Source organism: Carettochelys insculpta, chromosome 18, assembly GCF_033958435.1.
Source record: "Carettochelys insculpta isolate YL-2023 chromosome 18, ASM3395843v1, whole genome shotgun sequence".
In the NCBI taxonomy this organism is placed as follows: domain Eukaryota; kingdom Metazoa; phylum Chordata; order Testudines; family Carettochelyidae; genus Carettochelys; species Carettochelys insculpta.
The window spans coordinates 7,698,844-7,843,022 of NC_134154.1; positions in this window are offsets into that span (position 1 = coordinate 7,698,844).

Below are 144,179 nucleotides of genomic sequence, written 5' to 3' on the forward strand. Positions count from 1 at the left end.
AAGGCTTTCTGCCATCTGGTCCCAAGCTGGTGGGACACCTTTCCATACGGTCTTCACACTTGTGGCTCTCTTAGCACTTTCAAGGTCAAGCTTCTTTTCTTTTTGTCTTTTTGGATACATCACTGTGTGTGTTGTATTCAGCAGGGCACCTTGATATGTGGGAAGGGTGCTTCATAAATCAGTCAGGTGAATGGATTAAAACCTCATCAAGTGTGGAATGTGCTTGAGGGGTTCATCTCAAATGGCAGAAGAAACCCCTACAGTTGGGCCGTCTCTGCCCTGGAGGAAGCAATCTCCAAATCCCAAATGCAGTGTGCATTCCCAGCAGCAGAGTTTGAAAAGCTTCCCTTGTTCATGAGACAGCCTGTTCAACCATGCCCGTGAGCCCCTACCTCACTCTGGAAGGTTCACAATATGCAGAGAGTGGGAAAATCAGGCTTTCTGCCCATTTGGTCCTGAAATGTCTGATCCAAGTCCTCGCTGTGACTGTGGGTTCACGATATGGGAAACCTTCCACTAGCAGGAAACCTGGCTGAGGCGACAAACTCATTTTAGATAGATCACTTGATTACCTTAATTTTTGGTTGCTATGGATATGATGCTGGGGTGATCGAGTGGTGTGGAGCACGTTGTATGTGGCATTATGAGTCTTGTGAGCTGACATCCCCATCCCTCTTTTAAAAAAGGTCTTTTGATGGACTTGGTTGCTCCTGGACTCAATGATCTTCCAGGATTTTTTTTTCTCTGTTGCCTATGTTGATTTTGTTCCATTTGGCATGGTGGCTCCCTTTTATCTTATCTGGCTGTTTCTCCCCTTCTTTGCTCTCTCTGTTGTTTGTTATTCCAGGGTAAACTTTCTGGCTGGCTGAATGCCCCTGGAGGCCAGTGCACTGTGTGTTACCCGTAGAGATTGTTCAAATAGTTGCGCCACACCAGCCTTTGTCGGGGTGGATGTGAGCAGGGCCGGGAGGAGGTGCAGGTGAGAGCAGGCTGCAGAAGCAGAGGGTGTGAAGTTAGCACACAGCCATTGCTGCAGTTGGCTTGAAGGTCAGAATAGCAGATTGCTTCACTGAAGGATTGTGGGGCATGAGGAATGGGAATTGTCAGTGCTGAGCAGGGGAGTGTGCATGAGAGACATTAATGTGTGTGTCCAGATGTGATTATAGGTTGAGAAGCTTATGCCTATGTATTGGTGTGATTGTGCCTTTATTAGATGTATGTCAGGATCATCATATATGCTCGTGGGATCATGTGTGCATTCTTGTGACAGGGTGCATGTGTGATCACTGGTGCTGAGTTTTTGTTTGCTTGTTTTGCAGAGGAACAGCCCCGTACAGCAAAATACCAGAAACTTCTCACCAGAAGCAAGTCCAAACACAACAGGACCTTTTAGTGTCTGGGTAGCGCCTAAGTGCATGTGCTTCAAGTTAGTATGTATGTCTTGTGTGCATTTAATTGTTTGTGTTCCCCAGGCTGTGTGATTGTTTGTATCAGATGAGCAGTGGTATTTTCATGTGTGTGAGGAGTTTATTGGATCATGTGGGCATCTTGGACATTCCCTCCTGAATGCTCTGCCTCAGCGTACTGCAACAGACCTAGTCCCTCCCACATGCCATAGCTTGATGGGAATGGAAAAACCCAAATCCTATGGTGTTTCAGAACAAATAACGTAAAGGCTTCCTGATGGGCTTACTCCAGTGCTTTGTCACTGGAGGCTTCAGACTGTCCTCCATTGCATAAGAGGACAGCGCTCATTGTACCTCTCTTTCCTGCTGCTGGGAAGGCCTTGTGTCCTAGCAGTTTTGTAAATGGATGGATCCATGCTAGAGCAGCAGGCTTAATTATTTATTGCATTGAGGAACACCTGCCCCCTGCTTCCCCCAATCAAGTCTCTCTTGTTGACTCACTGCATTGCGTATCTTCCTCACTTTTGCATAGCTTGTTTGATCTGAAGTAACAGTTACTTTTTCCCCTTTGCTTCTTCCCAGTTTGAAGTTTGCCGTCACTTGGCTTCAGTTCCAGTGACCCATCCAAAAGCACCCTCCCTTGCACCCCACACTGAGGTGCAGGGCTCTTTCATTTTCATCTGATACCTTTAGTCTGGATGGATCCCATCACTCTGGCAGGCCTGATTGATGTTCTTATTGACAATCAGGTTGACCCTTGTCGGAGGGGCTGACATACGCTGTATTTCACAGGCAGGTGTTTGGTGTGTATTAGAGAGGGAGTCAGGTAATCAGATCAGCCAATTAAAACAATAAAGATGGAGGAGGTGAAAAAGAAGCAAGCTTTTAACTCTTTACAGCCCGTCATAAATACCATTGCCAGCCACTGCAATTCTGCTAGACATGGCAGTGTGTGGCTGAAGAGAGATAATGAAAGCCCATTTCTCTTGAGTAGGTCTGTGATCCTCTAGAGAAATTAAAGGTGTGGGAATATGGAAGGAACCTCTTTGGACACGTAGATTATTTGGGATTTAGATGCTCAGGAATTATTTCTGAAAAATATCCTGGCATATAATCAAAGATTAGGTTTGGAAGAGACCTCAGGAGGTCATCTAGTCCAACCCCTGTTCAAAGCAGGACCCACCCCAACTAAATCATCCTAGCCATGGCTTTGGCAAGCCATGCCTTAAAAACCTCTAAGGAGGGAGATTCCACCATCTCCCTAGGTAACCCATTCCAATGCTTCGCCACCCTTCTAATGAAGCAGTTTTTTCCCCTGGTAACCAACATATCACAACATGAGATTTTGCTTCTTGTTCTGTCATCTACCAACACTGAGAATAACCTGGCTTCATCCTCTTTGGAATCCCCCTTCACCCTTTATCTTCTTGACTTTATATTAGAAGGGAAGTGCTCTCTCTCTCTCTGTGCACACCTCATACTGAAATGTTTACGGCACCGCAATCTTGCTTCATCTTCACTATCTAAGACTATTGTTATCTCTGATGTCTGAGGGCTCCATCTTTCATATATTCATTAGGTCCCATGGCAGTTGCGGTTTCTCAGCACCTTGCAGAAGGTACTCAGCACCTCATGAGTTTTACGGCTAAATTAATAGCAGCCTCTACATAATGGTGTTGGAAGACCACTTACTGTTCAAGAGATAGCAAAACCTGATGTGCACATGCACTAGTCCAATAGACAAATAGAACCATTGGAGTTAGAGATCTCGAAAGGTCTATATCAACTGATGAAGTATTTCTACAAGTCACACTATGCCTGTTTTTTGTCACCCTTGAGGTTTCTGAGCCCACCCTTGAGTGTCCACTCTGCATTGGAGACCCTGGCTTCACAAACCGTAATGGCATTTCAGTACTGCTCTATGAATACCCAGATCAAAACTTCAGCTTCTGTGAACTACATGCTATCATATCCCAGGGTTCCTTGTGCCCTTCCTAGTTACAGGTGCTCTGGGGCTTTTTTTCTTGGTGAGTCATGGGAGAACTTGTCTGTCCATCCCTCAGGAGCTGACTAGAAGTGTTTTGGGTGGTTTCAGCCTGCAAACACAGGGTGACCATGCTAATGCAGGATTGTTCCTTAACATGTTTACCCCGGTGCAATCATACAAGTGCAATGGTCTTTCTTATGATGTGAGAAGTAAATTAAGATTTTTAGAAGAAGACTACCAAACCTTTCACTTCCTTTGACCTAAGTGAGGCTTGAACTTAAGTCTCCAGATATCAGATCGACAAATGAGGGTAATTAGCCACTGGACAGTTTCACAAAGGATGTGATGGCTTCTTCCTTGCTAACAATTTTCAAATCCAAGTTTGATGTTTTACCAAAAGATATCTTCTGTTTCAAACAGGAAGTAATTCAGGAAAGTCCTATAGCCTATTATACAGGAGGTCAGAGTAGATAATCACAACAGTCACTTCTAACTTTATAATCTATGAGCCTGTGGCCTTGGGCAAGTCAGTTACTTTATTATCTGCCTCAGTTTCTCATGTGTAAAATGGGGATGATAATTTCCTGCCTCTCAGATGTGTTCTGAGGATCACGGATAGCTATGATGATGATGGCCAAATAGGTAGGTGGGACTTAGGATAAGGCAAGTATACCGTCTTAAAGTAATCTCATTTCACTTGCTTATGTTCTCTCCATCTTTGCTTTAATATCATCATCTCACTAATTCAGTGACCCAGGATCCATTTTCTGACTGGTGGGAAATTGGTGGTTAAGATTTATTTAATTGTCCAGCTATTATAAAGAGGGGAAAGGCAAGAAGGTCTGTTGAGTGAAAGCTTTTATGCTTTTAAATGAGGTGTTGCTGGGTTTGAGTGCTGATTGGAGTTAAAACAGCACTGATTTTCTCAAAAATGCAGTGGAATTATAATGGGTTTGTTTGAATGCCCAAATAACCACACCATTTTCATTGCCAAGAAACTCATCTGAACCGCTGATGATAACAGCCATTTTCCCATTAAGGATACTGAAGCTATAATATTCAGGGAAAGAAACATCTTCATTAGACAGTATGGAAAGTGAAAATGTTGTTCACAGATCAGCCTCGAGAACAATGGATCAAACAGACTTTAGGGGATTTAACAATGTACTGTATATGAAAATGATTTCAATGGGATTTGAGCACTTGATTCCCGTAAGATTCTTTGAAAATCCTGAACTAAAGATTGGGAAGCCTCAAATGACTTCCTTAAGACTGCTTGGTCTATCTCAATATTAGGTACATTTTTTTTTTTAGCAATTAGAATTTTTTTCTTTAAAAATTACTAGAATTTACCTCCTAAACTAGAGATTGTGGGTTCAAGTCCCACTTACAGTGAAGTGTGTCTATTATTTTGGGGGATTGATAGCTTGGTGGTTTGAGCATTGGCCTGTTAAACCCAGACCTGTGAGTTCAGCCCTTGACAGGGCCATTTAAGGATCTGGAACAGCTAGGTTTTTTTAAAAAAAAAAAAAAAATCTGCCCAGGCTGGTTATAGGCCCTGGTGTGAGGGCAGGGGTCTGGATTCAATGACCTCTGAAGGTCCCTTCCAGTTCAATGAGATAGGTATGTCCCCATAGGACATAGCTCCATCTGCAAGCATGATGGGCCAAGATCTGCCTCAAGTACAATCTTATCTGAGACCCTAAATATGTATTCTAGACACCTAACCACCAGCACTGCTACTCATGCAGCCAGGAGGATGCTGCTGTTTTTTAGCATGTTAGCTTGATCCACGAAATCACACCTCCAGCTCCAGTGGAGACATTCTCATGGGCAGTAGCTACACTCTTCTGATGACAAAGCTATGGCACAAGCGCATAAGTTCTTGAGATCACATGTCGTCCCATCAGTCCATTCACGTCCAGCGGTGCAGCACAGAACTAATCTCTGCAGGCTGGTCTTTGGCAGGGACCCAAATGCCTGGCCTCAGTAAGAGCACTTGTACAGCAGTCAGTGAGAGAAATGTCTCCTTTGCTTTTCCTCATCCCACTCTTTTCTTGCCTGCATGCCAATCAATAAATTTAAGCCCAGACTTTTGCACTTTACAGGTATCATTCCCCCATAGGTGCTAGGACAACAACTACCCTTGGGTACAGGTGCATTGCTTTTCTGGTTTCTCTGCATAGCCTTCTGCCTAGAAACTCTAAGGCAAGCAAAATGGGGAGAGACAGTCAGTCCCTCTGTAGATGGGAAAGCAAGAGAGAGCAGCAGTGTTTTAAGAGGCCTAACCCCCTTCCACTCCATCCCACATCCCTAAGGGCCATTCAACATCCATCTCAGCTGGACACCCGTTGTTCTGTCATGGGGAAGCCATCCATCTTGGTTGGGAAGTGATGTCACCCAGCAGGAGGGCACCTCTTTCCAGCCAAAGCTGCAAGACACTGACAGTCTTGATATATCTATCACCCTCTGGGTGGATAAACACCCGCAGCAGAGAATTGGGGAACGGGAGGGACAAAGGCTGACGGAGGAAGAATTACATGCAGGCAGATGGTGGCAATAAGGGTTAAAGGAAGGAAGAGGTAAAGGAACGGGACCTGTGACAGGATGTCCACCCCACATAAAGCCTGAAGGAGTTAAGATGTCCAGGGGGACCTGTTAACCATGTAGGGTGCGCTTGGAGGAGCCAAGGAGCAAGGACTAATTAGAGATGCCTCTCAGCAGGATGGGAACAGAAAAGCATTCCGGCCAGTGGCTCGCCCCTTGTCACTCAGCTCCACTGTTTCTACTGTGTATCTGTGGACCTGTGTCACACTCTGGACTGTAGCAGCCTCTTCAGGACGCTGCCCGCCACTCAGTTCTCGTCCCTTCCGTGGGCGTCAGCAATCCTTCGTCAGTTCACCTGCCACCATGGCCAACTGCGGCCCCAAAGTCTACCTCCTGGCCTCAGGGGAAAGCTGCAGTGGGGCTGGGCGGGACCCACTACTCTGGGTGTGGGCCCAGGGATCCTCTGGTGGCTATCTTGTCCTGCCCTCCTTCACTCCCCTTAACTGCCCTCAGTGTTCCCTGGGCCATTTCCCTATTACCCTTGCACCTTATCGGCCCTTGTTTCAAGGTCATCCCACCTGGGACGTATCAGGCTGAGTCTCCCTCTGTCCAGCTCCCCTGATCTGCACAGCACTGCTCCACTGAAGGTGCTTCTCTGGGAGTCCTTCCCCTTTACTGCTCAGGAGCCAACTGCCCTCTGCTCTGCTGAGTAGCTACTTATGTCAGGACTACCTCAGCAAAACACCCTTTGTTTGGCTCCCTATAACTATCTCTCTGATTGGAAGGGTTTGCTCAGGCTCCCCCCAGCCTACTTTTAAGCCCTCCCTTGCCAGATTAGCAAAACTGCCCCAGTACATATAGTAAGGCATGTTTTCCTGAACTCAGATCAGTTTTTCAGCTGTTCTGTAACCCTTGTATAGGGATGTTCTGACTACTAACGAATTAGTCATCACCTCCCCTCGTCTAGGTCTGCTTCCCTCAAACAGAACGGGATTTGTTTTTGCTCTTCTGGAATCACTGAAAAAAATAGTTCAGTGTCGTTAGTATAGTCTTCAGTGGGGAAAGAGAAATATAACCAATTAAAGGCTATTAAATGTATATTTGTTTGTCAAGGGGCGTTCGCTCCTTCCTTGATTATGGCTGAGGCACATTGGCATGGGTGAACTGGGAAGCTTGCTTTGCCCTACTCTTCAGCCTGCTGTGTCAATAAATAAATCTTCATTCCCCAAAGCCTGGTATCTTTCACCAGCATTAAGCTGAATAAGACATTGAGGTGAAGAATATAGTCCCAGCTAGCACAATTTTCCTATTATGCATCCCACACAGAGCTTGGAGACAGGCCCTGCTCTGCTTTCCAAGGTGGAACATTCTCTTTCTGATTTCACTGTGTGCTCAGATGCAACCCTTCATGTCCCCCTTTCCCCTACCTCCCTCACCCTGTGGTGTCCTTGGCAGCTGCTGCTTTCTCTATTTAATAGGTTGTCCATCCCTGCCCTTGTGTGCCTGGGCATGGAGTGAATGCAGGTCCTTTCCATCCTTTTCCTGTCGTATTTCATGGCTCTCAGTGGCAGCTCAGTTGAGGAACTACAAAATTCATATCCTTTCGGACTAGAGGAGAATGGCAAGTGAAAGATTTAGTATCCCACTGGGGTGGGATAGGAAGCTGGGCAGGGGAGGAAGGGGAGGCTGCTTACAGCTGAAGTTTTATGAGACCTGCACAAGTCAAGGGTTCTGGGAGTTGGAGAACTGTGAATTCCACAATCTGAATTGCAAATGCAGCTCGGAGCAGGGTCCTTCCTCCTCAGTTTCCCCCATGAATGCCTGAATCTCATTGAGCATCAGTGACAGCAAAGCTCGTTTGACTTGGTGGATTGCCATGGTTCACATGACAACGCATTTCCTGATGGAAAATAAAATTCCTCAATAAAATCCGCACCTTGGAAGCTGCTTCCTTGCAGGGACCATTTTGCTCATAAGTCAAGGCCATACTCCTACTGGCTTCTGTGGCCACCTTCTCCTTTTGGGGATGCAGAGGGAGTAGAAGTGGAATTTTAGTCATCATGGGTAAGGCTGAGACTTAGCCATGGGTATTTTTGGTAAAAGTCACGGACAAGTCACTGGCCATTAAAAAAAAAGTGGTCAGTGACCTGTCACAGACAGTTACAAAAATACCCCGGACCAAATGTCTACTTCTGGAGCTCTACTGCTCCAGGGGACTCCCTCCAGTGCTGAGACTGAGACTGAGACTGAGAAGGTCAGCCTAACATTGCGTTACCACATAGTGATTCCCAAGCCCAATAGGCAGCACCAGTCTTATGGGAGCCCAGTGTCTGCGATCAGAAGAGACCAGTTTCCACACACTTGCCCCTAGTTGTCCTCTTGGTCTAACAACCAACAGAACAAGGCTGTGCTTGCCCAGTGGCAAGAGAAAATGGACAGGATTGTTGTTTTGCGAGAGGATTTTGATTTTTTGGGTTTAGTTTAAAAATTTCATCTCCAGGCTGAAATAAATAAACAAGTGTCGCTTTTAGTTATTTTAGAACCAGAGAAATGGAAAACCAACAAGGAAAGATGGGAGGAAACCTGAAATTTTGCAAATGAGAAGATGGAGGATTTCATGCAGTGAATTAGAAATTTAGAAAGAAAAGCAAAGAGGAAAACTATCAGGCTTCAAGTCTTTTGTGCAAATGGACACATTTAAATCATGAACATTACATATTTCTGATTGGTTCTTAAGACTCCTATCCCCTACCCCCAATATGTTTGATATGAAGGCCTGTATAGTTACCAGACTGCTCCCATTGAAGCTGACGCAGTTCTGGTTTTTAAAATGTTGTATTGGTTATATAGCTATGCCCCCAGTGTAATCATGATTGAATATATATATAGTATTTCATGTTTGGCTCTATACTGGCACAAAGCAAATACGGCAAAATACACCAGGAAGGACAAAGGAGAGTCTCGATTTAATTCTGCACATTCAGGACAGAAAGACTCTCATTCTGAGGTACTTCTCTAAACGTTTGACCTGACAGAGAGCACCTGCCATGTGCACTGACTTCAGCTATCTTGCTGTTTCATCATTACACTTCTGTGCTGCTCAGAGTTGAGGCCTTTTGTTTTTCTTCTGTTCCCAGGCGTGGGGGATCGCAAACAGCCTTTCTTCAAGGCTCACACATTTCAAGAGCACTTACTATAGCTGGGCTGAGGCTGTTTCTGTGTTGCACAGGCCAGTCCTTTCTGCTTACTGACAACATTAACTTCTACTAGAAGTGGGGGGTGGAAATCCAACTGGCACGTCAGGCACCTCTGAGGAGAGGGCTCCTAACTGCTCCCGCAGAGCTTGAAGAAAGAGTTTTGACAGCTTTATGCAGGAAAACGGTTGTGAAGGGATTGATAAACACACAGAGAGATCTAACTAGTGTGTCCCATCACTCTGCATAGCCTATCATAGCGAAAGTGCTGCAGGGCAGTGTCGGGAACTATTTGTTGATGTGAGCTCACGTCTCCATGAGATACTTGTGCTGTCTTGGGGAAGGGACTGTCCAGAAAAGGATGCCACGAAGAGGAATACAGCAGCGTCGGAATCGGGGGTGTGCGGGAATTGAGCAACAGTGTTTTCCAAGTGCTGACCTGGGAGGATCCTGGCTAGGACTCCGGCAGAAGAGCTTCCTCACAGCTATGTGGTTCATATAAGCTTTGTTCCATCACTGTCAGCATCTGCAAACACGGTCTCCTAGTGCAAGGCTGTTAGAGATCCTGGAGTGGGTTCTTTTTGTTTTTTACTAGGAATTCCATCCTGGATAAGATAAACCTTCCCTGCACCATATTCATTGAAAGCGATACATTTCAGTGAATCTTTTTAATTTTATCAACCAGCTCTAGTCACATGTCCATCCCAGTGCCAGCATAAATTTCAATTTTGCAATTAATTAGCACTGCCTAATAGCAATGATTGAATTTCTGTTTTGGTGACCATTGTAAATGGGGATACTTCAAAGCAGCCATGTAAGTGAGGCCTGTGCACACCATGCAAGTAGGTCTTAGAGCTCGATGATTTGGCTTGGATCTAATGAGAATTGACGTGATTCTTAGACTGACCTTTGAACAGAACCTGAAACCTCGACTGAAGTTCAAAAATGTTTAATTTCAAAATCAGGTCAAGTGTGGCTGAAATTTCTGCTTTGTTATGAAAATGAAAAAAACACAATTAAAAAAGACTGTTTTTCAACAATTCCCAACATGATCTGAACGCAGCCAAAAGCCTGTCCTTCTGCAATCTCAAACTTGGCTTCCAACGATGTTCAGGCAGGCTCTGGGTAATCACACACATTGTCGAAAGCACCCAAGCGTTAAAATTAAAGCATGAGACCCTTGGGTGATGAGCCCTTAGATCAGGCTTTGTTTGGATTTTCAGGCAATATAAGAAGCTCCATTCCCAAATGTATTGCTTTGTTTAATTTTCAGGGAACATCATAAGCTCCACTCCCCAATTCAACAGAAATGTCAAGGCTGGGATACATTTAAGCTACACCTAAGGCAAATTTTGGATGAAAATGGGCTAAATTTCAGCCAAATCTGGGCCAATGGTTGAATAAACCTGATTCAGTTTTGAGGTGAGCCTGAGAAGAGGTTTGGATGAACGTTGGCTAGCTTGTGGTATTGGTGAGCAATGTGAAAAGTCATGGGGTGACGGTGGGCTTGAAAATCTTTGTTTGTTTTCTCAAAAGATTGCACAAAACATAGTTAGATAATAAATGTGAAAAGGAAAAGTCCAGTTTCTTGACTGTTGTAATGACCAGATTTTAATATTTCTTCTCTGTGACTTCCCACCCAGGTTGGCCACATACAGCTTTTGCTCTCAAGAATAATGTGAAATATTATCTTGGGTTGAGAGAAGATCAGCTAATATTTCCTGATAAGTCTTAGCATAAAAAACAAACTGTATTTGAAAAAGGAGAATCTGTCAGCCCCACAGATGAGGACTGACAGGATGGCTGGGTTCCCTTCCTGGTTCTGCCACTAATTTGCTCAGTGTACTTAGACACATCAGTTAGAGCCTTGTTCCTCTATTTACCCATCTGTAGGGAGACATGAGCTGTGTCTACACGTGCACGCTACTTCGAAGTAGCGGCACTAACTTCGAAATAGCGCCCGTCGCGGCTACACGCGTCGGGCGCTATTTCGAAGTTAACTTCGATGTTAGGCGGCGAGACGTCGAAGTCGCTAACCTCATGAGGGGATCGGAATAGCGCCCTACTTCGACGTTGAACGTCGAAGTAGGGACCGTGTAGACGATCCGCGTCCCGCAACGTCGAAATTGCTGGGTCCTCCATGGCGGCCATCAGCTGGGGGGTTGAGAGATGCTCTCTCTCCAGCCCCTGCGGGGCTCTATGGTCACTGTGGGCAGCAGCCCTTAGCCCAGGGCTTCTGGCTGCTGCTGCGGCAGCTGGGGATCCATGCTGCAGGCACAGGGTCTGCAACCAGTTGTCAGCTCTGTGTATCTTGTGTTGTTTAGTGCAACTGTGTCTGGGAGGGGCCCTTTAAGGGAGCGGCTTGCTGTTGAGTCCGCCCTGTGACCCTGTCTGCAGCTGTGCCTGGCACCCTTATTTCGATGTGTGCTACTTTGGCGTGTAGACATACCCTCGCAGTGCCTATTTCGATGTGGTGCCGCGCAACATCGAAGTTGAACATCGACGTTGCCAGCCCTGGAGGACGTGTAGACGTTATTCATCGAAATAGCCTATTTCGATGTTGGCTTCACGTGTAGACGTAGCCATGAAGAGTATCCTGATGAACAAATATTTGTATTGTACCGTGTTAGTCTGTATCCACAAAAACAGTGAGAAGTTCTGTGGCATCTTATATACTAGCAGGTTTTCTTGGAGCATAAGCTTTTGTGGGCAAAGCCCCACTTGGTCAGATGCATGACTGCAATAGTTGTATTGTGCTTTCCTACTCTCTGATGGATGTTATGTGAGTATAAAAGGAAAACAATAGATAGCCAAGCCATGATTTTCATAGCTATTGAAGAGATTTGGATGTCCATTTCCTATTCCTTTTCATGGGAAGTAGGTGGCCAGATCTTTGAAAATCATAAACTAAAATACATACATATGGTGAACCAAACACTAGACGGAGGAAGATGTCTGTACACCAGAGAACTAGTCTGACCTTCAAGCAATATCCACCAATAGGCTGCCAGGGCTCTTTGTCTTTGGGTCTATTAGTTTTGTAAGGCTGGAGTGACTCATTCCCCAGGAACAACATTTTCTGATATCTTGGTAAACAAGATGTGTGTGTGTCTATTACATTTTAAATAACAAGACTAACAAACTGAGATTAGCCATGTGGGGTTGGCACGCATACACCAGGGCCTGAATTGATTTATCTTGATGTTTGGTTGAATTCCATACATTTTGGGTCCCTTCTGTAACCTTTTCACCTCGTTCTTTTTTAAGGTGGCTGGCTGGCTGTTATAATTTATCATGAATGCATCTCCCTTCAGTCTTGGCTCCTCTGACGGAAGGAACAGCCGGTCTCCGGGAGGTCAAAGACATTATTATCCCTTTGTCTTTCTCAATTTCCAGCACAGATTTGTCACTTTGAGAAAGCATGAATTCTGGATTTGATGCACTTTAATTGATTTCACCCTCAACAAGTCCGACTGTCCATCAACCTTCCCCTTTTCTTTTCTTTTCCTCCCCACCCTTGCATGTCTCTATTCCATCCTTCAATTTATGGTTAAGTTTTTCAGCGACTTATGTGCAGAAATTGTCCTGAAATCCATGAACTTTCAATAGCAAATGTTGCTAGCTGTTTCACTCTTGTTTCTTTGACCTTCGGGTTGACCTTTAAATGTTGAGAGAGAAAGAAAGACTCTTACAAGAGTCTTCTATGCATGAAGCCTGCTTCAGTGAAAGCAGCTCCAGGAGACCAATGAAGGTTGGCTGATGGGCTGGTTGAATGGTGTAGGTAGGAGCAGTTCAACAAAAGTTGCACAGAGATGGACATGTAGATTAAAAACAGTAGTATCAGCCCTTGATGAATGAACCACAGTTTGCAGCAGAACCTTGTCTGGGAATGAACCTAGTAAGTGGATGCCCTTCCTTCCCACACCAGGGGTCTCATGATATGAATACAGATTTCCTTTCCGTTTTATTGATACATCAATGTGTAAAACCCAGCTGCTTGGGACTTCCTTTGTCAGAATCTTATGGACCTTCTGCCCAGGAAACAGATGATGGGACCTTCTAGATTGAAATATTCCAGTACTGCTTTGCAATGAAGAACCCTGAATACCAGGGACTGAGATGGGCATAATGGGAGGGGAAACCACCTCTTAGGCCTAGGTGGTGCCACACATTCATGGAACAATGAAGTGCTCTCCATAGTCCTGTGTAAATGTAGGTGTGTCTTTGGATTTTATAAAGCAAGTGCTCTACATCGGGGGGCTCTTTGAGGGCCGAAAGATCTGCCCCCGTCAATGGGCATGTATGTTGAAAGTTATCGCTGCGTAAATTCACAGATTCCTTGCTCTTCTGCTCAGTATAGATTAGTATACAGGGTGTCCATTAAAAGCAATGGGCCAGATGCTGGGCATCTTATGCAGGCAAATCTTTCAGTGAACTCACTGGGAGTTTTGGCTGAGTTAGTAGTGCAGGACTAAGACATTCCCTGCACATGAAAATTGGAGTTTGGATAATCAGTCTGAATTATTTTCTGAACATAATATTTACCTTTGACAGGTGATGAAGAAATCACTGCAGTGGATCATCATTACTGGGATGTGGATTAAATTTCTCCCTGGAAGACCTACCTAAAATGATTTCTTCTGGGAATCAACCTTTTCCTGTGCATTAGATCCCTGCTTGGAGTCCTAGTATGAAATATGTCTGGGTGAGTCTTAATCTATTTCCTTGTGGGTGTACTTCTTCCTACAGCTACCTTACATATAATATTATCTGAATATCAGCTTGTCTGCTGGACAAGGATGATGGCCTTACTCCTTCCATGTCTATCCTATCGCTACGTCCAGAAGCTGTGAAGTGAGGGACTGGCTGAAATTAACAGCTTTGTTCCACCTTTATGTTCATTAACCTCAGTAGCTGCATGTGGTCTGTATCATCTCAGATTAAAAGGTATTTTGCAGATGAGTGACGTCTCAGATTCGGGCATGCTTTCCATATCTAAGATCCATACCCTTTCTCAGGAGATCTCTCTCCCTCCCAGATTTCTTTAGCTTGTATGAAAGATACATGACTTCTCTGTGGAGAGAATATAGACACGAAGCCCAGGCTGGTGTGGCCCAATCAATATTTGTTTGTACAAAGTGGAGAGTCTGACTCCAAAGCCTAGTAGTTAGGACTGTCATCTAGGAGAATGAGGCAGAGCAGGAACTTCAGTCTGGATCTGTTATATTCCACAAACGTTCTGTAACAGGTGAGCTCGTGGGTATTCCTGGCATTGGGATCTTTCTCATATGTGTATATGTTCTTCTGTGTAAGTTCCCAAGCTTCTCTCTCTCACGGACAGAAATTGCTCCAATAAAAGATATTACCTGCCCAACCTTTTTGTCTAATATGCTGGGACCAATAAAATTACAACAAAACTGTAGACAACACTGGAGAATACCTTTTGAGGGCAGTCAGCCATCCCTCCCTGCTGCCTGATTCCAGGCCAGGATTTAAAAGGACCAGGAGTCGTGACTCTAGGCATCATGGACCATGTTAGTTAGCCTGGGATATAAGAAGCAAGAGAAAATGTGTGGTCTGTTTGTGTCCAGCAGACTCAACAAAAAATCTCCTTTGTGCCTTCCTTTGACAATGATCTGCTGAAAGAGTCCTCCTTGATAGAGAGTCACCCAGAGCTCACCTCCATCATCTGGACTGTGGTAGTCACTGGAATTAGAACACAAATAAAGCAGACACCCAGCAGCTCATGTGACCCCAGAAGTTTCCTCCACTCCTATGCACGTCACTCCAATAGAACTTATCTTCTAGCTGTGCTTGGTGGGTGTAATGGATGTGGCTGCCAGAAGTTACCGCTAGGGTATCCTGAGAGGCCTCTTGCTCTATACAGTGATAATAACCATTTGGCTGCATGCATATGCTCCCTCTGCCTATCACATTAGCCCTCTACAGGTGACTAATGTAGTAGACTCCAAGACAGCCCCCAGAGACCACAGAATCAGAGAAGGATTGAAGGCCCCAGGCTAGGTTTATTGCCAAATGAAGTACAGTTATAGTTGTTAGCAGATTCTACCACACCATTATGTGTATGTACCTTGTGAGAATGGACTCATCAGCTCCATCCATGCCAGGAAAGTGACGCTGCCCCCCTTGGCTGGAAAAAGATAATTTTTATTACCTTTTTACATTACATTTTTATACATAGGTACAAACAAGTTACACATCACTTCTGAGGTGTTAGGTTGCCACCCCATGACATTACTTAATTACCACCTGTTGCTCTGTCCATGGGGGTTCAGTCGCTATCTGTCATGTTGTCAGTTTAGACCCTGTCCTGAACCTGGGTCAATGTGTTCCTGTTATCTGTGGGGGATATGTTGGTACAGAGATGTTTCTTCATGAGGTTTTCTGTTATGACTCTCCCGGAATACGTTTACAGCCTGTGCTTAGTACCTTGTAGGTTTGAGTGTTTCTGTAATATCAGCCCTGTTCTTGCCAACTTCTGTGAGCAAGTGAGCTCTGACAGGGGTGGGGATAAGTCCTGCTGTAAGGGCAGGAGACTGGACTGGATGGCCTCGCAAGGTCCCTTCCAGTTCTATGGTATGACCAGCTAGGTGCCTGCCTCTGGATCACAGCTAACTTTGCAGAGTCTTGCCCATTGTGGTCTAGGCCTCAGGCCCAGCTCAAGGCCTGTGATATGTGGGCTTATGATTCAGATCCTCTTCTTACTACAGCGGAATGAAAAACTTACTGAGCACTATATATAAGAGCACAGTCCAGGTCCCCCCTTTGGGTTTCCTCCTGTGTGCAGCTGTGGCCAGCCAAGCAGCAGTAAATGGAGCATATTAGATTACAGTCAGATACTAGGTCTGCACACAGTGCGAGGACTTATGAAAATTTCATGCCCAAATCAGATCCACTTTGCCATCACACCTAGATGCACATGATATTGGCTGGCTGCAGAGGTGGGCTCAGGGAGGATGGAGAGAGCTAGCATCGTGGCAGGTTTTTCACACTCCACTTGTGGCTACATCAAAAAGATTTTAACAGGTTTTTAATGCCAGGACAAGGGAAGTCCCTCGTGGGAGGGGGAGCAGGAACAGAGGTTACGGTTTGGTCCTGAGGCGGTGCTACTTTAGGTCTTTGCAGTGCACTGTCTTTGGAACCCTTAACTCTGATTGGCTGTCTATGATTCATCCCACCCCTTGGCTCTTTCACTCTATCCAGTCCATGTCAAGCTTCATCATTGCTTCTTGCAGGCGCAATTTTCTACTTCAGGATCCCATGAGGACCCGGCACTGTTAAAAAGCGCCGTACACTTCACAGATCAGGCTAGCTATCCAAATAAAGGTTATTAAAAATGGATGAATAAATAATACATCAAAAACATTTCTTTGGAGGCTCCATTATTTCCTGCTCCTATGGACTCTCTGGTGTAACCCGTCTGATTCTCGCTGTCCCCTGGCTCTGTCTTGCAGCGTAGCTCTGTTTTTGTAAAGCAGTATTTGCAAAGATGCAGGAATGTCGTATGATGTTCAGAATCACTCTGCCTGCTGTCACTATGTCTGTGTGACCAAGCAGGCCTTTCAGTCATTCTCTGTTTTGGTTTTGTGCCATTTGGAAGATGGGGGAATGTCATAGCTCTGACAATGACTTACTGCAGGCCCTGGGCAAATCACTTCACTTCATGGAACATACAGAAATGAACACTTCTCTGATTCACAAAAACCACAAGGAATCCTGTGGCACCTTAAAGACTAACAGATTTATCTGGGCTTAACTTTTTATGCATCTGAGGAAGTGGGGTTTTGCCCACAAAAGCTTATGCCCAAATAAATGTTAGTCTTTAAGGTGCCACAGGACTCCTCGTTATTTTTGAGGATACAGGCTAACATGGCTACCCCTCTGTCACTTACTCCCACACAAAGGTATTCTGAGAGTTAATGAATCTGTTTCCAACAAGTGCTTTGAGATCTCTCCCACGTGAAAATTGGTATTTAGTTGTAGCATATTATTAAGTGCTAGCATCTTGCCCATTGAATAGTTCCATTGTGCCAATTCCCTAATCATGGCTATCCCCAAAACATGTCCCATGTTACTCTGTCCCCAGAGTTCAGTTCTATGCCATCCTTCCCCTCCCTTGCTAAGAGCTGGTGGAAAAAAAATGTACATGCCAAGTGCCCCAAGCTGAGAAGAGAAGTGCAGCCGCCAGCAGGACTCTGACCTTCCTGTTGTAGGTAACAAATTGGATGGCATGTAAGCTGCAGACGCCTGAGGAGAGAGGAAGAGAAAGAAGCACTGGGGGAGGGGGAAGGCAGGGCAGAATGGGATTAGAGTTCCCAAACCAACACCGGTTACTTAGGGTATCTGCCACACAGTCATATCTATCCTGCTGCAGGAAGCGAGAGAGAGAGAGAGAGAGAGAGAGAGAGCATGTCACAAACGAAGGAATTGAGAGATCGTTTTTGTTTTTCTATTTAATGGAACCTGTTGTGTTTGTGGCCCTTATTCCACAGCCCCAACAGAAGTTAGTGGTAGCCCACAGAGGGGAAAATTGGGCCATTATTCAGTTGATTTCCAGCTACAACACTCCAGTGATCATTTCCAGTGCCCCTTTTGTGGCTTCCTTCTCAACCTCAGAAGGCTGCCTTCTTCCCAGCTGTTCAGCACCATTAACATAACAGTGCCATTGAGAAAAGGGTTGTGGGTTTTTCCTAGTCCTTTGCTTATGTGATCCACTCATCACCTTCCCCGCTGAAGGCATGAAGCAGCAATGAGGCATAGAAAGGCATACCTGAGAGATTACCCCGAATGAGCTCTGTCATTTAGGAAGATCCATTCCTTCAGGGTTGAATTGTGTTGCGAGAAAGATCTTTCCCAGGAATGCTCAAATGACTTCCTGAGGTAGGAGACTTGGAGATGGGGGAAAGGGCAGCTTACTGCACCAGGAGATATTATTTTATGTTGTGATGCAGGACAGGCATGAATTCAGATGTGCGTCACAATTTTGTAAACAAGATAGACATGGTAGGTAAGGTAATATTTTTTAGTGGACCAGCTTCTGCTAGTGGGAGAGATGAGTTTTCGAGCAACAAAGAGTTCTTTTTCAGGTAAACGCATCTGTTGTTAATAGTAATGATAATTTGCACTTGTGCTGAGAGCTGTGCAGAACAGTCATAGAAAAAAAATTGAAAGAGGCAAATTCTCTTAGTTGCATTGTGGCCATGTGTGGAAGCCCCTGCTGTGATTGGGGCCACACTGTGCTCTGTACAAACATATAATGAGAGAGCCGCTACCCTGAAGATCTTATAGTCTAAATGGACAGCAAGTGGGAGAAGAAACAGGTCACCCAGAAGGACAGTGGAGGAGCTAGGAATTTAGAACCCTGATTCCGCAATTCCCTGATTGTTAGACTCCACCTGCTCTGAGATTGCTGTATGAACTAGCAACTTAGAACACTTGCTGAGAAATCCTCTCCCCTTCAAGCTAGCGTGAGCTGGGCTTTGAATAAACCTGCAGCCAGTTCTAAGAAACTTGACCTGGCTTTCAACCCAGACAAGATTCAAGGGAACCTGGGTGAAGAGGGGACTGGCATGTTGGCGACAGGTTTTTGGGGAATCGGGAATGACCCCCATTCCATTGGTTTTACTTGTGGCATGAGACTACACCTCCCATCACCAGGGCTCTAGAGTGTGACCTCAAACTGGACTGGTTAACAGCTATACATGGGCCAAGTAGTGAGTGAGCCTGGGCAGGGCTTGGAGGTCATGTGGGCCCACTTCAGGCTCAGGGTGGCCAGCAGGGAAATTTCCAGAAGGCCCTAGGCCTTGTCCACCCACAAGATCCCTCCATGCTGTGGCATGCTAAGCACAAACCCCACTGGTCTGTGGCTCTGGGTTCTGGCTGGCAAGGGAGCTCAGTGCCTAGCAGAACTTGGCACCACCCATCAATTGCAGGACTCCATCCCTGAGAAAGGGGGCCATTAGGCATCCACGTTGGGCATGGGCTACCTTCTCCTGCCTCCTGTGTGTGGATGTAGCACACTTCCTTGGTGTGCCTTGTGAACATGATCTGATATGAGGGCATCATTCCTAGCTCGTTCACATGTTAAATTCAAAGCAAGAGGCAGGCAGCATGTAAGTCAAGCCAAGGGTTGAGGCAGGTGGGCCCACCAGAGAAGCATGACTTGAAGCTGCATAGAAAGCACCACCACCCAGCCTCTTTAGTGGATGGATTTAGCATGAGCACCTGCTTCCCCAACACCCTTTTATGCTCATTTCCTCTTACACTTTTGCCTACCCTGTCCACTGTATCATGCAAAACTGGACTGATTTAGACCATCTTGAATGGGGAATTTTCAGTTCACATGATTTTAATGTGATTCTGATTAAATTTGGATATTGTGAGGCATTTTTCATTGAGTTGCCTAGTTCATTTGAGCCCATGGAATGAAATTCAGGGTGGATGTGAACCACATGTCTGCAAGACTGTCAAACTTGGAGCTGGTAAGATATTTTCCTCCAAAAAGGGTTTGTTGTGGTTTGATTTCTTTTCTTTTTATGGGGGGGTGGGGGCAGGATGCATTTTTTTTTACTAGGCAGTTTCTCCATCATCAAAATTCTCCTGGGGACAATTTCAATTCTGTTGGCATTTTCCATTGGGAAAATCAAAACAAAGTATCTCAGTTTTGGTCAAGTCAACCCAAGTGGAGCTATTTCAGGCTATACCAAATCAAAATGTTTCTTTCCTGGTCAGTTTGACAGCCAGTGGTCTCTTCCTAAGCTGACACAGTACCTGCTAAAGGCTATAGTTTAAGAACTTTGCCTCCATTGATTCCTGTGGACCAGCTTCCCTGGCTGGACTACATATCCCATGTACTGCCCATGAGGAAGAACTTGGAGGAAGCAGCTCCTGCAGTCTACACTAGGGATAGCACTGGGATGGAATAGCACTATTTCCTATAAGCTTGGCTTATCATACAGGAGGTATCTGCTAAGGACCAGTCTGAGATAACACTTACTCCTGATGAATAGCAATGTGCACCACGAAGGACACCTTTGAATGACCCCATTGAGTGAACGAGACATTTAAAAATCTCATTTGCCAGCTATCTGCAGCTTCAGGTGTCTTTATCCCTTTAAAAATCTGGCCCTATGGTACTTCTTATGTGTAAAAGAATCGCACTGTGGCCCACAACTGTTAGCTCAAAGCTAAATCTGAGAATTTTAGCAGGAAGCTGTTGAGTAACTATTCAAAGCTGAATTTCAGAACAGCCCGAGCAGCTTGACTGATCACCATATAAACTGGTATATCATGGAACACAGCATTTACATCTCTCTGTTACATGACCGTGCTGTCTGCTTTTAGCAGGGGCAGGCATAAAGAGAGGTAAGAGGGTGCCAAGAAGTAAAAGTGAACTCAAGCCCCCAAGAAATCCTATCTTTTGGATTGCACAGATCAAGTTGCTGATCAAGGAAGACCTCATTAGGTGATGGTGAGCTTCATCTTTCAACGATTGTGGGTAGTGAGATGTTGATTACAAAACAAACAAGGAAATTCAGGATAGGCTAAAATAGAAACAATACGTGTCTTCCTGTCACCCACAGATATCTCCTGCTCCTGATTCCCAGAGGTTGTAGGGAGCAATTTTCAATGGTGCAACTGGCAATCAGGACCGCTTAGTTTTCACTCCATGGCTACGTCTACACGTGCAGCCAACATCGAAATAGCTTATTTCGATGTTGCGACATCGAAATAGTCTATTTCGATGAATAACGTCTACACGTCCTCCAGGGCCGGCAACGTCGATGTTCAACTTCGACGTTGCTCAGCCCAACATCGAAATAGGCACAGCGAGGCAACGTCTACACGTCAAAGTAGCACACATCGAAATAGGGATGCCAGGCACAGCTGCAGACAGGGTCACAGGGCGGACTCAACAGCAAGCCGCTCCCTTAAAGGGCCCCTCCCAGACACAGTTGCACTAAACAACACAAGATACACAGAGCTGACAACTGGTTGCAGACCCTGTGCCTGCAGCATAGATCCCCAGCTGCCGCAGAAGCAGCCAGAAGCCCTGGGCTAAGGGCTGCTGCCCACGGTGACCATAGAGCCCCGCAGGGGCTGGAGAGAGAGCATCTCTCAACCCCCCAGCTGATGGCCGCCATGGAGGACCCAGCAATTTCGACGTTGCGGGACGCGGATCGTCTACACGGTCCCTACTTCGACGTTCAACGTCGAAGTAGGGCGCTATTCCTATCTCCTCATGAGGTTAGCGACTTCGACGTCTCGCCGCCTAACGTCGAAGTTAACTTCGAAATAGCGCCCGACGCGTGTAGACGCGACGGGTGCTATTTCGAAGTTGGTGCCGCTACTTCGAAGTAGCGTGCACGTGTAGACGCAGCTCATGAAATTGACAGCTCCTACTCTGTGTCTTTATTTTGCCTCTGATAGGAGCTACGTGCAAGGATGTTACAATTGCTCTCATTGTAAATTTCTCTCTCCCCTCCTCCCCACTTTGGTATTCTCCTGGTTTTCTAGGCAGCCCACCTGACCCTTGAATATTTCATAAATCTTGGAATATCCCTGGTTACAAATGGCCTGTGTCCATGGTTGACATGCAGCAGTAATGCAAGGTTAATACCTAATCAGTTCATGGGGCCATTTAGCATTTCATGGATATTCAGTAACAAAAGCAACGATAAACAAGTAGAATTCCTAGGTCTTAATCTGGGAGGGGGTGGGTGGAATGACAAGAACCTGAAAATGCAGGAGTTATTCAGTGCAACATGAAGAGTTAGTCCCTTTTCTAATGTCGGCTACTGTAGCATCCTCAGAGCCTGAAGGGAAATATAACCTCCCTCCCTTTCCCTCTTTCTTTGGTGTTTTTTCTTTCCCTCAAGAGCCCTGATGTTTGCCCAGGAAAATTCTCATTTGTGTGACACTCTTTAAATAGCTCTTCTGTATTGTTCCCCTCCCCTGGCCCCTACTTATCCCGACCCCATTTTTTGACATCCAGCCATACCTGATCAATTGTATCCTGAGCAGCTGGATGTGATCAGAGCTGGCCTTCCACCTCTTGGGATGGCTAGCATATGGGCCTGCGGGCTCCAACCATTACGTTTGTGATCCCTGAGCCTGCTTGCCTGTGGCAATGGAGTTTTTGCCTCTCTCGAGCAATTGCAGATAAACTCTCCTGATGAGTAACAGGAAAGCAAACAGGCCCTTTGGCTCTGTAGGCAGTGAGAAGGAAAAAGGAAAAAAAACAAACCCAACAACAAAATCCTCCCTGTGTTTAGGCAGCACACGCACTGCTTGTCAAATGCCTTCAGGAAGAGGGATGGCTTCTGTGCGTCATCAGTCAGTGACTGGGCTATCTATCTATCGGCAAAATGGTGCCTCTCAGAACGATTATCCCCCACGGACACTGGCATGAGGGCTTCAGAGAGGGGGTGGTTTGAAGGGAAACAGCCCTAGATCCCACACAGACCAATACTTGGTTGGAGATTTGACCGAGGCTAGGTCACAGTCCAAGACAATCCAGCCCTGGAAAGGAGGGTGGCCTCCCCTCTAAGACACTGGGGCAAGGGCTAAGACTTGGCTTCAGGATCCCCATGCCAACCATAGGACACTAGTGCAAGGGACTGAAGGACAGTGAGCTAGGAATGATTTCCCCATCCTGTGAGAATTTTTCAGATCTGCAATTTTTTTTCCAATTCAAACCAACACCAAAAGACAAAATCATGAAAAGTTTCACACACACACACACACACACACACACACACACACACACACACAACGGTTTTATTTTGATTGTGACTTTTTTATTTTACCTTTTAACAATAAATTAACTTAAATTTCTAAGTGAAAATTTTGTTTCACCCCCAAACTAGAGCTTTTTTCATTGTGAAGATTGGGTCTAGCTATAGGTAAATTGCAACCTGCTTTCCCCGGGTGCTCTGAGTGGTACTTTCCTGCATGCACAGGAAGCCAGGCTTTGAACCTGCCCCAGTCATGCTCCATCTGAGGCTGGTGAATGCTGCTCACATCCTACAGGGCCCACACCCATGCCCTAATGTTACCAAGAACAAGTTCCCAGATTAGAGCTACATCCTGCACCAAAGCACTAGGGATTAAAGTGCTCCCAGGGCCCCTTCTTCGCTGTGCCAGTGCATGTATCAGCCAGAATGTGGCCCACAGATGTCTGTTCTACCTGAATGCACCTGGGGAGCAGACCAGTGGAAAATACTGAGTCTGGAGAAAAGATCATTCACTCACGAGTGACTCAGCAGCATGAGAGCTCCAGCAATTGCCACAGGTTCAGTGACATTTGCCACCCACCAGAGGATCCTGCTATTCATGGTGCTGATCCTGCTGCTATAGTTGTGTCCAATGCACTGAAAAGCTGTTAGGCAAAGTAATGCCTCGTTAGGAGCCCCGGGCTAAATTCTGTACTGACTTAGACTTCATCAAGATCACACAGGATTAAGGCAAAACACAAGTTGACCTCGCCAAAGGAATCAGTGTCCTTCTTGCAGGTGTCAAGACTTCTCCCAAAGTCAATAGCTGATGAACTTTTCCAGCAGAGAAGTCAACTGCAGAGCAGAGCGGCCGAAACCTTTCCTCCACCGATAACAGCCAAGGCTAACATGTTGGCACATCTACAGTGCCCTTTGGCATCGCTTCGAAACAATGCCAGAGACTGTAGTGTTATTGGACCTCCTGTCCCTGACACCTAACCCTCCTCCAACTAAAGAGGAGACACAGAGCTAAAATCAACATGAGATTGCAGCAGATGGCACCAGGTGTGCCGTTTGAATCCCTGCCAATACCATCTCTTCCCCTGAGCTTTCAGAGGGAATTGCTCTCGTGCAGTGGCGTAAAATGGAGGTCTCCAGAGTTTTTAGTTGCAGAGAAGGGTAGAAAATCTATCCGAAAAACAGAGACTCAGGGAGAGAGAGTGAGAGCTTTTCAGCTGCCAAATGCACCCACTGAGCCAAATTTTGCTGGTCAGTTACTTTGGAATGAATCCCATTGAAACCAACGGAGTTGGCTGGATTTATGCGGGGGTGGCTGAGAGCTGATGCTGGCTCTGAGATCAGTTGCGGTGTGGGGTGAATGCTGCTGGAATACTTATCCTCATTTGCTTGCTCAGGCTCTCTGTGACACACACACAAATGTTGGTGATGCTCCAAAACTCGGTGGGCTCACAAGGAAATGGAAGACGTGAAACCCTAGCTAGCCCTGGCTGCTCAGCTGTCCATCTGCTACAGGACAGGACATGCCCCCTGCCAGGTGCTGTGGTCTGGGCTGGTTCAGAGAGAGGGAATATCCGTAAGACACTTAGGAACCAACAGGCTGAATCATGCTGGAGATGCCCACTGACTCCAGCACCAGTGCTCAACACCTCTCAGGGTATAATCCTGGAATTATTCTAATTTTTTAGCCCTTGATCTTTTTTAAACAGAATTTAGACCCACTGCTATTGAAGGGTGACAGATTGAGAGTGCCAGAGACCAGTGGCTTCTCTTTGGCCTCAGAACAGGTGCAGCCCTGGGCAGCTGCTATTCTAGCTGTCTCCACACTCTCCTGCCAAAGGCAGTCTCATTTACTCCTGCACTGTTAGGTCAGTATAAAGGATCACCCATGGCTCTGCTCTGTGTCTTCGCATTCTCCATCTAGCCCACTTCTGGCTATCAGTGCCTTTAAAAAAAAAAAAAGGCCAGTTCAAAGGATGGTCTTCTGGAGACCCTCTTTATGGGAGGAAAGGGTATTTTAAAGGTGGGAAGCATTGGGTTTAGTGCCTAGCCTGCTCGGGGCGGGAGAGTACATTGAATATCATGCAGATTTATTGCCTGAAGACAAGCGTTATGTGAGAACTTAAAAACTGAGGGCCGGATCCTGTAAAGCTCTTGTAAATCAGCTTCACTTCTGTGTAGCTCTGCCAGCTTACACCAGCCCAGGGTCTTGCCCTGAGGGTTTGTGCTCATACAGGATGAAGCGCTCTGATCCCGAACTCTCTTGTCCAGCAACAAGTGTAATCCGGCATGATTTTAGTTAACTGGATGACCACTTATTATAGGTGGGGCGGCGTCTCCTGTGGTCTCATAAAGTTTGTTTACAGCCACCAGTTCTGGCTCTCAGTGTTCTGTGACGTTATTTAGCTCTTATTTATCCCTAAATGTCTTCGAAGAGCTCAGTAAGCAGTGGAAGTGTTGGAAATGTGCTAGACAATATCGACCCCCTGTGGTCCAGCAAATTCTCTCATCTGGCTTTGGTCAGGTTCCGAGGGTGTTGGATGAGAGAGGTTCAACCTGTACTATGCTGTGGCTCATATAGCAAAAATACATGATGGGCCAACTCTCCTAGCCAAAGCAAACCCTCCCAAACACTATTCAATGGCCACCACTTTACACCCAGAAGTAGCTGCATGTGTGGATAATTTGCAATGTGTTTTGCAATCCTTTGGAATATGTGACAGTACCAAATTTTATCATCAGTGCAAAGTCTAACAAGCAACAAGTCAAGAGAAATAGACAGGAGCTTTGCCTTGCAGCATGTTCATCTGCCGTGGCCTATGGAATTTAGGATCATATTTCTCCCTCTTGCCAATAAATATTGTGGATTTATTGTAGTGGGTAGCAAATTGCATTCCCACCTCTGTTATAAGGCTGGTTATAATAGCCTGGTCCATCTCAGATAAGGCTTAAATACAGCAACACTTCAGCAATGGAGTATGTGCTCTTCTGCACATGTGGGCACCAAAACCAGGCGAAAAAGGATGCCTTCAAACCTTTCCCTTTCTAGGGTTTACAGACAGCTCTGCTGGTGATGGGGCTAGCCTTGGGCTGCACCTTTCCCTTGGCCCTTCTGAGCTCATTCCCCACCGCATCTGGTTTCATCTGCCACAGCCAGCAGCTCTTCTCTCTGTCAAAACACCCAGTGCAGCGTATCTGCAGGAGTGTTCTAGGCCGAGACATCTGTTGTAAAGGGTTTATTCATATTTATCACTATGCGATACTTAATAGATTCTGCTTTATTCTGTAGCCTCATGGCGGGGGAGTACTGAGTACAAGCCAAATCATGCAACATGCAGAAAATTCCAAACTGTAGCATGAAAGATCCGATCCCTGGACAGAAATCCGAGGCTATATTCCACAGTTTGTAAAGGCTGTGCTACTGGAATATAGCTGCCCTAAACCTGGAAGGATCACCCATGTGATCCTAGGACAGCCAGCTCTGGTGGTAGAAAGATGATGCAGCTCTTTGCTTGCCAAAGGCCTCTCCTGGAGTCAGCATAGGGACTTCCCTGCACTTCAGCAATTCCTGGCTGCTGCATTGGCCCCTGGGGACACTGTGGTATAAAGCATCCTATGTGCTGCTTTAATTTATGCCCAGGGACGGGTTTGCCAGACAGACTGCTATAAATTGGGAGAAGGATGGTTGAGGCCGTTGCCTGTGGGTGGGATTGGTCTGATATTGCTGATTCAGTCAGCTTCAAAGGGAGTGGGGATCATGGCTTCTGAGGTGGAGTGCTTGGGTGCGATAGGGGCTCCAGTTTGTACCCACACCTATGTGTCTCTTTCTTCCCATCAGGGTCCACAGTCCCTTCAGAGCTAGACATTGCTTGTGGTAGGAGGTCTGAAGGCAGCTGACTTTTGTTCAGGGGAATGGCTCCTGTCAGGACATTCCTGTCTATGCAAACACACATTCAGTTTCAATAGTCTGTCTCAGAGGCTTCAACTGCATGTCACAAGGAAACCTGGTCACAGGGCCTGTGTCTTCTGCCTGACAGTGGGGGTGGATGGCAATATGAACAGCTGTGAATGCTCCATCTGGGCTGAAAGCTGACACCCTCAAGGGCTGGCATTCTGATAGACCCTTCTGTTAATGCTCTCTGGGGCAGCGTGAAGCAACAAGGCAAAAGAATATGCTTCATGTGAGCTATGAGTCCTCGGCATCCCACAAGCACAAACCTACCCATGACACTCACTTGTAGAATACTCTTTGCTCAGGTTGGTGTCCCCTCTGCCTGAGCTTTGGTGGCCACCTGCTGATTGGACAGGGTCTTTCATCTCTGGTCTCTGCCTTCTTCTCTACCTCATTGTGGAGTAGTGTCCACCTGTGGTTCTTAAACATTTTTCATGGGCTGATCCCTTTGGAAATTTCGGATGGAAGTACAGACCCCTTTGAATGTCTGCTCTGTGTATATATGGCTGAATTCTGGTAAATTTGCAGTCTAAAACTTCCATGGGTTATGGTTACACATAGTGGTCTGCAGACCACCACAAATTCAGAGCTACTGTTGTACACTTTTGAATGTCCTGTAGCCCTTGCCAATGGTGTCTTACAGCACCAAAAAATCAATGCACTTCAATCCATGTTAAAGCTGTCTAGGCAGCTCCCACTTTACCAAAATTGTCTTAGACAAAACATTATTTTGTTATAAATTCCACTCCCCTGTTGGGAATAATTTGCTCCTTCTTTCAGCCAGGAATATTGCAAAATGTTACAATATATTTATAATGCAATTAGAAGTACACTGTCTTTTCAGCCCCAATCATAAATATGTTCATATTTCAATATTCTGTTTTCCTATATTTACTATTTAAACTATTGCAATATTGAGAAGTACTCATCTACCATGCTAGTGGGCATAAGGCGAGCAACAGACTCTATTGCAAAAGAAATGAAAGCAACCGCCAGAAAGCAAGCTAAATCTCTTCCTACTGATTCAATAGCTGATCTTTTTTTAAGAAGAGATAATATATGGGAAATACTTTGCTTTTCCTTGTTTTGAGAGAAAGAGAGCAACTGAAAGGATACTTGTTGTTGGCCCTTATTCTCTACTCCCCACAGTAACCTTGAGATGTCAGACATGTAAATGTGGCCACAGCTGTTTATTCACTTAGAGTATATCCAAGGCCATATCCTTCTATTCTCCTTCAGAGTATGCAGTAAATGAAATAGTGACTCAAAAGATTCAAGGACCATGTGCCACACACCAGCATTGCCAGGATACTTCACATTCAGGCATTTGAAAACTGTCATTTAAATATGAGGGGGAGGTGAGTTTGTATTTTTCCAACTTCACTTCTCTTCTGAAAGCCGCTCACCACAGAAATAGGTGCGTTTGCTGATAGATGTTACTCAAAGCACTAACGCTAAGAGTTAAGGAGCCATATTTAGGGTTAGGCATGTACCTTGTAAGCTGTGTAAGTGAGGGCCCAGGAGCAGAGCATGGAACAAATTGTCACTCAGAGTCACAGGTCAGTCCCCGCTCTCCTTTGCGCTATGGGGAAAGTAAACTGTGCCCGCCATTTTCCTGGTGCAGCTTATGAAACTCGCGTTGTTGGCTCCGTGGTACTGGCTGGTATGCTGAGGAAGAGGAGCTATGATGCATTTCTCTCCTCCTGCCTGCCCATGGCACACCCATCTCTGTGGGATGGGGACTGGTGAGCCACCAGTGTCTGCTTCACTCACATGTTATGGCCTGTGAAGTAGGTAGCCAAGGCATGTAAGCCAACTCTTGAATAAACCCTTCCAGTTTTCACTATATGTAAAAGGGATTTAAAACTGACACACTCCACAAATACCAACTGAAGAAGTCCTGGAGAGGAGAGGGAAAATGAGTTTGTGCTCCTTCTTGACTTTTTCTCATGTAAAATGAGAGCCTGGATGGAGTTCCTCGCCCCCCCCCCATGTAGTTGCTTTTCTTGCTTGGTTTGTTTACATTCAATATTTTGGTCTTTTCTTCTCTTCTTTCCTTGACCATTCTATGAATGACTGCAGACCTGTTAGGACCATGTCCTCACAAGAACCGAGGAAGAGAGATCTTAAATGAGAAGGAATTTTAGTTACCCTGGTTTTGTCAACTCTCTGTTTAACCTAAATTTTTGACAGCCCAGAGAAATGTTCTCATTGTTAGAGATTCAGAAGTTCCACCTCTTCAGGGAAGGGCTGAGAAATAACTCACTCCAGGTCTAAGGTCCTCCCAAGCAGGGAAGAAAAGATTTAGTATGTCAGATAAAATATGTACAAACAAACAACAAAAACATACAGCCTTCTCCTCTCCCTGTGTTTGTTTTAGTGCAGTGGGCTGGGAACACCACAAACCATGCCACTATCGAGACAGAGAGGAACTGTTTTAACTCCAATGCAGTTCTCTTTCTTCCATATTTTCTCAGTGAAGCTCCTGGTATCCTTCAAAATTAAGTGCCTGAATCAGCACTGATGACCCGTTCAAAAATTTCTTTTACATCACACATTGATGCCGGGGTCTCCTGTCAAGTTTGACTGATAAGTTACAGTCTAGATGGCAGTACTGCTTCCATTGTCTCTTGTCTTGTTCTAAAAGCTCCCCTATGTCAAGGTAATTTCAAGTTTGGAGCTTTGCCTTAAGATTGCCTAAGTAATATTTTCTTGTTCTGCCCTGAAAATGACTTCCAGTCTTCAGTTCTCCATAAGTGACAGCCAAGGAGCCCAGGACTGTGCCACCCCTTAAAACTTTGGCCCGGTGACGGTGTAGCAGTCAAGCATCTTAGGCTTGGTCTACACCGACCAAGGAAGATCCAACTCTTAGATTCGATCTTCCAGGGTGCCATTTTGCAATCATTGTTGACCCTGGAACTCCTTGTGAGCCTCAAGGATTAAGGACTGTTGACGGGAAGAGCACTCCTGTTAACATTCTGCAATGAGGGCAGGAACTAATGTCGATGGCTGCAAAATCAATTTTAGGTACGCGATTAGCACACCTAAAATTGCGTAGTAGCTGTCGACATTCTGGGTAAGTGTAGACATAACCTTAGTGGTTGTAACCCAATCTTGCCATTTCCAACATCTGCTGTACTGTTGTGGATGCAATTGCTCCCAATGTGCTCATAAAGAGTTCACATCTCACAATCGTAGAGAGGTGTGCTGATGATAATAGACATTAAACATACATTTTTGGATTGCCGTTTGTTCATTCCAAGGATGACCTTAAAAGTTTTCCAAAGGCATCACTGAAGACTGCACCATTTTGCTTCATCATGTCATTGTCAGACATTGGAATGACTCTCACATTATATTACTTTCATCTGATGTGCGGTGAAAAAGCCCCCAAAATGGCACCTGGGTACCATCGCAATAAGCAACTTCAAAAATCTAGATAAATAAAACATGGGGGATATTTATGGGTGGCCAGTGGGGAAAATCATAAAGCATTCAGCACTGATCCATTGGCAACACGGAGAATTAGATGAACATTGAATACTTTTCAAAATTCCATCCTGGAAGCTATAATGGGTATATCTACACTCTAATTAAACACCTGTGGGTGACCCATGTGAGCTGGTTTGGGTTTGCAGGGTTAATTGCAGTATAGATATTTGGGCACAAGCGTGAGATCTGGCTCTGAGACCCTCCCTGCTGTAGATCCCATCTGGAGGGGAGAATCTTATCTACCAATATATATTTACAGCCTCTGTTACAAATTCTCTGCAACAACTCTTTGCTGGAGTATGCAGGATGCATTTGTAATGTGGGGGAGGGGGTGCATAAAACAATCACTAGAAAATCATAAGGCAATCTAGTCTTTAAGAAGCTCCAGGCAGAAAGAGGGGAGATGGAAAGGGACAAAAATACCATTGTTGGCTGATATGAAAAAAAAAAGTCACAAAGAAACCACAGATTAAAAAAGAGAGACAAAGAAAGTAACAAGTCCATGGAGAACAGAGGCTTGGAACTGTTCAGCCTAACGCATGCCAGATTCCTTCTCTCTGTCTCTATCTCTTCTTTTCCCTCCTCTCCTGCTCTCTTTTTCTTTCACCAAATGCTGTCTGCTAAACTTCTGAAACACCCTTTGCCTTTTTGACCCTTCAACTTGTCTTGAACTTAGGAAAAGCTGGGGTGGGGGGAGGAAGAGCTGACTATGTCCTGTATGTATGTGTGTGAGAGTGGGCTGGGTGGGGGGGAGTTCTAACAGTGATCAAGGGGTAACTGAAATTAATTTGTTCTATGGATGCTACCCTGCAAACAATTTGTATCTTGTTAATAGAATTAGTAAATACGTGTTTCTCCCACTGCAGCTGGTGTCCCCAGGGGAGATGTGGCAAATAAAAAATATTATTTAGCTTTTATTCTCCCATTTTTTCTCTCTCCCTTTATGAAGACACTAAGCAGACAAGTTGCAGGCTGGAAATGAGGCCTTGTATTTCTGCCATTTGCCGGAAGTTACAGGGTGGTGCATGGTGTGTGTGTGTGTGTGTTTCTTTGTGTGTGTGTAAAAGTAAAAGAAGCAGGCCTGATGCAAAATCCATTCCCATTTAATGAAATGATTGTAAGCCAAGTTCCTGAGTTATTAAGAGGCCTGAACTGAAGCAGATCCCCAGCCATCGGCTGGCTTTCTTGAATGAAAATCCACTCTACCAAGGCACTGGCTTGACATTCAGTGTATTGGGTGATTCTAACGCTTGACTCAGACTGCCAGCGCTTCGGCCTGACAGTAAGTAGGTATCCAAAAGCCTTTGGTAGCTAGGAGACTCTGAGCCTAAATTGTTAGGTGTTTTTTTTTTGTTTTTCTGACCAGTTTCCTCTGTCTTATTCACAACTAGAGTAGTTGAAAATTTTCATTGTGAACTTTGTTTGGGGCAAGGGGCAATGTCATGTGTTTTTTTTAAATCCTTCACAATGAAAGTAAAAATTCATCAGTCTTTCTGGTTTTGACAGTGAAATGCTAAAATACCTTGATTTTCAATGGGCGGGGCTGAGTTCCCCCTTTCTCTCCCTTTTTTGTTTGTTTCCTTTGTCATTGAAAAGAGAGGGAAAATAGTGAGAGAGAAAAAGGTGCCTCTACATCAGCTCCACCTTTAATTTTTTTAAACAAGCTATATTTAAGCCAGTTCTGTCTGTAGTGCTCTTGGTGAAATTTAGACCAGGAACAGGACCATCATATCTGCATTCCTGAGGCCCTCTGCTCAGTGACTGGCTCTGGATTGTAGCCTGGATTGTAAACCTAACTCCCCATTTCTGTGTTTTTCAGGGAACAATAAATGAATTTGTTGATCCCCTGTGTTTCCTTTCTTTCTGGTCCTTCCTAACGGAAGCAAGGGGAGGTCTTTCTGGTTTACTAAATGGATCCCCTTTGGTAGGTCCATCATGTACAGAGAGACCAAATTGGGCTAACTTCACCCTCTGAGCAACAGACATCACAAAGCACAGCCACAGTGATGACATGGCTGCTGAAATGCAATTCCGTGCAATTATATGGACTCGTTGGGGCTGGAAGTCAGAGTATAGGAGTGTCCAATCCACTGACAATATGCGGGGAAAAAAGAGGAAGTAGAGTCCATTAGAGGTAAAATGAAACGAGTCGAGTTATTAACGAGGGACCCACCCAGTCAGGTGCTGCTGAACAGCCTGAGTGCCCAATGCTGACAGGAGACATTCAGCAACTTGTAGGACTGAGTCCCAGGTCAACTGAGTGAGGGCCTCTTTTGCAATTCTGTATTCCAAACCTGCAGCCCAATTTTTACTAGATGTGCAGATTGCCACGTTCCTTTTATTCCCCAGTAATTTATCCTCCAGCTCCCAGTCCCATCCAGAGCTGAGACCTATTAGAAGGTAAGGATGTGTTAAGTGGGAGGTGAGGTACAGGAAAATGCTGATGAGGTGACAGGAGAACTGACCACAAAAGTTGAGCCAGCTTATCACCTCTGCTTTTATTCTTCCCCATAGCCTCGTTTTCCATGTGCAGAGCCTTTAACCTGCTGAGGTTTCCAGCCAAGATAAGGGAGCTGCACTCAGGCCAGCTGACAGGAGGACAAGGAGAGGCATCTGCACAGGGCCTGGCTTTTCAAAGGGACCCAGAGCTCCCAACTGCTAACACTGTCAAAGCAGCAATGGCAGTGGCTGGGAGCTCCGGGTCCCTTTGATGTGCCAGGAGAGTGTCACCCCACCACTCCACGCATCTCTGAGGGCTGGTGGGGGGCAGCGCCATGCTCTGGGTGGCACTAAGGGCTGACAGCCCATGGCCCTGCCCTTCTGGGGGTGTGGAGGCAGCATCCACCTTGCCCCCAGGTCCAGAGTGGCTATTGGTCCCCCTGGCTACATGATACTCAGCAGGCTTGGTTTGCAGGGTTTCACATGCATCTTTCACTCTTCCTACTTCACCCCAAAATTTCTTTTATTGCACCAACTTCTGTTGGTGAAAGAGAACCCTGGAAGTTTACACAGAGTTGTTCTTCAGGTCTCCTTCTAGTCTCTTATCTCTTCCACCAGCAGAAGCTGGAGCTCTAAAAATATTGCCTCACTCACCTTCTTGCTCTAATTCCTGGGATCAACGTGACTGCAACAACACTGCAAACATCAATGGGTGAGTGGTGTTTCGTACCTCTCTTTTCCAAAACACACTGTAAATGACTGAGTTTTGCCAGGCTTTGGGTCAAAAACAAGGAAACTATTATTCCTGGTTTGGTGTTCACCTAAAACCATGAATTCGCTTGGGTACTTTAAACGTTGTCCCAACACTCTGAAAATTCAGCCTAAGTTCACTTGAAACTGTCCTAAAGCCAAACAAGGTAAAACTCAACTGATTTCTTGTTCCACTGTGAAAAATTTTTAGCACCCTCATGGGGGGGATTCTGATTTTATTTAATACAATGAGATCCGAATTGTAATTTGTAAAGAGCCTAATTTTTATTTGCAGTAAGACTTTTTAACATCATTTTACATTAAGGGGGCTGAGACTGGACATAAATTATTGAATTTAATTACCTATCTTCTACTGCTAATACTCAGTGTTGTATTTTGAGAACCCTCCATAAGAGTCAGTGTCTCCAATGTCAACAAATTTATTTTGTACCAGCAGATTCATGCAGCATTGCTTGGCTCCTTAGCTCAATTAAGGGATTTTTTTTTTAAATAAAAGGAAAATGAACATGCTTTATTTAAAATGAATGTATTTTTTCAAAAATACAATATTATTTTTATGACGTTAATTTTTATTTTGGATTTCTTTAAAAGGGGATTGTTAAAACTTAGCCATTAATTTTTTTTCATAATTTTAAATGGGAATTCTTCATTCCTGTAACACTATGTATTAACCAAAAAGGGGTATAGTCAATTTGGTTTCTGATAACATTTTCTTTTAGTTTTCAAACCTTAAGTATTGAGTTACCTTTGCTAAAACAGAGCTCTGCTCCAAATCTCTCCATTTTATCTCTTTAAGGTTTATTGAGAAGGAATCCTATTACACATTCATCCTCTTTTTCTGGCTCATCGTGATTCAGTCTTTGTCAACATTCACTCAGTTTTGAGGACTGTACTTGATCTGGTGATTCTGTCTCTTGTCCATTCCAAGCACATACTGTTTGTCTGGCAGAATCACATTTTTACATTGTTTTAAGTTTTGTTAAGAAGAATTTAGTGATCCTAGCTCTTATTGTATATGAAGAGTTCTTCACCTAACAGACAAACAGAAAAACACGGTAAAATAAATAATAAATGATAAAAATAAATTTCAGTTAGTGTTGGTGAAAAATTAGGCAACTGTATAAAAGTTGATATTTCATAGAGTTGAAGTGGACTATTTTTTGTATATTTTCTGTGACATTTTTAATTGATTTTTGTCTAAATCATTTATGGAATCGTTATCTAAATCTTTTGTTTACAAGAAATCACCTTTGTTTCTTTTTGGGGGGAGAGGAAGGGCAGTTGTTCAAATGTTTTCAAAGTCAGTATTAAATTCTGTTGTGATTAAAAATGTCAATAAATATACATTGAACATTTCATAACAATTAGAAAATTTTATATGAGGTGGGGAATGTTTGGGTGAAAAAGGTTTTTTCTTCTTTTCTGTAAATAGACTTTTTTTAACTACCTTTGCGTGCAAATAATGTCAACCAGTTCTAGTTTTAATATGTACTCAGGAACAAAAATAACTCAATAACGAAGATGTAAAGTTATAAGCAAGAAAAACAGGCATGTAATAAATTGACCAAACTGCAGTCGGAGCCTGTCAGGAGGATTCTGAATCTGATTCTCTGAGGTGCTTTATACATCCTGTAAGTTGCTGAGCGTTCTTTACTTCCCTTGGTTTCAATGGAATGCATGCAATCTCAGTCAACCTCAGTATTCAAAATCAATATGAAAATTAGTTTGGGAATTATCATCACCAGTACTTAGATGCTTTGGTAATTGGAATTCTAGTGTGTGAGAGAGACAATGGAGGAAACCAAGTGTTTTCCCACTCCCAATCAGAAGAAAGAATACTGAAGCTATGTCTACACTAGACAGCAGTCGATGACTGATACACAATTTTAGTTAAGCCAATTGTTCATGGCTTGCGAGGAGTTGTGGAGTTGACGTTGATCTCGGAAAGCGCTGCTTCGTGCATGTGCGAAACAACACCCTGGAAGGTCGACTTTGAGCGGGTCACTCTTCCAAGGTAATGTAGATGTAGCCTGATTCACGTTCCAGTTGCTACATCTAACATAGCTACAGCCTGTTGGAACACCAGTCAATATGCAGAATGAGAAGGAAATAACATATTAGATCTGGGGCTGACCGTAAAGTGGCAGCCCTGTGAACAAGGCCCCTCATCTGCTTGGTCTTTCAACTCCTAAAAGCAAGCTCCCCATAATATATAATATATCTATATTCATGGTAGGTTCTGAAATCTCATTCTCTGGAGACCAGAGTCCAGGCAAATGTGAAAATCTCTTTCAGGGTCTCCTCTTCTTAGGAATTACATCCAGAGTGCATTTTGCCAAGATGAAAATATATAGCATGTTTTCCTCTTCACTGTGAAAAAACTAAAAGATGTTTGGGATCACTTACACATTGCTTTCTCACCTGCAAAGAATCTCATATGACATTGCAAGATCACGATTGATTGAAGCCAGTTTAGGTTTGCACCCAAAATTATGAAACATGGAGTAAATTTCAGCTTTTTGAAGCTCTTGTGTATCTAACACTGGGCTGAAAAGTTCAAGAGACCATATTTTGTTGTGAGATTTCTCTGGGATTCCTGGGCCCCATTTCTGCTAGAAACTATGGGAGGCTGACCATCCTTTTGGTACTCCCATATCTGGTCCCGCTTAACACTGAAGTAGAGAAAAGGATGAAAACGCAAAATACATTTTTTGAAAGTTCATTGATTTTTGAAAATATCCTTTATGGGAGAACCTCAGAATTCTGGTCACCTTGGTTGTAGGTCTGAAATGTTTGTAAGGCCAAACAAAATGTTACCACTGTTCTTTCAAAACTTTACAACTGAACATGGCCCACAAAAGCTTATGCTTCAAAAAAGCTGTATTAAGTCAAAGACCCACTTGTCAGTTGCATCTGATGAAATGGGTATGCAACTGACGAAGTGGGTATTTGCCCACAAAAACTTATGCTCCAAAAAATCTGTTAGTCTCTAAGGTGCCACAGGACTTCTCATTGTTTTTGCAGATACAGACTAACATGGCTACCTCTCTGATACTTAATACAGCTTTGAAACTTCACCAGACAAAAGAAAAAATGCTGCTTTCCCTTTACTCTTTTAGTAATTTATGTTTAACACAGTAGCGTACTCTGAGGTGAAAGTAAACACTCTGGTGCACAGCTCCATCGAGACCTGACTTAGATATGGCAAAAGCCAGCAGGGAGCTATTTAAAGAGCTGGCAGGGATCCAGGTTGCAATAGGACAGTAACTGTAAGAAATTTTAAGTTACTTTCACCTCTGAGTCTACTGTGTTTGCTTCCCCCCTGCCACTTTCCCCCAACTGTTGCCTGATTTTTTTTTTACTTCTGGTTCCACATGAGGTGTGTGGCTGGCTGGTCAGTTTGTAACTCTAAGATTCTACTGTAATTAATTTCAGGGTAAACCAAGGTTTAAGATGAGGCAGGGGTTACCAGACTTATACATCTTAAGAACATAAGAATGGCCAGACTGGGTCATAGAACCATAGTATCATAGAATCACAGAGCTGGAAAGTACCTCAAGAGGTCATCGAGTCCAGCCCTCTGACCCAAGCAGGATCAACCCCAACTAAGTCATCCCAGCTATGACTATGTCAAACCGGGACTTAAAAACCTCTAGGGATAGCGATTCCACCACCTCCCTAAGCAATACATTCCAGTGCTTCACCACCCTCCTGGTGAAGTAGTTTTTCCTAATATCTAACCTACTCCTCTCCTTCTGTAACTTCAACAGACCAAAGGTCTACCTAGATCAATATCCTGTCTTTTGACAGTGGCCAGTGCCAGATGCCTCAGAGGAAGTGAACAGAACAGGTAAGTATCAAGTGATCCCTCTCCTGTCATGCATTTCCAGCCTCTGATAAACAGAGACTAGGGAGACCATTCCCACCCATCTTGGCTAATAGCCATTGATGGACCTAACATCCATGAATGTATTTAGTTCTTTTTTGAACCCTATTAAAGTCCTGGTCTTCACAACATCCTCTGGCAAGGAGTTCCACAAGCCTACCATGTGCTGTGTGAAGAAGAACTTCCGTTTGTTAGTTTTAAACCACCTACCCATTAATTTAGTGTGGTGACCCCTAGTTCTCCACAAATATTTAGTCTGCCCATTACCAAGGCATACCTCTCTCGCTCATTCTTATTTTGTCTCTTGTCTGTCTCTCAAGCATATTTTTTACACAGGGATATTTTTCTATAATTCCAGTAAAGCCGAAAGAATCATTGACTTAAATTCTTTCGAGAAAAGAGTGAAACTTGTATGCCAAGCTATTCTCTTGTGAATCATGGATGGCTTTCAGCTGTCTGCAATGCAAGCTAAACTCTAACTTGGTACTTGATGTGTGGGCTATAGCAATGTTTCTGAACCAGGGGTATGTTTATTCTGGGAGGTGGCCACCAAGGTCTTCCAGGGGTACATCAACTCATCTAGATATTTGCCTAGTTTTACAACAGGCTACCTAAAAATACCCAAGTAAAGTCAGTACAGTCTAAAAGTTCATTCAGACAGTGATGTATTTCTACTGCTTCATATGCCTTACGTTGAAATGTAAGTAGGGTTTGATTCCAATACAGTGGAAAATCAGCAAGTTTTCAGTAGTATTCTTCTGTGATATTTTTGCATGTGTCTGTAAGTAACTTTTAAGTCAGGTGTAACTTGGTGGTATTGAAAACAAATTGGATGCATGAAAGGGGTACAATAGGTTGAATGGCACTTGTTTCAAGATCTCAGATTACCTTGGGACCATGTTTCTCAATTGGTGGTATGCATTACCTTAGCGGTACATGACAGAAGTCTGGGGGTACTTTTTTTTTGTATTAGAAAGAGGTACTTTATAAAAAAAAGGTAGAGAAACACTGGTCTATAGGAAGATGACAGTGGTTCACAGAAGGCATTCATTACATGATAGATATGCATAGATAAACAAGGGAGTATTCAAGTATCCAATTTTCAGTAGAGTGAAGGTGCATGTTGTACGTTTCTATATTTGGTTGCTATGTTTGTATTTTGCCACTTGACCCCCTGGGCTACTGGGCTGCCATGTTCATGACTGAGATTAAATACTTGGCCTTTGTTTCTCTGAGAGGGACAAGGCTAAGATTTGTAACCTAATTTTTAGTTAAGAGGAAAAGGTGAGTAGATCGTGGGATGCCACATGTAATCTCTCTGTATTAATAAGTTCTGTTGCTTTGCTCCAGCTTTCAATTTTTTTTGTCTTCTGAAAGAGGCCTGCCCTGCAAAATCCAGGTCTCAATTAAAACTATTATCCTGGACTGACATTTCCTTAGTCTGTCATTGGTTATTTTTTAATTCCCTAATTCATTCTAATATGTGCATTGCCTGCATATCCAGTCAGCCATGAAGACTGTGCGTTTCCAGGTTCCTTCCTCTCCATCCTCCTGAAGAAATTAAAGCAAGGAGGCTCTGGGACCACAAGTGCAGGAAATAGAATTAGGAGACATATTAATTGGGGCATCAAGTAGGATTTCGTTCCAGGCGGTTTCCTTCCGCGAGCCACTTTGATGCTTCCCCTTTGCAGCTCTGTTTCTCATTAAAAGTATCCCTTAATGGCAAATGCTGTTTATACATGTTGCAATTATGTCATGCTGTAACCCCTCTGCTGGCAGGCTTTGCAGACCGGCGAGAAGGGCAGGAGGAGGAGGTCAGTTCTGTGAGAGAGGGGGAAAAATTGGTGTGGAGACAGAGGAAGAAAATAGAGAATGACTTGCGGCGTCTTTGTGCCATTTGGTGGTTGCTCTGTTACTCTAAACTTCCCTTGTGCATTCAGTTCAGCTGCTTGTACCCTTTAGATCATCGTTCTTAAAAAATTCTTTCTGCAACTGTCAGTGCCTATGTGGAAGGACAAAACTTTTCTGAAACCAAGCACATATCCCCTTCATATTTTTTGAGATTTTTTTCTCTTCTTCCTCCTCCTCCTCCTCCAGACTCCCTCTCTCGCTCTTGTTTTTTTTTTTCATTTGTTTTCTCACAGCAACCATGGTGAATCACACAGAATCTTCTTCAAGACCTGTAATTCACCTCAGTCTTTCACGAAATTCTACCTTGAGCAATGCAGCCACAGGAGTTTCTGCCAGCACTCATTCTAAGCTCTGAGAGAGGCTCATTTGTGGGAGAGTATTTGTTTTTCCGCCAAGGCAGCCAAAAACTTCCAGCTTTCCCTCTTGCTTTGGAGGCGATCTGGAGGGCTCTGGATTCATTTTGTCCCTTAATCTCCAAGTGTGTACAACCAGCTGAGGACAACCTGCTCAATGAACTCTTGTTCTTGAGGGAGGGAGAGTGTTGTTGCTCCCCTTGTAAAATGGTTTTGCCCCACATATGGCTCACATAGGCAAACAATAATCAGAAAAGAAAACAGCTAATGAACGTGGCACTGCAAGCCAAGCCTCGCTGATACCTAAACAACTCCATAAGCCAATACAAATACCACAGCTGTGCTCTAACTCTCCTGGCCTCTCCAGCTACCAGGAGTCGACCTGAGGCTGACGCTGAAAGTAATGAGCAAAAACCTCGAAGTCTTAAAAACCTGAGTGTAAAGTAAATGAAACCATGAAGAGACCGCTCTGAGTCCCTGCCTAATATCTGATGTAAAATTACCATAGTTTAAACAGTCAAAGCAGCCCGGAAAACCAGGGGAGCTGGAGATAACAAGGACTGACCAGAGGAATAAGAGAAAGCAGACAAGTGTAGGAGTCATGGAGGAGAAGTCTCTCTTTGTGCCTAGAGCCAGGCTGCCGTAAAATGACTCATTTTCACTTTGCTTGTGTAATATTTACATGTAAAACCCTTTCTTTCACCATTAGCAGTCACCCATGTGGGTATTCAGTTCATGCGTTTTTGATCTGGGATGAAACCCACCTTCCGGGCCTAAAATCATGGCATTTCATAGATATATCCCTCCACAAGAACTTTCATTGTTTTCATAACATAAAACTCGATTGTACTGCCTCCCCACTCCTCCCTCCTGCTTTAGTGAAATCAGTGGGAGTGCCACGGTCTCCAAAATGAACACAAAAACAAGCCCTAAAATAGGGTCTGATCTTGTGGGATCTTCTGCATTAAACTGTTCCCATGGAAATCAGGAGCTCAAGTCCTGACATTTTTTATACAGTTTTTGCTCAGCTCCGACTTGAGTAAAAATCTCAGCTGAAACTCAGTAAAGACTTCAAGATGAGACCCACTGACTTAACTGGAATTGTAGGGACTCAGCAGGTCCTCATATGAATAGCTAAGGTCCAGAGAAGTAGTGTTTGTGGGCCTGACACCCTGCAAAAATCTGCAACCCATAGTGCCTACCAACAGGCCTGGTGCCCCAAGCACAGGGCTGTATGTGATTAGCATGGTCTTGCCCATTATGTAACTTCAGGACAATGTCTGAACAATTCCCATCTATGCTTGAGATGCAGCCAACTGATACTTCGGTGAGAAATACTGCCAGTGGGAATTCATCACCGTATACTTCATTTCGAGACGGATCGAATGCTATTGGTGGTCTCTTCAAGTGAGTTCTACAGCCTAACTTGTGTCCATTGGGGTGAGAGAACTCACTGCTGATGGCTCAAATCAGGTGAATGCAAGACCAGAGGGGTGGCCGTGTTAGTCTGTATCTTCTCAAAATAACGCAAGTAGTTCTGTAGCACCTTAAAGACAAACAATATTATTTATTGGGTAATGAGATTTCATGGGAAAGACCCACTACCCCTCTGAGACTATTTACCATGCAAGGCACTGCATTTAGCCATTTGGAGTGACAAGATTGGAGCTGGTTTCAGGTCATCTGGCTCCATGGATTTCTTCCATATGTGTAACACTTACCTCCACAGAAGAGATGAGTTTGCTCTTCTGGCATAAGCTGTAGAGCCTCATGATCTTAGCTACAGATCAGGACTTCAAATTCCTTGTGATGACCAAATGAAAATGGTTATGAATATGGGTTAGATAGGACCAGTCACGTTCTACCCTCTGCCACCCGAAAATCCCAACTCTCACAAAGCCTTTGGGGTTCAAGCAAGTTTCAGACTGACTAACGGAGCAAAGCTTTCCCGGAGGTCTGCTCAGTCAGACTCCCTATCATCTGCACATCACATCCTCCTCTTTTCCACATTAGACAGTGTTATCAGACTCCTTACTTTGGAAGCACCTTCTCCTCTGGTCCATTCATCTGAGGAAGTGGGTTTTACCCACCAAAACTCATCACCTAATAAGTTTGTTGGTCTCTAAGGTGCTACAGGACTGCATGTTATTTGTGAAGCTATAGACTAACATGTCTACTCCTCTGAGACCTGCTTCTCTGTGAGCCTAATCTGTTTTTATGGGTGGATGCAGCTTATTCTGTATCCTTCCCCTTTTTCCCTTCCCTCTCCCATTGAATTACCACCATCTGAAGCATTACATTGCTATGCCCCTCGTGCTGAGAAGGGAAAGGGAGAGCCTGCTGAAATCTGTCCGTGCTGTGTCATGTATCAATCAGCAGGACGTGTGAGCAATTTACACCTGCCTTTCTGACCCCTGTGAACCAGGGATGAACTTGTGATCCAAACCCAGATGTTTCTCATGGCAGAAAGGCTGCAGCCATGCCCACAATACCTTTCAACTTTATTTAGTGTCTACAGATATGTGAAGTACTTCCTTAAAGGCAGTACAGCTGAGGGCCCCAGCTACATGTGTTAGGCATCTTGCCATTCCTGGTAAGGTGCACAGACAGAGATATGGCATGCACCCAGGCAGCAAGCCACAGTTGAGGTTGGGTTACTTAATTTATGCCTGTGCTATCAGCATTCCCCCTTTTGAGTGGGTAACTCCAGATAGTTGAGACTCTACAAGGAGAATTAGGACACTCATGGGGAAAATTAATGTTAAAAGTAGAACTGGGTACAATTTTTCAGAAAATCTTTCTTTTGGTGGCATTGGGGAAACCCAGATTCAGGCTGGCTGAAACATTTTGCAGACTTGTCAAATTCACCTAATTATTTCACCTAGCCCTTACTCCTCAAAATCTGAAATATAACCCATTTTTCATTTAGAATGTTATTTCAGTGTTTTTGTTAAAAAGTTTTTGAGGCTTCCAAACTCCCCCCTCTCCCTCCCCCCAAACCCCCCCCCCCACATATACACACAAAGCATTTTGTTTCAGCTTGCATGAAAGAGCTTAGATTTGTCTACAGGTTGGACAATACTGGCCTGGCACCCTTCGGCCTGACTGTCTTGAATGAGGGAGTTTGCCAGACCAGGGAAGGTCAATGCCAGTCCCACTGTTTTTGGCCTCCAGGCTCTCCCTGGATGCCACCTCCTCCCAGCCATCAGGCTCCCCTCCTGCCCGTACTCAGGATGCCAGCCTCATCCCTAGCCATGCTCCTGGGCCAGAGAGGTCCTACATTTACAGCCCAAAATGTTCCTATTTTGTTTTTTTCCCAAAAAATTCAAAATGTTTTGCAGTCAAGCCACAAAGAAAAAATTTAGTCTTTGTTACGTTTTGGCTACCGAACCAAACCAGAAGTAACTTACGCAGCCCTAAAGAACCCCATGTTTCATGAGGGGTTCAACTCCCTAGATGATGGAGTTAAATAAAAGAGGTTCATCACAGCCAGGACGTTTGGCCAAACAGGTGGTTATGAAATTCAGAAACCTTGTGTCCTGGAAGGCACTGTTTGGCATTGAACAAGAACAGTCTTTGGAGAAAAAAGTCTGGCTCACACACAAGCTTGACATGGATTAGTGTGAACACCTGTGTAGATGCTCTTTGTTCAGTGCAGGGCAGAAAAGGCCTCTGAAGAGATCTATTTTGCCACTGTCGCAGAACTGCAAAATTGAAGGAAGAAATACAGAAATATGTAACTCCTCTAGACACGGCTTGGACAGCTGCCTCTAGTATCTTTTGATGGGTAGAAAACCAGTGATGTACTGGTAATGTTTTTACAAGGGCTTCTATCCTTTCTCACCTTTTCTTAACCTATGTTGAATCCTAATTAATCTGGCTATGTGCGCTCCTAGGCAAAGAATGAGGCACTGGCAAATCCATTCTTATGTCCTCACGTTAAACACAATCATTTTCTCATACCCATAAGCCTGGAGAGTGAAAGTGCCACTTAGCAAGCAAACGAAAACATTAAGAGCACTTTGCTGGAAGTGTTGATACTTTGTTCCTGAAAAAATACACAGAATGCAGTGATAGCATTGTGCAGAGTTCAGCTTGTGCAATCAGCAATGGGCTGTGTGTCTGTGTGGACTTTGAAGAGGTATCCAATAATCATCTTCCCCTGAAAAGACTGAAAATACCTAGCACCCGGTGACTAAGTAAATAAAAAACTCAGAGGCGGAGCAATGTTAGTCTGTAACTTCAAAATAAATAAATAAATAAATAAAATCCTGTAGCTCCTTAAAGACTAACACTTTTATTTGTTAGAAAGCCCATTACCTAATAAATAAAAGTGTTAGTCTTTAAGGTGCTATAGGGCTGCTTGGATTTTTTTTTAAATAAATAAAATGCTCTCCACAAATTTTCTGGTCCTCCACATTGTCACCTTTAATAGCAATGGTTAAACACAAGCCAGGGAGGGATGAATTCTAAGAAGGAGAAAAGAGTCCCCTTAACCCTTTCCCTGATTTGATGGTGGAGACAATCATTACTGATACCAGACATGAGGAATGATGCGGAGCGTGCCTTCCACTAATGCCAGTCTGGGAGCTCAGCATGCTGCAGATGGGTTTCACATGTTAATAAACTCCCCACCAGGGGCCACAATACTTTTCAAGAAACAATACAGAGAGAGCACAGTTCTCCCAGAGCGCTGTCCATTCACCGAGCTTTCGTGTAAGACACAAAGAAACTGGAAAAGTAAATTGGTATGAAATTAGCAAGGTCGTGATCTGACTGCTCCCAACCAGAACCATGCAATTTTCTGCCTTTTATATGTATTTCCCATGTGCTGCTTTTCTCTCGGTGTGCTCCCTTCCCTGTACTTATGTGCACACCCACACTGCCTGTAAACGCTGATTTACACTCGCCCTGTGGTATCAGAAACCTCTTCAAATGAAAGATTTCTCGTATGAAAATTCCTCTGCAATTTAGTCTGGGTATGAAAAAAGTGGAAACACCCAACATAAACAAAAGCAACAAACAACTTGTGTGGTCAGACATAATGAGTACTTGGAGGTGCAACTGTGAAATCAACCCCAACTTAACTACAGAGATGTGTCAAAGAGTACTGGTGGAATCTCTGTCTTTCTCTCTCTCAGGTTATTAACAATCAAAATATCTTTCCCCAAAGTTAAGTACAATAGTTGTAGTCAGAATATTGTACTTCCCCCATAACAACTTATTGTCCTATTTCCTATTTTACCTTTTCCTTAATTTGTTTTCACAAACCAAACCAGAAAAGCAATCCTGTAACACTTTAAAGACTAACAAAATAATTCATTAGGTGATGAGTTTTCGTGGGACAGACCCACTTCTTCAGATCTGGAATTAGTCAGATCAGAAGAGAATTACAGATCTGAAGAAGCTGGTCTGCCCCACAAAAGCTCATCGCCTAATAAATTATTTTGTTAGTCTTTAAAGTGCTCCAGGACTGCTATCTTTGCTTTGTGAAGATACCGACTAACATAGCTACCTCTCTGTGTTTAATTTGTTTGTTTTGAAAGGAATTTCATACAAAGGCTGAGAGACTTTCACCCTCCTTCCTACCATTAATCCAGAGCTTCCCTCTACCAGTAATGTCAAATTGTACTAACCTGGGGAATTTTGGGTGAACACTGATATCAAGACCTCCTTGATGGTGCTGTTCCTTCTGCTCATTGGCAGAACACTCACTTGAGATAGTTGGAAACCTGAGTGTCAAGATCTAAAACTAACTTCTTTGCCTGATTTATAACGTGACTAATTTGCCTGTTATGTTTAGTGAAGGTGGCTGTTTCTAGCGGATGATTCTAATCTGCTCCTTGTTTCACCCCTGTGTTAATTAGAAGTAATTCTGCTGAGCTCAGTGGAATCATGCAAGTGCAAAGCTGGAATGAGGGAAAACCTCAGGTTTCTGGACCTGAGACTAGCCAGTTTACCCCATTGCTTAATTTAGTGATAATGGATTCTGGTCGTTCTATTGTCAGTCTGAGTGCTACAAAGTTGCATCATCGGCATTCAGTAGATTCAAAAGGCTGGCTAGGGCAGGATTTTGGATCCTACAGTGCAGCAGTGGGGCAATGTAACAGTAGGTACTGTATCCAAAGCTTGCTCCCTATTGAGCACAGTGGTTTAAATACGGCCTGGTGAAACTCTACTGAAGTCAATAAAAAGGGGAGCTAATCAAGCAGAAGATTCAGACCAGGATTTTCCTCCTGCAGGAGGTCCAAACTCAAGGAAAGAGGCCTTTGCATGTAAATGATTGGAGTTCAGTAAACAAGAGGTAGCCATGTGAGTCTGTAGCTTCAAGAACAACAAGAAGTCTTGTGACACCTTATAGACTAACAGATATTTTGGAGCATAAGCTTTCGTGGGCAAAGACCTGCTTCATCAGATGCACGAAAGCTTATGCTCCAAAATATCTGTTTGTCTATAAGGTGCCACAAGACTTCTTCTTGTTCTCGTTGTTCAGTAAAGAAACTGTGGTATTAATAGGTTGCATTTACAGATAGGCTTCAGCGTCAGGAAGGATTTGAAATAGTCACTTTCAAATGGTTAAACTCTATAAAAGGCCCAGACGACATTAAAGGGCTGTCATAATAGGAGTAATGAAAGTTCACTTTACCTTTCTAATTTTTTAAAACAGGAGGGAACAGTTGATTTTTTTAAAATATATGCACATTGATATTTTTTAATTGGCAGGACCTAACATTTTCCCAATAAACCTGAAATGGATTCAGTTTTCAGAAGACATCTCTGTAAAGACTGCTAAATGGAGTTGTCATTAAAGCATGTCCCTGCTCACCCATTCTCTTTCCAAATAAACTATAACTTAACCAATCCCTGAGCACTACCAAAGGCCAAAAAATACAGTTTAGTAGATTTCCTAATATTTGTAACTTCGTCAGTCAGGGCTTATCTACCTGATAAATAAAAGGGGCACACAGACACACATGCACACACTAGCTCAAAACAAACAGAGACTCTCCCTACCGCACGAAAGGTGAAGGCATGGGAAGCGTGCAATATAATTTATATTAATACCTCTTGCTTGTACTGGTTTAAACCAGTATACCTCTCCTGGAGCAACATCTGATTTACACCTGATTTAAATGGAAGGAGAGTCAGATCTCTTGTCTTTTTGCACTGGGCATTAGTCAAACCAGAGGCAGGATACAGAACTAAATGGATAGATACAGCACTGAATGGATCCACTGTTAATTTGATAGAACTACGTCTGTTTACATAATCCATGGAATTGGTAGCATTGGATAGTGTTGAGCAAGGACAAGTTTCGTGTGGCTTCTCATTCAGACAAATTTGAGCCAGCCCCTGTTTGTTTGGGGCTTTTTTTTTCCTAATGCCTGTGCAAATAGCTCCATCCCTTTAAGAAGACGTCAAGGCACTTTCGTCCCTTTGAGATGGGCTTCTTAAGTGGTCTAATTTGATGACCTAACTCAGTGTCCTAGTGGCCATTGATTGATTTCAATTAGCATTCCCAGGCACCAGGAACTATAAATAATCTGTGTCTGGCCCAGGTGCTCCTCTATTGGCAGCTCAACCTTCCTCCTTCAGCTGCTGCTCAACTTGCTTCTTGGCTTGGCCTCAGGCTCAGTCTATAATTCTTTTCAAACTTCCCTGTATAAAATAATCATGTACATGAAGTAAAACAGGAGTTTCATATACACACTTAATAACTCTTGAGTACTGTACAAGTGGGAATTCCACTTTAGAACCCTAGAGCTTTCAAATGGTTCTCATTTTCAGCAGGATTCCTCTTGAGAGATCTAAAACTCGTATTTTGTCACAGGATGCTGTTTGTCCTATCTACCTCTTTTATTCTCCTCTAGATTTCCTGGGACAGACAGCTGCTTGTTCTTCATCTGTGGTTTTAGCTCTAAGGCGTCTTGGAGCTGACAGCTCCAGTGTTTGGCTTTCTAGCCAAATGTCAGGGTTCTTTTCCATAATCCCACATTTTCCAAATTAAAGACGCAACTAGTTTGTAATTTAGAATGAAAGGCCATGAGTCAAGATGTAAATTAAACTTATAAGATAAAGTTGCAAGTCTGCCTGCCTGGATATCATAAGAATATATGCGTCTCTGTTACGACAAATACAGATACATCTATATGTCGCACATGCATATTAATGCTACACTGACAGGGGAAAAAAGCAGTCCTAGAGAACCTTAAAGACTAGCAGTATAGTTTATTAGGTGACCACTAATTTAGAGAGAAAATAGGTATAGGTTCAGAGTGGGGTATTTTTGTATTATTTTTGTTTTTCTAAGGACAGAAGGGGCCATTAGAGCAAAGGTAGATATGCCTAGAACTGGTTGGGATTTTTGGAATTTGAAACTACATTTTGAAATTCAGTGAAAAGCAGGCATTTTTGGCAACATTTTTATAAACTCCCTCTCCCATCTACTTTCAACACCTTGTAGAGCCGTGGTTAATTTTGCCAATGTTGACAATTGTGAATTTTGAACATTTTTTTATTTACATGAAAAACATAATCAGGAAAAGCGTTAATGATTCCCACCCACTTTTTAGTTTCTACCCCAGCTCCCGATAGAACTATGGAGATCTTCAAAGCCCCGAGGTCCTGATCCACTCTCCATTTAAGTTATGGGGAGACAGTCACTGACTATGGATCAGGAGAAGGACATTTTTTGCCTCCAGCAATCCAGAGGATCACATTTAAGAGTCATGCTGATTTCTTTATGAAGGTAAAAGACTGTCCTTTTAGAGATACAGAGTGAAATAAGGGAAAAGATGCATCTTAAGCCATGTCTACACTAGGAACACTTATAGGCTGCATCTGCATGGGTGGCTTTTGTCAACAAAAAGCATCTACACAATTAAAGCATTCTGTCAAGAGTTTATCAACAAAACTCAGCTGCTCAGCCAGCAGCATTATACCTCTCCCCGATCAGGTATAACTCCTCTGTCAACAGTGTTTTGTCCACAGAGTGCCCAGGTAGACACTTCTGTCAACAGAGAGGCTTCTGGTTTCCTGGGCAGCCCAGTTTGCAGAGCTTCCAGTCAGCCATTCTGTCAAGGGAGGGCGGTGCAGTCTGGCTGCTCTCTGTCAGCAGAGCAGATTGCTCTTTCTATCTGCTTTTGTGTGTAGATGCTATCTGTCAACAGAAGTTTTGCCAGGGCTTCTCTGTCACAGTGACGTCTGTTGACAGAAGCTGCTTGTGTAGACACAGCCAGTCAGTGCAAGTATCACAGAATACTGTACTGCTATTTGTAGACAGAGCTTATACCAGCAAAATGGTGTTTTGCCATCATAGTGTGTTGCGCAAATGAAGAAAAACAAAGCATAGTTTTACTGGCACAGTTACGTCAGTGGCCTCTTCACACCCCTGGCCAATGTAACCTCTGTCAGCAGACCTCAGGAGCATAGACCTGGAGTAGTGAGCAAAGAAGGAAAAGTGATGAATCCTTTGGCATTGTTTTGTTGTCGCAGGGCATAATTAGGTGTGGTCAGGTGAACGTGGCAGCTGGAACTGCGAGGGGTGACCATTTGAGAAAATGAGCATAGAAAGCAGAAGACAGGGTACGGCCAAAGGCCAGAACCCACTCTGGCATGTTCATCCTCCAAACGCATGTATTCTACCACGATGAAAAGGAGTGATACAGCAGTACCAGGCTATAAGGATGAGACCTCTAGCTGCCAAAGCATGCAAAAAGGCAGCACAACTGTGATGCATAGCAAGGCCAGCTCACCACGTGGCCAGCTCATGGGAACTTCTGCTGATACTCCATGCCAATCTTCAAGTCTGCGTGAAAGCCCACAGGAGATGTGTGTATTGCATCCCTTTCTGTGACTTGGTGTGGAGGCACTGTTGTGCAGTTGTCCAGTGTGTTAGTCTAGTATGTGTGTTGTAACCTATGCTGCACACACAAGCCCAGATCTTCTGTAAGAATTGTCATGGAGCTGCTTGTCAGCAAATAATAAAAAAATCCTTCCTGGCAATGCCTGTCTTTTCACACCCTTATGGCCCCTGGCCTTGGGGGGTCATTTTTCCATTGTGTCTGTTCTTCTTATTGCAACCCATGTCAGAATGCTGTGCCTCCATTCCTGCTGTGTTTGTCCAGGCCAACTCTTTGGACATAGATGCTGGTCTGTAGCTTCATTTTCTGCTGTACTCCGTACTGATTAGGCCTCAGTGGGAATATTGTGTCCAGTTCTGGGCACTACATTTCAGGAAAGACAGGGACAAACTCGAGAAGTTCCAGAGAAGAGCAACAAAAATGATCTGGAAAACATGACCTCCAAGAGAAGATTGAAAGAATTGGGACTGTTTAGTTTGGAAAAGAGAAGACTGAGGAGGGAACATGATAACAGCTTTTAAGTACCTAAAACATATGAGAAAGGGAAGGGAAAATTATTCTCCTGAATCTCTGAGGGTAGGACAAGAAGCAGTGAGCAAAGGAGGTTTAGGCTGAACATTAGGCAAAACCTCCTAACTGTCAGGGTGGTTAAGCACAGGAATAAATTGCCTAGGGAGGTTGTGGAATCTGCATCATTGAACGTTTTTAAAGTTAAGTTAGACAAACAACTATCAGGGATAGACTGGACAATCCTTGGTGCTGCCATTAGTTCAGGGGACTGGACTTGGTGACATCTCTAGGTTCCTTCCACTTCTGTGACTCTAAGATTATTGTTATTATTATTGTTATTGTTACTATTATTGTTATTACAAGAGTGCCTAGAGAACAAACATTGTGCACTCTATTGGCAATCTATGCAAGAAAGTATTAATTTTCTTACTTTAGATATGGGAAAGTGAAACATGGAGGGATTAGTTGATTTATCGCACAAGAGAATGGGGGGCAAAGTCAGGAGTTTAATGTAAGTCTCCCGAGTTTGTCTCATGCTTTAAACACATGCCCATCTTTCCTCTCAGAAATGCATGCCCCATTGTCGTTTATTAACTCCTTATATGTACTGTAGATTTAATATATAGGCTCACTATTTGCAACAGGTGTCACTCTTATAGACCACACATAAAAACAGAGCTTCTAAAAGAAATCCCAGCCATGTTCAGTTATACTATTTAGGCCTAGCAGGCCCCATTATAAAACAGTCCTCATATTGGTTCAATTCTAAGGCTGTAGACTGCTTTAAATGTCAAACAAGAAAGATCATTCTGTGAGTTGAGCTACTGTCCACTAACAGCTGAGCCTAGAACTTTCCTTGGCATCTCTCTTGAACGAACAGATAATTCCCATATACAGCCCAGAAGTGCTGATGAGGTTGTGTCCTTTCTTTAGCTGTGAAATAGCTTTTGCTGAAGAGGAAGATAGAGCGGAGCTGCTATTGCTAACCCTGGGGAATAAGAGACCTTGGTGTCGAAGGAAAAGTACTTCTCTCACCTGATTTAAAAGATGCAGCAGAGATGGAGACCCTGGTCTTCTGGCCAGTCTATGAATCGCCCCAATATATGACCTGATGAAGTACTGAAAATCTTAATGAAAAAATCCTTCCTTAATTTTCCTCTCCCACTCACATCATTCCAGTATCTCACTCCAAAATGAGGGTGGAGCAGAGGGTAAGAAAGCAAGCAGCTTGGAAGTGAATATGTCAGGGAGACAAGTAACAGTGTGCTAGAGAAATGTGGAGAGTGCCCTCACCAGAGCACTCACAGTGCCAATGGATTGTCTTCTCATGGCATTGTCAAAGGGCAGATGGCCATTTTGGTAGGTCTCTAATGCCTTGATTCATGGAGCTCTGCTCTCTCATTTACAGGACCTGGCAGGTGTGAAGAGAACTGTGTTAAGCCAGGTCCTTTTGTTCTTTTTCGACAGGCCACTGAGGATGGTGAGAGGCAGCCACAACTCTTTTCTCTACTCAGGATTTTTGCCTCCTGAGCTTTGTTGGAGAATATTTTGCCACCTCTTTTGGGACCTACCCCTGTGAGGCGCTGAACTCCCTCACTTCACATTGACATTACTGAAAGCTGAAAGCGCTTACTCACTGGTCATTCCAGTTCCTTCCAAAGTCAAGGAGAAATCTTATTTACTACAGTAGGGGCTGGCTATGATAAGAGACCATGAACTGCAACAGGTGTCAAAGTCATCCGGATACAGGTGCTGCATGGGGTTCTTCGGGTGGCATTCATGGGTATGGAATTCTCAGTGGAGAGTCCATGACTATGGATAGCTTTGTCTGGACAATAGACTCAGTTCTCACCAGTGTTAAGGCATACTATGAGACACTGCTCTTTTATGAGGAGTTTCCTCAAATACCCATGTCATACAGCTCTCACAGAAGTCAGTCACAAGGTAACAGCCTGAAAACGAGGAGGGAAGAATTTGTACTTAATTTCACAGGTGCTACAGCAATGGGCGCTTTAGAAAGACACTTGATCACATAGCTTCATACTGCTCTTGTTGCACAGTTTGTCATATCAGTTGTGTGGGTTTTTTCCCCGGTGGGAAGGCTAGGGGCTATCAATGTCCTGAGGTTTCTTCTTTGGTTCTGACATGGTTATTACTTGCATGGACATTTCCTAGAGTGACTGGGTTTTAGTCACTGGTATTGCAGAAGGCTTGTCCTGGGAATGCATTGTGGTTATAGCTGGTAGTTGCTTGGTGTGGTTGTAACTGATGTAGATATTTTCTGGCTGTAACCATTATTTCAGCATGTGGTATGTGTTGGTGATTTTGTTTCCTGTGCTTGTTACGCCATTAGCTCCTTTGTTGTTGTGGTCATGTGTCATGTGGGTTCTGATTTTGGGTTATCACGTTACCCGGGACACTGTTGCAGCTTCTTACCTGCTATTGTTGCAGTTTCTTGTTCATTATTGTTTGTTGCAATGAATAATACATGGTGATGTTTTCCAGAGTGATCCTTTTCTCTGGGTGTTTGATATTTTTACTGGAGCAGCAGAATTTCTGGGTAAATCTTTGTAGTTCAGAAAAAGAACAAACAAGCTTCCCTCTTAGTCATTTATGAAACTTGGACATGATCTTGTTCAGCTCAACTACTAGAATTTGGAGATCAAATGGAGAAAATTGAAACATTCTCATTGCACAAAATCTCTCTCCTTCCTGAATTGCGCTTCTCACCTTCTGCAATAAGTTTCCTTGTATGTGAAACGAACGTGCTCACCATTAAACACGAAATTTCCATTGAATGGGCCTTGTTGTTAATGATGACTCATCACCAGAATACTATTGGCTCTTTAGCTGTGCATGAACTTTTTAATCCCCTAAAATACAATCATAGGCACATAAAAACAGCCACACTGGGTCAGTGAAAGGTCCATCTAGGTCAGTTCCCTGTCTTCTGACGGTGGCCAATGTCAGGTGCCCCAGAGGGAATGAGCAGAATGGATTATCACCAAGTGATTCATCTCCTGTTGCCCATTCCCAGCCTCTGAGAAGCAGGCTAAGGGCACTGTCCTGCTCATGCTGGCTAATAGCCATTGATAGACCTATCCTCCTTGAATTTATCTAGCTCTTTTTGAACCCTGTTATAGCCTTAGTCTTCACAATATCCTCTGGCAAGGAGTTCCACAGGTGCCTGCATTATGTGAAAAACACTTCCTTTGATTTGGTTTAAACCTGCTACCTATTAATTTAATTTGGTGACTCTCGTGGACTGCTTTTTTGTTTTGATAGTGTATAGACTAGCACGGGTATCTCTCTGTTACTATTTCTTGTGTTATGTAAAGGAGTAACGACCACTTCTTTGTCTATTTTCTCTACAACAGTCATGATAATAAAGACCTGAATCATATCTCCCTTAAGTCATTTTTTTTGCAAGCTGAAAAGACCCACTCCTATTAATCTCACCTCATATGGAACCTATTCCACACTCCAGTCATTTTTTGTTGCCATTTTCTGTACCTTTTCCAATTCAAATACGTCTTTTCTGAGAAGGGGTGACCACATCTGTACACAGCATTCAAGATGTGGGTATACCATGGATTTATAGAGAGGCAATACGATATTTTCTGTCCTATTATCTATCCCTTTCTTAATGATTCCCAACATTGTGTTTGCGTTTTTGACTGACGCTGCACATTGACTGGATGTTTTCAGCAAACTGTCCTCTGTAACTCTTTCTTGAGCGATAGAAGCTAATTTAGACCCCATCATTTTATCTGTGGTGGTGTTGTTGTTGTTATTATATTTTCCACTGTGCATTGCTTTGCATTCATTGTTTCATCTACCATTTTGTTGCCCAGTCACCCAGTTTTGTGAGATTCCTTTGTAGCTCGTCCCAGTTTGCCGGAACTATCTTGAATGGTTTTGTATCATCTACAAATTTTGCTGCCTCATTGTTGACCCCTTTGTTCAGATGATTTACGCGTGTGTTGAATAGGATTGGGCCCCATACCGACCCTGGGGGACATCATTGTTTACTTCTCTCCATTCTGAAAAACTGATCATTGATTCCTGCATTTGTTTCCTATTTTTTTAACCAGTTACCAGCAGGGCCATCCCTAGGGGTCCAGGCCCACCTCTCCAGCACCAGGCCCCACCTCTTCCCACCCCAGCTCTGCCCCCTCTCTGCACTTTCCCCCAAGCCCTACCCCAATCCACCTTGCACCCTGCCTTCTCCCACCCTTGTTTCACCCTCTCCTGCCCCCATTGCACATCTACCCTGAAGCATTCTGCCCCAGGCTGCGCAAGACAGGGGATTAGAAGGCCCAGCTCAGGGCAGCTGCAGGGTTTAGTCCTTTCCCCTGGCCCAACCACCGTGGTGGTAGGAGATGAAGAAATCAGAATGATGCAGCAGCCTATACTGCTCCCCTGCCCTCTCCGAGCCAGGTTACTCCACTTCACCATGGTGGCGAGCAGGCCCGCTGAGGTGAGCATTGCAAAAGTGGTAGTTGCCCCCAGGCCCGGTGTTTCAGTCAGGCCTGAAGCTCCAGTCACCACTGCTGCTACTTTGGCTGTGGCGGCGGCCGGAGTTCCAGGCCCCTTTGACAAGCTGAGACACTGCTGCTCTGGTTGCATATCACTGTGAAGGAGTGGGGGAGCAGTGCCACAGTCCCGGCAGCCCTGAGGGCTAACTGCCCTTGACCCCACACTTTCCACTCTGGTGTGTACAAATGGCAGTGAGAAGCAGACCAGCTGAGCCCTTGCACACTACATCCCACTCCCCTGAGCCCTTGTCACTCACGCCTGAGGTGGGGTGTCTCCATTTCCCACAGCCATGGTTAAGCAGAATGACCCAACTGAGGTGGTGGTAAGGCAGCACAAGCTGCTGCATGTGTTGCTCTGGTTGCTGCAGCTCCTGCCCGCCAGATGATAACCCAAGCCACCCTGGGCCATGTAGATTATGAGCAATATAGGGGGACCCTGTCCATAGGATGGTTGGGGAGGCTACTGTGGAGCTCCTAAAGCATGGGGCCTGGGGCAGCTGCCTCAAACTATCCTATGGAAGGGACAACTGTGGTTACCAGTCTATGAGAAGATCTTCCCCCTTATCCCATTGCAGCTTACTTTTCTTAAGAGCTATTAGTCAGGAGCTTTGTCAAAGGCTTTCTGAAAATCTAAGTATGCTGTATACATTGCAGCATCCTTGTCTACCTGCTTGTCGACCCCCTGAAAGTATTCTAGGAGACAGGTGAGGTATGATTTTTCTTTCACAAAAAACACGTTGAGTCTTCCCCGAAAAATTATGTTCATCTTTGTGTCTGACACTTTTTTTCATTATTCCTGTTTTAACCAGTTTCAACAGATGAAGGGAGGCCAGTGCTCCCCTGCAGTTGGTGTGGGACTGAAATCAGACTTGCCATCCTGTAAGTGCCTGGCTCACCGCTGGAGCCCTTTTTAAAAATTGGCATCACAATAGCTATCCTCCAGTCATTTGGTACTGAAGCTGATTTAAATTATAGGTTACAAATCACAGTTATTAGTTCTGCATTTTCTCATTTGAATGTCTTCAGACGTCTTGGCTGAATACTGTCTGGTCCTAGTGACTTAATGCTGTTTAGTTTATAAAAATGTTCATAAACCTCCTCATAGAATCATAGACATGTAGGACTGGAAGGGGTATCAAGAGGGCATCTTCAGGTTGGTTCTCCCTGGTCCAGCCCTCTTGGGACCTGAGTGGTCCCAGACCAGGGATTTTGCCAGACCAGTGAGCTCAGGTACTGCTCCTGGGCTCCCCTCTGTGACATCAGGCTACTTCTGGCTCCCCAGCTTCTGGCTTTCCAGCCCTGGCTCCAGCTGCAGCTCCCTGGCCACTGCCAGCTTCCTGGCCCCGGTCCCAGAAGCGGCTCCCCAGCCGCGGCTGCAGCTTTCCTGGCTGTGATGGCCCAGCTGCTACTGGCTTTACAGCCCCTGGCTGTGCCTCTTTGGCCACCACTGTCTTCCTGGTCCCTGGCCACAGTGGCCCGGACCCCACTGTCTTCACAGCCCCTGCCAACTTCCCACCCTGACGGCTACTACCCGGCCCCAGCTGAGATTCCTAGCCAACAGACTCTGATTCCCAGCCACCACAGCCCTCTGGTCCAGTAACATCCATGGTCATGCCAGATCATGGATGTTGCCAAACCAGAGAGTCACTAATTTCAGAGGTTCAAGCTGTAGTTCAGTTCCTTGCGCTACAGGCAGGACCAAGTGATAACTAGGCCACGCCTGACAATCGTCCATTTACCCTGTTCTTAAAAACCATCAGTGACGTTCCTAACCTTCCCAAGGCAATTTGTTCCAGCGGTTAACCACCCTGAGAGTAAAGTTTTTTTTACTAATGGCCTACCTAAATCTCTGTTACTGCCCATTGATTCTTGCCCTATCCTCAGAGGTTAAGGAGAGAAATTTTTCACCCTTCTTGTCACAGCCTTTTATGTACATAAAAACGGTTATCTCCCTCAATGTTCTCTTCTGCAGACTAACCAGACTCATTTCTTCCAATCCAATTTTGCTTGGATAATTCTTGTTATTTTTTGCCTTCTCTTTCCAGTGATTCCTGAGTTCAGTTGTCACAACAGTAGAAAGAATCTGTTCATACTTGGAAAGGGAAAAGCAGAGACACTTCACTGCCACATTTTTCCACATTATATGAAACTGGCCAGTTTTGGTATTTGTTTAAAAGCCCCATGATGTTTAATTCACTTCTTATCTGCCTGTGGGTTTGGGGGAAACTGTTGGAAGTTTTATTAAAATGGTTGGATTTCTTTTTTCATTGTGGCGTGTTTTTTAAATGGCAAAGTCATTAAGAGATCATGATGAAAAGCCTGGAATGAGAGTAACTGGAGTCTCAAAGATTTTGTGGAAATTCCACCCTCTCCCTTCTCTCTCTTTTTATTTTTGAAATTTTGCCATAAAAGTTTATTGAAAAATTGAAATTTGAAAAATGCAGAGTAGCTCTAATAGGAATTGAAAAGTCAAGTGTCAGGGCACTGCTGTGCCTCACCGGAGTACCAATAACTGGACCCCTGCATGGGCTATGTTAACAGTAAACAGATGTGAGAATACTAGATACAATTCTGAATCTAACCTTTCAAAGTCCAATTTACCATTTTGTTTGCTTTCAGTTCAGTGGCCATGTTCTGTTGCCCTTACTTGTACTGAATACAAGCTGAACCTCTCTTGTCCGGCACCCTCAAGATATGACCAGTGCTGGATGAGAGGATTAGCTAGGCAAGAGGTGGTCAATATTTTCTACAACATTACTCGCACTTCCACTGCTTATTGGGCTCTTAAAAGACATTTAGAGGTAAATGACAGCAAAATAACAGCACAGAACACTGAGTCAGGACTGGTGGCTGTAAATAAACTTTATGGGGCTGTGTGAAACTTGGCCACACCCATGATAAGTGGTCATCTGGCTAACTAAAATCATGCTGGATTGCAGAGTTTGCTGGCTGAGAGAGTTCTGGATTAGAGAGGTTCAACCTGTCTCATCTTGCTGCCCAAGAGGCACGATAAAATCAATGGTGGCTACTACTCAATCTGTGTAATAGAAGAATCTGACCTGAAATGTTTGTCACCACACTGCGGAAAGGAAGAAACTTCTCTACCACTGGAGAAAATGAACTTCATTTTAAGGAAAAGATGTTGAGTTCAGCAATAAAATAACCCCAGAAATTCAACATTTGTACGGGCGAAGTAATGTACACTGGAAAAAAATAATCCCCACTATACATATAGGGCACGTCAACACAAGCCTGAAGCATAGCACTGCTGCCACAGGTAGATAAGTAGTGGATTAAACATCATGGACCTTTTAAACAAAAATTCAGGGATAAGGGACTGGCAACAGAGAATGGTTTAGCTGGCCATGCGGCCTCTTTACTGCAGGCAGCCCTGTCTCCTGAGAGCAAAATCTCTCACGGCTATGCTAATTAGCTATGCAAGTATGCAAATGGCAAACCATTTGCAATTTCTAGAAACCTCATTAACAGCAGTGCTATGCTCCAAGGTTGTGTAGACATGGCCATATAGTGTAAGTTCTAAATTGGCAATTACCACTTAAAGAGATCTTGGAGTGGATTGTTCTCTGAAAAGTTCAGATCACTGTGCAGCTTCCGTCAAAAGTGCCTAATTGTGTTAGGAACTGTCAGGAAAGAGAGAGAAAATATCAGAATGCTACTACATAAATCCATGGTACGCCCACACCTTGAATGCTCTGTCCAGTTCTAGTTTCCCCATCCCCAAAAGGATATAGCAGAAATGGAAAATGTTCAGAGAAGGGCAACAAACGTGGCTGAGGGAATGGAATGGTTTCCAAATGAGGAGGTTCTTAAAAGACTAAAGATGGCCAACTTAAAAAAAGATGATTAAGGGGAGATATGATAGAGAGCCATAAAATCGTGAATGGTGTGAGAAATGAGTAGAGAAGTCCTGTTTATCATACACTAACCAATGAAGTTAAGAGGCAAGAGGTTTAGTACAAACACAATAAAGTACTTCTCCATACAATGCACAATCAACCTGTGGAAGTCATTGTCATGGGATGTTGTGATGGTCAAAAATGCGAATGGGTTCAAAGGAGGACTAAATAAGTTAACAGCAGATAGGTCCCTCAATGGCTATTAGCCAAGATGATCAGAGATGCAAATCCATGCTTGGAATGACTTTGTAGCATTGACTGCCAGAAGATGGGAGTGAAGAACAGGATGAATCACTTTAAAATTTCCTTCTTCTGTACACTCTGCCTGATGCTGTGGTACTGGCTTCTGTCAAAGAGCAGTTATGGGGCTAGACAAATGATTGGTCTAACCCAGTATGTAAGATGTCATGTTTTTATAGCTTACAGTGAGTTATATCTTAGACTCTGATCCTCCAAAGACTGTAAGTAGTGCCATTGACTTTCATGGACAGTACGTTCACTTAACTCAGCGTGTCAAGTATCAGAGGGGTAGCCGTGTTAGTCTGGATCTGTAACAGCAACGAAGGGTATGTCTTCACTACAAAATTAGGTTGACTTTATGAAGGATGATTTTCTAGCACCCAATTTCACGAGGTCAAGGGTGCTTATCCATACTGGCACATAAAGCCGATGAAGTTGCCAGCTTCAGTTTTGTCAGCAATGCACTCTGGATACCTATCTCTCAGTTTCTGCTGTGCCGTTGCATTGTGAGTTTCTGTTCCAGTGCCTGGAGGGACAAAAACGAATGGGTGGTTCTGAGTGTGTGTCATCAGCATCCCATAGTGCATTTCTCTCCTTCCTCTCCCTTTGGACAGCAGTGGCAAAAGGTGTTTTTGTTTACCCTTTTTCATATCCATACAGACTCCATTGCAAGGCTAACATGGAAACCGCTTGGCTTAAAACTGTTGTGGCAAGTATTGTGAGCACCTCACTCCCTGTGCTGCAGTATGTGCAGAGCCAAAGCAGCTATGAGAGTGATGAAGACTCCAAGGAGGACATGCACATATACAAATGTGAGACACTGGAGAGGAGGAATAAGGAGATGCTGGCTTCACTCAATGATTTGTACTCAATGGAGCACCAGTTCTGCTGCTATGGAACAATCTCAAACTGGTGGGACCACATCGTTCTGCAGGTATGGAGCAATCGACAGTGGCTGCAAAACTTCCACATGTATAAAGTCTCCTTCATGGAACATTGTGAACGGCTTTCCCTCAACCCCAATGATATCAAAACAAGAACTATTCTGATAGGTCAGACGCATGTGGTAATAGCTCTGCGGGAGCTTGCAATGCCAGACAGCTGCGGAGCAGAGGACAATCAATTTGGAGTGGGCAAATCTACAGTGGAGGCTTCTGTGATCCAGGTAGCAAGGCAATCAATACCCTTCTGCTGCAAAAGGCAGTAACATAGTGGATGGTTTTGCTGCCAGGGTGTTCCCTAACTGTAGCAGGGCAATAGATGGAATGCACATACTTATTTTTGCACTGGACTACCTTGCCACAATACATAAACTCCAAGGAGTACTTCTCGATGGCGTTGGCAGTCATTGGTGTATCACAAGGATCATTACACCGACACCAATGTGAAATGGTCAGGAATGGTGCATGACAAGCATATCTTTAGGAACTCTGCTCTGTTTAGAAAGCTGCAGAATGGGACTTTCTTCCCAGACCGGAAAAATCGCCATTGGAGATGCCAATAGTGATTCTGGGTGACCCAGCTCACCACTTGCTCTCTTTGTTCATGAAGTTATACCTAGGCAGCCTAGACCACAGTAAGGAGAAGTTCAGCTACAGCCTGAGCAAGTGAAGAATGGTAGTAGAATGTGCATTTGGCCATTTAAAAGCCAAGTTCAGGAGCCTTCTTACTTGGCTAGACCTCAGCAAAGGCAACATTCCCCTTGTGGTGGCATCCTACTGTGTGCTTTATAATTTATATGAGAGCAAGCAGGGAAATTTCATGCCAGGCTCAAGAGCAGAGGCAAATCACCTGGACACCATTTATGAGCTGTCAGACATGAGGGTAATAAGGAGAGCACAGCGAGGGGCGCTACTAATCAGGGAAGCTCTGAAAAGCAGCTGTATGAATGACCAGATAGCAATGTGACAGTCATGTCTGTTTCTCTTAAGGAATTTCTCCCGAATGACATGTGTTTGTCTGTAAAGCCTGTAACACTCCCCTACCTACCCTGTGCAACACAAGCAATAACAACACTGATTTTGTGAGCATAATCATTTTTATTCAGGGGTCATTGAAGGAGTTCAGGGCAGGGGTTTTGGGGGTGGATAAGCAAGGGCATTTTGCCATCACAGGTGGTAGAATGTCAGCCTTCTGTTCTCAGAAGCATCCCTGGGAGTGGATTGCAAGGATGTCATTGATTTTCCTCCCTTCATTCTGGGGTGCCAATGGGGGTTGGGGTTAGGGAACATGGTCAGGAGGGTGTGTGGTTCATCAGGGACTTCAGTGGGGGTTTGTGCCTATCTCCTAGTCACTGCATGGTGTCCCCCTCCCATCTGCTTAACTGGGCTAATAGAATTTTCCTTCCCCTAACAGCCCAGGGAAGGGAGGTGGAGTGGTCCAGGCATGGTAGAACAGCTTGCAATTTCCTCCTTGTAGCTGGTCACTGGGATGGTGAAAATTTCCCTTCCCCCAGCAGCCCAGGGAGAATAGTTGGGTTGGTCCAGGCATGGCACAACAGCTTGTGCTGTCATATAGCAGCAACGAAGGGTCCTGTGGCACCTTACAGACTAACAGAAAAGTTTAGAGCATGAGCTTTCGTGAGTTAACTCACTTCTTCAGATGCTGGTCCTGGAAATCTGCAAGGCCAGGTATAAATAGGCCAGAGCAAGGCTGGGGATAACGATGTTAGCTCAGTCAGGCAGGCTGAGTTGTATTGTCATCAGTAGATCTGGAGGTGTGAACTCCAAGAGAGGGGAAGCTGCTTTTGTGTTTAGCCAGCCATTCACAGTCTTTGTTTAATCCTGAGCTGAGGGTATTGAATTTGCAGATGAATTGTAGCTCAGCAATTTCTCTTTGGAGTCTGTTCTTGAAATGTCTTTGCTGCAGGATAGCTACTTTTAAATCTGCTACTGTGTGTCCTGGGAGATTGAAGTGCTCTCCTATGGGTTTTTGTATATTGCCATTTCTGATGTCTGATTTGTGTGCATTTATTCTTTTACGTAGAGACTGTCCAGTTTGTCCGATGTATATGGCAGAGGGGCATTGCTGGCACATGATGGCATAAATTACATTGGTAGATGTGCAGCTGAATGAGCCCACAATGGTGTGGCTGATCTGGTTAGGTCCTGTAATGATGTTGCTGGTGTGTATATGTGGGCAGAGCTGGCAACGAGGTTTGTTGCATGGATGGGTCCCTGAGATAGAGTGTCTGTGGTGCGGTGTATAGTTGCTTGTTAGGATTTGTTTTAGATTGGCAGGTTGTCTGTGGGCAATGATAGGTCTGCCTCCCAAGGCCTGTGAAAGTGGGGGATCATTGTCCAGGATGGGTTGTAGATCCCTGATGATGCGCTGTAGAGGTTTTAGCTGAGGACTGTAGGTGATGGCTAGTGGTGTTCTGTAGTAGGAGGCTTTGTGGCTGCTACAGATCCAGACTAACATGGCTACCCCTCTGATGCTGTCATATAGTATCTTTAAGCTCTTTCCCCTGTTTCCTCTAGATTGCAAAAATTGATATTAGTCTTCTTAGAGAAACATTGATAAGAAGCAGATGCTGACTGAATGTGGGCACCAGGGTGGCCACTATGCAGCACTGCTCTGTGGTGCCATGATGTCAGATTACTTACTGGTGGCTTGGCATGTAAAGGCTTGGCATGTAAAGGTGTCCTATTGAGGAGGTGGTCTTTTGTTAATCCACAGGCAGAATGGCTTTGAGCTAGCTCCTGACTTCATGGGGGAGGAGAGGTGGGGCTGAGCTCCCACCACACATGCTGAAAAAAATTGTCTCACGTGCCACTCGTGGCACCTGTGCCAGGGGTTGCTGACCCCATCTTAGAGGTAATCAGAGTCCATGGCCTGATTGTTGTCAATAATACCTTGTAAAAAAGAAGAGCTTAATTACATGCAAGAGCTGTACCAATAGGGTTTTGATCAATTACTTCCTGAGAAGAGAATGAGATTTAAAAGCCATGAGATTGTAACGTGATCCTTACAAAGCAGATTATGGAGCAGATTGTTTTTCAGTAATGGACTTCTGGATGGAAAGGCTAGTGGAAGACAATGGATGAGTTGTGGAATAAAGTCTTAAGTGGTGGAGGCTCACAGACAGAGCAACTGGTCTAAGATTTGAGAATGAAGTTCTTCAGAGGTTGAACAATGAACACACTGACTAAGATGATACCAATCAGACCTGGGGAGAAACACCCAAAGATATTACAGAAAGTGCATATGCCACCCGTGGTCAAATAAAAGGAAGGAAATGTCATGGCAAGAAGGTCTGTGGTGGCCTAACAGTGTGCAGACAGCAGTGAAGAATACGGAAAGGTTGAAGGGATGGCAGGAAGTCTGAATGATGGAAAATGGTAACAAAGGCCTTGGGATTTGTGATGTATGTCGAAGATGAGAACAGAAGAGTACCAGTGAAAGACAGTGAAATCATGTGGAGGTGGCTGCATTTTATGTGACACTGCTCAAAGAGGTGAATGAGAAGAAACCACTGAGGAAAATATGCACAAGTAACGTCCTTACAGGACCTTTCACCCCAGCTTAGTGTTAAAGATGGAGGAAGGCCCTGGGACAGAGGAACGTGCCAAATGAAATGTTTAAAGGGGTGTGGTGATGAAGATGACCTGTTTTCCACTTAATTCTTCATACTGGAGAAATATCTGACAAATGGAGGAAGAACTCATTGGGCCCTATCTTCAGGCGTAAAGGAGATATGCAAGGATGAAGCAATTACCAGCCTATCAAGTTGATGAGTCACATAGTGAAATGATTGGAAAGAATTAGTAAAAGCTTCAAGCGGAGCTGGAATATCAAGTAATTTGGGTTTGTTCCAGGAAGATCAACAATGGATGCAGCGTTTAGAGCACAGATATAGCAGGAGATATTTAGAGAGAAGCACAAGATACTGCACTAAGTGTCTGTGGATTTAGAAAAGTCTTCCAATAAAGTTCAAAGAAAATTGTTCGGATGGTCCCTGTGATCACACAGTGTGTCAAAGGCGTATGTTCAAACCATCATAGGCATGTAGTACCTCAGTAGTGAGAAGCAGCCTCGGAAGGTGGGTCTACATCAAGGATTGGCCTTAAACTCATTCCTGATGATGGACACATCAGTGCAGGAGACTGAGGAAGAGGCTCAGTGGAGCATGCTTTTTGCTGGTGGCATTATGCTTTTCTGAGAAGACAAATATGAACTGGAAAGCTATCTAAAACTGTGAAAGAAAGTGGTGTGGCTAACAAACCAGCTGATGAAGCAAAATACATGCTTCCTTAAAAGTGGCAATGAGAAGCCAGTAAAACTAGATGGTGACTAGTTAGAACCTGTGAGCAGTTTAAAATCTGTGAGCAGTTCAGTGGTGAGACATGATGGGAATGTAGATGCAGATGCTAGTGTGTCCCACAGACCTTCTGGGTGTGGTGTTTTGTTCCATCTAGTGGGACTGAGACCACTTACAGAGAGAATAATGAGTCTACTCCACAACCTCAGCTGATAAGCAGGAGGTTTTTAGCTCAGGCAGTAGAGGCTCATGCACTAAGCTTCAGAGGTCCCAGATTTATTCCACCCTGAGACAATCCAGCATCTGGTGTTACATTAGCAGCCTCATGAAGAGCACTTGGTGTAAAGGGAGGGTGTTGATAGAAATTTTCTGTGGTAAGCATATGTTGAGTAAACTAAAAAGCAAAGCATGTAAATTATAATTGGTCTAGCCAGAACATATGGGTTAAAATGCTGTCCAGGGAGGAAGAGAGAAGTACTACTTCACACTATAAAAATGAGAATGCTCAGGTAGCTGCTGTGCTTGATGAGAACTGATAGGTAATGTGATGAAATGATACAAACTTTGGCACAGATAACCTCCACTGCAGAAAATATAAGGTAATATTGACTGAGATGGCTGGGCCATGTAGGACAGCAAGGAGGGGAGCATGTTGCCCAGGAGTACAAGAGCGAGTAGTCACGGGGCAAAGATCACAAAGTAGACCTAGAACAGGGCAGTTCTAGATGCTAAAGGAGGAGCTGAAGAAAGTTGGTGTCAGCTCAGAAGATGCCACAGACAAAGCCTCTTGGAGGTGAAGAGTAAGAGCTGCCAACCCCAACAAACTAGAGAAAGTAGAGAAGAAAAGTTTTCAAGTAAGCTACGACTTAATGTCAGTAAGGGAGGGAGAATTTGGCCTTAGGCCACTACTTCTCCTGTTCTCTCACTGAAGCCCCATGGTTAACTTGGCAGCACTCAAGGTTCTTGGTAAATTTAGCTCAAAATTACCATCTTATCCACCCACTGGCATGTCATGATCCCCAAATGTCAGATGGTATGGGTATTATTATTATCATTTTAAGCAAGGATGACTCCAGTGAAACCCATGAAACAAATGTTGCCTTCATCTGCTTATGGTTTTTACTTTTTTTTTTTAAGGGAATTTTGTTTTATGTGTACATCAGGTTTTATGTGCACATTAATGTGGGCAAACGTTCACTCAAATGATTGCAAATTTCAAAATGAAGGAGAACTTGAGGTAGAGGTGTGTTTTGTGTGTGCAGGAATAAAATGACCCACTGCTAAAGCATATGGAGATGCCTACAAAATGACCATACCATCTTGCCAAGCAAAAATCTAGACATTTCTTCCAGAGCTTAAGGGACGATGCCAAACTGCTAAAAAAGATTCTACTCTAACATAAAGATGTCAATTTTATTCTGTACTATTATTGCTTTTGTTATAGGTGTTAAGGCCCTTTACTTGGCCTGACTAGCATAAAAAAGCAATAGCATAACCGAGAACCAAGCTTTTCATTTCCAGTTTGAGTTAATCCATGTAGGATTTCCCTGCTGGTAATGGTCACTGTGTTTCCTTTCCTCTTGGCTGATGGAATCACTGAGATGAATTAAAGATCATCCGGCGGGAGTGGAATGCTTCTGTAAAGAACAAGCTTTGTGTCTGTTACACAGCTGTCAGCCTGCTGCGAAAGTCCCGCTGTGTGACCCAGGGCTTTTACAATGTGAGACCGAGCTCCCAAAATGAGGAACACACACACACACAAGGCAAATAGGTTGCTCCAGAGCAGAAAGGGGCAGCTGGAAATGATCTGTGGGGGTAAACAGGGTTTGCTGAATTAGAGTAAACTGATCTCAGCAGTGGTGGAAGGGCACTGTTGGGGTTAAGTGTGGCCCAGTGGATCTAGGCATCAGCTCTTCCCCACTGACCTGGGGCCAAAACCTGGTCCCATGAATGCAATAATTCAAGAGAGACAAGGTGGGGAAGGTTGTACCTTCTATTGTACCAACCTGCTGTTGGTGGGAGGTTCAAGCCCTTGAGCTACACAGCACTCTTCTTCCGGTCTCAAAATGGGGATTTGGATTTTCACATGACCCTTGGAATGCAGAAGAGCCAATTTTATCCCAGCCAAGCAGAAGCGCATAGGTCCAGAAGCTCTCACGCCTCTTCTGTTTCCTTTATAAAGGCTGAGCCCAGTACCATAGAGTCTTCTCCTGATATCTCCAGGGTGCAAATTGCTCAAAGACGTACCTAGAGGTGGGGAGGAGACTGCTCCCTCCAAAGCGTCCTGAAAAGCTGCCTAGTTGCCAGGAGAGGCTGTTAAGCTCAATGACCCCTGCTCAAGCACTGGGAAGCAGAAAGAAGGAGTGGATCTTCTGAGGAGTTCTCTGTAGGGCTGAGTGACTCCACCCTGTCTCATACAAGCCAGTTCATAAGGGTGGATCTAAAAAGCAACCAAAGACTCAGGGCAGGGAGCTTCAGAGCCCAGGTTAATGGAGTTGGCCTCAAGATAGGGGGCTAAAAATAGCAGTGTAGATCTTAAGGCTAAGGCTGGAAAGGGGCTCTGAGATCTGCCCCTGTCACTGAGTTTCAGAGTCTGGGCTCTCGCCCAAGCCTGAACATCTGCACTGCTGTCTTTAGCCCTTCCAGCTTGAGCCCAAGTCAGCTGGCCCGAGTTCTCAGGCTTGCAGGTGCATGCATGTGCTTTTTTGCAGCGTAGACATGTGCTGAGGGGTCCCAAATCTCACTTTCATATCCCTTGGCCAAATTCAGTTCCACTGTAGGAGAACTCAGTTGCACTGGCCTTACAGCAGGAGTGAATGTGACCTTTTTTGTGCCTCCCTCTGTGATAGGGAGACTTGAAAGCTATTTAGACACCAAGCTCCCATTAAGTCAGGTCACTCCAAATTCTGGAGGATCTGGGCCTTTGTGACCCTGGTCTGGACAGTACCCCAGCACTGAGTAGTTATATAAAGGAGAGCAGTCACCCAGGAGATAAAATGTGGCCTTTGTAGGATGGAAATGCAATGAGCAGCATCATTCCAATATGAGGCACCTATTATGTGGTAATGAGAAGCATATTGGACACCGGGGGCCAGCCACATCACGGGAGAAGGCATTCTGGGGATTTTGGTGAAACTGGTGAACAGCTAATGTGAGCAGTTTCTGCTCCAACTTGTCCCCACCACACAGCTGTGGCAATGGGATGGCTACGGGAGACGCCAGTGCAGAATTTTGACTGGGGTGAGGAAGGAAGAGGAAATGGAAATGTCTCTGTGATGAACAATTGGGGGTGGATGGCGAGATACTTGTTAACAGAGCATATAGAAAGCCAGAACTTTCTTGCATGTGTTCTTGATCACAGTGTTTTGCTAGTCCCTGTAGAAGGATAAACTGCTGCCTGGGAATATGGGGGAACATGCTATGCCCTTTGATTTCCCTTCATTCCTGAAGAAAGGTAAAACCAGGACTTGCCTCTGTCCCCTACTAGGATTTCAAACCCTGTTACTAATCCTGGCTCCCATGTCCTTTATCTCAGGGAATGAGACCACTGTGTGGTACCAAAGAGCCACGCAAAGGCCAAAGTGGCGATGGGGCAGGACCCTTTCAGGCTGATGGCCTTTCCATGGTTGTGCAGAGCCAGGAGCAATCTGGCTCTTCGTAAGCAAATGATGTCAGCTTGCACTGGCGTTATTTTAAGCTGCTTGTATACATTACTGCTCTGAATGAATCTCTGGCCTGTTCTCCCCCATCCTCTCTGTCACACACAGACTATTTTATTTTTGTTAAAGCCAGCATCTGTAGGTTAGTTCTTTACAAAAATAAAGTCATCCATCTCCTTTGGCTGCAGTTATGTCATGTGAGCTCAGGAAAGCTGGCTCAAGCAAGGTTTACAGTAGCTGTCGCAGCCCTCAGTGGGAAAGGCACTTATCTGTATGGGACGGTTTGCAGTTCTCAAGAATGCATCCGTCCCTCAGACTGAGGGGGTGGCTTTTGTTTATCCTTTGGCACACAATGAAATGATGGGAAAACATGCTTGGATGCACTGCGGTAGTAAGGTGGGGCAGGGCAGCGGTTTAAAAATGGAACAGACTCTTTGATCCCTGGCCAGTGCAGATGACTCCCAGGGTTTGGGTTTTAGAGTGGACGTCATGTTCTCTTTCTCCATCTCCATGTGCAGATCTAACAGTTCCCTCCTACCTAGCAAACAGAACAAAGCCTCAAAGACAATCGGCTTCCAGGAAAGAGTGGGTATGCAACTGCCCTCAGAAAAAAACAACCAGAAAAAACAACAATCGATTATACCACCCTCTCCCTTGTTCAGGCCGAAACTGGAATGGGGGGGTCTGGTAATGCCCATGCAAACACTACAAATTAGGACATAGGCTGGCAACTGCTCTGATGCATGTGGCAACCCAGGAGAGAGACAGATTTCTGCTCCCATTTCCCAGTTATTCCAGGCAGCAAATAAAGACAAATTTGGAGGGGAAAAGGAGTGGGTGGTAAGTTTTATGAGCATATTCCTTCATCTTGCTCCATTCAGTGAAGTGTTCACAGGGCGTATACTCTGTGCAGCCACTGTGTATGTTATCTGCTCAGTCTCTGGCAAGACTGACTTGTTTAGCCTGAGCAGATAAAAGGCGATCTCTAAAAATCTGACTCAGGCCCCCTCCCTGTAGACAGAGAGAAAGAAACTTGCATTGATTTAAATCAATCAGTCTGTGACATGCTTCAGACTGAAGCTCAAGGCATGTACATTTTGTGTTACCTTGGGGCTTGCTTTATAAATTGACTTAGGTGCCTAAATCCTAGGGTTGATCCTCACTGTGTTTCATCAAACTGTCATTCAGCTGGTGCTGAATTCCATAGGTGCCTAAACTTGCTCAGTTTCTAAATTTTTGTAGTAAATTTTCCTAGCTGCCTGTTTGTGCCTCTGAGCATCCAGACACTTAAGCCTCAGAGCAAGGCTCAGAGAAGGCAGAGAAAGACAGACATTCCTCTGCCTCCCCTGCCTGTAGGATATAAGCCAGGAAGTGTCTCCAGAGCAGAATGATCTTCCTTGGAATTGTCAGTCCAGCAGTTATGAGGCACTCAGCCAGGATGTGGGACTCCCCACCCCAGTTCAAACCTGTCACCTCTCAGCTGGGTGCCCCCTGTCACTGTGCTGGGTGCTATCGGGATGTGGTGCTTTCTCCATCTCTCCCATTGAATAAATAACAGAAGCATCTCTTGGTCAGAGAGAGAGAAAGCTCATGCCTGACAATGACGCAAGCCTTGTGGTTAGAGCATTCACCCCAGCAGTGAAGACCCAGGAGCTAGTCCCCTTGCTCCTATGAGTATTTTCCTTGTTTAGCCACAGTGGACCAGCTTCAGTGGGAAAGCCAAAAGAAGCACCACAGCAGAACTTCCTGTAATTTCATGGCTGGAGCACCCACCTGAGAGATGGCAGAGTCTTCTTCAAAGTCCTTCTCCCTGCCCCTGAGAGGGATGGGGCCAGAGATGACCAGTGCAAGAGTTGAAGAGTTGCACCGGCCGAGTGTCCCTCCTTCTCCCCCTCCCACCCCTGCTGTGCCCATGCCTCCACCCCTTCCCTGTCCCTCTTCCAGCTGTGCCTGTATCTTGCCCTGGTCTATGCAAAAAACTCACATCATCATAGCTACATCATAGCCCAACTTCCAAGTCCTTGCTCCATTCCCAGGAATGGAGTAGTGCCCTACTTCAAAGTTTAACTTTGAAGTAGGGTGTGTGTAGACTCTAAACTTCAAAGTTATTTTTGTAGTGTAGACACAGCCTATCAGTATAACTACGTCAGTCAGGGGTGTGAAATATCCACGCCCCCTGAATGACGTATTCATACCAACTTAACACCCACCTACGTGCAGACAGCAGTTTGTCAAGGAGATGGCTTCTCCTACCAGCAGAGCTACCTCTGATCAGGCAGGTGGGTTAACTACAGCAACAGAAGCTCATAGCCACAGTGATTTTCTAGGCACCTAAAAGTTAGTTGTGGTGATGCTCCAAGGCAGCACAGCTAAAAGCTTCTGTGTCTTGGGCCCTTTGTCATGTAGGTAGATTGTGTTCTGCTACTTGTAATGGGAAAGGGGTGCTGTGCATCTCAATGTACTTGCCCCATTCTGTGGTTTATATGGAAGAAGTCCCATTACAAATATGTTTTTAGCTGCTTTTTGTTGTAGATCCCAGAACCAGTTAGTGACAAATAGAAAATGGAGTCATGTAACCGTTTACTTTCTCTGAATAAGAAAGTGCGATGCTTCTCCAGCATCTTCCCAATGACAATCACAAAAGCACTTAACGTGTTCATTACCTAAATTTCACAGCACATCTAAGAGGCAGAGCAGGTGCACTGTGTGGCACCCATTCCGTAGAGCACTTGCTTAAGGCCCATTGATTGCATGTAATTTAAGCACTCGCTTACAGTTAAGCATGTGCATAAGAGCGTTGATGGATCGTAACCTGCATAAGGAACACTTCACCCACCACTGATGCACAGCTTTTACCAAGACGGAGCATCACAGCTGTTTAGTAGCTAATACGATGCAAATGGGAGGAAATGAAGAAGAATCCGTCAAAATGCAAGTTAGGTTCAGAGGTTGAATGCTGATGATTCATGCAGCTACTTAGATATCTGAGGGTGCTCTAAGAAGAGTGCATGGGGCTGAGGAACATCTCAAGGGCCAAATTTTGTGGACAGCAGGATTTGAGTCAAAGTGCTTTAGCAGCCAGAAGACAGCCTCAAAATGATTGATCAGGATTCTTTTTCTTGAATAGAACTCAAATAGCCTGGGTCCATTTCACTGTAGTCCTTCAGTGGATGGAGGTCTCCGAAGCACAGAGCTAGGTTCACTTCTACAGCAGCCCCCTGCATGGTGGCATGCTGAGAAGGGGCACATCTGTGAAGAAGAGCTGGCCCAAAGAGAGCGGGGGTGGGGAATGTGGGCATAAGTCCCCCTGATGAGTCCCACTGGGACCACTGTAACAGGGCTGCAAGTTTGTGAAGCCCCTGTATGTTTCTGACACACCCCAGGACAATGCCGGTGTGGGAGCTGCCGTTTTGGCCAGCCCACCAAGGATTAAACCAGGAACCTACAGAGCTAAATGCATGAATCCGTGCAGTCTGAGCTTAAAAGTTGGGTTCTATTACAGACGTCCAGCCTCTGCAGATCAGGGACACAGATGAACACATAACACATGCTAGCCCATGAGTTACACACACCTTCTGGACAGAGGCAGTTCATCCCAAGACTCAGAGAACTGCAGCCATTCAAATCCTGGATAATTGCCCATTTACATCATTACTGCCATTTTGGCCCACAGGCCAGGGGTTTAACAGAGGTGCTCCAAAGTTCAATGTTTAAGTCTTTATAGCTAAGTTTATGCTTGGGCTTGAAGCTATAGCTCTAAGGTACTGCTACAGTGCTGTTTTTCCAGGGCTATCATAAACCCTGTTAGTCAGTCTGTTCCCCTGGGCTGGAAGCCTCGCTTCCACAGTGAGCCTGTATGAACATCCTTTACAGCATGAACTAGCAAGCCAAGCTCTGCAGCTGGGGGCTGTTGCAGACACACATCTGCTGTGGCTCAGGCGCACAGAGGGATGCATATTACACAGCTGACTCAAGGGCGCATCTGGTCCCTTCTGTTTTTCAAATGGTTCAAAGCTAGCATCTAGGCTGAGAAATCAAGCATTCCGCCTGGAAGTTTGAAAGTGGGTCTAGATGGAGACAGCATGAACTTAGTGGCATTGTACACACATGGCACTGCACACACTACCCACTTCTTTGTTATGTATAAACCCTTGAATCTTTCTGGCATTGAAGCTGTATCAACCATGTGCCAATTGACTGAGTCAACAGTGCAGTCGAACCCTTTATTTGTAGAACTGCTTCGCCATTGCTGTCGTTATTATCCACAAACAACAAATGATTATGGCCCCTCAGTTTTCAACATATCAAACGTTGCCTCACTTCCAGGACATTGGCTAAGGACCAGGAACAAGGAATGGATAGACATGTTATTTAAAAAATTTCGTGACATCCTACTGACACTAGCTAGTGTCAGGGAATGTTATTGTCTGTGGACATCAAAGTATATAGACTCAGAATTGTAGAATCACAGAATCCTAGGGCTGGAAGGGACCTCAGGAGGTCATCGAGTCCAGTCCCTTGCCTAAAGCAGGATCAACCCTAACGAAATCATCCCATCCAGGACTTTGTCAATCCAGGATTTATCCATGACCATCTGTCCTGTTATTCCCAGGAAAGTCCCTCAGTCTTCAGGACCTGCCTCACAAGTGTCCCAATTTTTTAAAAGAAAATGGGCCAATTGTCCTGTATTTTATGGGGCTCCTGTTCCCCAGCGCTCTGTATCTCAGGGCAGCAGCCTCACTGCCCGGGACCTACTCCATTAAGTGGCTGCCCCATTTCCTGGCACCCCATAACGACAGTCCCCACTGCCGGTGAGCTCCACCATAAGGTGGCTACCCCGTTCTCCAGCACAGCAGCCCCCACTGCGAGGAAGCCCTCCCACAGGGTGGCTGCTGTATTTCCTGCCCTCACCCAGGAGGTTGAGGAGCCCCCATCCTCCAGTCCCCCTCATCAGAAGGCTGTGGAACCCCCATTCGTGGTGCCTCACCATGGGGTATGGGACAGCAGCCTCCATCCCTGGAGGCCGGTGTCTCTTACTTGCCACAGGGCAATGTGGTCACCCTATTTTATGGGCCCTACCCTGGCCCCATTGACGTCAGTAACAAAACTGCCACTGATTTCCCTGGGGCGATATAAGCATTTGTGTGAGGGATGCTGATGTCTGCCCTTTGCAAGAATTAGCAGGTAAGATGATCGGAAACTACAGAGGGGTAAACGTGACATAGGACTTTGTAACTACTAGACAACATCCTAAGTCTCTGCTGAACTGGTATAAGTGTGCCCCACTGAGCTAGTAGAAATTTTTGATGAAACAGACATTGATTGAAAAATGAACTTGAGATAGTTTATAAGAATGTATTAATTTCAGTGACAGTGTTGGGAAGGAAAATTAATTTTTTTAAACTTTCTCTCATTGTTTTAATGTAGAAGTGTTGCACTATGGTAAGATGAAAACATTTCATTTCAACTTCCTCATTTTGATTCACCTTTTATATTGTGTTTCATTTTATCCCATATATATTATACTTCCTACTTGGGCAGAATATGTTTCCAAACAAAATATTCCCCTGTTATCTCCATGGAATGATTAAACATTCTTTCAGTTTGAAATTTGTCCAAATGCTTATTTCACAGGAAGTTCTAAGGTCGCCATTTTTTCATTTCAGTTTCAGAATGCAAACAAATTTCATAATATTAGAATTTCCCACAGAAGAGAAATTACAGTAGGATTTCAACATTCGCGAGGGTTCCATGTTGAGAACCCTTTTGGATGCTGAATTTTGCAAATACAGGGGTTTGGCACGCTGGGGAAGCTGTGGCTGCCGGCACTCCCTGCTTGAACCTTAGGTTTGCAAATGTTGAGACCCCGCTGTAGAGTTTTGGTCAGAAACTTGTACCCAGGAGTAAGCCAAGAGTTTAAAATTTGGAAATGAGCCTGGAAAAAGCCTGCTATTGATTATGGCAAAGGGAATTATGCAAATAATTGTGGATTTTTTTGAACAAGATACACTTCTTTACAGTTTGAAAGATAACTTGTTCCATCTCTCTGTGATGTATAAACCAGGTCTCTGCTTGGTAGATGTCCATCCTGGATAATGTCTTTTCTTTGATCAGATCTGGCAGGCAGGTAGAGTGGCTGTAAGAACTTATTGCTACATGCTTGTAGGCAATGATGTTCCTTCTATACCAGGGATGTCCAATAAGAATTCAAAGCTCACCACACCTGTGGTAGTCATCTTTCCATATTCACCACTTTGTATTATACAAAACTTTATTCAATAATATTAGAAAAATAAATACCTTCTGGCCTTTGAATTCGCACAAAACTGTGAGATGGTGTAATAATCACAGACACAAGTACGACAATGTGACTTGCTGCAGCAAAGAAAGGCTAACTATGGAAAGGCTTTGAACCCCATGTAGCCTGTAATAACCACCCCCCAGTGTGGCTGGGAGTGGCACGGCTCCAGCTCTTCCCTGTGAGTAGCGCACAGACAGCGGCGCTGCCCCCGCATGTTCGAGGGCGATACCAAACCCCCATCCTTGCCGTGCCGTGCGGTGCTCCCTTTCAGTGCAGGTAGCATCAGTGCCCGCAGGGGTTCCCTGCCGGCTGGCAAGCTGCCTCGTCTGGGTGAGCGCCTGCACTAATCGTCTTGAGCACGTGTGATGAATTCGAAGAAGAATGATTTCTTATGAGTTAGGTATGCGTGCATTTGCCACAACACGGTGTCCTGTTCAGCACATGTGGCGAATAGCAAACATATTGGACACCGCAGTTCTGTGCCCAAGGGCTACGTCTACACTATGTTCCCCTTTTAGAAAAGGAATGCAAATGAGAGAAATTGAACATGCAAATGAGGCACTGATTTACAAACTTCTTGCCTCATTTGCATAATCTTGCACGATCAGGGTTCCAGAAGAGACTTTTTCAAAAACAACCCAGCAGTGTAGATGGGCTACTTTTGGGGGAAAAAACCCATTTTCAAAAGAACTCTTCTTCTTGAAACAAAGTAGGAAGAAGGGTGCTTTTGAAAACATTTTTTTTTAAAAGAACCCCATCTACACTGCTGGATTTTTTTTCGGAAAAAGTCTTTTCCAGAATTGCAATCACTCAAGATTATGCAAATGAGGCACAAGATTTGTAAATCAGCGCTTCATTTGCATTTTCTACTTCCCTCATTTGCATTCCTCTTCTGAAAGGGGAATGTAGTGTAGACGTAGCCAAAAAGTTGAGCCTGAGGGAGAACAAGAATTAAAATCCCATCTTTCTCACTGATGAGAGGAACAAAGGTAAATCTAAGATCTAAATGATGGATATATGAGCAATAAAAAGATGGGGTTTACTAGTCCAGTATGAACTCCCTTGGCTGTCTCCAGAGCATTGATAGTCCATAAACAACACCCAAAGGGTAATTTTAATCTCATGAGTGCTGAGCTGCTTGTACATTTCTAAAAGAGAGGAGAATCTCCTCAGATTTTCTCTTTTGTTTGATTAGATTCCATGGCCATGCCACTGCCATTCCCTAGGAATCCAGGGCTGGCTTTCTCATACATTAGGACAGTTTTTCTTGCTACGTTCAGGCATGTTGTGATTTCACCTTGTTTTTTCTTTGTCCCACCACTTTTCCTGTGAGAGCATGGACCTCACCTACCACAGTCTCTTCTAACAACCAGTTAGTTCGTTTACAACACTGATCTGAAAGTGCCTCTAAAAAAGTCACAGGCCTCTGAATCTTAGCACGTAGTTTGTGTCTTCAACAAGTCTTATCTCTGTCTCACCCCTTCCGTGTTGACGAAGGACATCTGGGATTAATCTGCTTTCTTCTCTGTTTTGTTTACAGTTGCATCTGAAGGCTGAGGGCTATTAAGCGCATGAAGACTTTAGTCCCTTCATAGGCAGGGTGGGTTTTGCCTAGCTGGTTCTGAGTCAGATGAAGCACATTTATAATGCTTAGCAGCAGAAACCCAGGCCAGGAAGCAAACTGTGACGGAGAATCAAAATTTTCTCTGTTTCCCACTTTCACTCCCAGGGAGAAATAATTTGCTCCTTGCTTATACCAATATTAGACAGCTCCTTACTGCATGCTAGCACAGCACTGCTGGCCAGTGAACATTAGGGGCTGAGTCAAGTCTCCATCTACACTCTCCGGCTATGTCTACGTTAGGCAAAGTAAGTCGACTGAAGAGATGCAATTCTAGCAATTGCATAGCTTGAATTGACATGTCTGCTCTCAGCTTACTTGGCCATCCTTGCCAAAGGAGGTCATTGGGAGAGTTTCTCCCATCAAGCCCCCTTACTCCTTTCAGCTCACAAGGAGTAGAGGGGTCAACTGCGACCCCTGAGAAGTCAATTTCACACGTCCCTACCAGACACACGAAATTGAACCCAGAAGATGAAGCCTGAGTGGGTAGATCTTCCAGAGTAGTGTAGAAATAGCCTTCCTCTGCCTACTGATTTCCCACACTTGAGAAAGGGAGATCAGCAACTCCATTGTCTCACATTGCAACTCATGATGGGGTAGCCCATGGAGGGACATGCAGAGCTTAGAAATCCCCAGCATGGATGCATGGAACAAGTGGCCGGCTTCCTCCCAATAACATCCCACGCATCCTCACCCTTTGCTTATTTTGCAAGGCACAAATCTAAGATAACTGTATAGATTCCTCTCTTCTAGGAATTCCATCAATGAACCCCTGGCCTTTAGGGCCATATTCTGATGTCACGCAGGATCCTAATACCTGAGTACACAAGTAATATCATTGAATGCCAAAGACATCACTAACTGGGGATAGTGATCTACAAATTCGTGAATGGTATGGAGAAAATGAATGAGACAGTGTTATTTATCCCTTCACGTGTTGCAAGAACTAGGAGTTACCCAATGTAATTAACAGTCAGCAAATTTAAAACAAGCCGAAGGAAATACTACTTCATGAAGCACAGGCAACATATGCGACTCATTTCCAAGGGATGTTTTGAGGGCCAAAAATGTAATTGCATTTAAAAAGATTTAGACAGATTCATAGACCACAGGTCCATCAAAGGCTATTAGCCAAAATGGTCAGGGACGCCAGCTTGTGCCCTGGGTATTCCTAGATTAGTGAAGATGCAACTGGATGATAAGGGACGGATGTATGTTACCCTGCTCTGTTCCTTCCTTCTGTAGCATCTGACATTGTCTGCTGTCAGAAGCCAGGATACTGAGCTTGACGGACCTTTGGTCTGACCCAGTCTGGCCATCCTTATGAATCCGATGAGACCAACTGCGGAGCTACGTCCTTTTCACAGAAAATGAGCTTCAACCAGATACACTGACGAAGTTTAAAGCATGTCTCTGAAATCCGAATCCAAGCAAACTTCACTTGGTGTGAAGTTTTGTTCTGAAATCAAAACTGAGGACATGTTTTGTACAGGTTTGAGAACCAAATGAGCCAACCAAGGCTGAGTTTTGAGTTTACTGGGGTCGCATTCTGAGACTTTTGGGGTTTTGTTTTTCAGACTGCAGGATAACAACATTCCCCATTCAAAAATAGCCTGAAGAATTTGATGGGGAATTATATCCTGTTATTGAATTCTATAATATTTTTTTTAAAAATCTTATGGAAAGGTCCAAAGCAAGTCTTGGTCATTTTTGTTGCCTAGTGGTTTGTGAGTTCAAACCATTGAACAGGCATTGTCATAGCTCCTCAGTGAGGTAGGTGGGTTAATATTATCCACATTATTTACTGAGGAGAAAAACTGAGGCAGAACTAAAATTCCGCACCAGCTCTATACTCATTCCTCCAAGCCGGTCTGGCTTCGCACCTGATCTCTACTAATCCGAAGCTTTGTGTCATGATTTTTGGTGGTAAATCTCAAAGCACTTAATGAGGAGGGCAGTGTCGTTAGCCCATTCTTTATAGAGGGGAAACTGAGATATAAGAAAGACTACTCCCTAGCTGGCCAGAGGAATATATGGAAATAGAACTGAGATCTCCTGAATCTCAGTCCAGTGCGCCATCCACTTCAGGAAAGGAAATTAGACCGAATATTTTTCCTGATGATGCCAGTTTAAATTTGGCTGTCCGTGAGTTTGCCAGAAGCTGAAGAGGCTTGGGGGTTTGTGTGTTCTTACATCTGCTAGAATTCCCCGAAGTAATCAGGGCAGAAGGCTCCAGGAGAAAAGACTGTGAGCCCTGGTCACTCAGCTTCCTTGCCTCCAGCCGTCCCTCTGCCTGGTATGGGAACAAGAGTGCTTTCTGGTTACCCCCAGCCGTATGCTGTTCCAGAGAAGTAAGGGAGCATGACGTGATCCCTTCCAACAGCTAGCAGGCTGCAGCCAGAGACTGCTCTTCTGCCCACCAGTCACCCTCGGAGCTGGCAGAGAGGTGAAAAGGATCTGGAGCAGCAATGACTTTTAAAGCTTCCCGTCTCTTCCTTCATTTAAATTTGAGTTCAGCCAACTGCTCGGCACTGTCCCTCCTCCACAGCAGTGCTGATAAAGAAGGAAACTGATGCTCTTCCAGTCTGTGATGCCTTCACACTACATGGAGCCGGGCAGCTGGGACCCCTTCTCCTTCTCATTTCTCAGCCAGAGCCCCACCCAGGAGTTCACAGCCATTCTCCCAGATGCGCCTCGAGAAAAAAAAACACCAGGGAACTGCAGGAAGCCCCGGGTGCATCTGTATGAAATTACTCTGTGGGGGGTGGGGAAATGAACAACAGCCGCATATCCTCCTTTGGACAGGACACAATTTACACTAACCTCGTTAGTTTTTTTACTGGACCAGTCTTCAGCAGTGCGGTCTGTACAAAACCATGTGACCAAAGATGGCTGGCTTGCAGCGACAGTGTGCAGGTCTGTCTGCCTCACCCAAAGACAGCGCCTGCATTATCTGTGCTGGGAGGGTACAGCTAAGCCGGACTTACAGCAAAGGGCTACATGGGTCAGGCTGAAATCTGTGGCTCACAGAATTTCTGTTCTGCTTGCGTGATCTTCCACAAAGACTCCTCATGGAAGTCCTGAAGTCTCTTTCTCTCTCCTCAGGTCCTGCCTCCCACTCCCGAGGTGCTTTGGCTCCCCTCAGTTAAAGTGAAATTAAGATAATGAGTCAAAGAGAAGAGAGGGGTGGGAGGGAAGGGGAGGGGAAAATAAAAGACAGTACAAAGAAGAGATATTCTTCTGACAGATAATTAGGGAGATTGGTTTACCAGCCAGGGACTAAATGCTAGCTTCCCAGCTAAAAGAGTCCCCGGTGACCCATTGTGTGACTTTAATTTCTCAGGGGTCCCTTAAGCAGGTGCCCTCTGACAGGTAGTCAATAGAGAACTTCTGCCTGTGCACCAGCAGCTCATTGGAGAGGTCAAAGCTGGAGGTCAAAGACCAAGGCTTGAAAGGTTGTCGGGTCAGGAGACATCATGGTGACAGATGAACCTAAATGTGTTCCTGTCTCTGTTGCTCTCCCTTGTAAAGAAGCTAAGCCGCCGTCTCTGGAGATCAGCCCCCCCACTCCCTTACAAAGAAAGGTTCCTGTTTGTGTCCTGCCTGCACCTCTCAACTGGTCTTCATTAGATGGAGTATACCACTTGGTCACTGCCCTCCGTCCGTCCCACGCGGGGTGGGTGCTGTCGCCATACCTCTCAACTGTTCCTCATTAGGTAGAACAGTTCCCTATTGTCCTGCATGAAGACTCCTTTGTTTCTCACAAACAGCAGGGCTGGAAAAGCCGAAACTGATACAAAACAATGCAGCACTTTTTATAGGGAGCCTGAAGTCAGAGAATGAACTCTGTTTCTCACAGCTCTCACTGCTCGCGCACTGCACTGGTGAGAATGTGAGTGTGTGTGTGTGAGAGAGAGAGAATACATATACACAGATGTTTTAGATCTTTTTATTCCCCAGCTACACACTGTTTGCATCTAGCTTGCTCTCTAGTTGTTTCCATATGCACCCCTCCATCTGTCTGTCTGTATCTATTTACCCCTCCGCCACACCTCACTGGCTCCTGCTCCCAGTTCCCAGGCACACCCCTCTATTGCTTTAGCCCTGTGTACATGCCTTTATTTATCTCTCTATGGCCGTGTCTGCACTAGCCCCAAACTTCGAAATGGCCAAGTAAATGGCCATTTTGAAGTTTACTAATGAAGCGCTGAAATACATATTCAGCACCTCATTAGCATGCGGGCAGCTGCGGCGCTTCGAAATTGACGTGGCTCGCCACTGCGCAGCTCGTCCCGACGGGGCTCCTTTTCGAAAGGACCCCGCCTACTTCGAAGTCCCCTTATTCCTATCTGCTCATAGGAATAAGGGGACTTCGAAGTAGACAGGGTCCTTTTGAAAAGGACCCCTGTCAGGACGAGCTGTGCGGCAGCAACCCACGACAATTTCGATGCGCCGCAGCCACCCACATGCTAATGAGGTGCTGAATATGTATTTCTGCCCTTCATTAGTAAACTTCGAAATGGCCATTTGCGTGGCCATTTCGAAGTTTGGGGCTAGTGTAGACATGGCTTATATCTATCTGCCTATCTCTGGTTAGCTGAAGAGCTAGCTAGCTAGTTACGTAATCTGTGTAATCATTCAGGGATTAGTCCACTCTTGCTGGTGTAGCAAGGTGTAAAATTCACCTTGTTACACCAACCTACCTACCACAGCCCAAGGCTCTGGAAGGTTTCAAAATGCCCCCAGCTGCCTTTGCTATGCCTCCTGCCCTTGTCATGGGCAGAGCTAGCTCCACGAGTGAATGGGGGGCGATGTGACGACTGCTTCCACCTCCCCACACTTGACTTTCTACCCTGGCAGAAGTTAGCTGACCAAAGCCTGTGTGGAGTGTTGTCTGAGTTGGGATGCAAATCATACAAAATAGAGTCTGCAAGAATGGATGGGCCAGCACTGGCTCCGCTGCCCCATAACGGCCTCTGACTCGCCAGGAACTTCTATCCGTACCACAGCCAAGGAGCAACTATGAGATCTCTGGATTCAATAGGAAGCCTTGGAGGTGGGACTGAAACCCAAAATTCTCATCCCTCCAGTCCGAGAGATTCAGGTTTGGTTTCAATAGTGCTTCAAACCCCGAGAGCGTGCCAGCTGTAAAGCCTGCTTTTCAGCAGTTCTGGGCACCAGCACGTCGCTTGAAATCAATGGGAGCTGTGGGCACTCAGCCTGACTGACGACCGGGCCCTGTTAGAGCACATCACTGAAGTAATGTCCACATGGACCTAAGGATGTATGAGCAGGCACTACTGTTGCATCCTCACCTATGCAGGGTTTGGTACATTCATTTCACTTGTATTTCACATATGCACCTTTAGTTCTTCAGTCCTCTTTAGAAGAGTGCTGAGAGAACCTGTTCAGCCTGGTTTTGAGCATTTTAGGACAGTGGAAGGGAACTAATTGGCTCTTGTGGTGTTATCCCTTCTCTGCTGCTCAGATTGGCAGGTAGCATCTCCTTGGTTTCAGTGGATACCTTTTGTCTGTAGAGAGAGGCTCTTTGGGAAAATCATACGCCAACATGGAATTTCCAGATCTGACCAGGATACATTTTTATTGCATGTGTAACTGAAAGCTCTGAATGGAGCTGTCCTGATGAGTAGCCCAGAAAGTTTGGCAGACGGGTGGGGCTATTTCTGACAGATTAGCACAGGTTGATGTGCCATATGGTTTTTAGAGGGACGGGGAATTAAATTTAGTCTTGTATTTCCTCATTGACTTTTAAAAGGGTACATTTTCATTTGATCTTATTGCTGATATCCTTATTCTGTTTTCATACTTCCCTCTTGTTTTCTGCTCTTGCTCATTGCATCTTGTTTTCAGTTAAATGTTCCACTCTTTTAAGTGTGTCATTGTCCAGCTCCAAGCCTGAAATCCTTGCCATGAAACACCAGAGCACATTTTGGGTGTGAAAAGAACGAGAAGTCTTGTGCCACCTTATAGACAAAGAGAATTTTTGGAACATAAGCTTTTGTGGGCAAAGACTCACTTCGTCAGATGCGTGCAGTAGAGAGTCCAGAGGCAGGTATAAATATACAGGCTCATGAAAAGAGGGTAGAACCAATCAAGAGGAAGCCCAGAGTTGACAAGGTCAATTCAAACAGGGAGGATGTGGCCCTCTTCCAGCAGCTGATGTGGGGGTGTGAACACCAAGAAAGCAGACACTGCTTTTGTAGTTGGCCAGCCATTCCCAGTCTTTGTTCAATTCTTGATTAATGGTGTCAAACTTGCAAAAGAATTGTAGCTCTGCAGTTTCTCTTTTGAGTCTGTTTTGAAGGGGTTTTTTTTATTGCAGGATGGCTACTTTCAAATCTGCTACTGAGTGTCCAGAGAGACTGAGGTGTTTTCCTACAGGTTTTTGTATGTTACCATTCCTGATATCTGATTTGTGTCCCTTTATTCTTTGATGTAGAAACTGTCCAATTTGGCCAATGTATATGGCAGGGGGGCATTGCTGGCACCAGATGGCGTATATTGCATTAGCAGAAGTGCAGGTGAATGAACCCCACCTGCACACCTACTAAAGTCATATATGCCACCACATCTACTAATATATATGCCTGCACATCTACTACTGCACATCTGACTGAATTGACCTCGTCAACTCTGGCCTTCCTCTTGATTGCTACTCCCTTCTTTTCATGAGCCTGTATATTTAGACCTGCCTCTGGAATCTCCACTGCATATATCTGATGAAGTGGATATTTGCCCACAAAGGCTTATGCTCCAAAAAATCTGTGAGTCTATAAGGTTGCACAGGACTTCTCTTTGTTTTTGTGGATACAGACTAACATGGCTACCCCTCTGATATTTTGTGTGTGGACATTCCACAACTTCTGTCAACAAAACCAGGGTTTTGTTGGCAAAACTTGGTAGTGTAACCATAGCCACTGAAACTTACTGATTTGCCAAGACCATATAGTGAACTGGGCATAAGAAGCTGTGAACATAAGAATAGCTGTGAACATAGGAATGGCTGTGCTGAGTCATATGAATCGTCCATCTGCCCAGAATTTTGTCTTCTGACTGTGACTGATGATAGGAGCTTTGAAGGTAGTAAACAGAGCAGGGCAATTAGGAGATGAGTCACTCAATATTCACCCAGTCCCAGCTTCTGGTAACTGACAAAACACCAGGCTTCTGGTAAACAAAAATGTTGTAGTAATGTTGCTATAGTATTTAACTAGAAAGGTTGTCATTTTGGTGCAAACCACTTGGTTAAAATAATTTTATTTTTTTCCTGGTAAATCTTTTTTCTAAGATCTTTTGGGGCAAAGAAAATTCTGCCTGTCTAAGGTGAGGATGTCTGCTTCAAGAATGTCTAGAGTCCAAGGGTGTCAGTGAATTTGGATTGAGTAGCGTGAGCTAACCTACAGACATTCAGGATGCCTAGTGACCCTCTGGTTCTTTCATTCTTTCTTTCATTATTTTTTTCGTTCTTAGCACGGTCAGAGATTTTGGCATCGTTAGCAGGCAGTTGGTAGAAGTAGTTTTTATTTGGTTTCAATCCACAGCTTCCAGTGAGTGGTAACCTTGGCATACCTAGAACCTGCCCATCATTCGACTGTCCCACCGGAGCCATTCTGGCACCAGAAATCTGACCTCTGGAGGAAGCAAGAGCAATATGCGTGTTATGCTGCAAACATGGAAGGGGTTAGATAGATTATTACCCATGACCAGCACACAGTGCAAATGGGTAGATGGAAGTGAGCTGTCATAATCTTTCAGGCCTATTGGATGGTGTAGGAAGCGGATGTCAACACACAGTTTAATTTTAGATCTGGTCTATCTTTTTTTGGAATACTAGATTTATTTTTACAGATACTTCATAGATAGCAAACAAGATGGTGCCCACCCCTGCCACATGCGGTTCCCATAATCTGTCTTCCATTACTCCCTCCCTCCCCTCTGCTGATTGGGTGCTGGCTCCAAGGATTCTATTTTAATGCTGTTTGATGATAATAATCTTGCAGGATGAATAGTTGAACAAAGACAGGAAGCGTTTCCCTGATTAGATAGACAGAGTAGCCATCAGAGTGAAAAAACAAATGACAAAAATGACAAATGAGGGTCCCATGAATTCTGCCATCCTTTTTGGGGGAAAGGGAAAAAATAAATGAAAACAAAAAGAATTCATGGATTTAGCAAACCAAGTTCTGGAAGTCTTGAAGCATCTCAAACCAAAAACAAAAGCAGGTACCAGGGAAGGATAAAGCCGCCAATGTTATCATTTTTATCAAGAGTAGCTCCTACCAGTCGTGTAGAAATGCATTATGGCCTTTCCTGCTGTTGAATTAGTACAATTAGAGAAAATGAGCCCCCGCCATAAAGTTTGAATCTGGGTTCCAATGCTGATTAATATAAGAGCTTTCACAAAGTTTCAAGAAATTCCGTTTGGTTTGGGTTTTGGGTCAACCCATTGCTTGGAAAAAAGGGCAGTCACAATCTTTTGGTTTGATTTTATGGATAAACAGATCCATTCTTTTATCATAAAACCTTTAAAGCTTGTTTTAGAACTTAAATAGAGAAATTTGACATATAAGCTGTGTCTACACGTGCACGCTACTTCGAAGTAGCGGCACTAACTTCGAAATAGCGCCCGTCGTGGCTACACGCGTCGGGCGCTATTTCGAAGTTAACTTCGACGTTAGGCGGCAAGATGTCGAAGTCGCTAACCTCATGAGGGGATCGGAATAGCGCCCTACTTCGACGTTCAACGTCGAAGTAGGGACCGTGTAGACGATCCGCGTCCCGCAACGTCGAAATTGCCGGGTCCTCCATGGCGGCCATCAGCTGGGGGGTTGAGAGATGCTCTCTCTCCAGCCCCTGCGGGGCTCTGTGGTCACCGTGGGCAGCAGCCCTTAGCCCAGGGCTTCTGGCTGCTTCTGCAGCAGCTGGGGATCCATGCTGCAGGCACAGGGTCTGCAACCAGTTGTCAGCTCTGTGTATCTTGTGTTGTTTAGTGCAACTGTGTCTGGGAGGGGCCCTTTAAGGGAGCAGCTTGCTGTTGAGTCCGCCCTGTGACCCTGTCTGCAGCTGTGCCTGGCACCCTTATTTCGATGTGTGCTACTTTGGCGTGTAGACGTACCCTCGCAGCACCTATTTCGATGTGGTGCCGCGCAACGTCGAAGTTGAACATCGACGTTGCCAGCCCTGGAGGACATGTAGACGTTATTCATCGAAATAGCCTATTTCGATGTTGCTATTTCGATGTTGGCTTCACGTGTAGACGTAGCCATAAGCAGTTATAAATTGGTTAATGGAAGTCCCTAAAGCCATACCAAGGAGATCACCTACTAGCCACTTTCATCAGCTTTGTACTATTGTTCAGATACTGAGGTTGATGCTCTTTTATTCTTCCAGTGTTCCAGGTAAAGGAAGATGGGATGTAAAATTAAACTGTGTGTTAACATCAGCTTCCCACATCATCCAAAAGGCCTGAAAGATTATGGCAGCTCAGTTCCATCCGTTTGTCCTGTGTCCTGGCCATGGTTAACAATCTATCCCTTTCCATGTTTCCAACATAACATGCAGTGTTGCTCATCCTTCTTTCATACGTCCAGTTTCTGATTCCAGAATGGCTGTGGTGGGAAAGTCAAATGACGGGCAAAAAACAAGCAGACCTGTAGCACCTTAAACACTAACAAATTTATTTATTAGGTAATGGGCAGTTCTAGGTGTGCCAAAGTTACCACTCTCTTGAAGCTGTGGATTGAAACTGACAAATTTGTGTCAGTTGAGATCTTTCCTCATCTCATAGTAACAGAGAGGAAGCCGTGCTAGTCTATGCACTATCAAAACAAAAAGCAGTCAAGTAGCACTTTAAAGACTAGCAAAATAGTTTATTAGGTGAGCTTTCGTGGGACAGACCCATGAGTCCACACTTCTGTTTTTACTTACATTTATTGGATGCCAGATCAGAACACCTTCTAAAAATAGAAGTTCTGGGTAAATCTGGTGACAAAGTATGGGGGGTGTTTTGTTTGTTTGTTTTGTGAAAAAGATCAAAGAAACCAACAGTCGTTCACTTTCATAGTGTTTTTTTCTCTGAAATTTTAGCCATTACATTGTAACCCCCTCAAAAAAATAGTTTTGGGTTTTAAAAAAAGTTGGAGGAGAGTTTCAAACTTTTTATTAACACCATTTCAGTGAAAACCGTCAACAAGCCATATTGTGCTGAAACAACTTAGATGGAATTTTTTTTTTCAAACAACTTGGGGCTGAGCTCCAGAACTCAGGGCTTTCTAGAGTTACCATGCATTGAAGAACACAGCTTTCCTGGCTCCTACTCACTTAGTATTAGCAGCCAATTGCATGGAGGACATAGATCAAATCCAAGATCTTATTGCAAAAGTAAGTGTAGTGGCCTTTCTCAGAAGATATGTCTCAATCCACATTTCCCAGAAGTCTGAATATTCATAGTCAACATATCATGATTCCATGGATACATGCAGGTATGTGCAGTGTGGAGGGAGAGACTGTGTCTGAGCAAGTAAACTTCCATGGTAATTTGCAAGGTTGGGTGCAGAAATAAACACATGTGAATATTGATACTTCCCTAGAACTGGAGTTTAAGGCAGAATTCTCCTGTGCCTCTTCTTTTCATTTGACTCATACAGTGCTAAAGTAACCTGATAGTTAGTCCTGGTTTTTGATTTCTCCAGGCTGAGCCCACCAGATCCTACAACTCACCTCTTAATCGCTGCCATGACACTCAGTGGCTTAAAGTCTTGACAAAAGACCTTTGGACTGAACGTAAAGGCTCCCACTGACATCCGTGGGTTTTAGATTAGGCCGTATGGGATAAAACAAGATTTCTAATGCTGTGAGATTTCTATTGGTGGCATGGGTGGTTTTTTTATTATAATAGAAATAACTAAAATAATTAAAATACACGCTTACAATTAAGCGGTTACTGTTCTTTAGAGGTGCCTGTCTTGTCCTCATCTTGCTGTCTTGCTGTCTTCCACAGTGTGAGCTAGTTGCGTGAGAGTTGGTAGTGTGAGGGGCAGCTGTGGGAACTGGGGCAGGGGGCTGGGTGTGTGGGGAGGAGGCGAGGGGGAAAACAGCACCACCCCACCCTCTTTTTTCCATAGTGTCTGCTTGGAAGAAGATAGAACATCATACCTTGTGAGGGAGGAAGGTTAGTATCCTGGTGTCCAGTGAAGCAGGAGACTAAGCAGCTTGCAAACACATAATCAAATAAATGACATCCTAACCATAAAGCAAGAGGCAACAAGAGTGGCTGGCATCACTGACAGAGTGGAGGCAAGAGTTCTAATCAGTAGGTTCCTGCTGTGTATAAAGCCTGCCCTATCACCTAACCCAGCCATACCAGACAGTTCTTTAAACAGAAGCTTCATGTTGTTTAAAGAGCCCTTCCAACACATTCTCCAGCATTCCCAGGCAGCTCTAGTCTGCTGTTTAAAGAGCTCACCCCACTCATTCTCCAGAACTCCCAGGTAGCCCTTTAAACAGCAGCCCAACATGAGGGACAATTTGCCAGGGATATATCTAGATCTAGATCTAGATATATAATAAAGCCTGCATACTCTCCAGGAAGCTGAAACAAGGTACTCTCTCATTAAAAACCGGACAGATGGCACTCTACCTCAGTGGGGTATTGTGTCCAGTTCTGGGCACCACATTTTAAGAAAGATGTGGAAAAATTGGAGAGGGCCCAGAGAAGAGCAACCATAATGATTAAAGGTCTAGAAAACATGACCTTTGAGGAAAGACTGAAAGAACTGGATCTGTTTAGTTTGGAAAAGAGAAGACTGAGAGAGGATATGATAGCAGTTTTCAAGCACCTAAAAGGGTGTTACAAAGAAGAGGGAGAAAAATTGTTCTCCTTGACCTCTGGTGTTCGAACAAGATGCAATGGGCTTCAATCGCAACAATGGATGTTTAGGTTGGGCATTAGGAAATAAATAAATAAATAAATAAATAAAAACCTTCCTAACTGTCAGGATAGTTAGACACTGGAATAAATTGCCTAGAAAGATTTTGAATCTCTATCATTGGAGATATTTAAGAGCACATTAGATAACATCTGTCAGGGATGATGTAGATGGTACCTGGGACTGGACTAGATGACCTCTCGGGGTCCCTTCCAGTTCCAGTGTACTATGATTCTATGACAGTAAATGTTAAAGAATTGTCACATGATCTTCTCTTTGCTCCTAACTTGATGCATAGTAGTGAAGAAGAAAGGAAGGGAAGTTAAATGGGGAACTCAGCGAAATCCCAAGAAAAATGTGCAAAACGTCACAAGTAATTTTCAGAGCAGTATGTGACTGCTTCCCCTCAAAAGTACAGTTTCACTGTCCAACATTCACTTCCTTTTAAATATATAAACATATATGAAAGGAGATGATTGGGTGTGTGGATTAAATTAGATAGAGGTATTTTGCCAACTATGTGAATCTAGTAGTGTGATAGTTAGGCAGTCCCCTGCCACACATTTTTGAGGTTCTGCTTATTAGGACCTGGATTTAAGCCACTTCTGTAGACAAAATCAGATGTTTTAATCTAGAGCTAGAAATGCTTCTGTTAGAAACCTCTGATATGCATAGATTAGGGGGCACCCAAAACATTGTTATTTTAATAGAGCTATTGCAGCTGTTCAAAAATGTTTGAACTTCAGATATCAGCAGAATTTCAAATTTTGACATTTTAAAAAGAAAATGGATACAGGTGTGTGGGAACATTTCCAGCAAATGTTCCTGATTTTTTTCCCTAATTTAAAATGATCTTATTTCTGGAGTCAGACAGCTTGCCAGGTTATCCCCTTTATGCCCATCTCCATACTACCACCACTTCTGTAGGGTCTAGACTTGCTTGCCAATATGCCCCTCCTTCAGGCCCCATCTTCTGCATGTACCAGATGAGCTGCTAATGAAGTAACACACTGCTTTCTTTGTTTTGTTTTTTAACAAAGGCTAATTTGGCCTAAGTAGATACAGCTTTGGGGCCTACCTCACTCTTCCAAAGCACAGCTTACACTTCTGGCCTTCAACAGGCTCTGTAACATGTCATTCGTTTGTGTGTGTGTATGTGTGTGTGTGTGTGTGTAACTGTTTCCATGTTTCTGACAGATGGTTTAGTGTGCCTCACAGCCAACCCTACATCCTGTTGAACACACTAGGAAGAAGAGCAAAGCAGGGAGAATGGGGTGTGGGAGAGAATGCAGAAAGCCGTTTATTCTTTGATTCATGTAAGTGCTGTGTGTGTGCAAGCACCCATCAGATTGGAGCTGGGGGAAAAATCTTTGTGCAAATAAGATACATTATACCACTCTATAGATACCAGATGTTCTTCTCTGCTTACTTTGGATACCATTTGGGAGTAATTCTGCTGAAGTCAGTGGAGTTACTGATGACAAACTTGATTCCTGTTTGATTTCCAGTTACGTAGCAGCATTCTTTGGTAAACACGCTTCGTAATTTGTTGGTGTCCTGTCTTTTGGGCATGGCCTCAAAATACTTAAAATCTAAGTCGATTCCAGACTAGAAAGGAAAATGGCAGTGAAGTGATATGTCCAAGATCACACAGCAAATTATATTGGAAGCTATCTAGGTCAGGGATTTTTTTTTTTTGTTCTGTGTATGTACAGCACCTAGCATCTTCAGGTCCTGAGCCATGACTAGAATTTCAGGTGGTGGCACAATACAAACAATAAAAGTCAACAGAAATCAAATCTCCTGACTCTGCCCATTGTCGTAGTCACAAACTCACTCTTACTGTTAATGATGTCTCCACTGTGAAACAAATCAAGAGTAATCTCTTGACATTAGGCCCCCTCCTCGTATTTCCTAAATCTGAGAGCTTTTCCATGTTTCTTCAACTGCTGAAGACCAGAGGACTCTTCTTTCCAGGAGCACAGACCATCCCACTTCTTGGAGCCAGTCTCCACAGCAGACTCAAGAGTTTGGAGATGCTCCCGAACTTGCTTTTAGCACATGGAATCATAGGACCCTCCTCAAGAGGTCAGTTAGTCCAGCCCCCTGCTCTCACAGCTCTCCTAAAAAGCAGGGCTCTAAACCTTCAGCTTCTCAAAGAACAAATCAGTGGTGTAGGGGCAGGGTGAGCTGACTCAGCTCAAAAAAGAACTGAACCCTCACTCAGAGCAAAGTGCACCTGAATCTGTGCTGAGCTTTCCTGGGCTGCCAAGACAAGTGATGTGTTGGAGAGGACGGATGAGCTGAGGAGTCCATATTTGTCTGCAAAACACTGCGCCAGACTTCTGTCAAACCCCAAAATGTTGGAAATATTCTTCATACAAGGAGCAGGGCACTTTGCCCAGCTCCCCAGCTCTGTCCTTCAGAGCAGGTGCACAGTATCGAAGCAACTGGTGTCATAGGCATCAGCCAAGCCTATCCATTCTCCAAAATTAGCCAGGGTAGCCTGCTCTACAAAGAAACTATGATGCAGCATGTGATAATGGACAAAGCACTGCATGGAGACTCAGGATCTCTGGGTGCTATTTCAACTCTGCTAGTGGCCTGCTGTGTGCCCTTGGGCAATTCACTTCACTTCTTGCTGCCTCAGTTTCTTTATCTATAAAATAGGGATAATGACACTGGCCTCCTTTGCAAAGAGCTTCAAAATTGGCACGGCAAAAGTGTTGCATAATACCTAAAGCTTAAAATTATCTTAAGGAAATACTTCCTCCAAACATCTGGCTAGGGAGCATTCAAATAGTTGCTAGGCTAAGATGTGCTACCCCAGTGTTGTCTCAGCCACGCAAGACTGTCACTGGCATGTAAGCCCACTGGTACTCTCACACCTCCTTTAGGACTGTAGTGCATTTGTAGCTCTGCCAGCATGTCAGGAGTGTGCTGGGAGACGAGACAATGGGCCCAAAAGAAAGCAAATATGGATCATAATGATTGTTACTATCCCTGCTGATATTATTGAGATTTCTGCCCCTACCCTCCACCCCCGCCCCAGAATACAGAAAATTGCAGTGGCATGCTAAGGCCATCATGCATATTTCTGCTTCGCTTAAGTGGGATTTCTAAAAGTGTTTCACATTGGCTTAATTCTGTGCCCACTGAAGTCAATTGATTGATTTAGGACACGTCTTGTGCTGCAGCCTGGCCTGGGATTACAGCTTGGGAGATGCCTGTGCTAGCTGGCTCCAAGCAGCCATGTAGTAGGAGACGATAACCAGGGCTCCGGGATCCCCAGTGTGTTTGCCTCGCCCGCTCTGAAGCCTTCACTGCCACATCTGCACTGCTGCATTTGCCACACAAGCTCATCTGCCTGAGCTGCAGTCAGACTCCAGACCGCAGTGCTAAATGGAAGCAGTGTCAGGAGTACACAATTCTGATGCGGAACCCACGCTGAGTCTCTGCCTTCTTTCTCTGCTTTTATTTTTCATTCATCCAGCTGTATATTGATCTGTCCAATCTAGCCCGTAGTTACTCTTTAGGCTAGGGTTACACTACAGCGCTCTGTCGACAGATGATGACGATGATGATGAGGAGGAGGAGGAGGAGGAGGAGGATGATGCTCTGTCGACAGAAGTCACTGTTGGAAAAGATTTGCCTACAATACTTCTGTCGACAGAGTGTGGCCACACACAAAAGCCAATCAGAAGAGCTCTCTGTTCTGTCAACAAAGTGGGTGGACTGCCTCTCTGCTACCTCAACAAAACAGGCACGCGGAAGCACAGAAGACAGGGCTGCCCATTGTTCTGGATGCTGCCCAGAGTGTCCACACAGCTTTTTTGTCAACAGATTCTGTCGACAGCAGCGTTATGCCTCGTGGCTGAGAGGCAGAACTCAGCCGATGTTAAGTGCTGAGTTTTGTCGACAAACTGTTGACCAAATGCATTCTGTATGTGGACGTTCCACCAGTTTTGTCAACAAAACTGGGGTTTTGTTGGCAAAACTCACTAGTGTAACCGTAGCTTTAGGCTCCAAATCAAACTCTCTCTTCTCTTTTTTATATTCTGCTAGTTGTATGTACTGTCTTCAAATTGCTTTATTTGGCAGTTTTGTTCTGTGATTCAAGCTTTGTCTGGTCAGCTGTTGGTAAGACCATAACTGACCTGAATAGATTCTTCCTCTTTGGGATTTGTCTCATGTCCAAAGGAACAGATTTTCCTCCTGTGTGTAGTGGAGGAGGTCTTTGTGGTCAAGCCTACACTGTGAATCTAAGTAGGTATAACTACATCATTGAGGAGTGTGAACAATTCACACCTCTGAGCAACATTGTTATAGTGAGCTAACCTCCCTCCTTCCCCCATAGATGGTGGTATGTTGGCAGGAGAACTTCTTCTGTTGACGTAACTATTGCCTTGTGAGGAGTTGGACTAACTACGCTGATAAGAGAACTCTATCCTGCTGGGCAGAATATTGTCATTAAAGTGCAGCATTTGGTGCAGCTGTGCTGTGCAGACTTTTCAGGGGAGCCATGCTCTCAGTGTCTCACTGTATTGCTCCACAGTACAGTCAAATTGGAGGCAGCGAGAGTTGGGACCAGAGCTGAAAATTTGGATAGCACTGTGCTCCTGCACTTGCCTTCTATTAAAGTCGCACTCACCGTCCCCTCCGGGATGTGGCAAGGGAGCTGTTGACATTGGTATCTCCGACATGAAAGCTTCTGCCGCTGGAATATCTGGGTTAAGGAATCCAGGAACCAGAAGTTCACAGAGTACACAGGACCTTCATTTTTCCAAAGGGTGTGTTCAGAATGGAAATCCCTAAAACTTGTAATGGGAACCTATGGCCAGGAACGTTTCTGGTTTTAAGCTGGAGTGATTCATGCACTGGTGCTATTTAATCAGGGTTGGGCCAGAGGGGCAGGGACAAGCATGAAAAAGGGAAAAAATTCAAACCAACGGGCCATTCAGATCCCAGCAGTAGTGGAAGAACAGGAAGACTGGATTCTCTCTAGGGGATCTGCTCCAAAACCCTTGAAACTAAATGGAAAGACTTCCATAGACTTCAGTGGGCTTGTGGTCAGGTTTGGGCAGAACAAATTCAAGTCCTTTCCATTATGGAATAAGGGGTAGTTTGGAGTCGTGTCTGACCATCAGAAGTTCCATCGTCTAGGTGTCCTTTATAAACAACTCCTTTCTAGAACTGTTCATCTCCTCCATCTGGGCGGAGGGGGTAAATATCTTTCTTCCTGCTGTGAGCAGCCAAAGTTCCAGCATTGAGATTCACCTTTGATAAGCCTACATTTGGTGGAGTTTTACACATGGATAGAGCATCTGTCTGCCCCCAAATAGCACAGCCACTTAATGAATGCAACCAGCTGACAAACCATGCACCCTGGCAGTCAGTTTTCAAAGACTTTTTATGCCAAGCTTCTCTTTGTAATACACCACCAATAATTCCAAGATCTCCCCAGGTCATGGGGATGTCATCCCAACCTGTTCTGTGGGTAACTAACCAACATAGGATGTAAAACATAAATAAATTCGGATCTTTCACCCTGTACAGGAGTAGCAAATCAGAGATCATCCATGGTGTTACCATGTTAACAAGTATATGTTTGCCTTTCAGAGTTCTTCCAGGGAAGCTGTTAATAAAGGTAGTTGACTGTATGGTTCCATCACCTGATTATTTTACTTCTCTTCTTTACTGTGGAAAGAGCAGGACAGGCACTGTGTTTGTTTCAGTTTTTTCCTCTGGGATTTTTTTAAATGATTGGAGAGATCTTAGCTTATGTTGGGTGAACAGGTTTGGACAGGACCCAAAGAATTACCAAAATTCAAAGTCTACAGGAAGAAAACCTTCCTGAGAGTGGGTTTAAAAGGTGGAGTCTTTGTTCATGTTTAGGTACCTTTGCACTCCCAGATTCTGGGTACAAAAAGAAACAGAAGAAACAAAATATAACCAGGATTATTGCATCATATCTGGCCTAATGAGAAGCAGGAAGTACCAGAAAACCAACCTGCCAACCATTTGTCACATGCAGTGTTGTAGCTGCGTCAGTCCCAAGATATTGGACACACTGTACCTCACCCACATTGTGTCTCTAACCATTTGTCACAACAATGTCAACTAAATTAGAAATGCTGCTTTGGGTGAAATTCTGTCATCTTGGAAAAAATAATTCCAAACTGGAACGACAAGTCAGCACTTTGAATTTTCCACAAACTACAAATTCAATTTGTGACCATCAAAACATTTCATGTCAACTTTATCACCTATTAAATATTTATAGCATAATATTATATGGATATCATATGATATTAAAATATAACTCAAAACAAAAATTGAATCTGAATGAAGACATTAAAATGAAATGGCTTTATGTTCCTAGTGAAAATTCAATCAAAATGAACACATTCCCCCAAAATATTTTGATTTTTGACAAACCTACTTTTTCTGCAGAAAACTGGTTCTGGTCAAACTTTTCAATGTGCTGCATTCCCAGCCCAAGCCTGTTTCTTATTCACTTGAGAAGCCTTCATTACCATGAGCAATGCTATGGAATTCAGTAGAACTGTTTGCAAGAGGAAGGACTACTCAAATCAGGAAAAGGTTGTAGATTAAGATTCCGGTTCTGCTTTTATGAAACACCTATTTCATTGGTGGCTCTCAATTCACACCAGTGAGATCTAGGTCTAAGCTTCCATTGTCAAAGGTTATAATTCCAGTCACTTGCTGTTTTTGTACACAAATGTAACCCCATTAGTTAAGTCTTGACTCACAGTGTTGTAAGTGAGAAAAGAAACAGGACCAAAGGGATTGGGGGAGGTTATGCTGTTTTACTAGATAAAAATGTTAATAATTGGAAAATTAGAAAAGCTCTTTATCCAGCAAAGTTCTCTTTTGTTATCCTCTTGATCACTGCAGTTCCACATTCCATGACATATATTTGAAACAGAAGTGTCTTATTTCCACTGATGTTGCTAATCCTTCTGCTGGCCGAGTGTCTTGCTGACATGATAGAGTTTGTGATTTATGGAGAGCAGTTCTATTCTGGATATTCAGAGCCTAACATTTGCTTTGGCCTATTATAAAAAGAGACAATTTCAAATGTGGATCTGTAACTCAGTTCGGATTTTAATAACCAACTGAGTTTCAAGTATCAGAGGGGTAGCCGTGTTAGTCTGGATCTGCAAAAGCAACGAGGGGTCCTCTGGCACCTTATAGACTAACAGAAATGTATGAGCATAAGCTTTCATGGGCAAAGACCCACTTCGACAGATGCACTCCTGCTTATGCTCATACATTTCTGTTAGCCTATAAGTGCCAACTGAGTTTGTGGGCTTTATAATGCTGGCTTTGGAGCTAGGTACTACTCTAATCCATCCACTTCAAATGTTCTTTTAGTTGGGTTTGTGACTGTTCCCCTGTAAAAGAACGATCAGACCACAGAAAAATTCCAAGGATTCTATGTAGGCAAAAAAAATCTCAAAACTTCTGAAAGGCAAAAGGAATCCATCATGTTTCTTATCTCATTTAACTGCTGGAGTTTGAAAAAGGAGTTGCTCCTACAACCTAGTCTCTCTCTCTGGTGGTCCCTGTGGGGAAAAATATTAATGCTGGATCATAGTTCAGGATTAAATTTTCACAATGTCAAGATTCACCCCAAACAAGAAAACCATGACTATGATCTGAATCTCAGGCTGACTCCAGAAGGCTGGACAGTGGCAAACTCTGTCACGCTTGCTTGTTTTTGTTGTTCTCTTGTGCAAAATCTCATGTCTACAAAAGGGAAGCGTGTTCTGTGTACAAGAAGCTGCCTGAGCTTGCCACGCAAATTGTAACCATCATGACAAACAGCCCGAATGGACACAATAATGTTGAGTGGACCCGAAAACCACAAATGACCTGCAATAATTTCTCAGCCGGGCAGCTGAGGCAGTCGATCAAGGTGCAGAATTCACGGGGACACAAAATACATCAGTCTTGGCACCTTGGAACTAGGTCAAAAGCTTTGTGGTCAGGCGCACCTCTGGTCCTTTGTAAGCTGATTGTGGAAAAGGGATCTGTATGTATAGCCTGAACAGTCCTTCCATTCTTCCAGTGCAATCAATTTCATAGGGGAGCGGGCAAACCAAAACACATTCAAACACTAGAATTTTTCAAATAAATACTCAATAAGAATATTGGTGGGAAAATTCAAAGAAAAGGAATTTTTTCTTTCATGAAAACTTTGGAAAAAATTACTTTCTGAGAATGTCCCTCCATTTCTGACCAAGTTTAATGCCCTGCCTTTCATTTAGAACTGGGTGCTCACGCCAGAGAGCAAAAATTTGACCAAAAAGGTAACTTTTCTGTGGAAAGCAGACACATCTATTTGGTATGTTCAATTGCAGAAGTCAGAAAATAATGAGGCTGTTATTCATTGAATTATTTATTCAGTATATCACCAAAATAATTGAATAAATTGTTCCACAAATTATTTAACTAGCTGTATGCAACTTGTGCACTTGCTTTCTTGTGCAAGGTGGTATTTGCATGCACTGTATCCATTTAGCATGCACAAATGCAAGCTCTGCATGTGGACCAGAGGGTGGGGCTCTTGGAAAGTGAGGTGATGATGCTTTGTGGTACGCATGTGTCTGAATGCTTTTAATGTTGGCTCTGCATTCAAAGCAGATGCATTCCCAGACTCCACAAACATCACAGACAGAACTGGGCAGAAGAGTCATTCCCTTTCACAGGAGGAATCTGTGAAATCCCATTTTGTTCTGATCCAGATTGAAAAACTTCCCTTCTCCCTAAAAGGAGAGATCCCCAAAATATTTTAGTTTGGAAATAAACATTACTTTTTGACTTTTTTTGGAATGATGTTTGAAAAGTCCCTCCCAACTCCCCTCAACAAGGAGCCAGGGAGCCCCTGGTCTACTTAGGAGTTAAGAGCCATAAACTCCTGGGAGGCCAGGCTGCTGAGAAGCTGGATCCTAGGCAAGCTGCTCCCCGTCTGCCCATCTGGTACACTACTGAAGAATCAGGAGCTGGGAGGCTGATGGTATGGACTCCTCATCTGGCGCCCAGGACAGCTGCTGTTGAGCTAGGAAGGAGAGCTGTCAGGAACCTCCCTCTCAATCCTTCTGCCTCCCACTGCCCAGGTTCCATTGGATTTTAGTTGAAACTGACACGTTTGGAACTCTTTGATATTGATGAATGTGCAGATTCTGACCAAAATTATCCAAAATGCTCCAAGCCACCTCTAATCACAAATAGACACACTTCTTTAAGCCACAGCATTCATGTCAACTGCACCTTCAATGCAGAGAGACCCTGCAAACATAGTGTGCCAGATCCCCAGGGGGCATAAATCAAATAAGCCAGTGGAGGTATGTCCATGTACACAAGCTCTCTAGAATATCTTGACCTGACACTAAGGGAAGACTGAGCTATGTATGCACGTCCTGTGCACTGACCCCTTGCCATCCATCACTTTGCATGGCTCTTTTATTCTACCAGTATATCAATCACCATTTCAATTAACTAGTGGAAGGACATAGCACCTGATAGACCATTTGATTGAGGATGAATCTGCCTGAAGAGGGCATCTGAGGTTAAAGAACTCAGGATTCTGAATACATGCACAAATCAGCAGACCTGAGGTTTTCATCATTCACCTTTCAGTACACGAAGTGATATGACTCACTGGATCATAAAAGAGATCAAATAGCCTTGTTGCTAATAATTCTTTCCTTGACCTATTCTCTGGCATGGTAAGTTTGTAAACAGAGGTTTAATGGCATCCCTTCCACATAATCACATCATGCCTTTATAGCACCTTGGCTGCCTATAAGCTTTTGGCTTTACCTGTGGTCAGGCAAAAACTTCTGAAGTTTGTGGGAACTAATGCACTTTCACATCTATGTAATTTTTCAGTTGTTGCCTTTATTCTTTATTAAGACAGTGATTCTTTCCAGTTCTTCCACCTCTGCTGGTCTCACATGTATGCCACTTGAACCATACCAAAAGAATTGCATGGGGCCAGTCTCCAATTTCCTAATCCATCTCTCCTTGAATGATAAATTGTCCTGTAATATTCTGCTGGGATCATGTGCTTGATCTTCAATGTGTCGTTAATGCATAATGAGCTCAGGCGCCATTTATTGTTTTATGGGTAAGTCATGATTATTCATTAACTAATGTGGCAACACATGACTGTTCCAGGTTTTGATTCAGGAGCCGTGGGGGGGAATGACATGGCAAGGACCCACAAACTCAGCGTTTGTTGAGAGTAATAAAAATAGAATGTGTGTGGTCGTGTGGAAGGCACAGTGACAAGCTCTGTACCGACTTCTGATCCAGGGCTGAGGTTCTCTTGGTGAAAGGAACCTTGGAGTGGAGGAGAAGAGGGAATGTGTGTAGCTAAGGACATTAGAGACCTGAGTTTGGTTCCCAGCTCAACCCTGTGTGAGTTTAAATGAATTGTTTCATCTTGCTTGTATTTCAGTGGGGAAACTTCTTCAGTACCTCACAGGAAGGGTGGTGAAGCTCAGTAACTGCATGGTGCTCAGCCACTGGTGATAAGGTCCCCTGTTAGTACCTCGGTAGAAATTCCATCCTAGAATGTACTGAGTGGAGGAGGCAGGTGATAGAGATGCAGGTCTTGGCTGCTGCATGACCATCTGAGTGCTGGTACAAGGCTCATCTCAGCTACACCTAAGGGATCAGGGCTACATAATCTGAGTAAGAAACAAACAGCACTGGCCGTAAGGAATGGAGGAGTAAGATTTGAGGGTAGGGCAGGCAGACATGAAAGGCTTTTCAGACAGATGAAATATGCACAGAAGGAAAATAAATTCCAGCTTTCTGCTGGCCTACACCCTCTTGGAATGGGCTGGAGCAGAATATAAAGATGGAACTGGCAGGCAGGGAAGCAAGGATTGTAAATGCTGAACTACATTAACATGGTTGCTATTGCAGACGACATGCTGGGAGATTCATCAAAGAGCATGCCAAAGCCCTGTGGGACTGATGCTTATAGGATGTGTTTAGTGAGCCAGAGCAAGTGTTAAGACCACTCTGGAAATAAAAACTGAAGCTGAGAACTATTGAGGGAGTTCTCTTTGTGGAGGGTAAATTAATGTGTCTCCTGGACAGTACCCAATGTAATAAAATCTGTAACTATGAATATATCCAAAAAGGGCCCTGTCTGCATAAGCACGGAAACCTAATTATGGCATGCTGTTTGATCTGTAATGTAGATATGGCCAATGAGTTAGACAGGAATGCAAAGGAAGGAAATACTACAAATGACAAAAAATTAGACAGCTATCTGGATAAATAACAATGACGTCGTTTTGAAAATATGATATGTACCTGAATTGGGGTCCTTTTTGATCTGTTTCCCCAGCAAATGTACGGTATCTAGCAGAAGCAAATGTACGGTATGGGGGGTTGTCTGAACAATTTTTGTACTTCTACGATTATATTGGCTTAGAAAATCTACTGACATAAGCATGTTGGTAAGGATATAACTGCATCCATCTGAGGATAGTACTGCTTTAGCTATATCAGCTTCTAAACAAACATATGTCTATGAATGTAAAACATGGTGCATTCCCCATCACTTGCTGTCTTTCAGACAAGATGAGATGTCTTCCTATGAGATATTTGTAGCTCCACCAGAAGTTATGGGTTTGTGGTACAACTTACTAGAAGAGAGTCTCTGACCTGTCACATACTGGAGGCCAGACCAGAAGGCCAGAATGGTCCCTTCTGGCCTTAAACCAGACAAATTTAAACAGTGTATAGACTTGTGTTTAGCCACTATCTGGCATCCAAGATGGAGGTTTTCGGTGAATTCCAAGGGAATTAGGCGCCTTTTTCCAATTGACTTCTATTGGTGTTTGGGCAGCTAACTTCCTTCAAAACCTTTAAACATCCCAGCTTCCCATATTAAAAATATCTTGTAACTCACCCCTGAGCTTGTGAAATCCACTGCCTCATGAGGAAATTATGAGGCTCAGAGAAGGCAAAATTCTCCAGGGCCTATTTGCACTTATTCTGAATAATAAGCTCCTACTGTGTCCTCCTAATGAGAGTTTCTCAAATAGAATGGGTGAGGAACAATCAACAGATCTCTGGGGCAAAGGACCTGAATTGTGTACAATGCTTCGAAGTGCTCTTTTCTCCATAAAGGGGTTAGATATAGATATAGATAAATGGGGCAGCAACAGGGACGATAGATAGGAGAAAATGCACAAAGGATGTAGAATTTCATGCTTCAGGGCAGAATCCAGGAGGAAGAAATTCCCCTTTGGGCCTTGATTTCATATTTGTCTGTTATACGGATTCTTATGGACATTTAGCTCTTTTCATTCACTGAACTCCTTACAAAGGAGACAGGTGCCCTGAGCTCAATTTTTCAGAAGGGGCAACTGAGGCACAGAGTGTCCATGTGACTTGCCACAGGTCACCCAAACAGTGACATAACAAGGAATAGAGCCCAAATCTACTGAGTCCTAATTTGTTGCAGCTACCTCTACTCTGTCTGATACTGGCCACTCTCAGGGGCAGGGTACTGGGCTCCACATACCTCTGCTCTGGCACAGCTATTCATGTGCTCCCTATTCATATATGCGTACCTGAGCACAATGGATTTTCTGCTTTGCGGTGATGTGGCTCTTTTCATTCCTGGCAGAAAACGCTGGGGAATGGGGCCGCCCCACTGGATCCCATTCCAATACTATGTCTACACCACCTCTTCTATTTCTACATATCTTCCATTCCCTGGGTCTGCTCCCTTTGCACAGGCAGGAAAGCAGACTCCACAGACAGAGAGGAGGGGAAGGGACCAGAAGCCCATTACAAAGTTATTAGCCTTGTCTCGTGTACCCTGAGGAGTGAGAGTGGCTGCCAAGCCCACTTTGCCGTAAAATGTTTAACAGATTGCCCACATCTAATTTCTACTGTCGTGTTTACAGAAGGTAGGTGGGCGGGAGACGGTTTGGGGAGAGGGGCAAGAAATTGCCAACGCTCCATCAAAGAGCTGCATTCCTCCTTGTGGTTTCCAAATGCTTCCTCTTTCCCCAGCCTTCTTGTAATCACTCTCCAGCGGTCACCAGAGCAATGTTTACATGCAGCGCCATTACCAGCAGAGAAGGGAGAAATTAAAGCCTCACAGGCTCCATTACCTCCCTCCCTCTTCTCTTGCCCTCTTTCATCAAGCACTGCCAATGCATGAAGGAGTTAAAGCTTTATACGTGATCCTGCAGATCTTAAAATTCAGGTGGCTTGTTTTCAAAAAGGGAAAATAACCCAGGTGCAGCCCTTCCATTTTCCAGCATGTCCTCAGCCTCTGTGCCTGAACTCTGCCTGCCAAGCAGAGCTGTAGCACTGAAATTTGACTTGGATGGCTAGCGAGACCACACAACTCTTGCAGGCTGGAATTAATTTCCTACATACAGCTGAAGAATCCCATGCACACATAAACACAGCAAGTCCTTTCGTTTCCTTTTGATTTCCTTTGCATTTCCTTCCTGGGATAAAGTTGATCAGCAGCAGAACTAGCTGTAATGTAGCTCCAGACACTGTCAAGGCAAGAGGCATTAAATCGTCATGTGAATGAAAGAAGGGGTGAGGGCTGGAGGAGCAGACAGATACAAATGTGCAAAACAGCAATTGTTGGACAATAATAGGCTGTGGATTTCATATGTCATTTCAGTGTCAGAAAAGGATGGTCTCATAGTTCTGGCATTCAGCTGGGATTTATGAGATTTGGGTTCAATTACTGGTTTAGCCCCAGTTTTTTCCTACATCTTATTATTGAATACATATTTTATCCTCTGTTATAGCCATAAACAATTAATAAATTCTACCATAAACTGGGCTTTCTGTCCATAAGCTAATTTTTGTTTGTGTAGGTGTCTGTCCATTGTATTTTATTGTCCATAAGAACATAAGAGCTGCCATATTGGGTCAGACCAAAGGTTCACCTAGCCTAGTATTCTGTCCCCAAACAGTGGCCAATACCAGGTGCCCTGGAGGGAGTGAACAGAATAGAACAGGCAATCACCAAATGATCTATCCCGTCACCCATTCCCAGCTTCTGACAGAGTCTGGAGCATCATTCCTAGCCTTCCTGGCTAAGAGTCATTGATGGACCTATCTTCCATTTTAAAGTCCTGGTGTTCACAATGTCTTCTGGCAAGGAGTGCCACAGGTTGACTGTGCTTTGTGTGAAGAAATACTTTCTTTTGTTGGTTTTAAACCTGCAACCTATTCATTTCATTTGGGTCACCTTAGTTCTTGCGTTATGGGAACAAATAAATAACATATTTTTTTTCACATCTCAGATGATTTTATAGACTTCTATCATATCCACCCTTAGTCTTCTCTTCTCCAAGCTGAAAAGTCCCACCCTTTTTAACCTGTTCCCCTACGGTTGCCATTCCAAACTCCTAATCATTTTTGTTTCCCTTTTCTGAACTTTTCCAATGCCACTATCTCTCTTTTGAGATAAGGCAAGCACCGTTTTATTTGATATTGCACTTGCAAGCTAGAAATCAGCTTTTTAAAACAAAGGCTGAAATTCTCACATGAATTGTTTTCACTCAATGGGTTTTAAATAAAGACTGACAGTGGTTACAAATAGCCATCCTGTGACCACCAAGTCTGGTTTCCTGACTTCTGACCAGTACTTAATTTGTAATGAAAGAGGTGCCAGCACTTAAGCAATTAGGTGCTGGAGGTGAAACAAATTTTAATAACTAACCTGGAAAGCCCAGAGGTACTAGGGCTATGAACTGCCAAGCCTAGTAGTGCTGGGTCTTAGCCATTGGCAAACCCAGAACAAATTAGGCAGTGCTTCCAACAGCGGCTGATGCCAGGGGCTTCAGAGAATTAACGGAACAGGCAATCATTGAGATCCATCTCAGGTTGTCCACTCCCAACTTCTGGCTATCAAAGGGTAACACATACCGGAGGATTTCATCCCTACTAGCCATAGATGGGTCTATCCTCCAGGAACTTAACCAAGTTTTTAACTTCCCCTGTCAACTAGTTACACAGGTTGATGGTGCACTATGTGAAGAAGCATTTTGTTTTTGTTTGTTTTTTAGACTCACTGTCTGTTAAGTTCATTTGGTGAGCCCCTTGTGAAGGAATAAATAACATTTCCTTATTTACTTTCTCCACAGCAATCATGATTTTATGGACTCCTAACATATCCATTTTTAGTTGTCCCTTTTCCAAGCTGAAAAGTGTCAGACTTTTTACTCTCTATTCATATGGAAACTATTCCACACCCTTAATCATTTTTGCTGCCCTTCTCTGTATCTCATCCCATTCTAATATATCTTTCTTGAGGTGGGGCAATCAGAACTAGACTTAGCATTCAAGGTGTGGGTGTATCGTGTGTTTATAGCATGGCATTGTATTTTGCCTCTTAGTGTGTATCCTTTTCCTAATGGTTCTTAACATGACTAGCTTTTTTGACTGCCACGGTACATGGAGTAGATGTCTTCAGAGAACTATTCACAATGACTCTAAGATCTTGAGTGTTGGTAGCTAATCTAGTTTGAGAATTGGCAACGGTGTTTTATTTTAATTTAGTGATTTTTTATGACTGTAAGTATTCCACTTACTTGGAAGATTGCCATGTAAATCTTATTATTGGTTAAAATTTTTCCCGTGGAAAGGTTTTCTTGTTGGAAAATGCTGATTCAGCAAAGTTAAAATATTTCATCAAATGTATTATATTGTCACAATCTTAGTGGGGAAATGTTTCATTTTTATAAGGTCAAAATAATGACCTTCTGATTTCTTTTAGTTTGACTTAAAATATAAAGTAAAAACAAAGTTAAAACAATATTTTGATGTCTTCAAAATGAAGCATTTAAGAAGAACTTTCTGAAAAATTCAGATGGACTTTTTATCCCCATTAGAGATGAAACCAAATTTTAAAAATTAAAAAAATTTCATCTTCAAAACAGCTTTCATTATTAGGATAACTTCAGTCTCAGTAGAATGAACATGTTAATAGAAGCATCAGGGAGATAAAGCACCTGACCCTAAATATTTTTTTTACTTTTTTCTTTCAACTATTATTACAAGTTAATTAAGGAAACAATGGCTGAAAGCCAAGAGAGAGCATACCTTAATGCCAGATTAATAAGTGCAAAAAGGTTTACGTTACAAATGTAGCTGTCCCCATCACAAATTGTAGTTTTAATCTCCATTTGGCAGCTCTTTGGGTAATTTGTATGGGTGAGGAAAGGATTTGGAAAACAGTGGCAAAGCTGCTCCAGGTTAATACAACAAATCTGTGAAAGGACCATGTCCCTCTTCCATGCTGTTGGAAATTTTGATTAATGGTATCATAACTGGCATGTCAGAACAGCCATGGATATTGTTGTTAGCAATGGGCAATCCAGCTCAAATGTGGTAATAACTAAAACCCAGGGGAGGGAAAGGGATTCAGCACTTCTGAAAACCATTCACTGACTTTAGGTGCCCAAATGTGGATTCAAGGGACAAACATCAGGAATTCATGTTGAGAAAGTCTGTCTTAATTAATTAATGTGCTTGGTGATTCTTCTAGAGCTAGTCCTCAGGTAGCTCTTTATCTCTTCCGAATGCTTTGCAAACATAAATCAGTCTTCAGAACAGCCTTGCAGGGCACATAAGTATTTCCATTTTACAGGTGAGAAAACTGAGGGAAAGAAGGTCAATGACTTGCCTGGTCCAACAATGAATCGGTGGTGAACCCAAGATCGGAATGCAGGTGTTCCTGTTTCACAGACCTTTGTTCAAACTACTAGTCAAGCCAGAGAGGTCGCAAAGTGTTTGGGTTCTATGAATCAAAGTTCTTGGTTCCGTCTAGACAGCAGCGAATTTGCAGAAGTTGTTCTAGCTGGTGCCTCATGGACAGAATGCTTTCCTGGTCTTGCAATAATGTGGAGCTTAATGCTGCCATTCACTGCTTTTTATTTCCTATGGGATCTACGACTTCCAGTCACCCTGAGCTCCTTAGAGCTAAGAATTGAAAACCACGAGCGGCAGGTGTCCCCAGGGCAGTGCCATGCCTTGAATACGCAGGAAAATGCCAGTGTATCAAGTCTGAGACAGTCACCAAGCCCAAAAGGGAAGTCCTGGAGGAATATTCTCTCTCCCTGTCATATTCTCATAGATGGACAAAGGCTGCAATCCTATTTGCCATACCCAGGGAGACAGAGGAGGAGATGAGCACCCGTAACCGAAGTGACCCATTCCATTGCAACAACCCAAGTTCAGCACCCTCTAATCAGTGGTATCTTATGAGTTTGCACATGATCAAAGGCCCCCCCAGTGCATTGGGAAGCAGGCCCATGGGTCTACATGTCACGTGAATCATAATGTATTAGATCCAAGTGCTGCCCCCATGGCTGTTTAATCTCAACAAACCAAACTAATTCACAATTAACTCAGCTCTTAATATGCTACATTGCCGAGTTTTCTAATTAATGCCACATGTTGCAGTCTGCTGTCACACTGCATAAATGTTTACAAAGCTATTAACGTACTGTATTTGTAAACCAGCCCAGCTCTGCTCTGGAAATCATGTGGTATGCATTTCCCCCTCAAAGATGGAAAAAGTTTTTGCAATAATGAATACATTATTTTGCCTCTACAAGAGGGAGGCACTTCCCAAGCCTTCACAGCAAGATGTCTTTGGCTGCAGAAACTGAGACTGGTTGATCTTGGGGCTGCCTAAAATGTAGCCGGTGTCACTGGAACACAAATGGAAATCCGGAGACCTCCTGACCAGCAGTGAAATGCACAGCAGGATGGATGTGAGGCAATGCAGGAGGAAGGGGTTGGTGGGGCTGGTAGGACTGAGGGATGGCTTGCTGACTGCATGAGAGAGCAATCCAGAGGAGGAGTGGGTGAAAAGCAACACCAGGAACTCAGGAAAGAAGCCTGCAAAACAGACATTGTGTTGGGGGGAAGCTGTCCTGGAGGAAAAAGTGGGAGAAGAGGATCAAAGACTGTGGTGCGGAAATTCTAATAATGCAAAGGTGTGGGGAGAAGTGACAGGGGAGTCACATGGCCTGAGAGACGGTCTTGTCTAGTGATAGTGCACTGGGTTGGATGTCAGGTAACCTGGAAGCTATTTCTGTCTCTACAACTGAAATGCTATGAGTTTGTGCAAGCCACTTGCCCGCTCTGTGCCTCAGTTTCCCTGCCACTTTTTGTTTGTCTTGGTTAATCTGATTTTAAGTCCTTTAGGATGTCAGGGGGTGGGACTGTCTCTTATGGTATATGTGTTAAGTGCCTAAAAGAGCATGGGCCCTGATCTCTGTTAGAGCATCTAGGTACTTCTGAGATAGAGGTAAATAATGTTACCTCTCTGAGTGGCTGCAGATGTATGTATAATTGTTTCTCAGTGGAGTTAAAAATCAAGGAAGTGAAGCCTGAGCATTTTATTTTTGCTATATATGCCAGTCCTTGGACAGAGAAGGTCACAAATGGCATGCAAGCAATCCCTTCTGTCTAGTATCCCAGTCCAAATATACATGACCAGTTCCCAAAAAGTAACTGTATCCCAGGAAATAACTAGTGAGAAACAAGGCTGAGCGCAAACTCACTTTTTTTGCAAAACACTCTGCCCCACAAAAAAACTCCATTGCAAAACTATCAACAGTACAACATTTATTCAAAGAGCGGGCACTGCTCCCACGCTAAGAAAAAAAAAACTTGTTAGAAGAGAAGCAACAGTCCTGCTAGGACCTCCTACTGTAACAATAACAATAGATGAGGTGGAGAGGAATAGCAGCAGATAAATGGACTGGCTGCTCAGTGAAAGACAAAATGAATTTCAAAAATAGGGTAAAGGCGCCAATCACAAAGCATTTTGCTAAGGAATCCAGCCATGGCAGATCCCCCACTGAATATTTTATAAAAATAGACTGTTCATTTCAATTGTATTTCATAGGTCCTAAGATTCAGATTCAAAGGCTTTTTTAAATTCCCGTCTTTTCTGATATTAGGAAAACAGTGAGTTAAGGTGTCTTTAAAAAAAAAAAAAAAGAATGTTCTGCTTCCTGGACTCCAACAGTCTTTGCTATTCTCTTCTCCTTCCAAGTCTCCAGCAGAGACAAAGAGAGATGTCTGAGGACTACCCTAAGACTTGGGAAAACTGGATACAAGTCCCTCCTATGCCACAAATTTTGTGTGACATCTTAAAAAAGCAGATAAGATCGTAAGAGCTGCCATATTGGGTCTGACCAATGGGCCTTCTAGCCCAGCAGTGGCCAATACCACAGTTTTAGGGGCAGTCAGAGATTTAGGATCACCCTAAACATGGAATTATCTCACTGCCCATGTTGGCTAAAAGCCACTGATGGAACGATCCTCCATAAACTTATCTAATTATTTTTGAATGCAGCTGGACTTTTGGCTATCATAGCATTCCTCATCAAAGAATTCCACAACTTAAATGTGAACAAGCAGAAGTCCTGTGGCACCCTATAGAATAACAGATATTTTGGAGCATAAGCTTTCATGGGCAAAGACCTGCTTCTGTTAGTCTATAAGGTGCCACAGGACTTCTTGTTCTCAAAGATACAGACTAACACAGCTACCTCTCTGATACAGGTTAATTGTGTGTTGTGTAGAGAAAGGGTTTCCTCTGGTTTGTATTAAATCTGCTGCCCATCAATTTCATTTTGTAGTGTAGGAAAGCTTAAATAGCACTTCTCTATTCACTTTTCTCTCTCTATTCATGAGTTTACAGATCTCGCTCATGTGCACCCATTTGTGAGAATATGCCAGGGGCAGAAAGAACAATGTGCCAGGACTTCCCTTTTGACATCTGTCTCTGCTAGGTCCACTAAGGTCACTCTGGCACCTTGGCAGTATCTACACTACAGTGATCCTTCTAAAGAAGTTCTTCCAGAAGAGATCTACAAAACTTCTGTCAGAAGAGCACGTTGACACACAAAGCAGAAGATTGAAAGACCTTTTCACTGTTTCAATAGCATCCACACAGCCCCTGCTCTTTCAAAAGAATGGGGCAGGGGCAAAAATCTGGCACCATGAGGACTGCTTTTTCCAAAGAAGGGCCCATGGAGCATCTACACACACTTTTTTTAAAGAATCTTTTGGAAAAAAGCACTCTTCCTCATTTGGGAGAGGAAGAGGCTTGCCGGAAAAAGGGCCATGTTCTTTTGATTTCAGATAGAAAGAGCACATTTTGTGTGTGGACAGTCCGCGTTTTTTAAAAAAAGGGCCTGATTTTCTGAAAGAACTTGCTAGTGTAGTCATGGCCCTTGGGTTTAGCAACCACTGGTGCACTTTATCCTCAGGCTTGTCCCCACCATTGTTTCACCATGTACAGGGAACTCTTCACTGTATACAGACAGGAGGGAAGAGAGAAATACCTCCACTCCCTGCCTTTTCCCTTTCTTCCTGCTCATATCTCCCCACATTTTCAGTGGCTAAAGCAGGATGGGTGCTGCCCCTCAGGGATGCGAGGCTAAAGTGGGGTTGGGTGCATTCCTGGTCAGGCAGGAGGCCTATCTGGGTGAGTTGCAGAGCAGGCCTGCCCCATAGTGATGGCTCCTATCTAATGAGGCTGTCTGTAGGGGTGAGACTGTACACACCAGGGAGCGGGTCTCAGCACCCACCACGAGGATTCAAGCCCAGGCAGCCCTGTGGAACAAGAACCACTTCAACCAGGATAGTGGGTTTGGAGGGTCAAAGTGGGACAGTCTTGTGAAATCCAACTCTAGTGAGAGGTATGGATGTTAGCTGGATTGAAGTCTGACAAGTGGGTGGTTTTGTGATGCAGAATTTCTGTCAGCTCAGGAAATGAGCATAAAGTGACAGCTGGGATTTGGACTATCCAAAAAGGTGAAATTCTACTTAAGCGTGTCAGGAAAGAACATGGTTTCCCTCTTAGCTCTGGTAGCAAAAACGATAAGGGCCATATCTAGAGAGCTATGTTCAAGGAGCTTTTGCAAATAACTAATTTATCCCCATAATGCCCCTCTGAAGTCAGTAAGGATTAGTTACAGAGCTAGTCAAATTTTCTAACATTTCAGCAATGTTTTAAAGCGAAAGAGAAAACAGAAAATGTTCTCTCTGACCAGCTATGGAGCAGATTAACGTCTTTCAAAACATTTTATCATTAGATCATGTCTTTGTTGTACTCACTGGCAAACTGAGGCAAAGCAGTGACAGGATTGAAACTCAGGAGCAGATAATTCCCAGGGCTGAACTTGGGAGTCTGTCCCACACAAATCAGGTATGGCACTTCACAGCCTTATTGTTTCTATACATCATCCCTAAAACTCTGGGATTTTGACTGATACGTAGATATACAAGGCAAAATAATGGCAGTACACATGTTTTTGTCCTGATGTTCCTTTCTCATCCATGGTGAACATTACATAGATCCATCATTTGTTATTTCTCCAAGACCGAGGGCCAACCCTGCCTTGTGAAATCTAATAGTTAACAGAGTCTTTCCCTCACTACATCCTCTTCTGCCTTCTTCAAAGCAGTGAGGGGAACCCCCCTTTGCAGGGCATGGTGCTAGCTGCGCTGCTCTCATTGGTGGCAGGGATGACCTTGAGGTCTTGGGAAGCCCCAATGTATTGTCAACGGTTAAATAAGCATCATCAAATAACAGTCACTTAACAAATAGCCATTATGAATAACTATGTTAATGGAAACTGTTGGAGAGCAGGTAATTCCATGTGCATAGGTGACAGCCTTCTGTTCATGTCCTTGGACCCCAGCATTCTTCCTTAGAGTTCTCGAGTCCTGCCTGGCCCTTCACACGTACATGCACTGCCGGTCTCTTTTCCACTGTGCTCCCAGAGTTCTCTCTGGCTCAGACAGGGAAGACTCTCTCCTGTTCTCCTACTCCTGTGTCCTACTGCATGGGATCTAATGCAGCGCTCCTCTACCGGTGTGATGTGACACCCAGGTATGCCAGAAAGCGGTGCTTGGTGTGACCCACAGGCACAGGCCAGCAGGGACATCTGTCACTCTGCACACACGCCCCATCACTTCCTGGGAGAAGCGTGTGGCAGCAGCGGCTCTGGGCAGGTGGCAATGGGGGTGGCAGCTCTGGTGAGTTGCTGGCATCAAGTTGTAGTACCCGGAGGCACTGAGACCTCATCCCAGGGTGAGTGAAGTCTCTGCTCTGCAGCCTGGGCTGAGAGCCAGCTAGCCTTTAGCTCATGCAGTGGAGCATAGGGCTTTAGCCCCTATGATTGCAGGTTTAATCCCTGGTGCCGGCAACCTGGGTCTGTTGGTGTTACAGAGTTATAGAAGGGGCCTGAGTGTGCCTGGGTCTGGGGGGGAAGGGGGGCATTGAGTTATAGTGGAGAGCTGGGAGTCCCTGGCCCTGGGGGAGGCATGGGGGCTGGGTTAGAGTAGGGACAGGGCTGAGGGTTCCTGGCTCGGAGGGAGGGAGAGGCCATGGAGTTAGAGTGCGGGCAGTGCCTGGCTCAGGGGGAGGGGATTGGCTTATATATATATTGGGTGTGCCGTGAAATTATAACAAGTGCTGAAATGTGCCACGAGGTGACAAAGGTTGCTGAGCACTGATCTGAGGTACCGCCATACTTCCAAACCTGGCTTTTCCTCCCTCTCCTCTTCATCCAGAATCCGCCTACTCTAATCCCGCTGACTAGTTTGGCTCACATGCCGGCTGGGGAAGTGTGCCTATAATGTTAAACTTCCCTCATTAGGTGGAACATTCCTCCTTTTAACCTCTCTAACCTCCAGCATTCCCTTTGGGAGGGCCCTGTCGCCGTGCTTCTCAACTGGCCTTAATTAGATTGGGCATTCCTCCCTTCCTTGTATATTTGCAATTGAGGAAAAGGAAAAAACATAACCCCCATGTAAGAGTTTTCCTTCCTCTCGTTTGTTTGCTCAGTTGAGTTTTTGGACAGTGGGAGGTGAATACTTACAAAGCCCTGTGCAACTAAGCCTGGCCTCAAATTGTGAGGGAAGGGAACATGAGGGAGTTTATATAATCCCTTAGGAGGCACTGATTTCATATCTTGATGAATTTTTACAACAGCCCCATCTTTCAGTTCCCTGGTATGTGCGTGCGCATGCTATTCTCTGCGTTTTGCTTATTCTGCCATCAGCCTCTTAATAATATTATTGTTGATGGCTTTTCATTCCCCATGCCAAACCTGATTTGGTGATCACAGGACTGAGGGCTTCAGTTTGAGCTCTGCAGACAGCAAACTGGAGTCCTAAGTGACTGGAGCCCCCAGACAATCTAATTGTTATTGACATTTGTGTCTGATTGTTCATCAAGGGGGATTTGACTTGCAGGCCAAATCATTCTATTACTAGGGTTCCTTTCAGCCTCTCCTCTAACAAAAAAAGCACTCAGCAGCAGAAGAATCAATTGCAATATCTATGTACGTCTATCTATCTATCGGGGTATGGGTGAGTGTGTGTGTAAGGGACTGGCAGGGAAGAAATCACACACATTCCATTTGCAATGGAAGTGTGAGCAAAAGATGGGCAGCTCTGTAGTATTGCATTACAGAAAAAGACCTAATTAAAAATATAGCCTTTTCTTTATGTTGCTGGAGGAAGGAAGCTAATTCTATTAAGGTCATTTCACCTGTCAAAACTTTCCCCTTAGTGTCCTCAAGGCCCTGAGATAACATCCAGATTTTGCCCTGAATGGCCCCTCTGTTTCCACTCCAGGAGCATTGGCTGGTGGATCCTGTAGAGAGTTGCATAAGAGTCTGGCTACATCCCCCAGCCCTCCTCCCTGCAATCAGTTTGACTTTCCCTCTCTCCTTTAATGGTTCATTCATCCTCCATTTGGTCTGCACTGTCACCTCATGAAAAGCAGCGTGGGTTGGTATGTTTCTCTCTTATTCACTGCTACAGGTAACTGGTGACTGCAGCTGCCTTGAAAGCTCTTTGTTGGCAGGGGTAGGAAGGGAGTGAACAGGACTATATAATGGCACTGCCTGGGATAGCAGGCAACCAGATGTGAGGACCCAGGAGATCTCTTCTAGTCCTGTGTTCTCATGGGCTAGTCTGAGTGAACTGTTAGTGGAGAAAAAGGACTAATTCTACTGAGGTCATGGATTAGTTGCCGTTGCCCCAAGAAAGAGAAGGCGGATATTCTGTCATGAATTTGAAATTGATGGTGCTGAGAATCTGAGCGGTTCAGGTATCTGGCTGAGAATTACTGGCTGCTTTTACAGAATATTCACAGGGATTGACTCATTATGTGGTCCAACAGGAGCAGGGTTCTTCTACTGAAAACTTCTCTTCTCTGAATGGCCTAGCCTAGCCTTGCCAAAATTAACAGGGACCCATGGCATGGGGAAGAAGGGGGTGGGTTTTGCTCCAGAGGGCTCATTCATGATCTCTCAAGCTAGAGCTGTTGTCGTGGAAGCAGCAAGAAGGCCCAGAAGTCTCTCACCAAAAGTTGCTGCCCCAGAACTAAATCATAGAGGAATTGAGGGAGGGAAGCACCAAACACACTTGCTGTTTTAAGGATTCTGGAGGTTAGACTCCGCGGGTGAAGCCCATCTTGGAGGAATGCCCTAGATTCCAAAGCCAAAAGGGACCACTGTGATCATCTAGTCTGACTTCCTGTATAACACCAGACAACTTCCTTCAAAATGATTCCCCGAGCAGATCTCTCAGAAAGATATCTGGTCTGAATTTAAAATTGCCAGTGATGGAAAAGCCACCGTTACCCTTGATAAAATGTTCCAATGGTTAACTACTCTCGCTGTTAAGTTAATCAGACTGGAAATAAGGGATAATTTTTTATTTCCAGTGAAGTCTAGAGATGAATGGGACCCAGATGTCCTGCATTAGATCATTAATAAGCATAGGAGAGCTATACATTTCTGAAATCAAATCCAAATCAGAACTTCCCCACTGCTCAGGAGCATACAGAGCCTGTGACTGGGTGCATAGAGATCGAAATGATTAGAGACAACTAAAGAGGTTTTTGTCTTTTACTCCATTCTGGAGACAAGCTCGGGTTTTTTCCTCAGAATCCAGAGCTATTTAAACTCCCTACAATTCACTGGAACTGCTTGGAATTGAGCCCTTGACTTCAACATTGACCCAGCTGTGTTAAAGGATTGCCTTCGGCCAGCACCAATGGAGTGCGTTGTCCCTAAGAGGTTGGAGTTGCTAGCTATAGGCAAGAAAAGCTCTTAGAGAGCCGAAAGTGGATGGAGGGGCACACACAAACAAATGCTAATCCCAAACCTATCTCTGCAGCATCTGCTACATGAAACCGTGCACCTCACCACAGCCCTGTTCATCTCCTTTGAGCTAGAAACTGGAAACAAACCTTTGCAATGTTTGCCAGGGAGCACACCTGTCCTATGGTTTTCTTTTCTAACTTGGTAACCTGTATTATTTAGCTTTAAGGCAATTTGTGGGAAAGCTTACATGAAAGATATTGAAAATGAAGTTCATTGTACTGCATGGATTGGATTGGTGGATATAATACAAGAGGTGGCGTTTTAGAACCAGCCAAATGCTGGCTAAGGTGACAATGCATGTGCATGCTTTTTCCTGGGCTAGCTCTCACAGCCAGATCCTCAGCTGATGTGAATTGCCAGAGCTCCATTAGAATTAACTGAGCTGTGTTGGTTTAAATCTGTTGAAGATCAGGTTCTGAACAGTTTCTGCGTGCAACTGCGAGTACCCAGCCAACCCTTTGGAAGAAGCCTCATCAAGGGTTTGATAAGACATGAGACAATGGAAAGCAAAAGAATGTAATGGGACAGCAGGTGAGCATCAGCGGCTTTTGACAGGTGCTCACACGATTCCAGCGGAGCAGCGATGGCGACAAGCCTAAAAGATTTCCAATGTGGTAATTTGAATCATTTAAATAGCAGAACATGGGAGACAAAGCCTATCATTGTAGGCAGCAGAGCTGGAATAAGAAGACGCTTGGGAGCCCTGCCACGTCTCTTTAATCTGATCAGAGATCAACATTCTTGCAATTCCCTCCAGGTCACTCTGAATTCCTTGGTTTTCTCAGCCACATAGAGACCTTTCCGTTTGATATTAAAACCCCACCGACTATGTTTAGCTGCCTGCACTAAAGCTAAATGAAGCAAAACTTATCCCACCTAACATACCCAAGGAAATGTTTGCATGACTCATCTTCTACCTCTAATGCTACTATTAATGCAATTAATAAATACTTTGCATTTATGGTACACTTTATACCATCATCACTCTGCCCAACAATTATGCATAGGTATGCATACTATTTTTCTAAACCTGATATACACCCGTTCCTCATCAAGAACTATTTTATGCCCATCCCCTATTATTTTTACTTTCTAACTGTTTATTCCAGGTGCTATTTAGAGTTAGTTTTAACCTTTCAATTGTAGAAGTTAGTTTGTGATTTTTTTCCCATTGGCTCTCAGCAGGGGGCAGAACAGCACAAACCCTTTCCCCATTTGCTCTAGGAAGAAAGAATTGTGCTGAAGATCCATATCAGTAGTAAGTGACCACCCCACCGTATGCTGGCTCAGCTGTGCTGTCCAGTTTGTGCAGGGAGCTTGCTCACGTGAGAGAGTTAGCAAGCTAGTGTCCCACTCTTAGAAATGGGCTAGACTAAGTCCTTGAACTCAAATTTTGGGCTGCTTGGTCTCCTCAGCTCTGGATCTATATGTTGCTGCTGGAGCCCATCTCTAATTTTGCCTTGAATCACCCATCTCAATCACTATTTTCCAAAAGTCTGTCACATAGCTGCACAAGAAGGTAGATTCATCCCTATGTGTGCAGGCAGAGGGCTGCCACGATACTGTGGGCTCATGTCCTGAAGCCTAGGATCATGTGTGTTTCCAGTCATTGTTCTGTAACCATTCTTGCAGCAGTCTTTTGACTTGCTCTCATGAAAACTGCAGAGCCATTGCTTCCTTTCAAAAGACCTATTTAAATTACCTTCTGACATGGGGCACCTAATCATTCTTTGCTCTCTAGTTGCAACTACATTTAATTTTCTTTTTCCCTTCTTAAACATTCCTATAGCAATCCTATGCACTAAATATTGCTGCCATGTTCCACCCCACAACTGGCTGCATCCCAGCAATGTGCTTCCTTAACCTGCCCCAGACGTCCCCATATCTGCAGTACCATATTCAAACCAGTACAAAATTCCCACGTGGTTCAGGTAAACTGAGTGCATATAATTTGTTTGCCTGTCCTCTCCATTGGCCTGATCCAGACCCCACTGAAAGCTACAGGCGTCTTCGTCCACTGAAGATAACCATATTAGGGGAATATTTGATAATGGATTTGTCGGCCTTGCAGAGAAAGGCAGAACATCATCCAATAACTGGAAATTGAAACTAAACAAATTCAGACTGGAAATAAGGTGTAAATTTTTAACAGAGAGTCATTAACCATTGGAACAGCAGACCAACAGTTGTGGTTGATTCTTCATCACTGGCCAATTTTTAAATCAAGACCGGATGATGTTCTAAAGCAGTGGTTCTCAACCAGGGCTACATGTACCACTTGGGGTACACAAAGTTCTTCCAGAGGGTACATTAACTCAGTATTTCTCAACCGTTTTATGAATAAAAATCTGGACTTATTTTATGTTCATTTATTTTTTTATTTATCCTTTTTTTGCACAATCATAAGTACGGTGGCAAGTTTATTGCCTATAGGCATTTCTTCCAATCGACCAGTTATGATAAAGTTGTTTAAACAAATGTGTTGCAATGGGAGAAAAAAATGTGTGTCTGAAAATTATAGGTATTGGGGGGTACTTACATTTTTTTAAAAGGGGTACTTTATACAAAAGGTTGAGAAACACTGAAAGGATCTTCCTTACAATTATGTTGGGAAAGTCTGTATTGTACAGAAATTAGATAGATGATCACGATGGTCCCTTCTGTCCTTCAGTTTTCATGTGAACATCTTTCCCACATAGCTTTCCTGTGCAGCTTAAATGATACACAGGGCACTTTGGCCCAGGTTTTCTTAGACATTTAGGTGCCTAACTCCATGGATTTCAATGGGAATTAGGTGCCAAAGTATGTTTGAGAAGCTGGACCCCCTAGAATCCCCGCACCACTTGCTTCTGGAGTTACTGTTAGATTGTAATCCAGTTACCCCTTAACATTCTCTTTTTTTAAGCAAAACAGTCTCAATGAGTTCAAACAATCGTTATAAGCAATACTTTTTTCTCCTTTAATTGTTCTTGTGGCTCTTCTCTGGACCCTTTCTGATTTATCAGCTTCCTTCTTGAATTGTGGACCACTGCACTGGGCACAGCATTCCAGCAGCAGTCGTACCAGAGCCAAGCACCGATATAACATAACTTCTTTTCTCCTGCTTGAGAGTTTCCTATTAATGCCTCCCAGGATCTCACTAACTCTTTTGGCCAGTGTCCTCCAGAGAACTCATGCTCAGCTGATTATCCATCATGTTCCATAACCTTTTACATAGTTACTTCTTCACAGGAGATAGTATCTGGTCCTGCCATACGGCCTATATTTTTGTTCCCGTGTGTATATATTTACATTTAGCAGCAGTCAAATGCATATTGTTTGCTTGGGTCCAGTGAACCAGACGATCTTGATCACTCTCACTGATGGTGAGGGGCTTCCGTGCCAGAACATAGCTCCACACACTGAAGATTCTGGAGCTGCTCATGTCTTGCCCCTCAGGAGAAGAAAGATGGTGGTGGGGATGGGGATGGTGGGAAGGCATTAGAAGTGGAGGGAAACTGGATTCCTTTTCCAGATCAGCACCAGACTTCCTGTGCCGTCTGAGGCAAATGACATACAGCCCAGTGCAAAAACCACTAAACTCAATGAAACGTTGCCTTTAATGGATCAGGTCCTTAAGTAGAAATAACCCAAGAACAGAAGTGGAACTGAGTATGTATTGCTGATGGAGTCTTCATTGTTGCATTACCTGACTCTTCTGTGATTTTTCACTGGGCAAGCAATGGTCCACCAGTGCAGCTTTTTGTAATAGTGAAGAGAAGTGTGTTCATGCAGGGCCAAAACTGCATAGCCAAGCATGTTAGGAAACCTTAAAGCAAGGCTAGATGCTCAGCTCAGTTCCTGTACACATGCATCACAATCTCCAACAGTATGATCACGCATGCAGTTGAACTATAATGTGTTGTACTGTCAATAAAGTACAACATTGTGTATAATGCAATACAGTGTTATATAGTAAAGCACAACACAATGCAGTAAGTGCTGTGCCATGTGAGACAATACTCATTGCCCAGTGTTATAACCGTGTCTTCCCATTTCTTTCTAATGTCTGTGTTAAGTTGGCTCAAAGCAGGAACTCAGCTTTAAATGTCTATGGTTTTATGGTCCTGATTCAGAGGAAGGATGGCTCAGGCTGCTCTAGTGCTCAGGAAAGCTGAGGTTTCTATTCCTGGCTCTCCCCGTGTGTCTGTGGGCAAACCACTTAATGACTTTTTGCCCCAGTTTCCCTACCTGTAAAATTGGAATCATTAGACTTCTTCATTAGACTTCTTCTGTTGGGTCTGCTTAGATTGCAAATTCTCTGATTTTCTTACGTCCATGGGAACCTGGATTTAAATAATGTTGTCAGTGTTTGTCTTAATATGTATCAGTTTTGAAAGCATAATCTTTTGCAATTTTTTTCACTGAATAAAAATAGATACAATTGTGATGAGCACTAAGCAGGTACGCAGAGGAACAGACAGATTAGATGGCTTATTTCCAACAGTGCAGAGACATGTCTTACACACACGGGGTTTCACCAATATAATTAATGGGGTGATTTTTAAACCAATTTAGGTACTAGTGTAAACCCATATTGTTTAAACTGATTTAAATCTGGCTTATACAGTAAACTCTTTCATATCCAGCATTCTATCATCTGGAACTCTCAAAAACCAGCATTTTAACCACAGGTAAATTTTAGTTACGTTTTCCATAAGTACAGTACAGTGAAAGTAAAAACAAATAAATACAGCAAATACAGTCTAAGTTTACAGTGTACAATACTACTGTTGTTGGTAAATAAAGTCATCTGCATACATTTTTGTTTGTTTCTTAATATCTAGTCTTGTTTTTCTTTAGTGTTATGCATTGCTAGGTATACCTCTCTAATATCCAGAATATTTGAATACCTGGCAACCACTCAGTCCTGGGACTGCCAGATATGAAAGAGTTTACCGTACAAATGCAGCTTGGGACAGGAAAGAAACATGTGACATGACATGATTTAATATGATACAAACCTTTAATAAGCATAATAATAAACTTCTATTGTTTTAAGCTGCATAGCGTTCAGGGAACATACATCCTCTTTCAGTGGTTTTTCCTTTTTTGACATGTTTAGGAAGTTTTTTACATGTCATAACATTTTGTCCGTTTTGCTGAAATCTTTCCATGTAAAACAAGCATTGACACAAACAGACTGACATGTTGATACTGGTTGGCAACCGAATTAAAATGCTAGCACATTTGCATGAAGTATATAGCATGTCCCAGTTCTGAGGAAGCGAAGGAAATGCGGACGTCTCAATCTCACTTCCACTTCTGTTTCTCTCCCTCATTCTTAACCTCTACTCCCTGAATGCCATGGGAAAGTTGTCTGGATTTTTCCATTCAGGTTTGAAACAACAGGTCCTTCTTTTCATTCTCAAGCATTGTTTTCACATTCTGGGCGGGTCTCCCCTCTTTTCCCTCCACTATCTTGTTATCTTTATTAGTTCTCTCTCTTGTTTCCCCTTTTTTTCTTGCTTTCAATTTAAAGAGCAGCTGGCGGAGTGTTTTTCAGAACTTTAAAAATGTCATGTTGCTGTTGTGGCAAACGACTCCATGGAAGCTTAACCCCCGGCAGCTTGATATTTTGTCAGTGCAATAACAACAACACCAGTAACAACAACAACAATGATTATCACATCTATTATGGTTGCTGCGTCTGTCCATCTGTCTGTCTGGGCAAGGTTCTACCATGTTTCCCCGCACACACTGTACCATCTCCAGCCCCTTCCCCAGCCAACATGAGGCCCAGCCCAGACTCCCCAATGGAACACTCCCCACCCAATACAGGGCCTGATCCAGCCCCCAAACAGAGCTCCTTCCCTTGCCAGCACAGGGCCCATACTACAAAATTCTGCCTAGAACTGCCTTCCAGCCCAGTTTCCTCTTGCAAATGGAGCTGCAGCAAGTAATAGTAATTATAAAAATAATAAAAATATAAAAAATATATATAATAAAAATAATAATAATAATAATAATAAAATATAAAAATAAAAAAATAATATAATATAATAATAATATAGTAATAATAAAAACAGCAGTAATACCTCTTCTCTTATGCAAAGGACTTTCCACCAGTAGAGCTCAAAGTGCTTTACAAAGGAGGTGTGTCATCATTCCTGTTACACAGCCGGGGAAGCTGAGGAATAAATTGGTGAAGTGACTCACTCAGGATCACCCAGCAGAGCCGTGGGAGAGTCAGGAATCGGAACTTGTCTCCTGGCATTCAGTTTAGTGCTGTATCCACAAGACCAAATTGTTCCAGGGCATTGTGGGGTTTTTACTCGTGCTGGATTGTTTGCAGATATATAGCACTTCGATGGGTGGTAAATGGTGTAGGATCAAGGCTCCTGGTCCCTCCTGAGCACAAAGCCACACACTGCTTTACTGTTGAAGGGTTACTCATGGCTGCCAGGCCTTCCAAGAGTTCCACAGTATTCACTGGCTAAGAAACAAATATTCCAGGGTACGTTCTGGATGTCCTTTTAATTTCAGCCCTCTTGCCAGAAATCTAAGGAGGGGAGTTGAAGTCCTGATGAGAAAAACCCAAAACAGGGCTGGATGAAAGGAAATCCAAGCCACAACATTCAGACTGCAAATCCTTCTAAACCTGGGGTTGTTCTAGACAGCAGGTTGGTGCTTAGCTTTAATCAGAACAGTTCTTTCTTATGTGCCTCATCTGTCATGCTTAGTACTACAGGGAGACAAGCACAGCCACTTCAGATCTTGGGTTTCCTACCTGTAAATGTTGGCTGGAGTTTGCTAAACTTGACACACTGGTATCATCTGAGCTGGGGATTCAGGAATTCCAATGATTTGCTATGTGCATATCATGAAAGGAATTTCAGACATGACCTCCAAAGACACTAATAAACAGTGCCAGAGCTGGGATTTCTAATATCCTCATACTTGTTTGCTTGCTGCTTCTAGCCATGTTTGAACAGGAAATGGATGTTGATGCTAAATTACCAGACTCCCCTTCTCTTTACGTGTTCTGGGTGAGTTGTTATGACGGGCGAATAGGACTGGTCAAGTTGCCGGCTGTGGTTTTTAAAGGGCCTGAAAGAAGTTAGGTACACAGGGTTCCAAGAGTTCTTCCGGGTGAGGGGAGCCTGCTGCTGTTCTTTCTCGCCTAATGAATGGGATATGCAGGGAAACAACACTCAAGGCAGTGTGGCCTAGCAGTTCCAGAATAAAACGGGACGTCAACAGCATTGAGTCTATTCCACATTTTTGCAATTGTGGGCCAAATTGTGGTAACCTTGTCTTCAGTAGTATCTTACTGCATGGGCTTGTCTACACTAACCCCCTCCTTCGAAGGAGGCACGTAAATGAGCCCACTGGGTGAATAGCAATAAGGTGCTGCACTGCCTATGCAACTCCTCATTAACATAGTTCTTGCCACACGAACTTCGAAGTTGCTAGCATTTTGGGACGAAGGGAACTTGGAAGTAGCACGGTTACTTTGAAGCGCCCGCGGCGAGCCTCCTTGCCACCGCTTCGAAGTTAGATAAGCCCCTGGAGTAATATACTGTTCAGTCTGAGTATAGATAGCAGAATCTGGCCCTATTAATTTAGATAAAGTCATTTAATTTTTGACCCACTTTCTCAAAGCTATTTGACTACCCAACTCCCATTTCAAATGAATGTAGGTTAAGTTCCTATATAACTTTTGACAACTGCACCCTTTTTTCTTTGCCTCAGTTTCCCCCTCTTGTAAAATCCATCCCATGGTACTTTTGCGAGGCCTCATTCACTAATGCTTCAAAATCATAGGCTGGAGGGAGGTGTGGATGGGCCAGCAGTGATAGTGCTTACACTTGGAATGTGTCAAAAATCCAACAAAAGGAGAATTTTTGTTCCGTCCACACTCTTTGGGACACAACAAAATTTTGGTTTTGTAGCATTTTGACTGTTCTTTAAATAATCCCTCATCAAATGTTTTACGTGTGCTGCGTGGCTTTCTGAGAAGTCCAACTCATTAATAGCTGCAGTCTGATGAAATAAATAGTCTCCCAAGAGTGACAAGGAGGCCTGAACCACCAGGCTTCATGTGAGCTCTATAACCCACTTGCCCATGCTCCATCTGGACCTGGGAATGTGGAGGAGAAGGTCAGACCTCAACCTCCTCCTCTGGCCTTGGGAACGTAGCAAGACAGAGCTCAGAGACCTGCTGCTTTGGAGAACCACATCTTGCAAGGCCAACAGTGGCTTGGAGAAACCCGAGAGACAAATACACTTGCACATCAGGGTCTCTGTTGACAGTGTGGCAAGGGGAAGAGAGGCGCTGGGGTGGTTTGTCATGTCAACATAACCCCGCGATAGCTTTGAGTAGCCTTATTTACAGTTTCCCTGGGCTGTTTCATAAGCTGGTAGGCCTCTAACGAGAAAAACATGTTTGTGGAAATCAGAGACAAAATGTCCCCCTGGCCAGAGCTTTCATGAGTATTTGTTTTGTTGGACTCGGGTGGGGGGGAGCGTACAACCCTACGAAACCATTGCAATATTTTTTTAGCAAAATGTACAGTTTGACTTCAAAGTGGGTGTTAACCAATAGCAGAGTGGGTCAGGATGTAGGGCAAGGGTGGCAGGGTTGTAACCTCAGAAAGAAGTCAGCCAGGACATTTTTCTTACAGTTAACATTCGATCACTTTCCTATTGCATTCCTTGTCACTGGTATGCTGCAAAGGTTGTCTGCAATGCTCTTGGAAGCAGCAAGGGCAGCTGATTTGCTCTGGTTTTGCTCATCCTGTGGATGGTGAGGCAGCAGCAGAGTTATAACCATTGCTTCCCATTACTTTCTAATATCTGTGTCCACTTGATCCAAAGCAGAACCTCAACTTTAGATTTCTAGGTTTCATTGCCCTGGTTCTTGAGTACCTTGTGGTATTTGTCTAGTGCTCAGGAAAGCTGAGAATTCCATTCTTGGGTCTCCCTGTGTGTTTGTTGGCAAGACATTTAATCTCTCTTTGCCTCAGTTTCCCCATCTCTAAAACTGGAACCATCAGGCTTCTTTTGCCTCTAGCATCTATTGAGATTGCAGGTTCTCTGACTTTCTTTCATCTGTGAGAACTGGGATTTAAATGGTATTGTCAGTGTGTGCCTCAAGATATATGTTTTGAAAACATTTGCAACTTTTCTCATTTGCAAAACTCATTTGCAATTTTTTCTGCAGATAAAATAGAAACAACTTTGACGAGCACCAAGCAGGCAGGCAGGCAAACAGATTAGATGTCTTATTTCCAATAGTGTTAGACACACAGACATTGCCTAGACACACTGATTTATGCCAATATAACTAATGGTGTGATTTTTAAACCAATTCAGTTACTGGTGTAAACCTGTATGTGGACACACTTAAACTGATTTAAATCTGGCTTATCCAAATTCAGCTTGGGACAGGAAGGAAGGGATCCCATCTAACCCATGGAGTGGCAGCAGAGTCACGGTGTCCGAGCTCCTTTGTCATGAGAGAAAGTCTAGTGAATCCATTAAGGGTACATCTACACTGCAGGGAAGATCAACCCAGCCACAGTTGATCTGGAGTTTAATTTAGCACACCTAGTGGGGATGTGCTAAATCGAATTTACAGGGCGCCCCCATTGACTGCAGTACTCCTGCCCCCTACCAGGAGTAAGGGAAGTTGAAAGGACAGCAGGAAGTAGAGACAACGCAGAAGCCCACAGTAAGGCACTTTGACTTAGGTACATAATTGACGTAGCTGCAATTGTGTGCCTTATTTCAACCTTCCCCAGCAGTGTAGTGTGTAGTTGCGCCGCCTGTGGCTTCACGCACCTTCCATTTCGAGTCCCACCCCACCAGGCACTGGGAAACTGTTGCTCTCACTGCCGGCATGCCCACCCAGATCCTTGCCTTCTGCTCATGCAGCAGAAGAACTGCCCTTCAGACACACCATGGCAGGATTTTGCCCCTACCAGAGACCCCTGCTCTAGTCTCAATTACGCTAGCAGAAAGGCAGTGCCCCGCTACTGATTTCCATGAGGCTGCTCTAGATTTATGCTTGTGCAGCCAAGAGCAGGAGCTGGCGCTGAATCTTTTGTTCTTCCTCCTGTTCCAATCGCAGGCACCATCAAGGAAGCCATAGGCCGAATTCTGAAATCATTTGCAGGCTAATTAGAACAGGAGCCCCAAACAGCGGCTAGGGCTGGTGGATATTTTTGTTTTTAAACAGCCATTATAAAAAGGGGAAGTTGAGACTGGGCTGGTAGAACTGAAGGAGCGGGGAGTGTATTGGCTGTCAGAGGTCAGCCTCCCTATAGCTCTGTGATCAAAGGCTGCTCTCAGCAGCATGAGTTTATAGGCAGCCAAGACAAACAATGAACAACTTTATCTCTCTGTAGGAAAAAAAAAAATGAAAGCTACGTTCCAGGAAACTATTTCTGGACTAGACAAATTTTAGTTGATCTCTCTCTCCCCCCCTCTGTCTCTCATAATGAAGTGCTATTTCTAGATTAACGATAAGAGTAAGACAGCAAAGGGAAAGACCAAACTAACACAATGCACCATGTTCTTAGCTGGTCTAAATTGGCATCACTCCCTTAAAGACTAAGGAGCCCCACTGATTTACATCAGCTGAGCGTCTGGTCCCAACAAACCCCATTATAAAAGCAACGGGAGAGCTCTGATTTGAATCACAGCCAGTTTGATCCATTTTCCGAAGGTGCTGCCGGCTTTGTTCATAACTGGAATGTTGCCTCTTCGTCCTGTCCCAGCTGTGGCCTCATGCATCAGCTGGTCAGAGCACAGCTGGCCAGTTTCATGCTGATTCCAGAGCTTTTTTCACTGACTGGAGTTGCATAGTGAAGAAGGGAGGAAAAGTAATCTCCTTATCTGGATCCCAGAGGCAGCTCGCAAAGTTCAGAGCTTTTTCCTTCCTAGCTGTTGGTTAAGTGACCAGCCTTCTTTAAGATTATGGACTCCAGTGGTCTATGTGGTTATTTATCTGACAGAACATTCAAGTCATTCAGCCTTTCTATTCCAAACCCCTTGCTGCAAATTTCTTTACTGAGCTCAGATCTGGGGCTGGAAGGAAGTGAGATTCTATTAAAATCTGCAGGGTATTTGGTGTAGGTTGCCACCTGCTTCCATTGTGGAGAGCAATACTAATCACAAATAATGAGATCTTTAACTGGTGTAAATCAATGTACTTTTATGGACTTCAGTTTGGTTATGCCAATGGACAGCAGCTGAAGATATGGACCCAAATCTGAATCAGGGTTTCAACAGCCCATTCTCATTGAATCTCACAGTTGGAATTTAGGGTGTGGTCCAGTAGAAACATCAACACTTGCTATTAAATTCAGAAATCTAGATTATGAGCCCTCTGAAAATGAGTTGGGCTCTTATACTCGTGATGGAAGAATCCCATGCACTGCTACAGGCTGGGAACTGACTGGCGAGGCAGCAGTTATGCAGAAAAGTACCTGGGGATGACAGTAGAGGAGAAGCTGGATATGAGTCAGCACTGAGCCTTGTCGTCAAGAAGGCAAATGACATATTGGGCTGTGTTAGTGGGAGCATCGCCAGCTGATTGAGGGAAGTGATTGTTCCTCTTTATTTGGCACTGGTAAGGCCATGTCTGGAGTATTGTGTCCAGTATGGAGACCCTTCACTACAGAAAGTGTGGACAAATTGGAGTAAATTGGACGGTAGGGTCACAATTCAAAATGATCTGGATAAATTGGAAAAATGATCTGAGGTAAACAGGATGAAGTTTAATAAGGACAAATGCAAAGTGCCCCACTTGGGAAGGAACAATCAGTTTCACACATACAGAATGGGGAGAGACTGTCTAGGAATGACTACAGCAGAAAGAGATCTAGGGGTTATAGTGGCCCACAAGCTAAATATGAGTCAACCGTGTGATGCTGTTGCAAAAAAAGCAAACGTGATTCTGGGATGCATTAACAGGTGTGGTGTGAGAAGTCATTCTTCTGCTCTACTCTGGGCTGGTTAGGCCTCAGCTGGAGTATTGTGTCCAGTTCTGAGCACCTCAGTTCAAGAAGGATGTGGAGAAATTAGAGAAGGTCCAGAAAAGAGCAACAAGAATGATTAAAGGGCTAGAGAATGTGACCTATGAAGAGAGGCTGAAAGAATTGGGCATGTTTAGTTTGAAAAAGAGAAGATTGAGGGGCAACATGATAGCAGTTTTAAGGTATCTAAAAGGATGTCATACCGAGGAGGGAGAAAACTTATTCTTTTTGGCCTCTGAGGATAGAACAAGAGGCAATGGACTTAAACTGTGCAAGGGAGGTTTAGGTTGGACATTAGGAAAAAGTCCCTAACTGTCAGGGTGGTCAAACACTGGAATAAATTGACAAGGGAGGTTGTGGAATCTCCATCGCTGGAGATATTTAAGAACGGGTAAGATAGATGTCTATCAGGGATGGTTTAGACAGTACTTGGTCCTGCCATTAGGACAGGGGGCTGGACTCGATGGCCTCTCACGGTCCCTTCCAGTCCTAGTATTCTATGATTCTATGATTCTATGAAATCCAGCAGAGGGCAACAAACTTGTTAGCGGTCTTTGGCATGTGACTTGTGAGCAAAGGCTGAGGGAAACGTAAAACCAGTCATGCAGCACTTTAAAGACTAACAAAATAATTTATTAGGTGATGAGCTTTCGTGGGGTAGACCCACTTCTTAACATCTAAAGAATGATCTGGGAAATTGGTTCATTTAGTCTTCAGAAGAGAAAAAGGTGGGGGTAGGGGAGGATTTGGTAGCAGTCTTCTGCTACCTGAAGGGGGTTCCAAAGAGGATGGAGACAGGCTATTTTCGGTGGTGGAAGATAACAGAACAAGAAGCAAGGGTCTTAAGTTACAGTTGGAGAGCTCTAGCTTGGATATTAGGAAAAACTGTTTCCCTTTGAAGGTGGTGAAGCACTAAAATGGGTTGCTAAGAAGGTGGTGGGATCTCCATCCTTAGAGGGTTTTCGGGTATGGCTTGACAAAGTCCTGTCTAGGATGATTTAGTTGAGGCTAGTCCTGCTTTGAATAGGGTGGTTGGACTAGATGAACTCCTGAGGTCTCTTTCAACCCACATCTTCTTTCATTCTATGAATTTCTTTTCCCCCATAGCAAATATAAGTGTCTCAAAAATCTATGTGGACAGTAAACGCTTGCTCTTGGTCCTTAAAAAGTCTTATTCTGGACAGGGATGGATAAGTCAAGACAGAAAAACCTCCCTCCACCTTTTACTGGTTTCAAAGGCAAACTTGAACCACGCCACTTGAGATTTATTTTACTCATCATTATTTTTACTTTTTGAAGTAAGTACCAAAACTTGTATCCTTTCATATTCTGGGAATGGAAACCTGAAATAACATAAGAAAGTCTATTTTTCCAGAATTGCCAGCTGCAGAGACAGGAAGCCCTGAGGTACTTGTGAGAGAACCTATTATCATGGGATGCCCCTCTAAACACACACACAATTTTGTCACGGGGTTGGAGAGTTAAGAAATGTGAATCTTCTCATTTACACTCTTTATTAACAGTAATTACTTGGGTTTTTCATCTTGAGCTGTCAGAATAAAATCACGAGAAGTGACAGGAATGGAAAAGGGACACTCCCCAAATTTTATTTCTTCAGTCCAGTATCAGTCACTGCTGACTGCAGCAAGCTGTGGGCTCCTTCCCATCCTCCTTTGCTCTTTGATTTTTGTTTTTGATTTGTACAGCACCTAGCATAATTAATCTTGGTTCTCGACTAGGATTTCTCACTGCTACAGTAACACAGATAGTCACCTAATTATGTACACTACATAGTAATAACTCATTAAATAATACCCAGCACCTTTCACCCAGAGAGAGGGTGTAAACAGATGAGTGTCACTAGCCCCGTGGTACAGATGGGAAAACAAAAGCACAGCAGAGCCGAGGTTTTTACCCAAGCTCATACATGGAGCCAGTGGCAGAGCCAAGAATGGATCCCTGGTCTTCTGCCTCCTAGCCCTCTCTGGAGGGCAAATGCAGGGATGCGTCCCTCCCTCACCCCTCAAGTCTGTGCACAGGGTATCTCAACAGAGGGCAAGAAGGAAAATGTTCTCACCACCAGGCAATGAAGCAGCTGCTGTCTGGAGGCTACTTCTTCCCAGCGGCTGAAACATTGTTGGGCCTAACCATGGTCAAAGGCCCATCAGATGTGCAACCCTTCTGTGCAGGGAGTCCCTGCTTCCTCGTTGCACATTGTGGGACAGCACACCCTTTGGAAAACCCTGCCATCTCCAGCCCCATTCACCATTGCATAGCCACACCAGTTCTACGAGATCTGCACATCTGTGGGTGGGTGGAGCTTCATTTTCCCCTATACAAACAGCCGCCCCCTACCAGAGCAGTGCCCTGTAGTGCAAAGGCCTTCCTCTGACACACTGAATCCTTCCCCGTAGATACATGCAGAAGAGCTTCACCACTTTTTTCAGTGCATGCAGAAGGACAGTATACATCCTGTATCTTGTTCCTGCAGCAGTGTTCAGTCACATGAGCACTACCTAAGAGAGCAGTTCAGTGACATCTAGTGTGTACATACACACACACACACACACACACACACACACACACACACACACGAAGGGTTTGATTCTCCCCCATGCAGTCAATGAATAACTTCCCTGGTGCTAGTGGGAAGCCCAGAAATGGCTCTAAGAGGCACTAGGCCCAAGGAGACTTCTGGCAGGACAAGGAATTAAAGCCACAAAGATGGCCATGGAGTGGCAGATTGACTATATATCTTGTCAATGTTGATCACTTTTCCACACTTTAAGCCACGTTTGCTGAGAAATAAGCGGCCCAACATGTGAAAAACTCTTTTTCCAAAACCGACGTGGTTGTTTATTTGTATTGCCCTCGAGCTTTGGGTACCACAGCTGGGTCAGGGCACAGGAGTGCAAGGTGCTGTACAAACACAGAACAAAAAGACTGTCCATGCCTCCAGCAGTTTGCAATCTAAGGGTCTATAATTACTGCAGGTTCACAACACCATGATCGATTTGAGGGAGTTTGATTTTGCTAGGTCAGCGAAGAAGAGGCAAAATCGATCTCTCTGGGCTTGGCCATTGACCCTGGTACTCCATGCTGCCGTGTGGGGTAAGGGACATCGGCGTGAGCCTGAAGAGCCCTGATCTGTGCCAAGGAACAAAGCTGATCCTCATACGTCAATTCTAGCTACTCTAATACCATGGCTAGAATTGCACATCAGGGATCAACTTTGATCCCTTGTGTAGATGGGGCATAAGAGAGAGCAGGTGGAGCTAAACAGGTATAGGGGAAGGCCAGGAAACACAGAGGTGCATCTGGACTGCAGCCCACTACCAGTGGCATGTAGGGTCTGCGTAGCAGCTCTGGAGGGCAGTGGGGAAAGGAAGCTGCTGGAGCCTTTCCCAGCCCTCTGCCTCCCCACTCCTGGAGCTTTCCCCAGTGGTGGGGAAAGAGTCTGACAGGGAGGGAGTGGGACCCTCTGTTACCTTCAAAGAGGTGTAGAGCCCAGGGAGGCAGTGCTTGGGTGTGTAATGTGTCTAAGCAGTGCTTCACCTTCCCCACTCTTATTTATACCTGAGTGAAGCAGATGGACAGTGTCTGTACCCTCCAGACTGCCATGAGCAGTGTAGACATACCTCCTCTGTGCCGTGATGGGCAGGAGTCCCAGCACACCAGTGTCCTAACCACTGAGTTTCTTGTAGGCGTTGTGGAGGAAAAATGTTTGAAGGAGGGATTCGAAGGAGGACAATGACTAACAGTCCCACATCTTATGTAAAGTGTTGCACCAGTAGGTCTCAAACTGCTTTGCAGAGGAAGTCAGTAACTTTATCCCCATTTTACACACATAGGGAAACTGAGTCACCAAGCGGGGCGTGATTTGCTCACCATCAACCAACATGCTGGCAGCAGAGCCAGGATTAGAGGCTAAGTCCCGTAAAGGTTAGGTCACTGTGCTGGTTGCTAGCCCATGTGATGGGTGCAATGCTGTGTTGCAGGACTAGATATTCAGGTACTGTATCTATTGCACAACTACAGAGGTCTGGCAGCTAGGTCAAGAACAGCTATCCTAGATTACGCCAGATGAGAATCTGTCCCTAGTGCTTTAACCCCATCGGGAAAGAGAGACAGGCTGAGTATCTCTATCCGTGCAAAAGCATGAGCGGTGACTACCAAGGAAAAGCAGAGGCAGTTGCTGTGTATTTTGTTCTGTTCCAGGAGTGTTTTTACTGACTGCCAGACAGTGGCAGCAGCTAGTGAAACAAAGGGAACTAAACAGCAGGAGCTAGACTTTCCACTCTGTTGCTTTTCTGTTTCCACCTTCTCTCTTCCTCTGACTGACCTCCGTCGCTTCACTGACCCACTTGGTCAGCTGTGCTCTGTACAGAGAGTGTCAAAGAAGAGACAAGCAAACATGGAGCTGATGAATCCAGGACTTAAACCCACAAGGCGGTGATGCCACTGCTTTTCCAGATGCAATGTTAATTTCTGGGCTCCAGGCTTTTCAGGTGAAGAGTCCATTATTAATACGTCTGGGAGTTTCAACAGCACCGAAGGGAAGTAGGTGACCACCTTCTATTGTATTTTAATGTAATCCACATGCTTAACTCCCATAGGCTCCTTTGAAAATCCCAGACATAATGCATCTTGTGTAACATCTTTAAAACAAAGGTCAGTGTGGAGATGTCAAGGCGTGGATTCTGATCTCATTTACACAGTGTGAATCTAAAGAAACTCCCGTGAGGTCAATACTCTTTATTCACCAGTGTGATCTTTAATCCCGTGCAAAACTGGCCAGATTGTGGCTGTTACTTTAGCTGCCTTCCACAGCTCCAGGAGATCATTCAAGGCCGAGGGTTCTACTTAGACAGGACCAAGTAAACCTCAACCATCCTGCATACCTGTTTGTCTGACCTGTTCTTAAACTCCTCCAATGGTGGGGATTTCAAGTCCTCCTAGGAACACTATTACAGAACTTAAGTACCCTTATAGTTAGAATGGCTTTTTTAATGTCTAACAAAAATTGGTCTTGCTGAAGTCTGGGCCCGTGATTTCTTGTCCTGCTTTCAGTGGCCTTGGAGAAAAATAAGGGGAAGCTCTGAATGGTGTACCTTTCCAGCCCACAGCATAATGGACTTGGCAAGGAAAGGGGGATGTAGCACGGTTGCTTGTACATTCTTTCTAGCCACTAATGGAAGATACGCTGCTAGGCTAGCTGGACCATTGGTCTCACCCGGGATGGCCATTCTCACATTCTCAAATATTGTACTCACAATGGAATAATGCCTGGAGACATGTCATGCTGGGTGTGAATGCTGCTTTACTGTATGTTTTCCTTGCTCTTCGGTGTTTGTGGCACATGAGAAAATAAACTTAATAACCGTTAAGTCTAACTTCATACAGACTTTTATGTAGGATAAATATATGGCCCCTTTACAAAATGTGAATGTATGGTCGGGTTAAGATTTTTATCAGTCCCAATGTTCCCAAAAAGTGTTTTTGTCATTTTCATCTATTTTTTCAGACTTTGTTGCATTTTCACTTAAAGAACATACAAACTCCACACGATTTTTTAGTTTTCTGCAAACAAATGGTCAATGATTGGGTGGGCTGGGTTTTGTTTGTTTTGCTGCTGAAAATAAAAAGCAGGGGGTTGATTTTTCTTTTAAGAAAACTCGGAAAATAAAATGAAAAGATTTTTTTCACAATTTCTGTTTTTAAAAAAATGAAAAGCTTCTGGCAGATTCTATTTCAACTCCATCTCAGTGAGGAAATACACATCAACAAACTCGACCAAAACAGCATTCAAGTTTTGCTAGATTTATTCAAATGTCATAAACTATCCCACTGCAATTTCTTTTGTTACAAATGTGTTTTTCATTTCATATGTTTTGCTGTTGTTTAGGACATCATAAATTCTTCACTTGATATGAGACACTTGTGTGCTTTCTTCTTATGTGCACTCGGCTTATGTCATTGACTTTCTGCTCTATTTAGGCATTTATTATTTTGTTCATTGGATAATTTTTATTTATAAAATGTTTAGAAATACCTCCCAGCCCTACACCCCTTTCCTGTCAAGAACTGAGAGAGAGAGAGAGATGTAGAGCTCATTTATTTTTAAGTAACTGTAACTAGCGGCTTGATCAGCTAATGTAGTGGAAAATATGCAAACTGCTTGGAGGAGAGTGGATGTTAAAAATGTAATTTACCCATTATTGAGATGTCTCTTTCAACCCTAATGACAGGATGCATAACAAACATGTCAAAAACTTTGTTGCTTCTCCGAGCAAAACGAAATAATTGAGTTTTTACTCAGTGACAGATCTGCCCTTTGTGCACTCAGATCCTTGTCTGATTTACTGCATCTCTTTTCACTCATTTTTGTTGTAAACATATTTTTTCCTGGAGGGTTAGGCAAGTGGGGGTGGGGAATTTCTGGGTAGTTGATTCTCATTTACTTTTTTCCCTTATTGGGATGGACAATAAGCCACCTTTGTGCTTGCCAGGTCAGATCATCAGCTGGTATACATTGACATTAGTCCATTGACTCCAATAGGATTGTTATCTTGCCCCACTTGAGGAGCTGTCCCCCACAGTCAATGATGAAGGAGTCTGCACAGCCCTTGATCTAAGTTAGAGCAGCCCAAGGGGAGCTCTGATTTATGTACATGCCTTGGGGCAGGGGTCAGCAACCAAAATAACATGAAAAGCCTTTTTTTTTTTAATTTGGTAAAAACTCAATAATTCAAGAGCCACAATGCATATGAATATGAGATGGTCCTTAATAAATAACATTAAACCATACTTTTGGTAATCTCTATTATAAGAACAGTGCACATAATGATTTGTGATACGACACATGTTTACTGAAGGATGTTCACAAACTTTTTATATATTCTATTTCCTCACACTTTACCTATGTGTGTTTGAAGTACTATCTTCCTGACGTTCACTCCGGAGCTCACTTTAATTATGTCCATTTTACTTCGCGTTTAATTTCAGTTTTCTTCTTAAAATGGGTGTTGCCCTTCACAGCAGGAATGTCACAAACTTCTGTTTCCTTTTCAAAATCAAGACTTTATCAGCAACACAATCAAAACACTGATGCGGTATCACATCTCACAATGCACTGCATTTACTAAAGTGGAGTTATCTAACATTTCAAGAGCACAGATTGTTTGCTATTTAAAGCAGAGTTGTTCATTGTTGGGCTTTCAGATGGTCACTGTCTATTGAAAATAATCAGGAGGGCTTTTTTTACTTTGCAGTTATAGTGTCGGGAGCCACAAAAAAGTCCTTAAAGACCCTTGCACTGGGGTAAGCAAAAACTATGCATTGTTTATTAGTTAACAGGGAGACAGCATAGAACAGATTTGTCAGCACTGGAACCAGCAGCAGTCAGTACAATCCATGCTGGAGAGAGGGGGCTCAAAGGGAGTTCCCAAGCCAGGACCGTGGCCGTCCTTTGTCCCTGTCCTGCCAAATCAAACTGACCACCTGCCAACTGCCCAGTTCCAATTCAAACTTGCCAGACCCCTCCTCCATCCTTTGTCCTGTTTCCCGGGAAAGGGAGGTGTCACCTGGTGGCCTAGATTACAAAGAGCAGGAACTCCCATTGTGTTCGAGAAGCCTTCACACTGAAACACCCAGTACAACTATGTGCTGATGCTGTGCCTACGGGAACTGAGGCACCTACCTGGTGATACTACAGAGCCTCAGGAAACACACACAACCTAACCAGGGGCATAACATCCTCAAACACCACACTTCATCACACACACACCCCAATCTCCTCTTCCAAGCAATTCACCTACAACGCCAAAGGCTGGAAGTAAAGTCAATGCAGTACCTTTCTGCCCCTTCTAAACTACTCAGAGGTATTATAAGGGTCTGGTATTATCAGGACCCTTTTACTTTACTATCTGGGCACCTCACTTTACTCTTGTGAGGTAGAGCAGTGCTGTACGGATGGGAAACTGAGGCACTGATATTAAATTATTTGCCTCAGCTCATACACCAAGTCTGTGGGGAAGTAAATAACTGCATCCAGGTTTCCAAACTCCTAGGTTAGCAACTCTCGCCATTGGGTCATCCTTCCTCTCTGCTAACATCTGTTGTATATCCTGAGTCCCTCAGGGTACACAGGAATCAGGCCCCTTACTGTGCGACAATACCTGAGACACCATTTAGCGCCCTGTCTGCTCTGTGCACTCGAGCGCACATGGAGGGGAACAGGGCCTGCTCTTCCAAGGATCAAGAAACCATTGTCAGGGCCTGAATTCAGATTCTTCCCTTGTTGGGGTGCATTCAGACCCCCAAGCCAGCCTGCAAATCTTCTCTCTGTAGGCATTGGGAAGGGCCGATAAGATTACCTTTCCTTTCATGCAGCACTAAAACAAACCGTTCCACTCACTGGTGAGATCTCCGGGAAAACGAGCAGCCCAAAGCTCAGAAGCTTACAACCTTCCACACCAACGCATAGGCCCAGCTGGCATGAGATTAGAGTCACTACAAAACCTAAAAGCATTTAAAATCCCACCACCACCCCGCCCCCATAAAGCTGGCAGGAAACTTTGCAGATGTAGGACTCATTGGAGCTGCTGCAGACCATACGGTGATATTTAGAACTAATTCCTGTCAGCAGCATTTCATGGTGAGAATGCTATCACCCTGCCCCCAAAACATTCAGATATACAGGGGTCGGGTGAGAGAATTACAGGAGCCAGCCAATGGACTGTAGTAAAAAGGTTAGTGGCAAAACTGCCCATTCTGCCTGGCTCTTCTGTTCTCTTCTATTCCAAGGAGACCTTTTCTTTTCAGCTTGAATCCCAGTGTCATGTTCCCCACTTGCTGTATGTGAGGAATTTCCCAAAGAGGTCAGGTCTGCTTACAAAGGAAGTCAGAAAATGCCAGGGCTCTGCAGCACAGATTGCAGTGAAGGAGTGGCTGTCAAGGGAAGATTCACAGATCCATAGTATTTTTTTTAAGATGGGTCCAAAGGGTCAAGAGAGGGGCATTATGCGGCTGGACGACCAAGAAAAGTTGTCTGAAAGAAACGCTGGAGATGGGACTGAGGGACATCCTTAAGATTTCTGGTGCCCTGTGCAGCCGGAGCACCTCCACCTTCCATCGCCTGCAGGGAGTGGAGGGCAGGCATGGGGCTGAGAGGCAGAGCAGGGGGTGGGAGTCCAGGGGATTGGATCCAATGGGGCCAGGAAGCAGAGCAGGCAGCAGGAGCTGGTAGACTGGGGCCGCTGGAGCTGGTACTTCCCATGGCTGATGGCGGCCCTTGTCATGTACAACATAGGGCACTGCCAGAGGTACCTCAAATTTAGTTGTGCCCTACACAGCTGTGTTCACCTAAGGGTGGCACTGATGGGAGACCCTGAAACCTGCATGTCATTATTAGAACAACAAGAAGTCCTGTGGCACCTTACAGGCTAGCAGCGTACTAGTCCTGGTTACTAGACTGAAGATTTGTATTGGTAGGCTTCAATTGTGTCACCTAATGGATCTTTCTGGGAGGAAACATGGCAGATGAGTCAGAGGGTACTGTATTTCAAACTCTTCCGTGAACCGAAATATCTGGAAAAAAATCAGTTTTGTTTAGATCATTTCGAAACATTTAGTTTGGAAAGAACATGGGGGAATCTTAGGGGAGCCGTGGTCCATTTGATGTTTGGCATTTAGCCCGGAAGAGGAATTGAGAATGGGTCCCGTTGCCTTATTACCTGTGTGACTCACCTACAAAGGTAATGCTGATGTGCTTTTGGTGACTCGATGCGTATTAACAGCGACCTATTTTTCCTAAATGGAAAATGTTGGGATCCAAAGGAATGGGGAGAACTATAGAGTCGGTCCTCAATTGATGTGTTTGTGTAGATCCATGGAAGTCAATAAAGCTAGCATGGTTTATGCCTGCTGGAGATGTTGTCCTACGTTCAGGAACGACTAGATGTGAATTAGTGCTCTGAGCATTAGATAATAATAGCTCCATGTATTAAACAGAATTCTTTACCTGAAGATCTCACAAGACTTTACAGATCTTAAGATCTGCAACAGCCTTATAAGGCCCTATTTGAGTTTACTGTTCTTTTGCAGATAGCCTCTGTGACTCAGTTTTTCTTTGTAATTTGCTGAGAGCCATAAAAGAGTGGCAGGACCGGGTTCAGTAGCTCCATCTCCTGACCCCTAGGCCGATGCACGAACCACATTGCCATGTTTCCTTTCTCCCCTTCACAAGTTGTGAAGCCCCTTCAAAGGGACTTGCAGAGGGGAAGGGAAAAAGGAGCTGACATTTACCCCCCATTTCCACATCCAGGTCCAGACCTGAGGACACGAACTCCACACCACTCATAGAAAGGGAGGAGAAAATGGAAGTTTGCTGTAGTCAAAGACCAGCTGAGACCTACCAGACAAAGAAAGATCCAAACACCATTTTGCTGAGATTGATTTCATGTCATTTCTTCTTTCTACACAGAAAGAGCAACTTTATTTCCTAGTTTGTTTGCTGTGTGTGCCCCAAGAGAGAGCATCATCTGTGATGATGTCAGGGATCATTATAAAGATGTCACAGCGGTTATAATCTCTGCTCTGGAAGGTACATATGACCTAAAACCAAAAAAAAAAAAAAATCCTGGGCCCCAATCACATGCATGTTCTACTCGTTTTCCAGCAGAAAACGTCATTAAAGTAGGTAAAAATGTATATTATATTCATTGCCCCAGAGTAGTGTAAAAGAGACTTCATATAAATGCGAAATAGTGCCCCAGTGTTCATGCAAAAGTCCCTTGGTGGAAGAAAAATATGTACAATAGCTATACTGGCCGAATGGCTTTTCTGTAGCGTCACTGCTGGAATGTTTCTGCTTCTATCCATGCCTCCTGCTGAAAACAAAAGTAAAGGAAGAGAAGAATCAAGAACTGGCAGACTGGGCTTTTTAAAAATACATACAACGCAAGAGGAGGAGAGAACAATAGTAACAGGAGTCTGACAGACAATTTACATGCCATTAAAACTGCCTTTTAACTTCCCCCCGCCAAATCCCACCACCACCACGCAAACACACACACACACACAAACACACACACAGAGTAATTATTGTTTAAGGGGGGAAAAGTGGTCTGATTGTGAACATGTGCAAATGGCAGTTGCAGCCACATAAAACTGCTGCCTACAATAAGTATATTTGTGTAGCAATTAATGTGAGATCACAGGCTTGGCTTTTGCTAAACAGTAATGTCAGCATGAAGTTTGTTATGTGTGTCAAAAACCCAGTTCCCAAATGTGGAATACATTGGGATTGCTGTAATTCAATGTTTTGACACTGAAAAGCAAAGCTTCCTTCACTTCAGCTGAGGATTGTATCTAAAATACAGGTTCCAAAAATTTCCTTTCCTTGGCAGCTCTTTAAGGAAACTTTATGCAACGGGAATTTCAAGACACTTGTAATTAGATCATTCCAAAAAAAAACCAGGCACAAGGCATTTTTATTTTGTGTCTCAAGAAAGAGACACCTAATTTAAATCTCTCTGCATTGTAGAAGGGTTTATCTCTCAGCTTTGCTCAGTTGATATATCTTTTCCATTACTTTTCTGTTAGGGATTTATAGTAATACTTCTGTGACTCCAATACTTTTTGGAAAAGTTTATTACAGCAGCTGTTAAGGCAGAGCTGAGGCATACAAATAGTGCAGGAATATGCATTTACCAAACCTACAACTCCAAGAGATTAAATTACCAAGTACTGCTTGTACTGCTGCAAGTTTTTTCATGTTCCTTGTGGTCTTGTTAAGTGTGTGGATTTGAATAAAACTGTGATCCCTTATACTCTATTTCTGAATGTATTTTGAAGGAAAGCTGGAGTCTAGAGAGGCCAGGTTTTGGCGAGCATGGAGCTGGTTGAAAATTGCGTTCAAGGCATGTGTGTATGTGAGAGAAAAATATACTTCATTCATTATGCTCTCCCTCCACACACACAACACTATCTACACACCTATCAGGCTTTCATCACCCAAATGTGATCCAAGGGTGTTCAAAAAGTGAAACAGATCATAAATCTGTAGGTCTGGCCAAAACCTGGAAAGTTTTAAGAAGAAGGGATAGAGCAGGGAAGGGTAGGGATGGGGAAATGGAGAGAGAAAGTGAAGGGTTGATCAACACATTGTATCTTGCAGATGAAGCACCTTTCTCTGGCTTCATGTATCACAGTCATATTTTATCTCAGTGTCAGGTGGGACAATGCCCAACCTTTTCCCCCTCCTTCCAAGGAAGTTAAGACCAGATGTGTCCCATGTTATAAATGTTGACCAGCTGAGAAGAATGCCTGGCTAGTTCAGCATGATTTTCTTTAATGGTTTCCCCAGTGGTGGCGTGAATCTCACTTTAGAATCTTTCTTTCGCTTTCTATGCTGCTGCTGCTAACTTCAAGTTGTTTTCCGACAAGCTTGGCTTAGTATCAGTGGAACTGGGAGAACTTTAGGAAAGATGAATAATTGTCCAGCTTTTCCCCACCGCTCTGGACCAAATGAAATGCAGACACACTGGCATATTTATTCTGATTTAAAATGGATAGGGTCAGATTCTGATATCATGCTTCATGCTGTATAGCAACTTGTTCCATAAGCAGTCTCACCAGAATCGAGGGACTAGGTTTTCAGCTGATCTGAATTGGCAGACTTACATTTGCTTCAGAAGAGCCAGGCTATGTTACACCAGTGAGGGCCAAGCTCAAGGAGATTACTTGTATAGTGACAAGTATCGGGGGGATAGCTGTGTTAGTCTGTATCCGCAAAAACAATGAGACGTCCTGTGGCACCTCATGTTTGTCTATAGGGTGCCACAGGACTTCTTGTTGTTCTTGCATAGTGAGGAACCATGCGTCCAGAGAAGGGAGGCTAGCAACATTTGGCCCACGGTAGTGTTCGTATTAGAATGTCTCTTAACCACTTCTCTTGCTTCTGCGTAAATCAGGAGTCACTGCATTAAAACGGTTGTATATTAGAGGAAAATCAGGCTTCCTATACTTTCAAGGTGGGTCAGATTTTTGTTTTAGGCACAGTCCTCAGTGAGGGAGGTTGAGTGAAGAGTGCCGTCTCTGGGGAGCCTTATGCCTCACACACAGCTTTGAGCCTCTTCTTCCCTTGCTTCCTCCAAAGACAGTAATTTGCGGTGACTTATACTGGGAGCAAACTCTAAAGCCCACGTCCTCCTGGCTCTGCTGGACTGAGCAGAGAGTAGAGGCACTGGGCAAAGATTCCATCCATTCCCTGCACACACACACCCCACCCACCTACTTTAGGTAAAAAGGGGGCAGACGCGGCATCCACTTATGCTTGTATTTCAAAGCCTACATCTGTTACCCATGTAGTGGTTAAAGGAGGGATCCTTATTCACTTAAGCCAGCATGCAATGCACATCAGTCAGCCCTTAGTGATTATCAGGACAATGGCATACATAATGTAGCATGTACCACTTGTTTATGTTTAATGCAGCTAGTGAGTGAACCAGATTTTGTCTGTTCACAGAGGTTGTAAATTTCAAATTTAACCAAAAAACTGGGACAGAAAGAGCATGACAACTTTTTTTCTCTTCCACGGACTCTATGTTTCACCTCTTTTTTTTTTTTTTCCTGTTTGTGAAATATGCTTGGGAAGATCATGACATGTCCCCGTTTCTTATTGAGGATTATTTGCACATTTCTCCGTTGCTTGAATTTCATGCTTGAATCGATTGCGATATGATGGCTGTGAAGAGTCAGTAACTGAAATTAGACTTTCTTGTTGTATTGATTGATTACCTAGATCCACAGGGTGTTGTGCCTGATCTCTGATTGGTTGGTAACTAGCCAATTTTGAATGTTTCAACCAATAGCACCATGTGAAATTCTCTGTCAGCACACCTAGGAAACTAAAATTGGCTTTTGGGGAATAGTCCTGCGGGCAAAATCCAAGCTCTCGTGTGTTCATAAGAGCTCACCAGCAGTGTGGCCTGGCTGGTGGGTGGGGCCCATGGCAGCATGCAGACAGTGGGGCCCAGCCAGTGAGCAACAGATGCAATCACCAGTTGGAGTGCTGGGCCCTGAAGGTGCAGGGCCCAAGGTAAATGCCTTACTCACCTTGGCCAGCCAAAGGTGACAAAACTGGCCTTTGTATATGGCCTTTATTCAAGGAAAAGTTCTCCCCACTCTCTCTGCTGTGCACAAACTAGACCAAACCCTGAAGTCCTTGTGCGGACCAAGATTATCGCTTGCCAGCCCCATGTCTGCAGAAGGTGATATGGATACCGCAGTTAAATCCCATCTATGTTCAGGTGCACCAGAGCACAAGTGTAGCTCCTGGGCTCCCATGAACGCAAGTTCTGCAGCTCCCGTGCATGGGTTAGAGAAGACTGAAACAAGAGGGAAGCATGATGGGTTGGGTCCTCTTGAGACAGTCACCCAATGGGCTGATCATACCACTGGGCTTGCCTGTTTGCCCTCTGGGGCCTCCCACCACACTGTCCTGCTGGGCCAGAGGCTCTGGTGTCCCACAGCAAAGGTACAGATTTGCGGTAACACCTCCCAGTAGAGAAACAGACACTTATAAGAGCTCAGGTCTGGGTGGGTTCAGTTACAAGGATTTCACAGCCCCAGATAGGAGCAAAATCCCAAATAAATCCATCTTACTCTGTATAAAAGTTTTACACAGAGAAAGCTGATGAAATTCATTCTCTTTATCAATGAAAGAGAGAGACGCACAGCTGTCCCATGCCACCCCAATACCACTTATTTGCACTAGGTTTAATAATAAACAAAAGTGATTTTATTAAGTATAAAGATAGGATTTAAGTGGTTGCAAGTGATGACAACCCGATCAAAGTAAGTTACTAAGCTAAATAAGCAAAACACACCAGCTAAGCCTAATACACTAAGGCTGCATCTATACTCTCCCAAAAGGCTGATGGCTGATATGCAATTTTAGGTATGCCATTTGCATAGCTAAATTTGACTTTTTAGCAGTTCACTTTCGTGCCTGTCTTCATGGCAGCAGGTCAATGGGAGCGCTCTTCCCATCAAGGAGTTCCAGGGTCAGTGTTGACCGTGGAATGCACCATTTCACACATGTGCAAAACAGTGCCCTGGAAGATCAAATCTGAGCCGTCAATCTTCTGTGGTCAGGGTAGATGTAGCCTAAGAGAATTTGTTACAGATCATAGTTTCTCACCCTAGCTCTTTTCCAAGTAAAGTCCTTCAGGCCAGTCCATGTTCAAGTTACATATGTTCATATTTAAAAACATATTTCCCTAAAAATTATGAGGGTGCAGTGTCACAGGGAGTTCCATCACCACCAAGCCAAGGGGACAGGTTGCTGTGCAGAGCATTGCTTATCAAAGCCCAGGAATGGAGAAGAAGCTTCCCCTCTGTTTTTAGCCTCAGCGTGCAATCTGCACATCTAGCCTGGCTTCCCTTTTTTTTTAACTTGTCCTCTGAACAGCAAAATTCCCCAGAGGAGGACAAAGCCAAACCCCTGCCCCAGGTCCCATGCACTAGGCTGGGGAAAGCATAGATGCACAGATCTTCAGGCCAGGAGGAATTATTGTGGTCATCTAGTCTCAGCTCTGTCTGAGCACAGGCTGGCAAACTTCACCTAATAACTTCTGCCCACATTAGTTGTATTGCTGTAGCTGTCTACTGTGGATGTAGCAATGGAGACACTCACTCTGAAGAGGGATAGGGCTGGATTCTGTCCTCCCTGAACTGGTTGAACTCTATCCAGGGCAGCACATCTGAGCCTGCTTAATCCTTCCTGAGACAAAACACCCAGGCCCAGCTCTTCAAAGGTATTTAGGTGCCTAAACCTCATTGCAATCAAGAGAATTAGGCAGCTTAGTACCTTTGAGGATCTGGTTCCCACCGAGTAAACTTTTGAACAAGAAGAAAGTGAGAAAATACCAGGTTAGGGCCTAAGGGTTTGGCTCTGTAACCTATTGCTGAATTGCATGCATGCACCTACATATTTAGCAACAATCCCTAACAAAATTTCCTGAAACCTAATGCGGCTTTCTTTCCCACATGCTAGCCAGGCTGATCTTCTCCCAGAAGCAGCAGCTCCGCACCCCAAGTGAACTTTTGAACTTTACCCTTAAGCTCCAGCAAATTCGTTATTTCTGACACACCGTACGTGAATTGTTGCCAGTATGAAAAACAGAGACCTGTCTCTGTTCCCTCCTTTGCAGCGTCTCTAGTACAGCTCTCTGTCCTCCTGCACCCAGCAAAAAGCTCGGTGCCAGCTGCTGGCATCTTTTCAGGTGCGCTTGCAGAGACAGAGCAAGTCCCTGGACAGTACAGTGGATGAGTGCTATCCACAGTGAAACCAGCCTGCCGTCTGCTATGCTCCTTGGCCAAGTTACAGAAATATATTTTTTGTGAGCCTGATTCTGCATTAACTGTTTCCTAGGATATTTCTTTACATGAACATTGGGGCCCCCTTTGCTCAGCTTGAATTAACCCAGGCAGAGGTATTAATGAGTGGGCATTGTGTATATTTTCACCTTCCTAACTGTGGCCAGCCAAACCTAGTTCTTCATTTCCGATGTGAGGTATTCTGATCCAGCATGCCACACTGTGCCAAGCAGTTACTGAGTGAGTACTTGAGTCGTTCACTTTCCCAGCAAGTTCTATAAAACTCAGAACTGGATCCCAGACCCAAACTTTCCCAACATCCAGACGCATTCAGGTATTGTCTTTCAAGCCAGTACAATACAGAGTCAAGGCCTTGTTCTGCTCCCACAAACATAGGTGTAAAACACCACTGCAGGTCACAACTTGCACCTTTTTAAAATATGAAGTTCAGATTCAAACTTTCCCAAACTTCTGTCTCATTTGGAGCCATTGCTTTGGGTCAGGACAGTAACTGATGTTTTTTTCTCATTTCGTTCCCCTCCTCTGAATCTTACCTCACATGAGATTTATTGTGAAACTTTCCTTCTTTGACTGCCACAGTGGTCTTGTCTACACACAAATTTGTACTGGTTTAGTTGATCTGGTTTAGATTAGTGCTTTTAAATTTCAGTGTAGAAATGCTTCTTTCAGTTGATGAGGAATCTCTTTAAAATAACCAAAAATATGGAATGTTTAGCACACAATGAGAAGTACCCATAGAAGGCCAGGCACCAATTCAACTAAATCAGTTTTGAAGTAGTAAAACTGCCTTGTGGAAGCAAGTCCTAGGCTTTGTTTCAAGCAAACCAAGAGGGTCCATGCAGGCTTTATCACCAGCAGAAATAAAACAGTTTTAAAATCACACCTGGCATTAAACCAGCACAACTCTGAGGGTAAATCAGCCCTGAAATAGAGACTGTTTCCCATGGTGAATGTTAACAGTTGGCAGGGGACGGATGGCACTTTTGTTACATTTATAGTACATACCTTCTCCAAACAGCCCATTCCCCTGGGTGAAGTTGGTTAGCATTAGGTCTAGGGAAAGATGTGAGACTGACGGCTTGAGGGACTGCCGCTCTACTGCATGGACAGCACCAGTACAAGCAAAGAATGGTCCCTCGCCAGCACACCTTGGCCAAGAGCTGAGCTGCATAGGTGCCCCCTTAGCATCTGGATGGATCACTGCCAAGGGAATTTGGTCTCCAACGCCTGTTCAGCCTGCTGGCGCTCTTGCAGAAACTGCTGACAAGGGCATCTGCTAGTGCCGGTGGTGGGGATGGTTGGTTTTATTAAGGGTCTGTCTGGGAGCAAGTTCAGAGACCTAACTCATTTGCACACCATCCATGTGTGTCACTGAATGCAGCAGAATGTGCTGACAGAGATTCAATAAGTTGGTCTTTTTCGATATCTGGTGATGTTGTATTGGAGAAACTTGATGAACTAGATCCGTCCATCCAAGGAACCAGTCAATTTAGGACCTAAAATCTGAGCTGGTGGAATGAGATCTTTTAGCTTTGTTTTAGCTCAGTTTTCCATTTCTTTTCTTTTCATTATTTTTCATATGCTACATGCTCTTTCACCCCCATCCCCAATCTCTCGACCTCCTTAAATATCTGGGACAGGGGAGTGCATAATGTGTGAAGAAATAATTCTCTGTCTTGTAACACAACAAAGCAGTCCTGCGGCACTTTAAAGACTAACAAAATAATTTATGAAGTGATGAGCTTTCATGGGACCAACCCACTTCTTCAAACCTGAAATTTTCCAGCTCTGAAGAAGTGGGTCTGTCCCACAAAAGCGCATCACTTAATAAATTATTTTGTTAGTCTTTAAAGTGCGACAGGACTGCTTTGTTCTTTGGGGAAGACACAGACTAACATGGCTTCCTCCCTGTGGCCATATCTTGGAGCTGGTGATGGTGATGGATGGTGTAAAGGCAGGGGACATTTGTGCCACTCAGTTCTAGATCCAGTTGTCCTCGTATTCTTCCTTGTAGTTATAGCAATTGTCCTTTATCCCGCAAGTCGATCCACAGAGTCTAGAACTTGGTCCCCCACCCACCTGCCCTCTCTGGTGGTGAGTGAGATGAGGACCCACAGCAGATTCCCCCGACACAGCTGGGTTCAGGGAAACCAAAGAAAATGTGTACTGAATTACACTAGGGTTTTCACTCTGGGTTTGACTCATCCAGTAGCCGTAAGCTGCACACAGAAGGGTCAAACAGCCACCGGGGCGAAAAGGGAGGACAGCCAACGGCAGAAGATGCAGGGCCTAGGCCCTAGGGCATCAGCCCTTCACTCTGCTAGGATCACAGGGCTGCCCCAGCCACCAAGCCATGTGGGGCAGTGCTAAGGGCAGCTGAAAGGGATCTGATGCTCTGGCCGCCACCTCTGCCAAAGGAGCATCAATGGCGGGCAGAGCTCCGGGCCCCTTTGAAACATCCGCTGTGGCAGCTGCCGCCACAGCCCCTGCCCACCCCATCAGCAGGTCTGGCTGCACTGGGTATGCACGCGTGTCTTTATGCAGCATTTCTGGGAACTTAAAACTGGTACAACCCCAAGTTTGCTCTCCGAGCCTCAATTCATTCAGCATTTGCAGCATGAGCTAGTCCAAGAATGTGCAAGAATCTGTCCCTAAAAAGGCAGCTGGAGAAGAGGGGGTGACTGAACAGGCACGAAGGGGCTGGACAGTAAAACAGCACAACCCCTTGCACTTTACAGCAGTCTTTCCTTCCTTCCAGTCCAAATACCCCTGCATTACCTGAAACGTTTTCTAATAAAATATAGATGTAACTTTATCTGAAGTAAGTGCTGCAAATGTACATTAGATAACATGTAATTAATAACAGAAAATAAAATTTCCCCTATTATTAAAGCAAGGCCCCTCTTGGCCTTTCACCCTCATATAAATGTCTCTGGTTTTATGATAGCAATGGACAAAA